This window comes from Bos indicus, chromosome 27 (assembly GCF_029378745.1).
Source record: "Bos indicus isolate NIAB-ARS_2022 breed Sahiwal x Tharparkar chromosome 27, NIAB-ARS_B.indTharparkar_mat_pri_1.0, whole genome shotgun sequence".
NCBI lineage: Eukaryota > Metazoa > Chordata > Mammalia > Artiodactyla > Bovidae > Bos > Bos indicus.
In genome coordinates, this window is record NC_091786.1 from 22,937,286 (window position 1) to 23,059,181 (window position 121,896).

At 36.5% G+C, this 121,896-nt stretch overlaps 1 protein-coding gene across 1 annotated transcript; it reads left to right on the top strand.

Annotated features, from left to right (window-relative positions):
- Positions 1–57,021: 57,021 nt before the first annotated feature.
- On the top strand, positions 57,022–98,306 carry SGCZ (sarcoglycan zeta). Its single transcript, XM_070781612.1, has 4 exons — positions 57,022–57,058; positions 64,710–64,782; positions 79,919–80,042; positions 96,881–98,306. Exons 1-4 carry the CDS (start codon positions 57,022–57,024, stop codon positions 97,076–97,078), a joined length of 432 nt encoding a protein of 143 aa, XP_070637713.1. The 3' UTR covers positions 97,079–98,306.
- Positions 98,307–121,896: the final 23,590 nt, after the last annotated feature.

Consider the following 121,896-nt stretch of genomic DNA (forward strand, 5'->3'; position numbering starts at 1 on the left):
ATTTCTGGTCTTTTATTTTTCTGTTGTTCTAATTAAGTAATGTTATTATTGATCCATCCTGAAGTTCACTGATTCTACCTTCTGTCATTTCCACTTTACTCTTAGTCTCTCCAGCAGGTTTTTATTTTATTTTCATTATACTAGTATTCAGTTCTACAGTTTCCACTTGACTGTTTTTCATAACTGATTTCTTTTCTTCTATTTTGTGTTTTTAATTAGTTTCAGGAGAATGTGTACTTACTTGTAGAAGTGATTTTATTATCACTGTTTTAAAATCCTGTCTGTTGATTCCAACATCCAATTTATCTCATAATTGGCTTCAGTTGACTGTCTTGTCCCATTAAAATTGTGATTTCCCTGCTTCTTAGTAGAATGCATAATTTCTGATTGAATCCTGATCATTATGGATATTATCTTAAGACATGCTGCTGCTAAGTCACTTCAGTCGTGTTCGACTCTGTGTGACCCTATAGACAGCAGCCCACCAGGCTCCCCCGTCCCTGGGATTCTCCAGGCAAGAACACTGGAGTGGGTTGCCATTGCCTTCTCCAATGGAAAGTGAAAAGTGAAAGTGAAGTCGATGAGTCTTGTCCGACTCTTAGCGACTCCATGGACTGCGGCCCACCAGGCTCCACTATCCATGGGATTTTCCAGGCAAGAGTACTGGAGCGGGGTGCCATTGCCTTCTCCGATCTTAAGACATAGTCAGTCCTATTTAAAGTTTCTATTTTAACAAGCAGTCACCCACTTTATGTTTAGTGTAGGTTCTGGACTACTTAGAGGGACAGAGTTCCAATGACAGTCTGGTTTTCTAAGCTCTTGCAATGTTTTTGTGGCCAACAATTTTTTGTTGTTGTTGAGGGTTGGGGGGAAGGAGAGGATTTTGGCTCTTGCTGAGGATTAAGCAAAGGCCAAGAGTATTAAGAGGATCAAGAGGATTAAGCTCCTGCTTGACCCATAAGGGTGCCTCCCTGAGGGCAGAAGCATTTTTCTGGGTCACTCAGTGTTCATAGGTAAGAGGTTGAAGATGTCAGGCACTCAGGACACCTCGTGATTTCCCTGGCCTCTTGTCCAGCTGCCTGTTTCTCTCAGACTTTTCATGCAATCCTGCTGGTACTTCCAGGGAAAGGAAGGGCCAATGTAAGCCATCTTCTACTTCCAGAGGGAAGATCAAGAAACACCAGTTCTGGGTTGCTTTTGCCATTAAGTGAACAGCTGGGAGATGCTGGGCCAGGAGTGCCCTTTGCTGCAAGGTGGAACGAGAGATTTGACTGTTGATTAAAGAGAGCTCTACATCAACATGAATCTGCCACGGGTATACACGTGATCCTCATCCTGAACCGCCCCCCCCACCTCCCTCCCTGTACCATCCCTCTGGGTCATCCCAGTGCACCAGCCCCAAGCATCTTGTATCATGCATCAAACCTGGACTGGCGATTCATTTCATATATGATATTATACATGTTTCAATGCCATTTTCCCAAATCATCCCACCCTCTCCCTCTCCCACAGAGTCCAAAAGACTGTTCTATATATCTGTGTCTCTTAAAATAAATAAATTTATATTAAAAAAATAAAATAAATTAAATATATATAATTAAGAAAAACATACAGAGAGCTCTAAACAATGCAGAGATAGGAGATATAATGAGCAGCGGCTAAACTACAATTGAGATAGAATCCAAAGAAGAGCTATGGCTCCCTCCCCGCTAAACTGAGATCAAGAACTTGTGGAAGAGGCATAGCTGTGACTCACTGGATGACTACCTTAAAATTGGATCTGAGCTACCTGCCACTTAGATTAAAAACAAAACAAGGCCACAAGCAAACAATGCTTATATTGGATTACATAATTCTCTTGGTCACATTAAACTAACAGCCATTAGCTCTTCTAGGAGAAGGACCTTCTCCTCAGGCCCTGAGCTATAGGTTTATTCTTATATAAGTAACATCAGATGACATAATGGACAATGTTTTGGACTATGGTTTGTTGAGGAAAAATCTGAAGCATTCATCAATTGAACATTTCTTATGTAACCTTTGCATAAAATTCAAGAAATAGTATTAAATTTTAACTCTCCAGAAAGCATTTTATCAGGTTGCTAAGAAAATATGATCCAGGTACATTGCTTTCTGAACATCTGACAATATACAAAAGAAAAAAAAAAAAAAAAAGCCTGGAGAACATTGCCTAATGACTAGTTAGCATGTTGAGGGGGAGTTTATTTCAATTGATGTCTTAAGTGAATCTTTGACGAGTGTCATTTTGTAGTCTGCTTATAGACTCATTCTCTTTTTTAAAACATTACTAAGATGCTACTTTGGTATGTAATTGATTAAAGGCTGATACACAGGATTTTAAAAATGGATTTATCAGATTTTAGAGCCCTGATAGCAAATGGGTAAAGATAGCAATACCAGATCCAGAGATGGGATTATTTTCCATCAAAATAAAAATGACTGTGGTTCCACAGTGTACTAGACTCTCTCTGCCCTCCATATATTTCAACTCTTTTTCTTTCTTAGAACAGTCTTCTTCCAACCCTTTTCCTAGGTAACTCTTACAACAACCTGTACTCTTCGCTTCCATGTAATACCTGCCTAATTTATTTGCCCAGCCAAGTGCACCTAGAGTAGCCTCTAATTCACCCTTTCACAGTGTTAATTGCTTTCTGCTGTAAGTACCCAGTTCTTCATCATAACTCTTACTTGGCCATAAGGTCTTTAAGGACGAGAAAAATGTTCCATTTGTCTTCCTGGTGCTTACCTCCAGTGACCTTTAGTGACCTCTATTCCTCTTCATCCAAACTTTTGATGGTAACAACTCAGACCTTGCCATAACTGAAAATAAAGTCAGGTATATAATTTTCTGATCAAAATGTATTATCCCACAATAGTTGCCAAAAATATGCAAAAGATAAAATTTAGGAAATCAGATTGATAGAAGGGGGACTTTTCTGGTGATCCAGTGGTTAAGATTCTGAAACTTCCACTGCTGGGGGCATGAGTTTGATCCCTGGTCAGAGACCTAATATCCCACAAGCTTCAGGTATGGCCAAATTTTTTTGAAAGTTGATACTTGAAAAACAAAAATTTGTGCATATGAATGGGAGAGATTTTTGTAAAGTGATGCAACTCTTATAAATTATTTGTATGAAAATCAAGAGGAATAGATATAATAAGTATTTTAAATTGTAAAAGTTTGAAATTAACCAAAGCAAGTGACTAGTTCATCCTTTGCTCCAGTAAAATTTAGGAACCTAGATAAGAAAAGCTCCTCAATTATCTTTTGGTCTTACAGCATCTACCAATTTGTTTTGTGTAGAATAGTATCTATGTAATACACCTTTGCTGATTGAACTTTATTTAAAAGCCAAATAGACATAAATATATCTTTGGAAATATTACAATTCAGCAAAATGCATGTTTATTTTATTTTAAAATGTTCCAAGGGACATGACTAAATTACCAAGTAGTGCACTGAACAAATTTATATTCTAGGGAAAAGGAAGATGAGTTTTATATACACAGAGAAGGAACTCAGTATAACTTCCATACTAGATTAATTCTACAAAATCACCAAGGGATCTTAAAGTCTTTCATGAAACATCTTAGAAGGAAGTAAAATAGAAAATCCTTAATCAAATATTTGCATATATTCTCACATTAACATGGTTTTAAAATAAAACTTATTATGTCAATCTGCCTTTCATCAATGTAGGGTATTAAAAGATTTTCCTACTATGGATTTCTTTTTCTTTTTTTCTTTGTGAAACTCAGTAAGAAAGTGAATAGAGATGATAATTATATTGAGAAAGAATTTTAAGTATAAAACTAGCTTTATTCACTGGAAAAAAATTTAAAGAGCATTATATAACACCTTCTTCTAGATAAGATTTTAAATAGGGAAACCTTTAGCTAATAAATGGGGATGATAAAATTATGGTAAATTGTAGGCCCAGTTGTCAAAGTTATGTTCAATCTTACATCTACTAATTTACTTACAAATAGATGGTCCTTAACCCCAATTTCCACTCTGAAAATTTAGTAAGTGACATTGCTTTTAAATTTTCTTAGTTAGATCTTCTAGCTGGTGAATTTAAAAGAGTTGACCATTCCTTAATTTTTGCAAATTTAGAAGCAGAAAAATAAATGAGAGGGAAAGTCTCAGAAAGTAACAGTAGAGGGGAAAATGCATTGATAGCAACCACCATATACTGAGAATCTACTAGGCATAGAAAGTGTGCTAGAAAATATAGTTTTGAATTCGTAAACAAAATAAAACCAGAAACCAAACCTAAACTTCCAGTGTTCAAGCACAGAGAGCTCTATTCAATGTGATGTGCCAGCCTGGATGGGAAAGCAGTTTGGGGGAGAATGGATATATGTATATGTATGGCTGAGTCCCTTCGCTATTCACCTGACACAGATAATCACAATGGTGTGATCACTCACCTAGAGCCAGACATCCTGGAATGTGAAGTCAAACGGGCCTTAGAAAGCATCACTACGAACAAAGCCAGTGGAGGTGTTGGAATTCCAGTTGAGCTATTTCAAATCCTAAAAGATGATGCTGTGAAAGCGCTGCACTCAATATGCCAGCAAATTTGGAAAACTCAGCAGTGTTTTCCAGTCCTGAAAACTGACCTGGATTGGAAAAGGTCAGTTTTCATTCCAATCCAAAAGGCAATGCCAAAGAATGCTCAAACTACTGCACAATTGCACTCATCTCACACACTAGAAATACATGAACCATGAACTTCCAGATGTTCAAGCTGGTTTTAGAAAAGGCAGAGGAACCAGAGATCAAATTGCCAATATCTGCTGGATCATCGAAAAAGCAAGACAGTTCCAGAAAAACATCTATTCCTGCTTTATTGACTATGCCAAAGCCTTTGACTATGTAGACCACAACATACTGTTGAAAATTCTGAAAGAGATGGACATACCAGACCATCTGACCTGCCTCTTGAGAAACCTGTATGCAGGTCAGGAAGCAACAGTTAGAACTGGACATGGAACAACAGACTGGTTCCAAAGAGGAAAAGGAGTACGTCAAGGCTGTATATTGTCACCCTGCTTATTTAACTTATATGCAGAGTACCTCATGAGAAACGCTGGGCTGGAGGAAGCACAAGCTGGAATCAAGATTGCCGGGAGAAATATCAATAACCTCAGATATGCGGTTGACACCACCCTTATGGCAAAAAGCAAAGAAGAACTAAAGAGCCTCTTGATGAAAGTGAAAGAGGAGAGTGAAGTTGCCTTTAACTCAACATTCAGAAAACTAAGATCATGGCCTCCAGTCCCATGACTTCTTGGCAAATGGATGGGGAAACAGTGGCTGACTTTATTTTTTGGGGCTCCAAAATCACAGCAGATGGTGACTGCAGCCATGAAATTAAAAGACGCTTGCTCCTTGGAAGAAAGTTATGACCAACCTAGACAGCATATTAAAAAGCAGAGACATTACTTTGCCAACAAAGGTCTGTCTAGCCAAGGCTATGGTTTTTCCAATAGTCATGTATGGATGTGAGTGTTGGACTATAAAAAAATCTGAGCACTGAAGAATTGATGCTTTTGAACTGTGGTATTGGGAAAGACTCTTGAGAGTCCCTTGGACTGCAAGGAGATCCAACCAGTCCATCCTAAAGGAGATCAGTCCTGGGTGTTCATTGGAAGGACTGATGCTGAAACTAAAACCAATACTCTGGCCACCAGATGAGAAGAGCTAACTCATTTGAAAAGACCTTGATGCTGGGAAAGACAGAGGGCAGGAGGAGAAGGGGACGACAGAGGATGAGATGGTTGGATGGCATCACCGACTCAATGGACATGAGTTTGGGTAATCTCCAGGAGTTGGTGATGGACAGGGAGGCCTGGCATGCTGCAGACCATGGGGTCTCAAAGAGTCAGACACAACTGAGTGACTGAACTGAACTGAACTGATCACGTTGTTAACAGGCTATACTCTAATACAAAATGAAGTTTAAAAAAAAATAAAGTAAAATAAACAATCAATACAGAGAATCACAACTTGATGGAATTTCCCTGTGAAACCTCTGGTTCTGGGGAAAGTTCGGCCATAAGTAGGAAAACCTGAACTATAAGTGATGAACTGAGGGAGGCTAGCGTACACAACTCCTTTTATCTCTGACAGTATTCCATTGCACAGATGTAACACAGGCTGTTTATCTTCTGAGCATTGAAAGGACATTTTGATCTTTTTTGAGTTTTGGTGAATGTGAATATAAAGCCGCTATATGCATATACATATAGGTTTTTATGTAAACATTAATTTTCATTTGATGTGGTAAATACCTAGGAAAGGGATTACAAAGCCATGTGGTTAGAGTAGGTTTAATTTATAAGAACATTTCAAGCTGTTGTCCAAAGTGGCAGTACCATTTTGCTTTTCTACCAATAACACAACCGTTTCTACTTGCTCTGTATCCAGGCCAGAACTTGTTCTGTTCTGTTTTGTTTTAATTCTAGCCATTCTAATGTGTATGTGATGGTTTTGATTTGTGTTTCTATAATGACTAATGATACTTTCTTTTTGTGTGCTTATCTTCCATTTGCATTCTTCTCTGATGAAATATCTGTTTAAATATTTTGTACATTGTCTGTATGAGTTGTCTCCCAAGTATTGAATCTTGAGGGTCCTTTACACATGTTGAACAGAAGTTCAGATGTGTATTTCATAAATAATTTATTCTAGCCTGTGGCTGGCTTCTCTTTTCATTTCTTAACTGTATTTTGAAGAGCAGATATTTTTAATTTTGATGAACTTGAATACATTAATTTTATAAAATGGATCATATTTTGAATGACACCTCTAAAAATATATTGATTAATCCAAGGTCACAAAAATTTTCTTCTATGTTCTACTTACAATGTTTATAGTTTACAATCCATTTTGTCTTTCTGACTTAGTTTTCATATATGTTTGAGATAGGGACCAATTTTCTTTCCTTTTTTTTAATGAAGGTACGAATGTTTCAGCACCATTTGTTGAAAAGACTATCTCCCAGGACTCTTTAAAATCACTTTGGAATTTGTGCCAAAAATCACTGATTTTATATATGCAGCTGTATTCCTGGGCTCTCTATTTTGTTACATTGATCTATGGATCTGTCCTTTCATAGATACTACAGGGTCATGATTCTTGCCGTTTTCTACATGATTCTTTATAGTAGGCTATTAAATTAGTTACTGTTGAGCTGTCCAACATTGTTCTTCATAAAAATTGTTTTAACTATTTAGGATTACTTGCTTTTCCATAAAAATGTAAGTTCTCACCATTTGTTTAGGTCCTTGATTGTCTTTCCTAATGATTCAAAATTTTAAGCACACAGAACTTGTAGGTATATTCAGTTACCCAGCAAGTAACATATTTGGGGCTATTATAATAGTGTTACATTTAACTTGAATTTCCACTAATTCATTGCTATTGTAAATATGTACATTTAATTTTTTGTATGTTGACCTTTATTTCCTACAAACTAGCAAAAATCACATTACTTTTAGTAACTTTTTGCTAGATTTCTAGAATCATGCCATCTACAAATAGAAATCCCTTCATTCCTTCCTTTCCCAACTATATGCTATTTATTAATTTTTCTTGTTTTCATAGTTTTGTCTGGCCCTCTAGTACAAGGTTCATTAGGAGTAGTGAAAGGAGACATCCTTTGTCAGAAAAAGTCTTGAGTAGAATTTATATCTTCCTGTTGTGTGAAAATTGTATAAATCGTAATTGTGTTGAATTGGTTCACAGTGCTTTTCAGGTCTACTATGTCCTTCTACTTCTCTGTATATTCATTGTATTAATTTTTCTATTAGGTTGATATTGAAACTCCAACTAAAAATATTTATTTAAAAATAATTGTAATATATAGTGGAACTATATGAAACCTTATTTTTGTATTTTCCAAGTCTCCTGTAAATGTGCTATCATACTTTTATAATTTAAAAGTTAAAGAATATAAAGAACACTTTAGGAGTAGTGAAAGGAGGCACTCTTTGTTCAGTCTCTAAACGTATTGTTAGCTTTAGGATGTTTATAGATTCCCTTCATCAGTGGGAGGAAGTTCCCTTCCATTGCCAGGTTTACTAAGAGTTTTTATAATAAATGAAATTTGAATTTTGCAAATGCCTTTTTTCCTAGCTAATGAGATGTCATATGGTTTTTCTTATTTAGTCTGGCATAATATAGTGAATTGTACTGATTAATTTTTAAAAGCTGAACATTGATTTTTATGTTTATCCTGAGATAAACATTGTGATGTATTATCCTTTTTATAAATACAGATTGATTTGATTTGCTCATATATATGATTATATTGAAGATTTAAGATGTTCTCTATTCAAGAGGGATATTGGCCTGTAGATTTCTCTTCTTGTAGTACCTGTCACATTTTAGTATCAGAATAATACTTTCCTTGTAATAAGTTAAGAGGTGTTCCTTCCATTTCTATTTTCAGAAACAGTAAGTCTAGGAACAGTATTCAGTATTTCCTTTCTTGTTTAAACGTATTTTTTTTTTTCTTGCTAAAATTATACAAGTGAAGTCATCTGGACCTGATAGTTTCTATAGGGAAAATTTACTCAAAGTTTAGTTGGTGATAATTTACATAATTTTAAATACATTCATTTTAAATGTACATTGCAATGATTTTTAGTAAATTTTCAGAAGAGTGCAACTATTGTCACAATCCAATTTTAAATCATTTTTATTGCCTCCAAAATGTACCTATTCCCTATTTACAGTCATCTCCACTTTTTATATGCCTTCCCAGTCAACCAATAATTTATTTCCTCTGTAGGATATATGTTTGCCTTTCATGGATATTTTTGTTTTGTTTTGTTTTACTTTATTTTCTATCATTTTTCAAATTCCTTTCCCATTTAGGTTATGACAGAATATTAAGCAGAGTTCCCTGTGTTATACAGTAGGACCTTATTGGTTATCAGTTTTAAATATATCAGTATGTCCATGTCCATCTGAAGCTCCCTTACTATCTCTTTCCCCCACTCTTTCCCCCTGGCAACCACGAGTTCATTCTTTAGTTCAATGAATCTGTGTCTATTTTGTAGAAAAGTTCATTTGTATCATTTTTTAAAGATTACACATGTAAGTGATAGCATATGGTATTTGTCTTTCTCTGTCTGACTTATTTCACCTAGTAGGATAATCTCCAGCTCCATCCATGTTGCTACAAATGGCATTATTTCATTCTTTTTCTGGCTGAATGATATTCCATTGCATATATGTACCACATCTTCTCTAACACAAGTCTTGGATATTTTTATATGATGGAATCACATACTATGTGATTTTTGCTGGTTATCTATGTGTAGCGCATTACTTTTATTTCTGGATACATTCCACTGTATAACTTTACCACATTATGTTCTTTTCATTCACCAGTTAACAAATCCAGTGATTATTTTAAGTTTGGGGCTATCAAGAATAACACTGTTGTGAAGATCCATGTACAGATCTCTGTGTGTGCTCAGGTTTTCATTTCTCTTAGGTAGATAACTGAGTTATGTGGTAAATTTGTATTAATTTAAAATCCTACCAAATTGTTTTCTAAAGAGGTTGAAAATTTTTCAAGTTTCTCCATAAATGTGCCAACATTTATTGTCTCTCTTTAGGAATAGTCCCTCTAGTGGATGTGAAGTGGTACCTCCTGTGGCTAATTTGCATTTTCTTGCTGACTAATATTGTTGAGCATCTTTTCATAGGCTCATAAGACATTCCCTTTGTTTGGTGAAATGTCTATTCAAAAACGTTGTCCAGGTCTAAACTGACTCACTTGTCTTCTAATTGACTTGTTAGAATTCTACAGAAAAATTTTAAACATAAATTCATATCTTTTCTAGATAAAGAGCCATACAATTTGTATATTTCTCTTTGAGTGAGCTTTTGTACTTTGCGTCCTTCAAGAAATATGTCCATTTCATCCACATTTTCAAATTTCTAGGCATAAGTCATTTATAATATATGTATTCATTAACTTTTTAAATATCCTTTGAGTCTACTGTGATGCCACTTTGCTCATTATTGATATTGGTAATTTCTGTCTTCTCATTTTTTCCTAACTAAAGGTTTGTCGCTTTTACTAATCTTTTCTCAAACAGTAATATTTCAGTTCAGTTCAGTTCAGTTGTTCAGTCATGTCTGACTCTGTGCAACCCCATGGACTGAAGCACACCAGGCTTCCTGTTCATCACCAACTCCAGGAGCTTGCTCAAACTCATGTCCATTGAGTCGGTGATGCCATCCAACCATCTCATCCTCTGTTGTCCCCTTCTCCTCCTGCCTTCAGTTCTTCCCAGCATCAGGGTCTTTTCCAGTGATTCAGTTCTCTGCATCAGGTGGCCAAAGTATTGGAGTTCCAGCCTCAGCACTCCACTGTTTCTCACATTTTTCTTAACCAAAGGTTTATTGCTTTCATTGATCTTTTCTCAAACAGTAATATTTAGTTTTATGGATATTCTCTACTGTGTTTCTTTTTCCATTTCACTGATTTCTACTTTGATCTCTGCTTTACTTTTTGCTACTTTAGATTTAATTTGCTCTCTTTCTAGTTTTTGAGATGAAAATTGAGGTCATGGATATTAGATTTTTCCACTTTTCTTGTACATATTCTTAGTATTATAAATTTACACTTAAACTCAACTTTAGGCTTAATCCAGCACATATAATTTGTTTTCATTTTCATTCATTTCTAAATACTTTCTGTATTCTGCTTTGATTTCCTCTTTGACTGATGGTTCATATAGAATTGTATTATTTTAAAATATTTGGGGGTTTTCAGTTTTTTTTTCTTTTCATAATTCATATTTCTTATTTAATTACATTTCTATCATAACATAATTTGGAAGACATCAAACTTTTTCAGTTACTGAGACTGTCTTCATGGCAAAGAGATGGGGAAGCAATGGAAACAGTGACAGACTTTATTTTGGGGGACTCCAACATCACTGCACATGGTGACTGCAGCCATGAAATTAAGATGCTTGCTCCTTGAAAGAAAAGTTATGGCCAATCTAGACAGCATATTAAAAAGCAGAGACATTACTTTGCCAACAAACGTCCATTTAGTCAAAGCTATGGTTTTTCCAGTAGTCATGTATGGATGTGAAAGTTGGACCATAAAGAAAGCTGAGTGCCAAAGAATTGATGCTTTTGAACTGTAATGCTGGAGAAGACTCTGGAGAGTCCCTTGGACTGCAAGGAGATCCAACCAGTCCAACCTAAACGAGATCAGTCCTGAATATTCTTTGTCAGGACTGATGCTGAACCTGAAACTCTAGTACTTTGGCCACCTGATGCTAAGAACCTACTTGTTGGAATAGACCCTGATGCTGGGAAAGATTGAAGGCGGGAGGAGAAGGGGAGGACAGAGGATGAGATGGTTGGATGGCATCACTGACTCAATGATGTTACATGAGTTTGAATAAACTCTGGGAGTTGGTGATGGACAAGGAGGCCTGATGTGCTGCAGTCCATGGGTTCTCAAAGAGTCAGACATGACTTAGTGACTGAACTGAGCTGAACTGAGGCTGTGTTAAGGCCTAAAATATTTTCTATCTTGAAAAATACTGCATGAACACTTGGGAAACTATCAATAGTTTATTCTGTTTTTTGTTTTTTTTTTTAAGTTGTGCTTTCTGTTAATGACAGTTAGGTTCAGTAGTTTGATTTTGTTGCTTAACTCTGCTATATCCTTGCTAATTTTTTGGACTGTGTATCATATTTATTGTTTGATATGGGGCTTGAAATCTCTGACTATAATTTTGATTTCGCTTCAGTTTTATAAATTTTTCCTTTATGTATTTTATAGCTCTGTCATTAATGTATAAACCCTTAGTTTTCTTTTTGCCACCTTGGTGAACTGACCTCTTTATCATTGTAAAATGACCTTCTTCATCCTTGGTAATATACTTTACCTTAAAATTTATTTTACTGGATATTGAAACTACTGTTTTCATTTGACTAGAGTTAGCATGGCATATCTTTTCCTGTTTTTTTAGTTCTAACTTCTTTATATCTTTTTATCTAAAGTGGATTCCTTACAGGTAAGGTCTTACTTTTTTATCCAATCTGCCAGTCTTTACCTTTGACTGGTGCTTAAATTATTTCTATTCAGTTGACATAATTAACATTGTCTATCATTGCACTGTTTCCCACTTGTTGCCTTATTTGTTTTCTTTTTATTGCTTTTTTGTGTTCTGTCGGATTAGTTACGTATTTTGTCTGATCCTGTTGGTCTCCTTATTGTGTTATTTGTTTTGTTATTTTTCTGGTTGCTTTAGTGCTTATAATACATATCTTTAACTTAAAACAGCTGCCTTCAAGTGATAACATACCTCTTCAATAGGACCTTAGAATAGTTTACCTTCATTTCTCCCCTCCCAAATTTTAGGATACTGTAGTCATAGATTTTAGGTATCTAACTTATAAATTCCTCAAGGTACTGTCATTATTTTTCTTTATTTAATTATCTTTTAAGCAGTCTAAATAATTAGAGAAGTATACTTACTGAGCCAGTATAGTTATCATTACCCCCTTTCCTTCTGCATATATCCTTATTTCCATCTGATATTATTTTCCTTCCCTCTAAGAATTTCCTATAACATTTCCTATAATACTGATGGGATTTCCCTGGTGGATCATTGGTGAAGAGTTCATGGGCAATGCAGGAGACATGGGTCAGGAATCCCTGGATCAGAAAGATCCCCTGGAAAAGGAAGTAAAGCAACCCACTGCAATATTCTTGCCTGGGAAATCTCAGCTAATCCTAGAGGAAATCAACTCTGAATATTCATTGGAAGGACTGATGGTGAAGCTCCAATGTTTTGGCCACCCGATGTGAAGAACTGACTCATTGGAAAAGACCCTGATGCTGGGAAAGATTGAGAGCAGGAGGAGAAGGGGGTAACAGAGGCTGAGATAGTTAGATAGCATCACTGACTCCATGCACATGAGGTTGAGCAAACTCCAGGAGAGAGTGGAGGACAGAGGAGACTTGAGTGCTGCAGTTCATGGGGTAGCAAAGGGTTGGGCATGATGGACATGACTTAGCAACTGAACCGCAACACAGGACGTATTTCTGGTAATAAAGTCTTCAGTTTTTTACCTCTTTTTTCCCTTTATTTGAAAAATACTTTCACTAGGCAAGAATTTTAAGTTGTTCTTTTTTTGGCGGGGACATGAAACAAAGACTCCTTAAAGATGTCCATTTTCATCTTATCCCTTGAATTATTCCTACTAAGAATCTGCTGCCCTTCTGATCTTTGACACTCTGGGTATAAAAAGTGTCTTCCATGATGACTTTTATAATTTTCACCCCATCACTTGTTTTGAGCAATTTGACTATGGTTTTCTTTGCAGTATTTTCTCAGTATTTTTGTGCTTAGGGTTTGTTGAGATATGGGTTTATAGTTTCCATCAAATTTAGAGGTGTTCTATCTATTATATCTTCAAATAATTTTCTGTCCTCTGCATACCTTCTCTTCTTCCTCAGGGGCTCCAGTTATAAGTATATAAACTCACAGGAAGTTGTTTCAAATAGTACTGATGGTATTTTCATTTTTTTAAAGAATTCCATTTTCTCTATTTAATTATGGATCAGGTTCACTTTTCTTTTAGAATATCTAATCTGCTGCTAATCCCATTTAGTGTATTTTTCAATTCATTTTAGCCTTCATCACCAGAAGTTTGATTTGGGTCTTTTTTAATCTGTGTCTCTAACAATTGAGCATACAATCATAATAGTTGTTTTATTGTCCCTTTCTGATAATTTAAATATCTTTCTTCAGTTCTCAGTCACATTTGATTAACTATTATCCTCATTATGGGCTGTGTTTTTCTGCTTCTTTTCATGCCTAGTAATCTTTCAGTGTTTGATGTGAGGCACAGTGCATTTTTTTTTTTTCTTTTGGTGCTGGGTATTTTCTGATTAATATAAATAGTCTCAAACCCCTTAACCTGGATGTAGTAAAGTTAATTGAAAACAGATTCTCCCTTCAGGGTCCTGCATTTGATGTTTCTTTAAAAGATCTCTGACTTTGCTAGCTGTAGGGCTAATCATTTCCCATCATGACTCAAGACCCATGCCCCATGTATTACGGTTTTTGTTTTGTGTGTTTTTGATTTTCTTATTTTCAAATCTGGCAGCTACTATTCCCAGCCCTCTGTGAATGCCAGACTCTGTACCCTCTATCTTTCCCTGGCTGGGGTAATTGTCTCACATACTTGCACTAATATGTAATCTGCTGAGTATTGGAGAGGGATCCTCTGCAGATCTCTGAAGTTCCTTTCTCTTTGCATCTCTTTTCTCCTTGGTGCTCTGTCCTAAAAAACTACCTGTCATAGTCTCTGTTCCATCTCCACAGCTCAGGAAGTCTACTGGATTCTGCCTGGGTTCCCCTTCTCTGCCCACAGTTCAGGAACTGCCGGAAGCAGTAACATGCAGTCATTGTGTGATTCATCTCCTTTGTTTCTGTCTCTTAGGTATCACTGTTTATCATTTTCATAGGTCCAGTGTCTTGAAAATCATAATTTCATGAACTTTGTCCTTTTGTTGTCATTTCACATGAGAGGGTAAATGTAATCCCAGATATTCCATCTTGGTCTGAAGCATGAAAAAAAAAAAAAATATATATATATATATACATAGCATTTTGATTATTTCTTATCATGCCAACCTATGTTAACATCCTTCTGAAAGCTTAGAGCACAAAATATGAATGAATACTCCAGGAATGTATAACCAAAATGTGTGGCACATTTATCCTCTCTTTATATGACACTCTTATTCAGTTAGACTAAGATTCCACTAGACCTCTGATAGTAATTTCATTATATTGACTGAATTTTATATCTCTTCACTAGCAGGGGTGCTCTTACTCTGGTCACATTTTTAATTCACATCAACAGTCATCCATCATAGAAAGCCTATAGTAAAATGCAATAATCCAGACAAATATGATTCAGTCAATCCAGAGTTTAGCTTGATCATTTTATTGTTCATCAACATTGCATTTCCACTTATACAGTCTTTGATGATAGCTACTTCTTAAATGCATCGGGCATAGTTGTCTAACAGATAAAACACTTTTATCCCATATGTGTTGATAATTCTCCTTCCTCATATTCTGTTTTTGTGTTACTTTTCAAAGGATGTCTCTTTGTACCCAAGAAAATATATTATCTCAAAATTTATTTAAAAAACTATTATCCAATCCCATCATGACAACTTGTCAAAATCTTTTGGTATTCTGATTTGTTATGTAGTTATTTCTCTAGTTTCTGTGTCATGTGAAAATTTAATTAATATGGCATCAATGTATTCAACAAAATGATAAATATGTTGTTGATGAATAAGAGTTAAGCAGTCACAACTTATCAGTATAACCCCATGCAAATGTAAAATAAACATTTGTCAAAAAAGACAAAACTAGAGAAGTTTGAGTGTTTGAATTATTATATCCCCTCATTCATTTTAATTGTCATGAGTTGAAAAAATATTTTTTAATGGACTACAATTGTTATAGGCAAAGGAATACACAAATGTTATGAAAAGTGTGTTTTGTTTAAGAAAAAGGGATTTAAGAAAGAGGGATATAATTATCTGTGTTTCTATTTGTTAAAAATTAGAAGAAAGTTTCAAAAGGAGTCACAGAAATTTTCCACTTAGGGGAAATAGTAAAAAAGGATTTCTAGGGGAGGAGTAGAAATGAGACTTCTTTTGTGTACCTTATGCTTCTAACTATTGTATCATGTAAATACACTACCTTGTCAAAAAATAAAATTTGATTTATGGCAATAATGTAGGAGAAAAGTTTTTGATTGCCTATAAAATACAGTTTTCCATGAGGAGATTAGGTATTTAAAAAGCTATCTCATCATATATTTAACTGTGGCAATTTAAAAATATTATCATTTCTTTCAGTACATGCAAACATACACACATATGTAAAAATGTATTTATAATTTTTATCTAGGTAGGGAATATAGTCTTTTACAGAATGCACCTTAATTCCTTCATGTTGTATTACATTTTTTCAGGTTGCTTGACATGCTAATTTAATTTTGAAACTGAAAGTTGTATTCCAAATTCAAATGTGTACTCCATGAAGTCTGTCTACCTTTCTCCTTTATAGTGGTTTATGACTTACATAGCTAAACATAATGCTAGAATGATATTAAGGTAATATTGAGAAACTACTAACATCAGTTCATTCTGATCTAATTAGTAAAGATGAAAAAGAAATAAAGAACCAAGTAAAATAAATAAAATATTAAAATATGCTTAGTATTCTGGAATAAAGTTCAAATATCATATTGAATTTATTCATAGTAGTTTGCTGATAATTTTCATTAAAGAATGCTTGGACATAGCAAAGCATTTCACATCTGAATGTGATATTACTTTTTTAAATGTGCATATTTTGAAAAGAAATATTAGATATTTAGTTATAAAAAGTGAAGAGTGTTTAACAATATGTAAATTATGTGTTATTAAGAAAGAAATTCAGATTGGATGAGGGTATTTGATGGTTATTATCAAAGAGGACGCTATTAGCAAGACACAGCAGAGTTCTTTTACTTATCATTTATTTTCCTTTAAATGAAAAAATTTACTGAAAAACATAGTATTACTAATTTGCTAAAGAAAAATACTATTATCTATGTTCTGTTTTGACTATAAAGCTCCACCAAGTTAGAATTTTCAGAAGACATATAGCAAGTACCTTCTTACATATGTGGTTTGCTTTTAGGGGTAATTGATTGATGGCATTTCTTCAGCAGGTCATACATATTTTGTATTAACAAAATACTGTGTTTGCAAAATACATATGACTCAAATCTAAGTGGTTTTGCTTCTGTTAGCCTTCCTCTTTTTTGTTTATAGGCAAGTGGTTCAGTATTCTTTTAGATAAAGTACAACTACAATTAGGATGAGAAATCCTACTAGATACAGAATCCAGACATTCATAGCAAAAGAATAGTAAGAAAAAGATATATAAATGTTGACTGTAGAGTTTTCCAAAGTCTGAGAAATTTTCAAGATTAATTTCTGAAGAAAAGCACTTGAATGATGTTATAAATAATGTTAGTTGCTTCTTGCCCATAACTATTCTTTCCTTCTCTTTTAGTAATACAATCTCAAGTCTCAGCTGGGCATATGACTATTCAGTTCAAGACTATTTGTCTCCCTTACAACCAAATGTGTCTTATTTCTAGCCAATGAGATATAAATAAGGAGATTTGTACAATTTTAGATGCTGTCTTTTTAAAAATTGGATCTACCCTCTATTCTCTCTAGCTGTTCACTAGAATGAGACTCATTATATGTTGGTTGAAATGAAGTTTGAATTGCAAAAATCAAGTAATTTTAATAATTAAAAAAATACCACTTGCATCAAGGTTCTATTCAGAAAGCTGCTTCTTTACAGAATTTATAACATTAATTCAATCATTCATGATCTAGAATTATACCACACAGTGAAGGAATTGATAGAAAATGGTCCTTAAATTCTATACGATTTACTGTGTCAAGGAGGAGACATACAAACACAACTTTCCTGAATAAAATGTAGCTGACATTCTTGTAGGAAAAAAGAAAATGACCAGCAGGACCTATGTTGGTTTCCAAGATGAAAGTGTAGTTTGAGAGTGGCAGAGAGAAAAGTAGAAGAAGCCTGTATCCCCAAGACCGTCATATCTCCATTATAACTGTGGACCACATATCAAACATGTATCAGAAAAATAAACACCCTAACAAGCATTCTGATACATGGGAATATCCAGAGTGAACATTTTGGAAATGTACTTTCAACTCTTTAATATGCCTGTAATAAATGATGCCAAAAGAATTTGTCATACCAGTTTTTCAGATACCCTAATAACGTTCTGTTTAATTTCATCATCAGATTATTTACATTCTCTGAAAACCAAAAAGCTATTTCCAGGGAAAGACACATTGGGGGTATATACTGGAGAGGGAAATTCAGACTAGTATTTAAAATATGCTGCGCATGTGGCTATAAGACTTTTTTTTTCATGTTTAGCTGGATAATCTGATAACAAAGAATGCTTTGAATTGGCAAATTTCCTTGGAGTTTTTTTAAAAATACATTAAAATGAATGACAATATGTTGAAAAGAATTAGAAGCTTCATTTGGATGATAACAATGTAGGAAGATACTTTCGGTGACTCTGAAACACATACTGTTTTAAATACCTATTTTGAAAGGGAGACACTGGGCACGAAAAAAGAATACATACTGAGTAATAGATCAGGAAATCAGAAACTTAGAAATCCATTTTGCAAATTATTTTTAACAAATTCAAGTGATCTTTACTGAAACACAGTTAACTACCTAAAGTATCAGAAATAACACAAATATTTAATTAAGTAAATGATTTTGTCATATCCTCATCCCTAAACATTACTAGTATATCCAAAAACTTAGCTTGAGCATAGGGGAGTTTTAGTTATTAACAATTGTTCTTGAATATTTTAAAACATCTAGGATACCAAGAAAACTTTCTAGAGACTAAGTAAGAATGTTATGAGAAAGATGGATGTAGGGGAAAGTAGATCTTAGTGAAATATTATTTCTTTTTTTTTTTTTAATCTGAAAATCCTGTTACCTTTTTCAAACAATTCATTAGACTGCCATTTTATTAAGCTGGAAGAAAGCAATGGGTTAGAGAAATGCTATTTCTGAGTTAACTGAACTTTTTGTGTTAACGAAACAATTCAGTCTTTATTCACTAACTGTGCTTTTGTCATTCCTTTATGAAAATAAATATTTCGGTGTATTTACCTCTTTTTTTGGGGTTCTGTATCAGTTAGGGGCTTAGAAGGAAAAATGGCACAGTGGAAAAAAGTTAAGTGGGACTGAGATAAACCTTAAAGGTAGAGGGCTAAACTATTGGGATAAATTGTGGTCCTAGTCACTGAAAAGGAGAGTATTGAGGAAAAAAATCATTTGGCAAGTGTGTAAAACTCAGTTCTTATTAAGATGCACTGTATTTCAATGCCCCATCTATAAACAGTTGTTTATGTAAACTTAGATTTCCAGGTAAATATTAGAGCATATGTTAGAAATTTTGGATTCAACACATGCATGTTACTTAAAGCCATGATCCTGGATGAGAAACCCAAGATGAATGCAGAAACAAATTTGGCAAAACTAATACAATTATGTAAAGTTTAAAAATAAAATAAAATTTAAAAAAAAGAAACGAGAGGAGTAAATAGAGAGGATTTCCTTGATTCTTTTTTCTTTTTCTTTTTCTCTGTACACTTTCCACCCAGAATACAGTTCAAGAGTGATCAGTCTGACCTCTGAAGCATGTAAATGTTTAGAGAATAGGAAGGAAAGAAGAAAGCAAGGATGCAGGCTGGAAAAGTATGACTGTGAGCCAGTAACAATACCAAGAGTGTGGTTTATCAAGTCTAGTGAGAAAAGCTCTTAAGGAAAAAGATATTGAATGCATCAGCTGCTACTGAGAGATCCTGTAAGATGAGGTTCAGGGCTATTAAATTTTGAAAAATAATGTTTATTCCAAATCTTGATAAGATCAATTAGGGTGAGTAGTGAGAACCTGAATTGATTGATCATTTGAAGTGTAAAAATTTTGTAGTCCAGATATATAACTAAGCTATTGATTAGATATTATAGATTGAGAAGATACTTAAATGTTATAAAGCCTAATTAAAAAGAAAATTACTTCCTTAGTCAATATCAGTTCATGCATGCAGTGATAGACTCTTGTTGCCATAGCAACCATTAGGGTGGGGTACTCCATTTTAGGAAGTACTGAATCTCATTGTGCTCTAATTAATTTTCCTGTAGGTTCAAGTTATAAAAATACTTTTATCAAGCCCATGTTGCTCTGGTGGAACAAGGGCTTCCCTGTGGATCATATGGTAAAAAAATCTGCCTGCAATGCAGGAGAACCAGGTTCAGTCATCAAGTAAACGGAACTAAAATCTAACAGAGTAAGCATACACAGGGACTATGAAGTCTATGTTACATTACGTTTTTAAAGAAAAAATATTTTCTTTTTAAAATATTTGTCTTTTCTTTACAAACTATGCTATTTAAAGCTACTATTTAAAACTGTACCTGTGAGTATCTATAGATTGATTGTGTTGCCTCTAGTAAGGAAGTAGCACTGATAAGCCTAATCAGGCAATCAATATAGATTTTGGTTTATCAGCCTTGTATAATTGTTTAGTAATTCAAATATACTATCATATCCTTGGATACAAAACACTTCTGTCCTTTATTTTCATATACTCAGCATTTAACCTAATATCTGAAATATAATGAATATTTAACGATACTTTTAAGTTGTTGATAATTAATACTGTGAATCATATAAGACTAAAGAAACATGGTTTAAATACCACTTCTTAGTGTGTAACTTGTGTCCAGGACAAGGGTGTATAATATATAAGACTATAGAAGTGTTATTGGAAGAAACCATTATCATCTAGGTGGCACTGGGTAAAGAATCTGCCTGCAATGCAGGAGACACAAGAGACATGTGTTTGATCCAAGGGTCTTGAAGATCCCCTGAGGGAGGGCATGGCAGTACACTCCACTATTCTTGCCTGAAGAATCCCGTGGACAGAGGAGCCTGGCAGGCTACAGTCCATGCGGTGGCAAAGAGTCAGACACTGAAGCAACTGAGCATGCATGCATACACAACAATACCATTGTACTGTATTGTGCACAAGGTCACAATTGTAGACTTTCGACTATACAAAACTACACTTGGATTGAAAATCTGGAATCAAGAGTCATTCTTGACTATCTAAGCAGTTTGTTAAATTCTTAATCATTTAATTATTTTTCCGTAGATTCTTTGTTAGTCTTTGAATAAATTCTTATATGAAAATGATGACAGTTTTTCTCTAATTCTGCTAATACATAATACCATTTAGCTTTTGTTTTCTAAAGTAGAATTGATATTTGTATATTGACCTTGAATTCAGAGACCTTGATACATTGATTTCCGGATTGTAAGGATTTCTTTGTGGATTCTTTGGATTTTCTATAGATGAAAACATGTCACCAATGAACAATCTCATTTTGTTTCAATCTTTGCAATTCTAAAAAATTACCAAATCATTTTCTAGTTATATTTCACTGATTATGATCTCTAGAACAATGATGAATATAATTGTTAATAGTAAGTATCATTTTCTGCTTCCTTATGTTGTAAGGAAAGCTTTCAGAACTTCATTAACTGTCAGGTGTTTAATAGTTTTTTGTGGATCCCTTTATCAGATAAAGGAAACGAAGTTTAGTTGATGGTTTTCTTATGAAGGGGCTTCCCTGGTGGCGCAAAGGTTAAAGAATCTGCCTGCAACGCAGGAGACCCAGGTTTGATCCCTGGGTCAGAAAGATCCCCTGGAGAGGGAATAGGAATCCAGTATTCTTGCCTGGAGAATTCCATGCTCAGAGGAGCCCGGCAGGCTACAGTCCATGGGGTCACAGAGTCAGACATGACTGAGTGACTACACTTTTCTTATGAAGAGTATTGAATTTTGTCAGTTTTTAAACCTATACTTCAAAGATAGTTAAATACATTTACTGAATGTACAATATAAATCACTCTTACATGCCTGGAGTAAACATAGTCTGCTAATGTTTTACTTAGGCTTTTTGATTATAAGTAAAATTATACTGTAGTATTTCATGTGATATCTCTATAAAGTTTTTGTGTCAGAATTATACTAGCTAAATGAAATTGGTTGAGGAGTATTTCCTATTGTGCTGCTGTGGCTGCTAAGTCGCTTCAGTCGTGTCCGACTCTGTGCGACCCCATAGAGGACAGCCCACCAGGCTCCCCCGTCCCTGGGATTCTCCAGCCAAGAACACTGGAGTGGGTTGCCATTTCCTTCTCCGATGCATGAAAGTGAAAAGTGAAAGTGAAGTCGCTCAGTCGTGTCCAACTCTAAGCGACCCCGTGGACTGCAGCCTTTCAGGCTCCTCTGTCCATGGGATTTCCCAGGCAAGAGTACTGGAGTGGGGTGCCATTGCCTTCTCTGATTTCCTATTATACTGTTCTTATTAAAAGATGCATTATTCAAATTAATTCTTTCCTGAATAGTACAGACCAGAATCTGTGTGTGTGTGTCTTTATGTGTGTATGTGTATATGTATAAAGGTTTAAAATTATTTTGTAATTTCTGTATTATTTTATGCTATACTTTATTATACTAGAAGTGCTCAGGTTTTCAGTTTATTCTTAAGTCAATGTGGTAAGTAATATTTTGCAGGCATTTTTTCAAGTCAAACAAATTTGCAAATTTATGGGTATAATGTTGCTATAAAATATTTGTACCATTTGAACATCTATAATATCTGTATTACTGTCCCTGTTATTACTGATATATATGGTTACATTTAAATCTTTTATTAATTAATTTCACCATTAATTAGTCAGTTATTAGTTGTATTAGTTATTAGTTGTATTAAACCTGCTTTTGACCTCATTGACCTGGTATATTTTAGGTTTGTATTCTATTTCATTAATATCTACTCATTATTTTTTCCATTTACATTTTGAGGATTTATCTTTTGTTTTCTAACTTCTCAACATAGATTTCTAATCATTAATTTTTAGACTTCTCTTCCAATAGAGCCATTTGAGGCTAGACATTTTGTTATAAGTATTGACTTACCACATTTTACAAGTGTTAATAATAATAATAATATTATAATCATAGTTTAGTTTGAAACACTTTCTACTTTAAATTAGATTTGCATCTTGCTCATTTTAATGTGAATTTCTTAATTTCTAAACATATGGGAATTGTCAATTAGCATTTGCTACTTAAAACAGATTGTACTGTGGGCAGATAAAAATCTCTATAATTTTCATGCTGTAATCTGTTAAGATTTGCATTAAGTAAGCATAATGATATACTTTTTAAAGTATTTGACAGAGTACATTGAAGTAAAATCATGAATTAAATATTCAATTATTCCCCAATGTATGTAAGTCATGATGTTATGCTAAAAGCTTTATAGCTATGTAATATAGTATGACAATTATAGTTCAATAAAACTGGAAAAATTATTCAATTGCAGTGGGGCAAAATATTTAAAGATTCAATGCATGACTAATATGTCAAATTTGGTAAAAAAAAATATTAATTTTCTCATTACTATTATTACTTTTTTTTCTACATTATTGAGAAAAATATCTTATAATCTCCCATCAATAATCTGCATTTGGTTATTTTTTCTTCTAGTGTTGTCAAATGTTGCTTTGTTTTGACATCCTGTTTCTATATCTATAATAATTTCAATTGCTAAGTATTCATGATGAATCAATTGAAATAACTTGATATGTTATTAATGCTTTTTAATTTAGAGATACGGGGCATAGTTTTTCCTTTTAGTTATACACTGATGAATTTTTGTGAAGAAATGCAGCAATGCTTAATGGTGGAAAATTCTTAAATTTCTGTTGAATAAAGTTGAACATGACAGAGAGAGAACGCATAGATACTTAAAGAAGAAAATAAAAAGGAAAAAGGAAAACCCAATACAAAATTTGTTAACCTTTAACGTGGATGTGGTGGGTGAGTAATTTATTAATTTATATAAACGGAAAGTTTAGAGCTTGATCCATATATCTCTGGATCCCGCTAGTTAAGCAATAATTTCAGAAGTATCATTCTGCCCTTTTATTCTCCTTCTGCCATGTTTCTCCTTTCCACTGACTGGCTGAATTCTCAGGCAGATGTTCTCCATGTTGAGAATATTGCTAGCCTTAAAAGCTTCAAGTTTACATCATGCTAAGTGTCTGATCTCAAAAGAAGAATGTGCCTCTTTTTCAAAACCTAGAGCAAAAGTCAGGAGAGCATTTAAGTTACATGCATGTGTATGAATTAATTGCTTTTGTCAGAGAGGATAATACCCTATGAGAACTGAACCACTTCTAGAGAGAGAGTTGGCCCCCACATGCACCCATTGACTCACTATGGGGAATATATTGTCAGTAAAGAAAATTGAGGAGCAGTGGCACAAAAAAAGATGTTTACTTCAACAGTAATCAGAGAGTTGTAAATTGAAACCACATTGGTATACCTTTTAACACTTAGATTGGTAAAAATTAGAGTCTTTTAACATTGAGTGCTTGCAATGTTGTGGAACTACTGGAACATTCATACTTTCTCTGTAGGGAATGTAAATCAGTACAACAGTTTGGGAAAAAATTACTATCTAGTAAAATTTGAAGTACACTCTACTGTCCAGCCATCCCACACCCAAATATAAAACCTGGAAAACTCATGCCCACATGTAAAAGGAGATATGTACAAAATGTTTATAGAGTCACTGTTACTGATTCTGATATTCTAGAAACAACCTAAAAGACTGTCAGTGGAAAATGGATCACCAGTTTGTGATATATCCATATGATAAGCTATAGCGGTGAAGATGAATAAACCAGGGCTACATGTGTGGAAATAATGAATTTCACGAATCTAAATTGACAAAAAATAACCTAGTCGGTGAGAAAATATAAAATAATATAGCAGAGTGCGTGTGTGTGTTGTGCAAAACATGCAAAACTAAGAAAAAATGTTTGAAGGACACAAAAGGTTAAAAAACAGGAGTGATAAAAACCCTTTTCCAGACAGTGTTGACGTCTGATGCTCACTGAGGATGAAAGGACAGGTGATGAAGGAAAAGTTACAGCGAAAGCTTCCCCTATTTTGGAAATAGTAGATAGTTCTTCAACAGGGTGATGAGTAACATTATTTATATAATTATTATGTGTGTATGTTTTTCATAACTTCTTAGAAAAGGAAGATGGCGAGCAACAGTACATGACCATAGGGGTAGTATCGATTAGCAAGGAAATGATAAAAAAAAAAAAAAAAAACTCAGAAGTACAAAGGGTGAAGAGCCGTGGGATTTATTTCAACCTAAAAACACACTTCAATTGAAGCATTGTTGTCAAAAGGCATCAGTCTAGTCAATGGATGGTAGGGAGTTCCAGGGAGAGACACAAAGGTGAATATAACTTTGATCATATACCTACCTAGTTGCTAGTGGAAGAATGGCTGCTCCTCCAATTACAAAGCAGAGGCAATTCCTGGAGGCCAGCAGAAAGAAACAAAGACTGATGTCTGACAAGATGACATGAGAATTGCCGGTGTCCTGGGCTCAGTAGCCCTTCTGAGACAAGCTTCCCAGCTGGGCCGTGAGGACTTTTCCTTTTTGCTGCTGCTTCCCCTCTTTTCCCCCCAACACACTCAGAGTGCATTTTTCCATGTGCAAGATTTTAATGACAAACATATAAAATAAACAACAGGCTTGTCATTTTTTTATATTCCATGAAAGCAGCTTATTTTGTTTCAAACTTGATTTTGTTATTTTCCTGACCCATGATAATTCTAAATCAGCAATTTTAGAACAATGAATGTAGTTGACTATATTGAATCTTGTTTTAGTTTTTCTTGTGGGAATTTTGAATTTTTTAATAATGTTCTTCATCAAGGCCTTGAAAATATTGACAGACATATAAAATTAGAGTTATATAGGGAGAAAGAATTCATCCTGCTATGCTTGAAAAAAACACACCAGAGATAATCAGACATATCCATTTTGATTTTTGCCTTGTTTTCTCTAAATCAGTACTAAATAGTACCAAGAGGCCCCATGGAAATATATTATTTGAGCCCCATTAGAGATTTCTATTGAAAATTTTCCAATTCATGTCTTTGACTGATTTAACATAGAAAATGCCAAGTCAGTAGGTAAATTAATGGAGCCGCTCTACTTGTCAGCAAAACATGCCTTTTACTACTGAATATGACTGTCAGAAATACGAATATTTCAAAAAGGGCAGTGGAGCCATCTCTGAGGGAAATAAGATATTAACACTGTTGTTGCTTTGTTTGTTTGCTTTTAAAGAAACTATACAGAATATTAATTGGACTAGAGAAAATATTAGGATATATATTGAACACTTCAATCCTTTAAAGACACCTATTGTTTTTCTTATGTATTTCCTCTTTCTTTCCTGCCAATTTTCTTTTCTTGTTCTTTTTAAAATTGAAGTGTAGCTAATTTACAATATTATGTTAGTTTCAGGTGCACAGCATAGTGTTTCAGTATCTTTGCAAGTTATATTTCATTAAAGGTTATTACTAGATAGCGGTATGATTCTCTGTGCTGTGCCGTGTATCCATGTTGCTTATCTACTTCATGCATAATAGTTTGTATCTCTTTTTTTTTTTTTTTTTTTTTTTTTTTTAAATTTTATTTTATTTTTAAACTTTACATAATTGTATTAGTTTTGCCAAACATCAAAATGAATCCACCACAGGTATACATGTGTTCCCCATCCTGAACCCTCCTCCCTCCTCCCTCCCCATACCATCCCTCTGGGTCGTCCCAGTGCACTAGCCCCAAGCATCCAGTATCGTGCATCGAACCTGGACTGGCAACTCGTTTCTTACATGATATTTTACATGTTACAATGTCATTCTCCCAAATCTTCCCACCCTCTCCCTCTCCCACAGAGTCCATAAGACTGTTCTATACATCAGTGTCTCTTTTGCTGTCTCATACACAGGGTTATTGTTACCATCTTTCTAAATTCCATATATATGCGTTAGAATACTGTATTTATGTTTTTCCTTCTGGCTTACTTCACTCTGTATAATAGGCTCCAGTTTCATCCACCTCATTAGAACTGATTCAAATGTATTCTTTTGAATGGCTGAGTAATACTCCATTGTGTATATGTACCACAGCTTTCTTATCCATTCATCTGCTGATGGACATCTAGGTTGCTTCCATGTCTTGGCTATTATAAACAGTGCTGCGATGAACATTGGGGTACACGTGTCTCTTTCCCTTCTGGTTTCCTCAGTGTGTATGCCCAGCAGTGGGGTTGCTGGATCATAAGGCAGTTCTATTTCCAGTTTTTTAAGGAATCTCCACACTGTTCTCCATAGTGGCTGTACTAGTTTGCATTCCCACCAACAGTGTAAGAGGGTTCCCTTTTCTCCACACCCTCTCCAGCATTTATTATTTGTAGACTTTTGGATCGCAGCCATTCTGACTGGTGTGAAATGGTACCTCATAGTGGTTTTGATTTGCATTTCTCTGATAATGAGTGATGTTGAGCATCTTTTCATGTGTTTGTTAGCCATCTGTATGTCTTTTTTGGAGAAATGTCTATTTAGTTCTTTGGCCCATTTTTTGATTGGGTCGTTTATTTTTCTGGAGTTGAGCTGTAGGAGTTGCTTGTATATTTTTGAGATTAGTTGTTTGTCGGTTGCTTCATTTGCTATTATTTTCTCCCATTCTGAAGGCTGTCTTTTCACCTTGCTAATAGTTTCCTTTGATGTGCAGAAGCTTTTAAGGTTAATTAGGTCCCATTTGTTAATCCCATACCTCCACCTTGCCTTCATATCTCTCTTCCCTCTGGTAACCACTAATTTGCTTTCTATATCTATGAGTCTGTTTCTATTTTCTGACATTCATTCCTTTGTTTTATTTTTTAGATTCCACATGTAAGTGATATCATACAGTATTTGTCTTTTTCTGTCTTATTTCACTATGCATAATAATTTATAGGTCCATGAGTACCCAGTCCCTTCTCCAGGGGATTCTTCCCACCTAGGGATCAAACCCAGGTCTCTTGCACTGTAGGCAGATTCTTTGCCATCTGAGCCACCAGGGAAGCTCATCTAGGTCCATTCATGTTGTTGCAAATGGCAGAATTTCATTATTTTATGGCTGAGTAATATTCCATATCTTCTTCATCCGATCATTCACTGGTGTACACTTAGGTTGTTCCGTATCTTGACAATTGTAAACAACATTGCTATGAATATTGGTGTGAACATATCTTTTCAAATTAGTATTTGGGGGATTTGGGGATATGTACCCAGGAACAACCTAAAAGACTTTCAGTGGAAAATGGAAATGCTTAGTCATGTGGCAGTTCGATTTCTTAGTTTTTTGAGAAACTTCTGTACTGTTTTCCACAGTGGCTGCACCAATTTACATTTTCACCAACAGTGTGCAGATTACATGCATGCTGCTTTGCTTCAGTTGTGTTCGACTCTTTGTGACCCTATGGACGTAGCCCAACAGGCTCCTCTGTCCATGGGATTCTCCAGGCAAGAATACTGGAGGGAGTTGCCATGCCCTCCTCCAGGGGATCTCCCAACCCAGGAATAGAACTCGGGTCTCTCACGTCTCCTACAACGGCAGGCAGGTTCTTTACCTCCAGAACCACTTGGGAAGCAACACAGATTACCAACAGGCACATGAGAAGATGCTCAGTCTTGCCAGAGCCTTTTCTTGGCTCAGTCTGGGTCACAAGCCAAGGCTGTCACAAGAAACCTGGAGGCTCTAGAGCAGTCCTCTCTGCCCATTCAGACTTTCCTTGAGGGCAAACCAGTGAGCACACCCCTTGCTCTCAGCGTCCAGGCCTGCCAAAGCCCTCTTCTCTCCCTCAGTGGTCCTCTAACCAGCTGGTCTTCCCCACAGCAGGTCCCAGGACCCAGGCGCCCAATCAGAGGCTCTTGCCTCTCGCTCCCCAGTGTGTCCACCCCTGTATTCTTCCTTTCCTCTAAGTCACCCCCAGGGAGCACAGGTCCAAATCACATGACCCTTCTTCCCTTGCTTCCTGATTACCTGTAAATTGTCTTGGAGCTTGGTTGTACAGCAGCCCTCCTGCCAGTTTCCAATTAGTTTTCAGTGAGAAGTTTTCCACATGGAGACATGTTTTTGATGTGTTGGTGGGGGGAGAGGGGCTCCACCTCCTCTCACTCTGCCATCTTGACCAACCCCCATCCTTTCTTGTTCTGTGCCTCATTGTTCCTTGTTTGATTTTGAAGTTGCTGACATGAACTTCTCAGAAAAGCCTGGATGTTTTAGTGAGCAAGTTGTTGTTTTGAGATGACTAATAAAATGTAGAATTGCCTGGATAACTCATCTCCCATGATCTACCTGCTAAGGAACCAGAGCTCTTTACCCAGAGACATTCAAATATGATGCTCTCCTGCATCTTTAAAAGCGTCTTTGATTGAGATAAGATGAAAATGGGTATCACTGCCTCTCTGAACAACTGGATCCTAAGGTGACATAGCTTAGAGAATATGAGAGGTAGACTTTTGAATTATCTGAATAAGACAACACAAAGCATGTAAGGATATAATAAATTCAGTTTCATATAGCCTAATATATTAACTTTAAACATAAACATTCACAACGATGCAGTATGTGTCCAATTACATATATTAACTGCTTTCTATTTGCAGAGAATAAAAGCAATGTATAGAAGCACCCTATATTCAAAGTTATTTTCGGACTTAAAATATTTACTTACTGTCAACGCATTGCTAATTGCTTGTAATTTTGCCTTATGTAATTATACTAATATGCTGAATAAAGTGTAGTCTGATGTATTAATTTGTATATCTATTAGTCAATTGGATGAGTCTGCCTCCATTTATTTATGGCCTAGATGCCTCTCTTCTATTCCAGGTGCACGAATGTTTGCTCATCTCCTTATTTTCTTGTGCTTATTTAAATGTAATGAATTAAGATATCAACTCATTTCACCATATCCAGACACTCAATTCATAAAATATCTCCAATATAACAATATTAAGTATTATGCCAAGAAAAGTCTTCCCGGTGTGTGTGTGTGTATGTGTGTGTGTCTGTAGTATATGTGGATATATGTATACATAAGCACAGTGAACTTACAGTTCGATGTCATTAAGGTCAGTGATATATTTTGTGGATCAATTTACCCAGTAATTAAATATATTTGCAGGAAGCAAGGTTTTATGTGTACAGTATCTGTAATATCTTTAGGCAGTTCATATTTAATGCATGCTTCAGTGCCCAGAAGATAGATTGAAACACAGAAGCCTCAAAACCCAGAAATCACTTTTATCAGCACTTCTGGCCTCGAGCATGACTTTTTGAACATCATCCATTTGAGTTATTATGGTTCAAAGATTAAAAGCTCAATACAGGGAAGTTAGACCATGATTAGGAAAAAAAAAAAAAAACAATCAACTGAATACAGGATGCTGAAATAATGTTTACAAGATCAAATGCAAAGACTTTGAACATGAACAAAAGGTGTTCCACGGTTTCTCCAATATTACCATTAAATCCTGTAAGGAAAGTTATTTGCTTAAAAAAAAATAAAAAACAGACTTTAAAATACTGTTCATGCTGTTTTGAACTTGATAGCTTGCATGGTTAGCACAGTTTTTAAGTACTTAGCATTGTTCTGCTTGGAGTTTGTCACACTTTCTTCGTAGACCTGAAAACATGTAAGTAGTTTCGGAATATGAGAAAAGTTTTCTGTTTTCAGAGAAATTATCCCACATGTTATCAGGGTATGTAAATTAATGCCTTCGTTTAATTAAGGGCTCCTAAGAAGCTGTGATGGTGGGAGGTGTAAGTTACTAAAGCCCCCAGACAGGTATTGAGAGTAGTTCTGAGGTGGGATTGAGGACCAGGAAAGGGGAAGAAAGTTCTAAATGCCTACTAGAAGCTAGAGATAATTTTAAATTTGGAGGGTATTTTGAAGTACAAATATAACCTCATGTTTTGAATTCCTGGGGGTCATATAGCTAACAAAACACGATAGTTGATCGTCTTAGTCCATTCAGACTGCTGTAACAAAACACCATACAGTGGGTGGCTTGAACAACAGAATTTTATTTCTCACCGTTCTGGAGGGAAGTCCAAGATTAAAGTGACAACAAACCCAGTGTCTGGTGAGGGGCTGCTTCCTGACTTGCAGACAGCCCACTTCTCCTCGTGTCTTCATGTGGTCGATTACATGCAGGGAGAAAGCAAGCTCACTTGTGTCTTTTGATTAGGGCACCAGCTTCACACATGAGGGCTCCATTCACATGACCTAATTACCTTCCAAAGATCCCATGTCCTAACACCATCACATTATGAGTTAGGACATCCAGATATGAATTTGGAGAATCCACATTCAGCCCATAGCATAGGTACAGAGAAATGAAAATAGGCACAAAGTGTGCTATGCCCGGGGCCCTGAGTGGACCACATTGTATCTGACAAGAGTTTCTGCTGTAGACAGCAGAGGAGGGATGGTCCAGTTCTTAACAAAAGACGAAGATATAGATGTATATGCCAAATGCATATGCCAAAAGAAATAAATTACTGTTGTGGAAATAGCAATTGCCTACTCCCTGACCAATTTGATTGTCTTGCTGAAGCCATGCTCTCAAATTAATTATGTGTTGTTTTTTTTTTTAAATATGGGAGCTGGCTTTGTGGATTGTGGGTGGATTAATATGCAAAATGGTCCAATAAATTGAAAACAGATTTTCCATTACATTATACAATTATATTTATTTAATATTAAATTTTAATAATGAAAGTTATTGATTAGACGATACATTGGAGAACATTAAATATATATATGCTATATATATGTGTGTGTATGTATGTGATACACACATACATTTACAATATTGAATCTAAAATGGATTCATATTCAGTTTAGTTCAGTCGCTCAGTCCTTTCAGACTCTTTGCAACCCCATGAATCGCAGCATGCCAGGCCTCCCTGTCCATCACCAACTCCCGGAGTTCACTCTGACTCATGTCCATCGAGTCAGTGATGCCATCCAGCCATCTCATCCTGTCGTCCCCTTCTCCTCCTGCCCCCAATCCCTCCCAGCATCAGAGTCTTTTCCAATGAGTCAACTCTTCACATGAGGTGGCCAAAGTACTGGAGTTTCAGCTTTAACATCATTCCTTCCAAAGAAATCCCAGGGCTGATCTCTTCAGATTAGGTAGTAATAAAGAGTGAACAAATATCAATATTAGCATCTATGAAACGTTGAATAACTAAAGGTTCACAATTTCCCTGCACTATAGCAAGTATAGACACTATTGTCTACTTGCAAAGAGAAAAATGAGAGTCCTTCTGTCCACAAGTGCCTATGAAGCATCTAGCACATGCCAAGTAAAATGCCAAGTCTGCAGGCAGCCACGAAGAACAGAGCAAACATCGTCTCTCCTTGTGTACATGCAAAGATTTCCCAGCTGGCTAAACCCACAGACGTTGTCAGGCCTATGTCAGGGATGTGGATGTCAAATATGTACCCGACCATCCTGGCCCAGCAATATTCTACCAAATTAGAATCCTGAAAGGATGGTAATTTTAAAATACTAATTTAGGTATAAAACATACTGTAGAGATTAAATAATGTATGTATTTCTCTTCTCTTTCTTAAAAAAAATACATGTTCATGGTTTCTTGGATACAAGATTCATTTTTAAACCTTTCCTCTGACCATAGGAGCTGATGCTGTGGAAGCTCAGTGTAAAAGATTTGAAGTGAGAGCGAGTGAAGATGGCAGGGTGCTGTTTTCTGCAGATGAAGATGAGATTACCATTGGGGCTGAAAAGCTGAAAGTTACAGGTACTGTAGATGGAGGTCTTGGAACATTGTTTACTTCCTGAAAGAATATGCAACTGAACAGGAAATGACTTTTTAATATCTGTGGTTCATATGCCAGAAATTGAATCTCACATAATATCATGGGATAACATCATTTGATTTTCCAATAGTAATCAAACAGAAAGCCCTAGGTTGAGGTTGCAGAAAAGACTATAAATATATTAGCCTTAGTGATATAAAAGCAAAGCTGCATGTCTCAGGCAGGGTTAGAGGGAGGAAATTGAGTATGGATGGTGGAAGATAAGGTGGGGTGCAAAGACTCAAGGTGACTGATAACTATAATCTAGAGGTATTATTTAAAAGTAAAAGATATGCAAAAGAAGATCTAAAATGTAAATATCAACTGAAGTAGAGGGAAAGGTTATAAATAAACTAAATTCTTGTTCCTTAGAGCTCATAATTGTCTTCCAAAGCATATAAATCAAGAAATAGTGCTAATCACCTATTATGGAGACATTATTAAAGTCATTATTCTAATATTAGGGCCATTAGTGTCAACCACCAGCTGAAATGAAAAAGTAAAAGCAAAAAACAAGAAAGCAGAAATTGAAAAGCAGGATTGGGAATAGGGGAGAATTTTATTAAGACTATTTTAAGCAGTTTAAGAACAATATCTTTTGAATTATCTGAGTTATAACCACAATACATGTTATTTTGCTAAAATATTTTTAAAATACTCAAGGAGGCCTGTATTTAAAAAATGAAATATGTGTAGCTTAGCATTTCCCAAATTTGAGTTTGGGGACAGTTCACGGGATACCTGTAATATCTATTTAGGTAAATGGAGACTGTAGGCCATTGAGAGCAGTTTACATGGTAAATAAATGACCTCAGCTCTTGGGCTGTTTGGGTTTAATCCTGCTTCTACCACTCAGTATTTTGAGTAAATTCTATGCTGTCTATTTTTCTTAAATCTAAATGATTGAAATGATAATTATTATTAGTGCTCAAATTATGTGTGTGTGTGTGTGTGTGTGCACATGCCTATCTATGCATGTGTGTGTTTAGAATGTCTTGGACACATAATGAAGACACTGTGAAGGTTAGCCTTCTATTTTTATTAGTAATGATAATATTGCCAATATCCCAGATAGGAGGGCTTGTGTGGATTTCAAGAAAGATACACAAGTAGATGGCAATTAAATTCAGCAAGGATCGCAAAATGGGGATCCTCACTGGGCATCTCTGGTCTGGCTCACAATCTACTACCACCAGACTCACTGTCCCCCAGGGCCTCCTTTCTTTCTTCTGTGAGTGTATTGAGTAGCTGGAGTGTGCACGACTGGGCTGGTGTTTGGACTGGTCTTCATGACTGCCTGTCAGCCTCATTCTCTTTCTAAAAACTCCTTGGAAGGTCAGAGAAGAAATCATGCACATGAGGTAAACACTGGCTTTCCTAAGTCCTGAGTTGACAGGGAACCAAAAACCTTTTTTATTAAGTTAAAAAGCATGAGGATTTGGGTTGACAAAGGGCATAGACAAATCAGAAAGGTCATTGACTATAGGGCCCTTGGTGATATTTGAGCTGCTAGTTGACGGGCAAGTCAGGAACCAGGGTAGAAACGCACTTAGGAGGATTAGGCATTTGTGATTTAAATATTTAACAATTTTTGCATGTTGGTAGTACCTGCCAGTTATCAGCTTTGATATCAATGTAATCCTCATAGCTCTTAGGATATTACACTTATCCAAAGATTATTTCATCCATGTTCAAGTATTCACATTGAGTACTTTCTATTCATAAGTAAAGGGAAATTCTAGAGCACTTAGCAGTGTTTATGAGCTCACAGAATTCTTTTTCTGATCTTTATATTACCTTGATTTTCCTCATAACTGTTGCAGTGAAATACTTTCTTCACAAAATTAGACCCATTACCTGGTTTTGTTTTAATTTTTCTTTGAGGTAAGTAAGTACTCACCATATTTCCTCTTTTTCTTGGTAGCCTGGCAGCCACCCTTGAACTGTGAATTGGGCTCTTAAGTCAGAAGAGAGCGTTCTCTGAACAAACTCCTCTTCTCTGCTTTTTACGTAACTGTGTTTGGCGGCATCTCTGCTGACCTAGTCACTTTCTCTCTTTCCTCTCCGTGTGCATGTGTGTGAATGTGTGTGTGATGGAGGCGTGGTACACTCTGTCATGTCTACATGGTTAGATACATGTAGCTCACTCTAGCTTTCTTTTTCCATTTTTCCCTGTCTCAAATGTATACACACAGCTTTGAGTTTTTTCTTTGATAACTCTCTTGATCTGTATTATCACAAAAATTGATTAATCAGTTTTATAATATATTGATGTATCATATAACTCCAGAAGATGTTAAAAAAGTAATTTGATTTTGAGGTCATAATTATAGAATCCAGGCAGACTTTTGTAAAGGATGGCGGTTTAACACAGGAGGGAAGAATGAAAGCATTTGTAATAAGTAACCCTGGCTTTTCAACCATTGTAGATATTCAAGGGACTCCACATCATTCAAAACTAAGTGCTAAGTTGGGGAGTACTTTAACATGATTAGAATCTCTCCCAGAACCTAGCCACACTCCTGTTCCTTACGGAAGAGCCCAGATACATCCACAGACACAGATACAAACATACACATACCTGGGTGCATTCTCAAATTCCTGCAGAGTCCTTTACTCCATTACCAGAATACTGCAGATGAACTTTATAATGGCTTTCTTTCTTCCTGTGATACTTCTAAAATAAAGGAAGATAAAGTTATCAAAGGCAAATATGACTGAGAATTTCCCGTGCTTAGAGGAGAAGACTGTGCATAGCGTAGCATGCAGTTTAAGGGCACCGGGATTGATTAGTAGCCTCATATGTACTTTAAAGCAGTGCTTGAATATTTAACAAATAATACTACAAAGAATCAGTGACTCCAGGGTATTTCATATAAATTAGGTAGTGGTGCTGACAAGACTTCAAAGTTATGTGTGGCAAGAGATCTGTGTGAGGTTGATTCGAGAATTTTAAATTTAAGACAAGAAATTTTTCTATTTAAGCGATATCCGTGGGGATTAAAATGGATCCTTTCTAGTTTACATTTTAAGAAAAATGGTGTTTCATACATGGACTTCTCTTTCAGGTCAACAGAAGTAGATGAATTTATTTAGACAATAAGTGTGTCTATACTCCTGAGACAAAATCAGTTGTGACTATATATATTTGCAAATCTAGTGTAGTTCAGGATATTTAAATTTCCTCTATTGAAACATAGCAGGGATGTACTCGAGGCATTTAAATACTTTTAGGGTGCAGGAGAGTAGAACTGAAGTGGCAAAACAGCTCCCTGAACACCACCACCCCTCATTACCCCATCAGCTTGATCAGTAATCAATCACATGCTTTCAACTTGTAATTTTTTTACTCTTGATATAGCTTCGCTTGCTCAATAATACTTTGCTTAAATTTTAATTTGAATATACTTATATGACCTTAACATGCCAACTCTATATCATGGAATATATGGGCGTTTCACACATTTGGCTCATATACACATACTTGACAATTTATTTTCCTTTGTATTTGTATTCCCTAATATTGATCAAAGATATTACTTAATGCAATTATCTTTTGAGGCCAGGTCAGTAAATAAAAGATATAAACTTTTACACTCAGAAGACTCTTAAATTTAGGGCTTTCAGGCAGGATCAGTCAACTGTAATTTGTTCTTTCATTTGTATTCCAAGTAGTATATTAACTTAGAAAACAAAGTGCAACTTATTTGACTTTATAAAGTGAAAGACTTTATCCCTATAGGATACTTTCATGTTAAATTAAAAGCCATTAGGTGGAGTTAGATCTCTCCATTTTGCCTTTGAGAGAAAAGTGAAAAATAGCTCAATGTATGAGAAGAAAGGATCTCTTTTTTTAATCAGAAATTAAAACTGGCAATCTGAAAGAATAGTGCATCCAAATCCTGTATTCACCCTGTGCCCTCAGGCTTGCTTGAAAGCCAAGAGTGTCATTCTCTTGTCTCTACTCTAATTGAATGATTGGAAAGATAGAAAGGTCCCAATGCTTGTTTGACAACAGAAGAAAGGATTTTCCAAAGAGCTGTCTTTTATTAATAAATTAAACACTATGTTTCTGGGCTGGAATCAATATTCTCTGGTTTGTTTTTATTAGTTGGTCTTCACATCCTTGCTCTTGTCTGTTAACTCAGGACAGGTTGTGATGAGGTCAGCTTTGGAATCAACCTTTCTCTTACATAGGGCCATTGTTCCTCTGGGCTGTCCAAATGCCAAGAGCCTGGTGGCATGCAGCCTGCAGTATAGAGCTGCTAGGTCTGAACAGCACCTGAAAAAAATATGATCAGATCAGCTGCTGAGGATTCTAAGGTGCAGTCATTTCATTTTCTTTAGTGTAATATTTTAAGTCTGTAGTTAGTTTAGTCGCTAGGTCGTGTCCAACTCTTGCAACCCCATGGACTGTAGCCCACCAGGCTCCTCTGTCCATGGGATTTTCCAGGCAAGAATACTGGAGTGGATTGCCATTTCCTTCTCCAGGGGATTTTCCCGACCCAGGAAGTGAACCCAGGTCTCCTGCATTGCAGGCAAATTCTTTACCGACTGAGCTATGAGGGAGGAAAATCACTCAATTTTCTAGCTTTTTTTTTTTTTATTAGCCTCCTCCTCCACCACCCCCTCTTCTTCTTGCTCTTCTCCCCCCCAGCTCCCAACCAACCACTCCATCCCCCCCGACGCCCAGTGAGCTGAGGAAATGCTTCAGCAGCAAGTCTGCACGGTTATGGCCTCTAGTTGTTTTTTAAACTTAGTGAGGATAAAGCTCTTGGAGATGCTAAAGAGGAGTACCACTCTGACTCCCAGATTTCCAGGTGAAAACGGATTGGTTTTGAAAGGTATAAATAATGAACTATGTTGTTATTCAGTCACTTAGTCATGTCCAACTCTCTGCGACCCCACACAAAGCCTGCAGCACACCAGGTTCCCTGTTCTTCACTACCTCCCGGAGCTTGACTCATGTCCATTGAGTCAGTGATGCCATCTGATCATCTCATCCTGTCACCCTTTTCTCCTCCTGCCTTCAGTCTTTCCCAGCATCAGGTTTTTTCCCATGAGTTGGCTTTTCCTATCAGATGGCAAAAGTATTGGAGCTTCAGCATCAGTCCTTCCAATGAATATTCAGGCCTTTCAAGAACTGAATATTCAAATGAATTATGCCATCTTCAAGAAAATAGCTGCTTCCTCTGAGCACCTTACTAACAATCTTCTCCATGATTTATTTCTCCGAGCCCTGACTCAAATGTTTCCCATTTTTGTTAAAGTAAAACTTCCTACACTTGGTATAATAGAAATATGAGGAAATTCATGAAAGTTTCCAAACTTGCTGGCATATTGAGTGCAGCACTTTCACAGAATTATCTTAGGATTTGAAATAGCTCAACTGAAATTCCATCACCTCCAATAGCTTTGTTCATAGTGAGGCTTCCTAAGGTCACTTGACTTCACATTCCAGGATGTTTGGCTCTAGGTGGGTGATCACACCATTGTGGTTATCTGGGTCATGAAGATCTTTTTTGTATAGTTCTGCATATTCTTGCCACCTCTTCTTAACATCTTCTGCATCTATTAGGTCCGTACCATTTCTGTCCTTTATTGTGCCTGTCTGAACATGAAATATTCCCTTAGTAGCTCTAATTTTCTTGACGAGATCTCTAGTCTTTCCCATTCTATTGTTTTCCTCTATTTCTTTCCATTAATCACTAAAGAAGGCTTATTTCTCCTTACTATTCTTTGGAAAGCTGCATTCAGATGGGTGTATCTTTCCTTTTCTCCTTTGCCTTTCACTTATTTTCTCAGCTATTTGCAAGGCCTTCTCAGAAAACCATTTTGCCTTTTTGCATTTCTTTTTCTTGGGGATGGTCTTGATCACTGCCTCCTGTATAATGTCACTAAACTCCATCCGAAGTTCTTCAGGGACTCTGTCTATCAGATCTAATCCCTTGAATCTATTTGTCATTTCCACTGTATAATCATAAGGGATTTGATTTAGGTCATATCTGAATGATCTAGTGATCTTCCATACTTTCTTCAATTTAAGTCTGAATTTGGCAATAAGGAGTTCATGATCTGAGCCACAGTCAGCTCCTGGTCTTGTTTTTCCTGACTGCATATAGCTTTTCCATCTTGGGCTGCAAAGAATATAATCAATCGGATTTCAGTTTTGACCATCTGGTGATGTCCATGTGTAGAGTCTTCTCTTGTGTTGTTGGAAGAGGGTGTTTGCTAGACCAATGTGTTCTCTTGGCAAAACTGTTAGCATTTGACCTGCTTCAATTTGTACTTCAAAGCCAAATTTGCCTGTTACTCCTGGTAGCTCTTAACTTCCTACTTTTGCATTCCAGTCTCCTATAATGAAAAGGACATCGTTTTGGGGTGTTAATTCTAGAAGATCTTGTAGGTCTTCATAGAATCGTTCAGCTTCTTCAGCTTTACTGGTTGGATATGGCTTTAGTATAATGGTAAATCTTGGAGAGTCTAGACATATCAATGACTATGTGGTCCCTTAGACTATTCCTCTTAAATATCAATTGCTGAATTGATAAAACATGAAGTAAGGTTTTAGAGTAGTTGGATTGCTAACAGTGGAAGACTGTAGCCCCTGCTGAGTGAGAGAAGCACAGGCCTTCTGTATTATTGATTGAAAAGAATCCTGCAGTTTGAGTCCATTCCATTTATCCTTTTGTTTTCTTTATCAGTGGACGTATCAAACTTCTGGTTACTTTACTCTGTATGATACATCATTTCATCACTGAAATAGGGTCTCAACCCTGATTTCACTGACCTGATTAGATAACTCCAGTTATTTTAACCCTTCCATTCGTGCTCTGAGTTAATCACTTTTTTTGACAAAATCAAAATGTGCTCAAGAACACCTTTTGAATAGGCTTAAGTGTCAAGGTAGTAGTGCTTAGGTAGAAACCCCAAAATTCTGACTATCAGAGGAAAATTCCCAACTGAACACTAACTGTAAACTTTTGTTTTGAAAAAAAAAAAATTAAAAAGTTTACATGTGTTTGTAAGAAATGATACAGCGAGATTCCATGCAACATTAACCCAGTTTCTCACCATGGTGACATATTCCAAACTATAGTATAACATCCCAAAAAGGATTTTGAGATTGATACAGTTAAGACACAGGCATTTCCACCACCGCAGGGATCCCATGTTGCTCTATGGGGACCACAACTACCCTCATCTTAACTCCTGTCAATTGTATATCTGTTCTTCACTTCTATAATTTTCTCAGGTTAAGAATGGTTTACATATAAAATCATGCTATAGTGGCCTTTGAGGATTTTTTATTTTCAATCAGTACAATTCCCTGGAGATTCTTTCATTTTATTGTATATATCAATAGTTTCTTCTTTTTATTATTGGAGAAGGAAATAGCAACCCACTCCAGTGTTCTTGCCTGGAGAATCCCAAGGCTGGGGGAGCCTGGTGGGCTGCCCTCTATGGGGTCACACAGAGTCGGACATGACTGAAGCGACTTAGCAGCAGCAGCAGCAGTATCCCATGGCGGAGAAGGCAATGGCACCCCACTCCAGTACTCTTGCCTGGAAAATCCCATGGACGGAGGAGCCTGGTGGGGTGCAATCCATGGGGTCACTAAGAGTCAGACACGACTTCACTTTCATTTTTCACTTTCATGCATTGGAGAAGGAAATGGCGACCCACTCCAGTGCTCTTGCCTGGAGAATCCCAGGGACGGGGGAGTCTGGTGGGCTGCCGTCTATGGGGTCGCACAGAGTCGGACATGACTGAAGCGACTTAGCAGCAGCAGTATCCCATGGTATGAATGTGAAAGTGAAAGTGTCAATCACTCAGTCAAGTCCAACTGTTTGTGACTGCATGGACTGTACCCCGCCAGGCTCCTCTGTCCGTGGGATTCTCCAGGCAAGAATACTGGAGTGGATTGCCATTCCCTTCTCCAGGCGATCTTCCCAACCCAGGGATTGAACCTGGGTCTCCCATATTGTAGGCAGATTATTTACCATCTGAGCCACAGGGAAGCCCCTAGTATGAATATACTACAGTGCATTTAACCATACATCTGAGTTGTTCAGGTGTTAGAACTACTATGAACATTTGTGTACATGTTTTGTTATAAACATAAGTTTCATTCATCTGGGATAAATATTCTGAAATATATATATGTAAAGGCAGAGGCCCTAGAAGATAGAGAATTTAGAAACAAACATTTTAGAATATTTATTTCTATGCCTTAAAAAAAGAAAAACTTCCTTAGATTTTGATAGGAATAAACCAACACATGAATTTTAGAGTTGACATCTTTGCTATATCAATTATTCTGGCTCATGAAATAATGTATCTTCATTTATTTAGCCTTTCTTTGACATTTTTCATGAACATTTTGTCACTTCCAGCATACATATCCTGTCTATGTTTTCATGTTTTAATTTTCTTTGAAGCAATTATAATTGGTACAGAATTCATCACTTTTGATTCTATACATTTATTTTAATATATAAAATTTAATTGATTTTTTCATGTATTATCTTGTATCTTTTTATCCTGTGACTTTAGTGAACTTAGTAGAGTGAACTTAGTAGTTATAGCAATTTTTTGCAGACTTCAGGGACTTTTCTATGTAGATAATCATCTCTTATGCAAATAAAGACAATTTTATCTTTTCCTTTTTAATCTATATGTCATTTATTTCTTTTTCTTTTCTCATTACAGTTACTACAAATTACAGTTCTATTTGGATAAGAATTATGCAAGGGAGGAAGATGTTTGCCAAACAAGTGTGTTGAAAAAAATGTTAAGATGCTCAGATTTATGAGGTTCTGGCCAGTCTGTTTCAAGAACAGCGATTATGTGTATTGTTTTCTTGTAATTAATTTTAACATTACTTAGATCATATGTGTTTTCTGATTTAATAGGCATATTGAAAATGCTCAAAAGTCATAAGCATTCCACAGAACATAACTAGTCTATAGTTACTTATATTCCTCGTGAATCAAAATTTCAGATAAGAAAAGCACTAATTATTGTTTCAAAGTGGTAGCACGTGTGTGCATTCCAGAGGTCATGATGAAAAGTGGCACTCTTTAAATAAAGAAAATATCATTAGCCAAATCTGTTTTTTAAAAAAATAGAGAAATAGGGGGAAATGTGCAAATGAAGTTCTAAGCCAAATAAATATATCATATCCAATCCTCTTTCATTGCTATAGATTTTATCCCCAGTTTGACAAAAATTGGCTATTTATATATTATTTTTGAGTTACTGTTATGATGGAAAACACTAAGAGAAAAATTCTAACTTCAGCCCACTAAAAGCTAGCCATCAGAAATGTATTCAACAAAATAAGATCTGGACAATGATAACTTGTCACTGAATACAAATGTTAAGTTTCATGTCAGTGTATCTGTTTTAAAGTGTCAGGTGGGGAACATAGGGAAAAAGGCTCTCAGAGAAACAGGCTGGGCTGTAATTGCTGGAAAGATTTCATGTACAGTGATGCCTCTGGCATTACAGCTCCCCTGCTTTCTGGAAGAGTAATCATAATCAATTTATACCTCATTGGATTTTCATTGAATTAATGTGAGCTGATCCATGTAAAGCATATGTCTGACTCATTGAAAGTGGTCAATAAATGTTAGATATTATTATTATTATAACACATAAAGGCACTACTTTAGTTAATAAAATGACATTCTTCCTACTGTAGCACCCACTGTAAAGACCTAAATTTTATTATTTATCATTTATCTTTCTCACACACACATAACTATATGCAAGATAGTGTTGAACATTTTATGTAATACTGAATAATGTTTAATCCAGTGTAATAAAACTAATTTAGTAGGTCTTTCAGAAGCATTTAAGTGAAAATTATGTATGATCCCAATAAGGAGGAGTAAAATGAAAAATAAATGTAGGAAATGAATTCTATATTAAATTTTGGAACATAAAAAAATAAAGCAGCACAACAAATCAAAAAAATGTAATTAGGAACATGTTGGCATAAACTTTACCATTGACAGGATATAATCATTTACATTGAATTCATTTGCTCCTTAGTACTTAGGAAAATATGTATTACTATCTTCACTTTGCAAACTGAGTCTCAAGTTAAGTGACTTTCACAAAATACATGCAGCTATCAATAGCAGACAAGGAAGTATATCTATTTTTCCTCACTAACGTCCAGTCTCATTTCCACTTCATTTTATCTTTGTCAATATATGCATGTGTATACAATACATTCAGATCCGGAATTAGGATTTCTGTAACAAGAAGGAGAGCTTCTAGGATCTGATTTATTTAGTACCTAGGTCATTATTTCAAGCAGTTGTAGTCTAGAAAAAGTTAGCGGTAAAGAGGAATGAGCATACTTAAATACTACATATCTGACTTTCTCAACTAAATCATAGAGCATTCCTGGGATAAACTCTCTATCTTCATGTAGCTATGTAAATTGAAAGCTTAGAATAAGCCAAACAGTGTCATGAGAAGAGATTGAGATAAATGATTGATGTTAGAATTACTTTGGAAAAACAGTAACATAATCTTGGTCTGTGATTTAAAAGGTCTATTGCAATTTGAGAAAGAACTAATTTTACTTTTAATTCAACTGTATAGTCATTAATCAGGCTGACCTTTGTCTTCAAAAGGAACGTGCTAGAGTGTGTCAAAATGAATTTTATTCCTAATTTCACCTGTGGAGTTTTGTGTCAGTATGCTTTGCATAAGTAGATAAAGTTTCCATGTTCCTATAAATCATAACAAGGGCAATGTTTCATTTCACTATAAAGATTAGAAGGGAAAGAGGAAAGGAGAAAGGAAAAAATATTATAAGCTTGAATGGGTTCCTGTCATTTTCCAATTACTAACCAGATGCATTAATTTTCTGTTGCTGCTGTAATAATTACACAAACAGTGGCTTAGGAGGCACATATTTATTATTTACAGTTCTAGGGGCTAGAAGTCTGCACCGTTTCTCACTAGGCTAAAATCGTGCTCCTTTCAGGAAAGCCATTTTCTTGCCTTTTGCAGCTTCTAGAGGCCTTTGATAGTCCTCTGCCCCTGGCCCCTCCCTTTATTTTTAAAGCCAGCAATAGCAAACCAAGCTGTTCTCACATTGCCACCTCTCTGATTCTCCATATTCTGACTCCTTCATTCATTTCTAATGATCCTTGTGATTATTTTAGACCCTCCTAGATAACCCAGGATAATTTTCCTATCTTGAAGTAGTCAGATCAGCAATTTTAGGTCCACTTGCCATCTATTAAATAAAATCCCCTTTGCTTTTAAGGCAGCATATTCACAGGTTTCAGAGATTAGGATTTGGATCCTTGGGGGGATGGTGAGGAAGACAATTATTCTGCCACCACACTAACTGATAATTGACATGTTTCATCAAACAATAAATTTTTTTTTTTAACAAACTGAGATTTCTTGGAAGGAGGAATAACTATAGGTTTCCTACTGTCTTGAATTCAGGCCCTAGTGGCTCAGTGGTAAAGAACCTGCCTGCAAGGCAGGAGATGAAAGAGAGATGTGAATTTGATGCCTGGGTAGGGAAGGTCCCCTGGAGAAGGAAATGGCAACCCACTCCAGTATTCTTGCTTGAAGAATTTCATGTACAGAGGAGTCTGACGGGCTACAGTTCCATGGGGTCACAGAGTCAGATATGACTGAGCGACTAAATAATAAAACAACACAAAATAAACACACCAGACTAGGACTAGTGTATTTGTGCCTAGGCCATAATTAGCTTTTCTAACTTTGGGTCCTCTAAATGCTGTATGCCTTTGGGTCAGTTATTTAGCCTGTCTGTGCCTTGGGTTCTTCAGCTGTAAAATGGGGGTGTTATCTGACTTAATATTGGTTTAGTAGTAGTAATAGTCATCATTATATTGTTACCAGTCGATTCATTTATTAGTTTCTGATTTCCTACAGGGTAAATCTAAGGATCAATAATATTTTGTGTGAGGGAACACTATACAAATGACTTAAAATTAGGGCAAAGTAATTTCCTCTTTGCAATGTGGCCAAACTGAAAAAGAAGTTCCAAACTGCCTCCGGCAATTGGCTAACTCAAAGACCAAGGCTGTTGCATAATTCAATAGCTCTTTCGTCCCTGGGTTGAAAGGTAACTGGCGAGGCACTTGGGGATGACTCTCCTGTGCTGTTTGTGCTAAACCTTCTTCCTGGGGCTCTGAGAAACAGAGAGACAGGAAGCACGTGCAGAAAGTAGGATGTAGTGCTCGTGAATCTGAGATGCCCTGGAGCTCTTCACTCACATCTGTGGGTGAAGTCACATGTAAGGCGAGTTGCCCATTTCCATCAGAAATTAAAACATAATAGGTTTTAGGAGCTATTAATCTCATGTGATATGAATAAAAATTGAAAAGGGTGATGTTTAAGGACAATTTAATCACAACCATAAATGCTACTAGTTTTTCTGTATCAAGTAAAATACTCATTTATAGACTCAGCTTCTTATTTACGCACAGGTGTTAAAATATCACTTCTTTCCTCAAATATAAGCACAAAACGCATACAGTATTGGTGAATAACTTGTTTCATTGCTTGCTTCTTTTAAGTTTATGACTGATAAGTCAAATGAATTATTTGTTGTTAATTATTGATAATTATCCTGGTTATCCTGGACTTTAAGAGAAGTGTATTGGAATAAGCTTTCAGCAACCAATCTATTTACACATCATTTTTCTTTTGCGTGGTGGGTGAAAAAAGCATCATGGAATCTCACCTTCAAAATTATCTGAATTTTTAATTATTTCAAACTTCCAGCCAAGTTTGAATCTTTTCTCTTATATCTCTGTAAAGTGGTCACTCTGTTTCAACACTTAATGACAGGAATAGCAAAACATCTCAAAGACAGTCTGATTTATCTTTACACTTCAGATGAAAAGTCATTTTATCTCTAAAGTAGATAACAAAATACTTCTACTTAAGATAACATCTAATTGAGATACAGCTGCCATTTAAGAATTGTATACATCTTGGTGAGGTTAGCTAGCTCAGTTTTTAGAAAAATACTTTTGCACAACCCTTTATGTGTTAAAGTAGAAAACTTTAAGACAAGTGACATTTCCTGAATTTCTTTGCGTATTAAGCAGTAAGTTTGAGTTTTTAACTGGGGCAAAGGAGAAATAAAAAGGCTTCCAGGCGGTGCTAGTGGTAAAGAATCCACCTACCAATGCAGGAGACATAAGAAACATGGGTTCAATCCCTGGGTGGGAAAGATCTCCTGGAGGAGGAAATGGCAACCTATTCCAGCATCCTTGCCTTGAGAATCCCGCGGACAAAGGAGCCTGATGGGCAACAGTCCATAGAGTCGCAAAGAGTGGGACAGGACTGAAGTAACTTAGCACTCAAACACCCAAGAGTAAGAGGAGGAAGTAAAGGCGAGTACAACTTGAAAATAAAGCTGCCATATGGAATTTTGACTAGTAAAAATTGTATTGGCCATTTTAAGAAATCAGATATTTATGCATATCGTATGGATATCTAATACTGTTGCTACTGCTACTGCTACTGCTAAGTCGCTTCAGTCGTGTCCGACTCTGTGCGACCCCATAGACGGCAGCCCACCAGGCTCCCCCATCACTGGGATTCTCCAGGCAAGAACACTGGAGTGGGTTGCCATTTCCTTCTCCAATGGATATCTAATACTCACTTTTAATTCATGCTATTCAGTAATGTCCTATAATATTTTAAATGACTAAAATAGTCCATTTATTAAACTACATAGTTTATCAATTAGTTCCCTACTTTTGGACATTTAGGTTGTATACCGTGAACCTAAACAGAGTCGTTATCAACTTTCTTGTACCTGCAGCTTTGTGCACATGATATCTCTTGAGGATAAATTCTTTGAAACTGAATTGTTTGTTCAGTGTTTAAGGATGAATAAAGATTTTAATCATTTTGCCCTCATACGAGCAGTGCCTGATAATTCTCATATGCCTGAACCACTATGGATTACTAAGTCTTAAACTGACTACACACACGAATAATGCTAAGCAATGGTGAAGTGCACATTATACTGTAATATATAATACATATGTATATGTATATAATATATAATAGTATATATATGTTATACATAAGATATATATATATCATAGTTATATTTTATAGGTGCATTTGTGTTTGTTTTTATATATATAATAATGTATATATTATATATAATACATAATATGTATGTATGTAATATATATTTTATATATATATATATAAATCTCCTCCTTTGAGGAGGAGAAGAAAATCTTTTTTAATTTTTGCAAGTGAGAAAATTAAGGTTTCAAATAATTAAATGATTTATTCTATTTCTAATGAGACAACAAATTGACCTAGCATGCAAGCTATTATATCATGTGTTCTCTCTAATGTTACTCTAAGTAGCAAAACTATATACTTTCTGATACTTTTTCTAGTGAACTGACATAATGAATATTGTCATACAATAATTTAATTGGATAGAAAACTTTGGATTGTATAATTTTGAGTCCGATTTCTATTTTTTATGCCATATAGGACTTTAGTCACTATAATAACAATACAAATAAAACCTTTATAATATGAAACAAGCATAGAAATTTGGCAATAGGTAACATTATTTTATTTTAATTGAAGTATAGTTGATTTACAGTGTTGTGTGTTTTCTGGCATACAGCAAAATGATTCAGATGTGTGTATATATATATTTTATATATATAATTATTCAGTTATATATGTATATTCTTTTCCAGATTATTTTCCATTACAAGTTATTACAAGATATTGAATATAGGTCCCAATGCTATACAGTAGTCCTTGTTGGTTATCTATTTTATATATAGATGTTGTCCAGACAACTGTATATAGTTTAAGTCATGTCTGATTCTTTGTAACACCATGGACTGCAGCCTGCCAGGCTTCCCTGTCTTTCACTATTCTAGTGTGTATCTGCACCATGCTATTTTAAAATAGCTGTCTAAAACAGTTGACTGCTTTTTCTTAAAAGGGTTGTTTTTTTTTTTTTTTTTCCAGTGTAAAAATGCTCTTTTTACAGGTTCCACAAATACTTTAAAATAGTCAGTTTCCAAACAACCACATGTTGGCATCCATTTGCTATGAATCTAAAGTGGAAAGCAGTGAGATAAAGGAGCACTCTATTCAGCTTTGAAAACACTACAAACCTAAATCATGAATTGATTTTTCTAATCTTTTGGTTGCTAGAAGAGACTCAAATAAAATTTCATCTCATCTTAGTTTTCATTTGTAAGGTTCTGATTAACAGCAATGTGGAGCTGCTTTGGATTTTTTTTTTTCCTAGTGTATTGACTAATTCATTCAGGTTAATTTTTTTGTGTGTGACTTACCCATATTTTAGTCTTTTTTAATGAGCTAGGTTTTTTTTTCTTATTGATTTGTAGAAGATCTTTATATTTTCTGGATGTCAATTATTTATCAGTAACACATTTTATAGACTGTGTGTGTGTGTGTGTTTGTGTGTTATATCTTTTGTGTGAATTACCCATATTTTCGTATTTTATATTCAGTCCCTGGGTCAGGAAGATCCCCTGGAGGAGAGCATAGCAACCCACTCCAGTATTCTTGCCTGGAGAACCCCATGGATAGAGGAACCTGGTGGGCTATACAGCCGTTTGGTTGGCAAAGAGTCAGACACAACTGAAGCAACTTAGCACACGCACACACAGTGTCTTTTATTAAGAAAAACTTTATGTTAAAATAGTCAAATTTATCAACTACTTTAAAGCTTCATATATTTTTTGTCTTAAGAATTTATTCTCACCTTCCCATAAGAAGTATATTCTTTGACTTTAAAGTTTCTGTAAGACCAGGGGGTTTACATTGGTACCAGAATGCAGTTTTAATTTGCTTTATTTTGATCACTAATGAATATTTTTTTAGTTGGTTATAGGCTATTCATGATACTTCTTTTGTAAGGTTTCTCTTCAAGTTCTTAGTTATTTTCTATTGGTTTATCTTTTTCTTATTACTTTTAAGAGTATTTTTGTGTATTTGGAAATCACTCTTTTTTTAATTATATGTGTTGTAATTATCTCCTTTAGGGTCAAAGTCTGCCTTTCCGTTGCTTACGGTGTCCTTTGTTGAGAGAAATTCTTGATTTGAATGTATCTAACATCATTTTTTCCTTTACTATATGGCAAATATGAATTCTCTGATCTGAATTAGAATTCTCTAATCTGAAGTAAAAGATATGCTCCAGTATTGTCTTCTACACATTTTATAATTTTACCCAAATTTTTAATACAGCTGAAATTGATCTTTGCATGTGGCAATAAATATGGTTTGATTTTCCCGTATGGTTAAACAATTATTCTAGCATCATTTATAGAATAGTTACTTGTTTCCACACTTATGTTCAATAGTAACTATCATAAATCAAGTTTCCATATAGATGGAAATTTGTTGGTCTGTTTCTGAAACCTCTTCTACCCCATTGGTCTATTTCTCTGTCTCTACCACAGTCAAAGTGACTTAGGAACTAGAACCTTATAATAAATGTTTCTATCTGTTAGGGAAAAATCGCCATGGATTTGGGAAGGAGAGGTTCAGAATTTTCCTATTATTCTTGGCCCAAGACTCTTATATATTTTGCTTTTAGACTTAGCTTGTCAAGTCCTAAGAAAATAGTGTTGATGATCTGATAGATGCATTAAGATAGATAGCATTAAGTCTATTCAAGATTTGGGGGAAAATTAACAACTTTAAGTTAAGCTCTTATTTATGTTCACATTATCCTCTCTTTATACTTAAAATTGCTTTAAAGCCTTTTGATTAAATTTAATAATTCATTCTCTAAAGTGATCACAGACATTTATTACATTTTAAGTCAAAGCAATTCTCTTATCAATCTTATTAAATTTTCTGCAGGTTCTTTTAGATTTTCTATGTAGACAACCATAGTATATATATGAAGATGTTATTTTTTTTTCTTTTTGCCCTCAAACAGCCTCTATTTCATATACCTGTGTTTTTTCTCCTCTTACTACCATGTGGTGAGAGAAGAACTATACCAGAATTGAATTGAAGTGGAGAATCTAGTCAAAAGGTTAAACCATATTGTACCTTTGTAAAGTTGCTGCCTTGAGCAAAATGTTTTAACATGTCACCAATAAATTTGAGGATGCTATAGGTTTTATGGAAAATGTTTCTAATTGATGGTCATACATTCACTTACATTCCTATTATTCTTAAAAGTAGTAATTACTACTGTTGTTATTAATCATAAAAGAATGCAAAAGTTTTAGAATGATTTATCTATATCTTTTGATATGGGTACATGTTGTTCATAAAAAAATTATTATGGAGAATTTTATCAATTTCCTGCTGTTAAACCAAGTTTATATCTTATGATAAATTTAAAAGAAATTGTCCTGGTATTTCTTAATTTTTGGTTTTAGCATGATAATATTGTCTTTAGGATGTTGGTATCTGTAGTTTTGAATAAATATGAACCATTAAATTTCCTATCTTATTTTGTTCTTGTCCAGATTTTCCCTGAAAATTCTTAATATATTTGGACCTCATCTATCAGTTTTTTCCCAAATCTCTAGAGAAGTTTCTATTAGATAAAAACTCTATTTAGAGCTACTGTCAGGACTCACAAACAACATCTGAGTCTGGTACTCTCTGCTACTGCTAAGTCACCTCAGTTGTGTCCAACTCTACGTGACCCCATGGACTGCAGCCTACCAGGGTCCTCTGTCCGTGGCATTTTCCAGGCAAGAGTACTGGAGTGGGGTGCCATCGCCTTCTCCACTGATACTCTCTAGCAAGGTGTTATAAACTACTTATGCACACACGCTCAGGCACTCTTACAGATATGTATATTTATATCTCAACTTTGGAAAAAGCAAGAGAATTCCAGAAAAACATCTATTTCTGCTTTATTGACTATGCCAAAGCCTTTGACTATGTGGATCACAATAAACTATGGAAAATTCTGAAAGAGATGGAAATACCAGACCACCTGATCTGCCTCTTGAGAAATTTGTATGCAGGTCAGGAAGCAACAGTTAGAACTGGACATGGAACAACAGACTGATTCCAAATAGGAAAAGGAGTATGTCAAGGCTGTATATTGTCACCCTGTTTATTTAACTTCTATGCAGAATACATCATGAGAAATGCTGGACTGGAAGAAACACAAGCTGGAATCAAGATTGCTGGGAGAAATATCAATAACCTCAGATATGCAGATGACACCACCCTTATGGCACAAAGTGAAGAGGAACTAAAAAGCCTCTTGATGAAGGTGAAAGAAGAGAGTGAAAAAGTTGGCTTAAAGCTCAACATGCAGAAAACAAAGATCATGGTATCTGGTCCCATCACTTCATGGGAAATAGATGGGGAAACAGTGGAAACAGTGTCAGACTTTATTTTTCTGGGCTCCAAAATCACTGCAGATGATGACTGCAGCCATGAAATTAAAAGACGCTTACTCCTTGGAAGGAAAGTTATGACCAACCTAGATAGCATATTCAAAAGCAGAGACATTACTTTGCCAACAAATGTTCGTCTAGTCAAGGCTATGGATTTTCCTGTGGTCATGTATGGATGTGAGAGTTGGACTGTGAAGAAGGCTGAGCGCCGAAGAATTGATGCTTTTGAACTGTGGTGTTGGAGAAGACTCTTGAGAGTCCCTTGGACTGCAAGGAGATCCAACCAGTCCATTCTGAAGGAGATCAGCCCTGGGATTTCTTTGGAAGGAATGATGCTAAAGCTGAAACTCCAGTACTTTGGCCACCTCATGTGAAGAGTTGACTCATTGGAAAAGACTCTGATGCTGGGAGGGATTGGGGGCAAGAGGAGAAGAGGACGACAGAGGATGAGACGGCTGGATGGCATCACTGACTCGATGGACGTGAGTCTGAGTGAACTCCAGGAGTTGGTGATGGACAGGGAGGCCTGGCGTGCTGCGATTCATGGGGTCGCAAAGAGTCGGACACGACTGAGAGACTGATCTGATCTGACGCTTTCTACAATATAAATCAACATTTTGTATTGAAAATATTGCATCTCTGCTTAGCCAAAGGTGAGATATCTGCTGAGTATATCAGTTGATTTCAGAAATATAAAATCACAGATAAGGATTTTATTTTTCTGTTGTACCTTAACCTGGATTTGCCAGGACTGACTTCTTCATATCAAAAGATCTAATGCTAAAATCTGAAGCATAATTTTTGTGGCTCAGAGGGCCACCATCTTTAAAGATACTTGGTATGGCGCATAAACAGCCCACCCACATAAAACACAGGGTTCCAGAATAGCTTTAGCATTCTAAAGATCCCCAGATTTGCTTGTGGATACTTAGGCTGGTTATGATTTGAATACAGTTTTAATGGCTTGCTCTGCTTGGGATTGTTCTAAAGGTACTTGTAAAGGGGTTCATGGCAATCATGTCAGGGATTGTGATGGGTTTTCTTGGCTGAAGAACCATCATTATAGGGGATAACGACGTTAGTTCTGGTGAAAACCTGCCACTTCTTTATATTAATTAAAAGCGGTGCTATCAAACCTCTTGTGAGAAGAAAACAAACACAAATAAATGGAGCTCTCTTTGTTTCCCTTTTGGCAAACAATGAATTACATGGCATGTGATAACATAAAATTCACAGGAGCAATCTGGAACAACAAGAGGTAAAAAGAAAAAAAAAAAGAAAAAACAACCTCACAGGAACAGCAGGATGAAGGGTATTTGTTTTGGTGTTAGCAAGTGCTTTCTTTCTGACTGTTCCCCAGCTGGCCTCAATCTATGAATGCCATACTACCCTGTTATTGAAGGATAGACTTTTGAGAGTTGCATTTTTCACCTCAATTTTTACAAAATTTGGTTATTCCTAAAAGCGTGAAAACATATGTATTAAGTCAGGTTGCCTATATAAAGATTCCAAATTATAATTTTGTCCACAACTGCACAGACACTCAGAAAATGACTGGTGATGCTCTGATGTTTTGGAATAATTTAGATATCTTGAGATAAGCAAAGTCTAAGTAAATTATGTTTAATAAGATACCATTTTAAAAGTCCTAGTTGCATTCAGATGCTGATTTGTATATATGTTAACTGTGTAACTCAGGTCCATAAAGCCGTTTATAGAATTAGCATCTTTTGAACACTTTTTTTTTAATTGAAGTAAATGATTGAAAGACGTTTCAAATACAGGCATACCTTATTTTTGTGTGTGTTTTGCTTTATTGCACTTTGCAGATACAGTGTTTTATACAAACTGAAGGTGTGGGACTACCTTGTATTAAGCAGTTCTATGAGCACCATTTTTCCAACAGTATTTGCTCACTTCATAGCTCTGCGTCACATTTTGATAATTCTTGCAATATTCTGATCCCCTCACCAAAAAAAAAAAAAAAAAAATGACCCTCTGGAGGCTCAGATGATGGTTAGCAATTTTTAGCAAGGAAATATTTCTAATTAAGGTATGTACATTTTTTTAAGTCACTTAATACACTATAGTATAAACACAACTTTAATGTACTCTGGGAAACCAAGACGTTTGTGTAACTTGCTTTATTCCTTTTATTTGATTTCTTACCCTGGTTTGGAACCAAACCCACAATATCTCCAAGGTATATCTGTAAATACATAAACACGTGTCATATCTGAAGCCACTAAAGAGAGTTGGGTACTGTCTCTTCTGGATAACTTTTCTATGGATTTCTATTTTCCATAGAATGTGCTTTAATGGCAATATGTCAAAAGTTATCAGGGAAACACCATTAGGAAGTAGAAGTGCTACTGAGATGAGTCCCTGTTCTTGTGCATTTCACTGCAATGATCAGCATGGTATGCCAGTCGGAAGCACAGTCTTCCTGCTCATGACTAACAGCGGTAGAAAGACCATCTTACTTTTCTCCAGGAAATAGTTTAAACAGGGATAAAGAGCCTGAAGAATAAGATGAAAAGGCAGGCTTAAAGTATTCACTTTCTTTTCCCAAAGAACCTGAGTTTATGGTATAATTAACTGTACATTTTGAGATAAATGATTTTCCCATGGATCAGAAAGCTTTAATTGCATGTGGATTAATTAATGAAAGTTTATAAAGAAAACGCTATACAGAAAAATGTACCTGCATGAAAATGAATGTGACCTTCAAGAAGCAAACCTAGTATTAGCTATGCTATCTGAGATTTGGACATTTACGTTAAATGTCCAAACCTCAAAACAAAATGTACTACTAGATTAAGTGTCTAAAAGCCTGCAAAGATTATTTAAATGTAGTAAAATAAATAATTCACATAGAGGGCTCGTCTTGTTAATTTTCCAAATCTCATCATTAATTAATTTTCATGAACTGTTTTGCAAAAAAATAACAAAAAATATAAGATAGTTTCTAATCAAGTAATTTCATATTTTGATGTTTCAGCCTCTGAGTGTGTACATTGAATTGATTTGTCACATGCAGCTGCCTTTTGATAAATCCGTAATAAAAGAATCTTATGATTGTGTTTCCTCAAGATGTGCTTCTGGTGACACATGTTCATTTATGACTTTTAAAGATGTCAGGCATATATTGCATCTTATTCCTTTTAGTGATTATTAAGGAAAAGGGCAAAATGACAATGTTAGTAATTAGAGACCTTGGAATTACTTATTATTTTCAGAAAATATATATCCTAAGAGTGAATAATGAAAGCTCTGCTTGACCTTCTGATATTCTTTTCTGAAGGTGAAAATTTGAAAGAGGTATTATTTATATATCTTTTTCCTAGATGTAATTTCCGTCAAGTGTCATTCAATTTGAAAATACTGATTTTTCTTTTCTGTTTTCTCCACACAGGCTTTTAAATTTCAGTTATTTTTTGCCTCATTAAAAAGAGTAGAAGGAAATAACATAGAGTTGTTTCTCTCTAAAAATCAGAGATAAGTGCTAGAAAAATACAAGCTACTTGAAGGTTATAAAATATTAATGAGAAGGGTCTCTGTATTATTTCAAGTCTTAATATATTTAAGTTTAATTTTCTTTGTTAATGACAAAGCATTTTATTTTTTAATACATTTCATCTTGAGGGAAATAGTTTTTTTCTAATGTATTTTCCATCTGATCATCAAGTATCTTTTCCATGGTCTCTTTTTATCTTCTGAAAACCTTCAGAAGTAGAAAAAAGGACATAATTTGCCATCTGAGAGAAAATGCCTTAAGATACTTTTTAATTATGAAAAATGCTGACTGAAAAGTAAAAACAGATTTTGAAATAATATATATTCAGAAATATTGGCAGCTTATTCTCTACTCTCAAATGAACAACATGGTAGGGGTTTGTTTGTGTTTCAAAGAGACAATTTAACAATATTGTTTCCCTGTTTTACTAGAAAAATTAACACTGGGTAGGCTCATAATAACAGTGTTAATAAATTCAGACCATCACCTAAGGATATTAATAACCTGATTTGTATTGAAATATGAAACAAAGAAATATAATGAGAAACAGGAACAGCAAGTTTTATATATCAATCATAAAATACCACAGAATAATTTTTGTTATTCATACTTTTATCAATTTTTTCATTCCCATTCTTTCTTTCATTTACTGATCCTTAATTATATATCAGAATCTAAGATCAGTACTAAGCATACAAAATATATTAGGACAAAGTCCTTGAGCTCAAGGAATTCATAAGTTCCTGGGGAGTTTAAAATGAATTCAATGCAATATGATAACTGCTATGTACAGTAGGTACAGTAATTTTCATAAGGAGTTGGGGGAGCTGAGTAGAAAGAGAAAGAGGAAGTGCATGAAGGGTACAGAAAATGTTTCATGGAGAAAATCATCTAGAATCAGATCCTGAAGAATGAGTAGATTACCATCAAAGGGATGAGAAACTCTTTGGAAAAGCCCCTGATGCTGGGAAAGATAGAGGGCAAGAGGAGAAGGGGTCGACACAGGATGAGATGGTTGGATGGCCTCACTGACTCAATGGACATGAGTTTGAGCAAGCTCCAGGAGATAGTGAAGGACAGGGAAGCCTGGTGTGCTGCAGTCCATGGGGTCACAAAGAGTTGGCCATGACTAAGTGACTGAAAACAATAACAACAGAAAGAAGTGATACTCTTGACAGTTATAGACATTTCAAAATCTGCAAAGGTTTTATTGTCACTGGAGTATAGAGTACAGAGAACTGCTGAGAGGTGAGCCCTACTCAGGAATTTGGGTTTGACTTCCATAGACAATTGGATTCCAGAAGCATCTTAAGTAAGCATTATAGTCAGCTTAGCATTTCCAAATGTTAGTTAGTGGTGGCATCAAGGAATAATTGAGAGAAAATTTAGGTGATACTCAATTTGTAGAAAGAAGTAAACTAATCTGGATGTTGAACAAAAAAGGGCATCTCAGGATAGTTCCCCAGTTTCTGACTATTAGGGCATGATGGTACCATTAATCAAACTAGAAGGGTTAAAAAGAGGAAAAAAGCTTTGAAGAAGAAAGTCGTGAATTATTGATCAGTATTTGCCAATTACCTTTTATGTGTAAGATACCATGTTGTACACAAGAATACAGTGGGATATAAGGAATGTCTGATTTTTTTTTTTCAGTCTAGAAGGGGAGTAGCATATAATTTAGCATCTAAAATTTCAGAATAGATATCCATGTTTCTTAAGTTCTACAGTCGTGTCCAACTCTGTGTGACCCTGGGGACTGTAGCCCACCAGGCTCCTCTGTCCATGGGGATTCTCCAGGCATGAATACCAGAGTGAGTTGCCATTTCCTACTCCAGGGGGTCTTCCTGACCCAGGGATCAACCCTTGTCTTTTATGTATTCTGCATTGGCAGGCAGGTTCTTTGCCACTAGCGTCACCTGGGAAGCCCCCAGAATAGATATGATAGCTTCCAAATTGGTGGTAAACCCCAAATTTATTCGGAGAATGAACAGATTGTATTTACCTTAAAAGGTGGGAAAATAAGTAAACGATTTTATAAATGAGTAGAGGAAAATAAGTCTGAATGAATGGATTTTAAATTCAAGCAGAAGGGTTTTTTTAAATATATCAATTTTTAATCGGGGTATAATTGCTTTTCAATGTCATGTTAGTTTCTGCCATGCATCAGCATGAATCAGCAGTAGGTGTACATATGTCCCCTCCCTCGTGGCCTCCCTCCCACCTCCTATCCCATCCCACCCTTCTTGGTTGTCACACAGCACTGGGATGAGCACCTTGCATCATATAGCAAATTCCCACTAGCAATCTAGTTTATGTATGGTAGGGTATATGTTTCAATACGACTCTCTCAATTCATTCCACACTGTCCTTCCCCAAATGTGTTCACAAATCTGTTCTCTATGCCTGCGTCTCCACTGTTGACCTGTAAATAGTTTCATCAGTTATTAATGTTAATTAATACATGATATTTGTTTTTTTAATCAGGCAGAAGTCTTGAATGGTGGGCAAAAATGGTATCCGAGAAAATTATTATGCGTTTTCTTATAGGTTAGGTGTTATAGGTGGTATTTTATGCAGTTAGTTGGAAGGAGGAATAACATTTAGACTATTAAAGTAACACAAGTAAGAGACATAGTGTATCTTAAAATGAGTTGACATTTCTCTTTTTAAAGGGTAATGATGCTTTCAGAATTCCAAGAAACTCATTTTAATGGAGTAAAAGAAATGGTAGTTAATAATTTACTTTTGCCAATGTTATTACTCTGCCCCTTCCCCCAAATAACTTTTCTGTCAATTTATAGGGGCAAATATATTTCCAATTGTATTAAGGAGAAATGAAAAGAGGTATAGTGTACAGGTTTCAACATGTCTGAGAAAAAATTATGTAACTGTGACAGTTAAAAATTGAAGGTACCTGAGGATCATTTTATTTGGAGCTTCATTTTACAAATAGCAACTGGGGAGCAGGGTTTAAATACTTGTCAGAAATCAAAGAATGACTTAGGAGCAGATTTGGGAATAAAGTGAAACTGTGTTCCCTATCCAGTCTTTTACTTTACCAATTTAGATCTGAGGTGGGCAAGGAGGGGTGGCAAGAGATACAAATAAAGGGAAAAGAAACCAAGGTGTGAAGACTGCCAAAGAATTCGAAATATTCAGTATGTGTGTGTGTTAGTCACTCAGTCATATCTGACTCTGTGATGCGAAGGACTGTAGCCTGCCAGGCTCCTCTGTCCATGGAATTCTTCAGGCAGGAATACTGGAGTGGATTGCCATTTCCTTCTTCAAGGGATCTTCCCAACCCAGGGATCAAACCCTGGTCTCCTGCATTGCAGGCAAGTTCTTTATTATCTGAGCAATCAGGGAAGCCCAGTAAGCATAGGTTTAAATTTGAAGATAATGAATAAGAGCAATCCTTCTGGCCCTTGAGGTCTATATAAACTTGCCCTGAACCTCACCCCCGTTCTACTGCAGGAATTTAAAATGCTGCCTAAGTTCCCATTAATTGTCATGGAAAGGGGGTAGGGGAACAGATACTCCGTTCTCTTAAACTTTTTCACCTCGTGTCTCGTATTATCTCTTCTGTCCCATATTGATCTGGTAGTGACATTCATACTCTTCTTTGTCCCTTTCAAAAAAAAAATATATGTATATATATATATATAATGGTCATGGTAGATTTTATTGAAAAAGTGAAGGCAGTTAAGAGAGCTTGTCGGCAACTGTCTAGACAAATAACAATAGAATTTACACGTTTCTACTCCTGAGTCTGAGTGAACTCCGGGAGTTGGTGATGGACAGGGAGGCCTGGCGCGCTGCAATTCATGGGGTCGCAGAGTCAGACACGACTGAGCAACTGAACTGAACTGAACTCCTTCTTAGCTTCCTTTCACAGAGTGCTCCAGTCTTTCTTGGTTCCTTTGTTCACGATCCTTCTGGGTTTTCTCTTTTCTCCTCTTCTTTCTAGTTCTCCAGAACAGCAAGCACTCTGTGCCAGACCCTAGCCCCCTCCTTTGAAGCCTTTCTGGCAGCATATAGAGACCCTCATGAACATCTCTCTTCCTAGGCAGCTTTCTGCTGCTGTGTTCTTCATCTTACTTCCAAACCAAAGAAAACATTTATTTATTCTACAACTTTAGGTAGACATACCAATGAATGAATGTATTATACAGATAAAGTGTTAGGAAATGGAACCACAGAATTGAAAAAGGCCCCTGATCTCAAATAGAATAATAATAATAAAGATTTAGAAAGTCTCTTTCAATTTAATTAACAAAAAATGTATATGCATTTAATAGCATACAGGATCAAACTTGAAGATAATGAATAAATAGGAATATTTTTGGCACTGAAATCTAAATGAACTTGCCCTGAACTTCAGCCCTATTTTGGTATAGCAGTTTAAAATGCTGCCTAATGTTAATGAATATTTTGATTATTTAAGTCTCCTAATAATCCCATGGATTAGATACAAGAGGTGGTTGATATTACTCAGATTCATTCACCTTAAGATTTCAGGTTGGAATTGTTACCAATACAAGACTAAGATTTCACTTTGAGAAGAGAAATATTCTAAGGAACAATGCCTTGTACTACTCTTTTTTTTTTAACCTTTCCTTTGATTTTTAAATGGAAACTAAAATCCTGATAGAGTTAATGACTGTTTTACCTATTCCAGTTATTCAAATGATGCATTTCTATTATATCCTGCACAAAGAACTAATAAGTATAAAATACACAAAAAGATCACAGCAATCCATCCATTTTAGTTACTAAAGGATCTACTATGCATTTTTGTTGTGTTTCCAATAATTTCAAAATTATGATGAAGTCCAATTAAAAGTAAGATCATGCTGGACATTTTTAAGAAGAAACTTCTTTCTCAAAGCTTATTTATCCATCAATTGATCTTAACTGGTACAAGCAGCTGCATTAAGGAATTCCTTGACTTAGAGTTTTGATTAATAAAATGCACCTACTATTTAAATTCAAGAATATCTTTTCAGTGTCTAAATTTCAGATTTTAAAATTCAACCTGAGACTATGTTACTTGAAGCTCTGACATTTGGGAATAGAGACTTCACTTAATAATGAGTGGACTTATGTTGGGACATTAACTCTGTAGACACAATGTGTATGTCTTCTGTGTCTGACTTTCATAAAGAAAATTAATAGAGGGAATTAAGGAATATTGAATTCTTACATAAAAACTGGCACATTTTATCCTATTTAAAACTTAACCTGACCTGTAAGGTTGGCATTGCCATATATGTATTTGTATCTATGGAAATTGGAGTTTGGAGAGATTAAATAGCTTGCTCGAGGTCATTTAGATGGAATAAAGGAGCTGGAATTGCTTCCCAAATTGACTAATTTCAAAGTATATAGTGTATCCATAAGAAAACCTGAACTCCAAGATTCTAACCTTATCATAAGGTATTTAAAATCTCTGATTAGAGCTTTTCATTTTTAGATGTAGATAATCTGTTATCAAGTGTCAGTGAGAAAAAATAAATAAATAAAACTAACGTTTCAAAGCATAGAGGTATCTTTGCCTTGTATTATATCAGATCAGATCAGTCGCTCACTCGTGTCTGACTCTGCAACCCCATGAATCGCAGCACGCCAGGCCTCCCTGTCCATCACCAACTCCCAGAGTTCACTCAGACTCACGTCCATCGAGTCAGTGATGCCACCCAGCCATCTCATCCTCTGTTGTCCTCTTCTCCTCTTGCCCCCAATCCCTCCCAGCATCAGAGTCTTTTCCAATGAGTCAGCTCTTCGCATGAGGTGGCCAAAGTACTGGAGTTTCAGCTTTAGCATCATTCCTTCCAAAGAAATCCCAGGGCTGATCACCTTCAGAATGGACTGGTTGGATCTCCTTGCAGTCCAAGGGACTCTCAAGAGTCTTCTCCAACACCACAGTTCCAAAGCATCAATTCTTCGGCACTCAGCCTTCTTCACAGTCCAACTCTCACATCCATACATGACCACAGGAAAAACCATAGCCTTGACTAGATGAACCTTTGTTGGCAAAGTAATGTCTCTGCGTTTGAATAAGCTATCTAGGTTGGTCATAACTTTCCTTCCAAGGAGTAAGCGTCTTTTAATTTCATGGCTGCAGTCACCATCTGCAGTGATTTTGGAGCCCAGAAAAATAAAGTCTGACACTGTTTCCACTGTTTCCCCATCTATTTCCCATGAAGTGATGGGACCAGATGCCATGATCTTCGTTTTCTGAATGTTGAGCTTTAAGCCAACTTTTTCACTCTCCACTTTCACCTTCATCAAGAGGCTTTTGAGTTCCTCTTCACTTTCTGCCATAATATATAACTGATCACAGATTCTTCTACACAAAGCCAAAACCCTCAGTAAAATATTATCTGAAATTAACCACAATCAAATTCATGGAGCTGGTCAGTGGCTGGAGAGTCACTACATCACACAGAACTTTTTTTCACATACTATCAAGTTGAGGAGCTGGGAGTGCCAGGTGTTTGGGGTTTCCTTTTCTTGTCCTGAGTTGGCCTTCCCAAAGGATATAGGGAGGCCAATAGTTGATAATGAATAGCTTGTGTATTGCATTATGGACAGCCATATTTCGAAGGATATATAAATTTATTTTTGTTGATTTTTTAATGGTGGGGGGGTTATTTTATGTTAGGCATTTGTAAAGATTAGCATCCTACCCTAGTAGCTTATATCTAAAACTGTTTTTATATATAAAGTAGGACCACAATTCATATACTCTGTCTTCGTTTTACCAAAAAATATGACATTGTTATTATTTTGTTTTGAGGCTAGAAATTATCATATGAATGAGAGCCAGTATTTTCTGACCATGAGGTTTGCCTGCCTCATTTTTCCTGTCCATTACAAAAACTAAGTCTTTATTTTCTCTATATCTTATAATATTCACATTAAATTATCTGAAATATCCTTTAGCACCTATACAGTGAAGCAAAACTGACACTCTGCCCTTTTGAACAATTCTTCCCAAAAGCAATAAACAAAAAATATTTATTTAGTCAATAAGTTGAAATGTATGTATTAATAAATGTCTAAGTTATGTTCCTTTTTCTCTCTTATTTTGTCTCTCTTCCTTTTTGATTTCCATGGTTTCTGTAACTTAAGATGTGAGAATTCATCACACATTTTTGTTTTCCTGAAGTGAGGGTAAAGCAGATCTGTACTTTTTGTCCGAAATAAATGTTGACTAATGGTTATTTTACTGGTGGTTCAGACGGTAAAGAGTCTGCTTGCAATGCAGTAAATGCAGGTTCGATCCCTGTGTTGGGAAAATCCCCTGGAGAAGAGAATGGCAACCCACTCCAATATTCTTGCTTGGAGTGATCCATGGACAGAAGAGCCTGGTGGGTACAGTCCATGGGATCACAGAGTCAGACATGACTAAGCGACTAACACACACACACAATGGTGAGATTTACCAGGTAAAATATATGGTGCCAAGTAAATTTTGAATTTCAAACACACAACAAATGATTTTTTGAATAAGTATGTCCCCTGGAAGTTTGCATACTTATACTATGATTTTATGTTTAACCAAACTTCAAAATTAATTCAGTGTCGAGTATTTTAAATTGCTAAGTCTGGCAACCCCACCAATAATCTGGTATTTGTGGAACTTTCCTGTTCATGGGAAATCTATATTTATACATTTTTAAGTTTTTTATACTATGAGAGTTTGTTTCTGGCTCAGATGGTTTTTATTCTTCCTTACTGATTTCCTTTTAAGATCATCCTTATTGTTTATTTACTGATGCTCTTTTGACTCATTTTGGGACACAAAGTGAAAGGATGAGATTAATTTTCTCATTATCTGGAAGTCTGAAGCTAGTTAATTATTTATGTTATGCAGTTTTCAATTTAGCCCCTTAGATGGTATGATTATACATTTTTAATTCAAGAATATTTTCTTAATAAAATCACCAATATTTTTCTGTTGATACTTAGAACTGAGACCATTATCAGGTTTTCATCCTCACTGTAAAATTAAACATTTGATAACATTCTAGTTTCACTAATATATTCTGTAGTAAGTTACTATATGTGGCATGCTGTTTCAAAATAAATTTTGCTACTATTCATTAATTATGTTTCTGGCATCTTATCTGGGAAGTTTTCAAAATTATAAAATAATAGAAATTAATTTTTGAACCCTGCACATGGATGTCTATCCCATCTGTAAAATACATATTATGTTAAAATGCCAAAGGAATCTCTCCTTGAGAAATGGAGCTATGTAAAATATGTATTCAAATGCCACCCTCCACAACCACAAAATCAGAGTTTTATCTAAAACTGTTATCTTACTTCCAAAGACTTATTTCTGAGAATTGTTCACTAACATAAATAAAATATTTTACAAAATATCAAAAGAGAAAACTCCTTAGAGAAATAATTGCTCTAAATGTGTGAAAATGGTTAAATAAATAAACAGTATGCCCTACATAGCCTCTCTAGGAAAAAACAGAACAAAACAAAAAAACTACTAAATTCCAATAATAGGTTAACAATGGTGGATGGTTTTTAGTTTACAAACTAAAATCTGTAATCTTAGGAATTTACAGGAACAGAAGGCAGTGGCACCCCACTCCAGTACTCTTGCCTGGAAAATCCTATGGACAGAGGAGCCTCATAGGCTGCAGTCCATGGGGTCGCTAAGAGTCAGGCACTACTGAGCGACTTCACTTTCACTTTTCACTTTCATGCTTTGGAGAAAGAAATGGCAACCCACTCCAGTGTTCTTGCCTGGAGAATCCCAGGGACTGGGGAGCCTGGTGGGCTGCCGTCTATGGGTTGCACAGAGTCAGACACGACTGAAGTGACTTAGCAGCAGTAGCAGCAGCAGAACCTTATACACTTATACTTTGAACCATAAAATAGATGGAACCATGTAACAAATTTTGAAAACAATTTCTTCCTCCATGATTCAAGGTAGAAGATCTGCATTACTGTTTTATGTAGAGTCCTCTGGTGATTCTAGTATATCTCCCCATATATACACTTACTTTTTAAGGAATTTAAATTCTTTCTGTAATTTCTTAATGGCACTTTCTTCATTCCTTATGGAATCAATTTACTTTACACTGTTCTTCATGATAAGTAGAAGCAGCTTCACATTGAAGGTATAAAATCTGAATTTGTATTTGCACTGTATTATCGAGCTGCTCTTGGAGCCATTGATGGAGAAGGTATGACATTCTACACCAAGATGTTTGAATAAGATTAAACCAAAAGATAATAGAGTTTATTTCCAAGGGAATGATTTCATTTATGTAAAATTACAAAATAAAAAAAGGAGGCTGTGTCTTTTCATCATCTTTAACAAACGTCTTTGCATTTAATTTTTGGAAAAGAAGATCATTTTATTTTTCTCAGTTAAATTAGGACTCTTGTCATCCTGGAAAATTGAATGGCAATAATAAACAAAAGTTTAGATAGAATATCATTCAACTGCCTGAGCATGTGACCACTTGAGACAACTATGATCCCGCATAAAGTCCACTCCAATGAGTTCTAGCCATTTATGGTTTTAGAGTGAGCCTTGATTTCACAAAAGTAAAAGTAAGGTGCCCTGTTCTCTGCAGTTCGATGATCACTGTAACTAAAGGTGGGAGCTGCTTGTGGGTGAATTGCTAAATGCCCTATGAACCCCATGCCTTTAAACAGTTAATACTATACTACATCAGAGCTCACTGCCCACATTTTCATTTCAACTTTGCTGCTTGTAGAAAGAACTGAATATTGGAACATATCCCTACTTCAAATTCACTTACCTGAGAATAAAGGAACAGGAAAGAGAGAGAGATTTGTTCTGTGATCAGAGGGTTACAATTTTCACTCAGTCTGAACTTTTGCAAATGAGATCATCTTAAAAGGGGTCAACACGGTGGGACTGCAAAGAGTCAGACACGACTTAGCGACTGAACAGCAGCTAATGGTGGGACTTGGATTTTCCCTTTTTGGTCCTTCACGACCTTGAACTCTTTTTCCAGGTTTTCTCTTCTTATTTGTTGTACAGAGTCGGACGCAACTGAAGCGACTTAGCAGCAGCAGCAGTCCTATTTTAAGTTTTCCCATTCTTAGAAGAATATTTAATGCATAAAAATAGAAATGAAAACTACTGTGTCTGTGCATTTGCTTATACTGACTCTTGCATTCTGATTGCCCTCAGGCACTGAAGGAGCAGTGTTCGGGCACTCTGTTGAGACACCGCACATCAGAGCGGAACCTTCCCAAGACCTCAGGTAAGTCCTGGCCTCTACACTACTTTCTATCACTGAGGATGGCCCTTGATATATAAAGAACCGAAGTAGAAAATATGCTACAAAACTGTATAAGGACTTGACACTCCCTGTCTACACGGCAAATAGATAATCAGCTATTTGATAGAGGGCAAGAACATGTGAGTTACTATTCTATCCTTCTGTATATTTTTCCTCTACAAATGTACAATGGATATAAAATAAATATATCAGACAGGAGAAGTGTGGAAAAAGAAAAGAAAAGGCAGTTATGGAGGATGTTGACAGGAGGACTGATACAAATAGGGATTTCAGAAAATCTGATGTAGATAATGAAATATATGGCATGCATAGGCATAAAAAAAGGGGAAGCAGACAATGAGAGAAAGCTATAAACAGTCAGAGAAGGTTAAGTAGAGGGAAATACAGAAACCAAAGGAAACAATCATCAGTAAAAGGCAGAACTTAACTGCCCTGTGATGGACTCTTTAATCTTATATATTTGGTGAAATAAGCTCTGTCTGTCAGTTTGAGAGGACAATTTTATAGTGTATTTTCCCCAGGATAATCATGGCAATCACTGATAAAAGTTAAAATACTAAAATCTAGTCTATTGTTTAGATAACAACTTATCTATTGTTCTTAATTCAAGAAATGTTATATTCAATATATATTATATAAATTGTATATAAAATTATATATAACTTGCAGTGGTATATATTGTATATTATATATACTTGCAATATATACATATATTAAAATTATCATACCTTAAACCAATACAATATTATATTCCATCATCAATTTCAAATAGGTAAATAGCATACTGGATTTCCCTATAGCCCAGATGGTAAAGAATCTGCCTGTGATGCAGGAGACCTGGGTTCAATCCCTGGGTCAGGAAGATCCCCTGGAGAAGGAAATGGCAACCCACTCCAGTATTCTTGCCTGGAGAATCACATGGACAGAGGGGCCTGATGGGCTACAGCCCATGGGGTCACAAAGAGTCAGACACGACTAAGTGACTAACACAGATAGCATACTAAAATGCATTTCCTATGATATGAAAAAAAGACAACCTTTTACTGATATTAAAAAATAAATTACATATTTAAAATCATTTTTAAAGCTAAATTAAAATATTAACCTGAGAGAGAGTATTTGTCTTGAAAACACAATAAAATATTGAGCAAAATACTCATTTTATTTCATGAAGAGCAGGCTCAGCCCTTCCTATGTGGATGAGTAGAAAAAATACTCAAATAAAATTAGAAAAATCAAGTTGAAAAATGTTAATGAAAAAAGTCACACTTTTACAACAGTAAATTTTGCAGCCCTTATATTTCTGTGATAAAAGTCCTTTAAAAATGCGGTTTCTCACTAGGTGAGTAGCGCAGATTTAAACAGCTAGTTAATAACAGAGAAAGTGGCCCTCTTCATGTGATCAAAATATTTTTAATAAGACAAATATGAAAATTACCTACTTTATACTGAACCCCAAGGATTTAGGAGTTTGAAGAATATGTGAAAACAGTGTCTTATAGTGTGTTATAGTCTTGATTTATGATTCTATTCTCAGTTGGCAACTCAACATTTTTGTATAAATTATTTTTTCCTTTTCTACTTAACAAGGTTGTGTTCCCACTAGAACAGGAACTATATCTTCCTTGTTTATCTTTAATTCAGTAATAGCCAGGCACTCTATCTCACACAGAGTAGTGTGGTTATACTTTGTTAATTATTAAAACTGAATAATGAGGATACTAAATGTCTACATATAAGGAATGTAGTATCATTTGTTATTATATTACTAAGATACATGTGACTAACATTCACTTCAGTTCAGTTCAGATGCTCAGTCCAGTCCAACTCTTTGTGACCCCATGGACTGCAGCACGCCAGGCCTCCCTGTCCATCACCAACTCCCAGAGCTTGCTCAAACTTATGTCCATCAAGTCAGTGATGCCATCCAACCATCTCATCCTCAGTCATCCCCTTCTCCTCCTGCCTTCAATCTTTCCCAGCATCAGGGTCTTTTCCAATGAGTCAGTTCTTCCCATCAGGTGGCCAAAATATTGGAGTTTCAGCTTCAGCATCAGTCCTTCCAATGAATATTCAGGACTGATTTCCTTTAGGATTGACTGGTTGGATCTCCTTGCAGTTCAGGGACTCTCAAGAGTCTTCTCTAACACCACAGTTCAAAAGCATCAATTCTTTGGCACTCAGCCTGCTTTATAGTCCAACTCTCACATCCATACATGACTACTTGAAATTCCTACTTTTTTAAGCTGTGTTTTACCAGAGATACCAGAGTTTCATTCAATAAAAATTTTAATTACTAAGTTCTAAAAGGAACATTTCTTTTTTGCCTCTAACATTTTAGTAATTATGTACTCATTTCACAAATTTCATTATGAAAAGCCTATTGCCAAAAAAGGAGTAAGAACCAGTTGCTATTTTAATTACCTTGCTGACATGTCTCAACTTTCATAAGTATGGATGTGAATTAAATTATAATTAGTACATCATGTTTCTGGCTTTTATTTTCTAATTATTCATAAAACACTGAGCTAAGCTAGACTTATCTGTTAGTGCTAAAAGCAGATTGGCAGCCCTCAAGATGAGTGGTGCTGATCTAAATTCCAAAACTGAAACAGAAGCAAAGCACAGTAATGATGGCAGTATTCAATTATTCATTTGTGTACTGAAGATTAAAAGCAGCGTCTGAGAAGATCCTTACAAGCCCTACTGACAATTTTCCTTTCAGGGCAATAAGAAGTACCCTTAGTTGACACCTGACTGAGTCTAATCAACAAGGTGACACTGGTTGACCAAGTAAATGTGTAATTTAGGGGGTAAGAAGTTATGCTGTCCTTGATTTTGTTTCTGTCAAGAATAAAAGACTTGAGAAAGAAACATTTCAAAAAGTTTATTATAGAGTTTAGGTAATATTTTGGTGTGGATATGTAGTAGGTTGCTATAATTTATTTACTCAACAGCTGTTTAATGAATGCTTAATATGTGCCAAAGTCTGCACTAGTCTTCATGTGACTTTTAAACATACATACGTAGAGTTTCTTTATTTTTTTAACATCAAGTGATCCTGGTTTTTGGCAGAGACGTATTTGTTAACTAAACAACAAATAGTCATTAAGGACATCATAGCCTATTTGCCTGAAATTGTCCAAGTATAAATGTTCTTTTTTTCTTTAATTAATATGTAGCTAAATTATTGCAGTTCAATAGAATTTCTGCAGTCTTTGGTCAGAAGTGATAAAATGTATAATGTAATGCCCGTTGTCCAAGGATTGTTTGGATCTGCATTCTATTAACTTATCACTGTTACTGTTTTACCACTTTAGGCTACCCTGGAGAAGGCAATGGCACCCACTCCAGTACTCTTGCCTGGCAAATCTCATGGATGGAGGAGCCTGGTAGGCTACAGTCCATGGGTTCGCTAAGAGTCGAACACGACTGAGCGACTTCACTTTTCACTTCCATGCACTGGGGAACGAAATGGCAACCTACTCCAGTGTTCTTGCCTGAGAATCCCAGGGCCGGGGGAGCCTGGTGGGCTGCTATCTATGGGGTCACGCAGAGTCGGACACGACTGAAGTGACTTAGCAGGAGCAGCAGAGCTTTCTCTAGCTGCAAAGCACATGGTTTCTGTTTTCACATTTGTATTATTTCCTGCCCATTTGCACACCCTTTATGGCCTCTTCCTGCAAATTAGATCAAACAAACCCCTCGGTCATCAATTCTTCCAGTTCAAGAATAAGGCAAGAAGCTAGACTTTGAATCAGTAAAATGAGTTAATATTTAATGATAGAATTGGGATCTTTTCATCATTTCCATTCTCATATGTATATAATTTAAAACAAAAATGTGAGGTTGACAGGCTCCTAATTAATCTCTGGAAACATGGAGCTTTAATTTGCATCATTCTTATGTTCAAGGAAAAGCCACCAGTTATTAAATGGTATGGGTTTTTTCCCTGAGAGAATTTGTCAGTAAAGAGGTAAAATACTTTGCTGGTATTTTTTATACCTATGAGAAAAAAAAAAAAGTGATAATGAAGTGGTGTTTTTCTCCTCTCCCCTTCCCTTCCCCATACCTCTCCTCTCTTCCCTTTTCTCTTCTTCCCTCCCTCTCTTTCCTCCTTCCTTCCTTTTGTTCTTTCATTCTCTGTATGTATTTATATATTTATTTAGAGTTAGTAGCAAATGTGCATGAGATGCTTCCCTTTACTTGAGAACTGGGAGTAATGATTGACAGAGGGATCTGTTTGATCTAATTTTCAGAAAGAGACTATGAAGGGTGTGCAAATGGGCAGGCAATAATACAAATGTGATAACAGAAACCATGTCCTTTGCAGCTAAAGAAAGCTCAGGGTAGCCTAAAGTGATAAGACAGTAACAGTGACGAGATAGTATAAGAACATATGTTCAGGTCACAGTTTGCATTGTATTATTTCTTCTTAAAACACTTCTCTGTTCAGTTCTCCATTTATTTCATCCTTGAAATGGCAAATAATGAGTACCAACTCTATCTCTGGTACTGTCTTAAACATTTAGCAAGAAAAAGATACATCATACTCAAGTTCTGCTTAAGTCTGCATTTAGTAATTGCATCTTACAACTTAAGAGTAAGAGAAGTCTGAATCATTTTCTCAGAATGTTGAAAATTCTAGAGATCTTGACCACTCATTTTCAAATTTGAGAATTGCAGAACACCTCAAAAACAAAATCTTGTTACATTTTTGGTATCTAAACACCAAAACTGAATTGCTTGGAAAACATAGGCAGAGGAATGACCAGTTCAACATTAATCCTTCTCTCTACTATAATCTCTGAGTACCCACTATGAAAACTCCTCTGCAATCCATTACTGTGATTACTATAATGCTATGAAAATGAACACAATTGTTCTTCACTAATTCCAGAGACTAATGACATAGAAATCCACAAGTTCTTCCAATACACGTGGGCTTCATTTTTCAACAGGCCTTTTAGAAATTATTTTTTAGTAAAATTGAATAAGTGTATGTTGTAAACTTTCCTCAGTGAAAGCTTGAAAATTTCAATAGAGAAGAAACTCAGGGCATCATTTAACTGTTGATACTCTGTTGTCAAAAGTCTATTTATATCCAGGTTTAGTCTGATTCGAGTCTCCTAATCTGAGCCCAGGGCATTCTAAAGGGATTCTAGGCTAGTTTGAGAAGTGGAGGGCAACTGGAGAAAATCAGTCCAACCAAAGACTGAAATTGTAAATGATCTAAATTCTTTTTCCTTATGATTTCTGGGCTTTAGTTTTGTTTAAAAGTTTTGTTTCCCTTTTCTAAATTTGGATTTCTTCTAATTTTATTGTTTATTTTGTACACTAGCTTATTTCGTTTTTTTTTTTTTTTTTTACTTTACAATATTGTATTGGTTTTGCCATACATCAACATGAATACGCCACGGATGTACACATATTATATTTTGAGTAAATAAAATGGGAACTTATGTTCTGAATTTTCTTCCAATTTTCTATTAGAAAATAGTCTCTAATTTATTCATATTTTTAATAGATAAATCTAGAAATTATTCTTACAGAGTTTGTTAAGTATCTAATGTTATTTCTTCAGTATGGAAGTCAATTTATTAAGCATCATTTATTAAATAACCTCATATTTTCCACCCCAAAATGATTGTTACAGCTTGTCAAATATTAACTTCTCATATATACTTGCCATTTGTTTTAGATTGTATTGTGTTTCATTGACCAAATTCTCTATTTATAATTTTGATATTTTAATTAAAATACCTTTATATTAAGTTCTAATTTTAAAAGGAGAATCTCCTACTTTACCTTCATTTAACAAATCTGATAACTGTCATACATATTTTTCCTCTAGAAATATTTTGACATAAAGTTTTAAGTTTCAAGAGACTCTACTGAGATTCTTGTTGGAATTTTGTTACATATGTTTATTATTTTGACATATTTGAATTTTCATAATATGGTAGTAAATATGAGTTTATTTTTATCCAGAAATACCTAAAACTCTTGAATTTCCAGGTAAACTATTAATATCAGATGTATTTTCTAGATACTTCTTTCCTGGAAATATTGTAAAATACAGACTTTGAATAATATAACATTTATATTAATATTGTGATTTAGCAATAGGAATTATATTTTTTCAGTATTCCTGTATGTCATTAATATCTGTATTATAGTCAATAATCATCAAACATTAGCATCAATTAACTTTTTTTATTTAGATTTTCATTGCACACAGTTTGACAAACTTTACCCCCCAAAACTGGATAATCCTGTAAGATCTGTGACCACACTTTCTTTCCCCACAACTTATTACAGACATTCTCAAGCATTCTACATGTTGTGCTTAGTCACTCAGTCATGTCAGATTCTTTGCAACCCATGGACTGTAGCCTGCCAGGCTCCTCTGTCCATGGGGATTTTCTGGGTAAGAATACTGGAGGGTGTTGCCATGCCCTTCTCCAGGGGATCTTCCCAACCCAGGGATTGAACCCATGTCTCCTGCATTACAGGTGGATTCTTTACCACTGAGCCACCAGGGAAGTCCATACTACATGTTAAGAGTATTTTACAGAAAGCACCTATACCCCCAGCTAGATTCTTCTAGTATCATTTTTCTCTATGTCTTTAATTATGTATACATTTCAACTATCCACCCACCGATATATCTTATTTTTATTCATTTGAGCTTGAGTTGTATAAATCTGTACACTTTTCCTTATCACTTCAGCATGTACATCATTAACTAGCTTTCAAGATCACTTACAGTTTCTTTCCTTTCATTGTAAAATAATTATGCAATGATATTCACAAAGCCTAAATGCATATTTGCTGGGTTTTGAAAAATGCATACACTTGTATAACCCAAAATTTTGTCAGATAAAAACATCATCACTCAAGAAAGTTCCCTCATTTCTTTCCTGGTAAATCCCTACCATGACCCACCAGAAGCAAACTCTATTCTCCTTTTATTTTTAACCCTATATTAGGTTTGGAGAAGGAAATGGCAATCCACTCCAGCACTCTTGCCTGGAAAATCCCATGGACGGAGGAACCTGATAGGCTACAGTCCATGGGGTCGCAAAGAGTCGGACACGACTGAGTGACTTCACTTTTTTTAGTACTAACATAAATTGATCATAGAAGATGCACTATTTTTTGTAAAATTTATTTCATTCCACACAGTGTTTTTGAGATCTATCCATGATGTTGTCTGTATCCCTTCTGCTTTATTGCTGATTGGCTGTATGAACATACAATATTTTATTTATGCATTTTCCTAATTGAAAGATGCATGGGCTGTATCTAGCCATGTTCAGTTATATATAAAAATGCCAGAACTTTCCAAAGTGGTTGTATCATTTAACTCTTTGTCAATGAAATTTCAGTTAACAGTCAAGCTAAGAAGAATTAATGAAAGGAAATCTTATTCAAGCCACACTAAAGATTATAATCCAGGAGACAAACTCTCAGAAGCCCTGAGAGCTGTTCTGTCTGTCGGAAGGGGATGACACAGTCATGTACATTTTAAAGACACAGGATATACTGGTATTTTACATAAAGTTCACCAAAGACTAACAGGCCAAGTAAGTATAGTACAAGGGCCTTCCTTGGTGGCTCAAATGGTAAAGAACCTGCCTGCAGTGCAGCAGACCCAGGTTCAATCCCTGTATCGGGAAGGTCCCTTGGAGAAGGGAATGGCAACCCATTCCTGATATCTCAGTTGGTAAAGAATCCGCCTACAATGCAGGAGACCCCGGTTTGATTTCCTGGGTTGGGAAGTTCCACTGGAGAAGGGATAGGCTACCCACTCCAGTATTCTCGGGCCTCCCTTGTGGCTAAGCTAGTAAAGAATGCACCTGCAGTGTAGAGACCTGGGTTTAATCCCTGGGTTGGGAAGAGCCACTGGAAAAGGGAAAGGCTATCCAATCCAGTATTCTGGTCTGGAGAATTCCATGGACTATGTAGCCCGTGGGGTCGCAGAGTCAGACACGACTGAGTGACTTGCACTCACTCACTCACCAGTATTTCTCGTCTGGAGAATTCCATAGACATAGAAGACTGGCTAGCTATAGTCCATGGGGTTGCAAAGAGTTGGACACAACTGAGTAACTAACACTTTCACTTTTCACAAGCATAGTACATGGGGAGCAGCAAGTCATTATGACCCCCTACAGATACGGGAAAAAATGGTATTCTTTTAAGAGGTTACATAGCTAATGTCAGAAGAAGGAAAGACAAAGATCTTCCTATGGAGCAGGCACTCCCACCTTTGAGGTGCTCTGGTTAACATGAGGCACAGATGTACACTCCACTTTAGGAACAGAGGGAGGAGGCCCAAGCTAAGAGAGAGAATTTTACTTTTAAACTTTCTTGTCCTTCTTTAAAATACAAATTTTATTTCATCATCTTCCATCAAATATGAAAGAGAATTTCATGTTTCACATGTTCACTAACATTTAGTATTAGCAATTTTATTAATTCAAGCCATTCTGGTGGCTGTTCTGTGGAATTTCACATTATTAATTTGCTATTACTTGATAATTAATATTAATCACTTTTTCATATAATATGGAACAACCATGTATATCCTTTAATGAAGCATTTATTCAAATTTTTCTCCGTATTTTAATTTTGTTCTTGTATTTTTATCTCTGAGCTGGACTATTATTTATATATCTAGGAACTAGTCCTCTGAAGTTACCCCTCAATATAGGGATCATATATGCATTTTATTGATGGTAATTTTGAAAGGCAGATTTTCATCTTGAAGGTATCTAATGTATCATTTTAAATATTTACTAGTTACTGCTTTTTGTGGCCTAAAAGTGTTTTGCCTACTCCCAAGTCACAAAGATGCTTTTCTTTAAAAGCCTTCTTTTTTAGCTTTTAATTTTGATAACTGTGTGGCATAAATTGAGGTTTATTTTGTCTATATAGAGATCAATTATTTCAGCACCATTTGTTGAAAAGACTTTGCTTTTTCTCATTGAATCACTTTACTGACTTTGTTAAAACTCAGAAGCTCATACATGTAACTATTTCTGGGTCTCTATTTGATTCTGATTTTCTATTTGTTATCCTTATGTCAGGTCAGCACTATCTTGTTTACTGTAGCTTTGCAATAGTTTTTAAGTTCTCCAACATTGTTGTTCTTTTTTAAAGATTGCTATGAATATTCTAAAGTATCTGCAGTAGCTAAATAATCCTGATAAAATGACTCGATCACACTAAAATTCAAAGACTTTCTAGGTAAAATATAGATTATTAGAGTGCTGATATTGAGTGCAATGGAGACCAAACATGTAAATTAAAGTTTTTCAGAAATATTTCCATTTCTTATTAGAGTGCATTTCACAGTGCTGGTGGGATGATTAAAAGATCATCCATGTAAAGTTTTAAGTACAGAATAAGTTCCCAGTATTAGCTTTTAGTATATTACTATAAATAGATGGCTAACAAACTAATGAAGAACAGATTTAATGATGTTTTGCCATGAATAAAATCTTTTATATTTCAGGTGCTCTGTAATTTTATTTATTAGGTAACTGAGCCTCAGTGAGGTTAACTGGATTTAAAATTTCTAGTACAATCTGTGAGATTTTTATTCAAAGTCCTATGTTTAATTTTTTCATTAGAGTGATGCAACTCTTACATGTAATAATTGTGTCTGTGAGTTTATACCTGAATTTCCTATACTGCTTCTGGAAAATAACTTATATTACTTTTAAATAACTTATAATACTGCATCCTTTAAATAACTTATATTATTGCATACTATAGTATGTAGCCACACTTTCAATAAAAGAAATTCTTTTCTATATACTGCACTTTATAATACAGCCTCTAGAAGTACCCAACTTTCTAGTAAAGACCTGTGAAAATATTATTTATAAAATAGTCAATGAAATATGTTGTTACACAATCATTAAATCCTTTTTTATAAGGTAGGATAACTGGTAATATCATAACTACATTTTATTTTCTTTAAATTTTGTATCTACATCTGCTTGTTCTATAATGTTCTTTGGATAATTAATATTATGATCATATGCTTGCTTGAATGCAGAACGTTTTAAAAATGCCTCATGCTTAAATGCAAAGATCATTTTCTGTTGTTAGAATTCATGAAGTTTAACACTTGCATTCTAGATGGCAATATGGAGAAGGCAATGGCACCCCACTCCAGTACTCTTGCCTGGAAAATCCCATGGACGGAGGAGCCTGGTAGGCTGCAGTCCATGGGGTCGCTAAGAGTCAGACACGACTGAGCGACTTCACTTTCACTTTTCACTTTCATGCATTGGAGAAGGAAATGGCAACCCACTCCAGTGTTCTTGCCTGGAGAATCCCAGGGACAGGAGAGCCTGGTGGGCTGCCATCTATGGGGCCGCACAGAGTCGGACACGACTGAAGCGACTTAGCAGTAGCAGTTATACACCGCTCATGAAAAATGTGTTTTTTTCCCCATTCAACAAGTGAAAGACCTAGAGATGATGTGCAGGTTTAGTTAGGTAATGGGTCTACATGTAAATGTAAGTAGACATGTAATTATTAACACTGGATGATTCAGATTAATACATACATCTGTAAATGCTCACAGTGAATCTATGCCACTCACAATGCTGTTAATTTGAAGATTTTAGTTCTCCATATACATTGTGGCTGGAGAAGGAAATGGCAACCCACTCCAGTAGTCTTGCCTGGAAAATCCCACGGACAGAGGAGCCTGACAGGCTATAGTCCTTGGGGTCACAAAGTGTCAGACAAAACTGAGAGACTAACATACCTATACATTGTGGTTGCGCTATGAAATTTTTCTCCCCCAAATTTAACTTATTTGCTTATGCTAAACAGTCAGGCAAGCTCATAAAAAATAGTTTGCAGCTTACTTTTATTTTCATGTTCATAAGAAATATTTGACTACCACAATGTGTTCCTTTGAAAATAGAATTATGAAATCCTCCAAATAGTCTAATAAAATTTTAATATATACTCTACCTACATATTCTCCATAATTAAAGTTCCTAATGTATATTACTCATCTGAATGATGGATACTATATAAAACAGTGCTTTTTTAATAAAAATTTATATCATTCCTTAGTGATCACTAGTTTTAATTTTATCAAGCTTAGCAAAGCATACAGTAGAAATCTATTTAATTCAAAATCTTAATCACCTTCAGAACCTGAAGGATTTATCCATACTGTAAAATTGTCATTTTTTTTTATGTTTTATGTACCACTTGGTAAGTTATTGGAGAAGGAAATGGCAACGCAATATGTATGACATATATCATATAGCAGGCATATTGGCTTCCCTGGTGGCTCAGTCAGTAAAGAGTCTGCCTGCAATGCAGGAGACCTGGGTTTGAGCAGGTATATATGTAGTCCTTGATAAGTTTTTTTTAATGCATTTTTATATTATATATATATATATATATCACATAGCATGTTTTCTGTATCCCTTGACCCCTTGATAAGTTTTTAATATATATGGCAGGTCAACCCATTCCAGTATTCTTGCCTGGAAAATTCCATGGAAGAAGAGCCTGGTGGGCTATAGTCCATGAGTCACAAAGTGTTGGGCATGACTGAGCACACGCACACACATATTGTCTTAGGGTACAAAATTAGCTTCATAAGAAATGAAAATATCCCCCCAAAACTTTAATTTCCATGTTTGGTCTCCATTGCCCTCAATATCAGACACTAAGTCCCCAGTCTATTCAGCTCTGTGGCGGTTGCATCATTGAGCCAAGACGCCTGCACTGCCAAAGCGCTTATCTGGGCTGACATTTGGTCGTCGGTAGCCTCGTGATCCAACTGCCAATTCCCAAGATGTTCTCCTTAGGATCACCAAGTCCTCAGTCACTGCAGGTCACTAGTCCTTTCTCTTTTGAGGATCCATGGTCTCTTCTCAGTTATCCCGAAATATCCCTCTCTCCTGAGATCTCTAACACCTAAAGAAGGTCCCACAACCTAGAAAATGACCTCAGGTAGCAGAGTACAGAGAGCCATTCAAGACCAATTCTGTTCATTTCTCTTCAAATCTTCTCTAGCCTGTGAAACAAGAAAACAGTTCTCCAACTAGTGAAATAAACAACAAGGTCTCATGGGTATTGGCCTTCTCCTCTGTTTTTATTTATGTGCTGAATCATTTTCAACACAATACATAGCTGGTTTTTTTTTTCCAACTCAAAATGTTTATAACATTAGGAAATTCAAGATTTTTAACAATTTATCTGCTCTGTTATCCACAATGTATTGCAAAGGATGACGCTTAATGAATGGGGGAATGGTTTAGGGTGCAAGGAAATGGGACAAGGGAGGAAATCCCCTTATATTTCAGAATACTATCCCATTACATTCTTATTTCCCTGAATCAATTTAAGAAATTTCTTACAATCCTATAAGGAAGCAGGCATATTTACAGAAGATAAAATTGAAGTTTATTGCTGCTGGCTTACTTTCCTGAACCCAGGTCTGGCCAGCTCTCTGTCTTTACTGTTTCTTTGAATTGTTGTTGTTGCTGAATCACTAAGTCCTGTCTGAGTCTTTGCTTCTTTGAATAGGGTTCCCCTAAGTCAAGGCTAGCAAAACACTCTAAGGCAACACTGTAAATGAGTTCCTAGGTCTAAAATGAAGATGAAGACAATAAACATTTTTTTAATTAAATAATTTGAAATTCTAATTAAATTAATTAAAAATTAGAAATTCTAATTAAATAATTAGACATTAAAGAAAGCTGAGCGCCGAAGAATTGATGCTTTTGAACTGTGGTGTTGGAGAAGACTCTTGAGAGTCCCTTGGACTGCAAGGAGATCCAACCAGTCCATCCTAAAGGAGATCAGTCCTGCATATTCATTGGAAGGACTGATGCTGAAGCTGAAACTCCAATACTTTGGCCACCTGATGCGAAGAACTGACTCATTGGAAAAGACCCTGATGCTGGGAAAGATTGAAGGCAGGAGAAGGGGATGACAGAGGATGAGATGGTTGAATGGCATCACCGACTCGATGGACATGAGACTGAGCAAGTTCCGAAAGTTGGTAATGGACAGGGAAGCCTGGCGTGCTGCAGCCCACCGCGTGACGAAGAGTCCAACACAACTGAGCGACTGAACTGAACTGAATTAGTAAGGATGAGAATGGAAAAACTCAAAAGCCCAGAAGGACTTAATATATTTTAATGTGCTAGTAGAAATATGGTACAAAAAATGTTCACACTTAACAGAGATATTTTACTGTCAAATATCAGTATCCTACTCCCTTAACCTTATAAACTAAACCGTATCAATTATTTGATAAAATAACCCCAAGTTCATTGAGTTGTGTTTCCTTAGTTGTCAGATTTATAATCTGTTTCAGAACATTAATCCATGTTAGTTAAATTCTTACCTGACTTCTGTTTGAGTGGTTCAGTCATGTCTAAACATACGTAATTACACTTAATGTTATAGGTAATTACCAAATAGAAATAGTAATGGTCTCAGATGCACCATTTAAGATGGAGTATATTTGGGGGTGTATTATAGGACATCACATAAATATACATTTAAATATTGAGATTTTGAAATTTAGATGCTATGTACAAAGTACAAGGATTATGAATCAAAAAACTTATGAGTAATTCTTTTTGAAGTTTGCAAATATTCTATGAAAACATGTGATTTGTGTTTAAAGAAAAACCAAACAGACATTTCTTTTATATATATATATAAAATCAAGGACTTCCCTGGTGGCTCAGATGGTAAAGAATCTGCCTGCAGTCCTGGAGACCCAGGTTTGATCTGGGGTCAGGAAGATCCCCTGGAGAAGGAAATGGTAACCCACTGCGGTGTCCTTGCCTGGGAAATCCCATGGATAGAGGAGCCTGGTGGGCTATATTCCATGGGGTTGCCAAGGGTCGGACATGACTGAGTGACTAATACTTTCATATAATCAAAACCTGCCCCCTCCAGGGATTTTGTGAAGATATCCCAAAGACCCAGAAATCAAAGTTTCAAAGTTTCTCTGGTGAGTGGAAAAATGTTTAAAGCATCAAAATCACTTCTAAGTGCCGGCTCTAGTCCTTCAATATCACTTTCAAGTCTTTAAGTTCAACTTTATTACTGAGAGAGATAGCAAGCTGATCTTCAGTGCTCAAACTATTCCATGAGGTTGTCTCTGCAAATCTGTTCTCAGTCTGTAACCTCCAAGGAGACCAGTTACTCTGGATGATGGTGAAGGTGAATCTGAAGGAACTTTTGTTCTGAAGTCCCGTGGTCAACAGAATGCAGGCAATCGCAGCCCCAGAGCAGAGCTATTATCCAAAATGACCCACTCCAGGATAAGATCTCTTATCACACCGAGTGCTTTCTATGACTGTTTTCTTGCTTCTGTATTTTACCTCCATTTGCTCTTTCTCTAGGTTTATATTTGAAGATAATTTTGAAATGCCTTCCAACTATCCTTTTTGCAGCCTATCTAAAACACTTGTGTCTCACCCCTCGTTTAATTTTTCTTTCTCAGACTAATGTCTTTCATTCTGAGGACATTTTCTCGGGCTAATAGAGGTCAGTTGATGTAGGAAATATCTTATCTTCATTTTAATTAATTTCTAAAAGTGTAAAGAGCCCTTTGAGAATTTTTTAGTTTACAGAACTTTGGGCACACTTGAAAGTTCACAATAGTAAAGATTTTTGTTAAAACTCATCTTAGCAAGGCAATTGGGGGATAGTTACATGCTAACTTGCTACAAATTTACTTCTTAAAACTCCATCATTAATATCAAAAATGTATAAAAGATTTAAACTGGTAAACTTATCACGACCTACTTTTTATGGGCATTGTGAAGGGAAACAACACAGGAAACTGTTACTAAATCGTTATACAAATGAGACTAAAGAATTGATGCAAACAATTGAAGAATTTCATAAAGAGCCAAAAAATAGAGAATACAATAAAAAATCTTTGTAAAACCCATTTTAGATTTTTTTTTTTTAATGGCAAGCATTGGTATTTATGCCTGCCTGTTGGTTTTAGTTGACTAGCATTATATTTTCAATATTAAGGTTTTTGGGATTTTGTTTTCTGTTAATGTTTTTTTAGGCTCGAATCACCAACCAGGTCCTTGATAATGGAAGCTCCTCGGGGGGTCCAGGTGAGTGCTGCAGCTGGAGACTTCAAGGCCACCTGCAGGAAGGAGCTGCATTTGCAGTCCACAGAGGGGGAGGTAAGTTCTGAGGAGCAGACACTGGCCCTTTAATTTGGGGGCGGGGGTGGGGGTGCATGTGCTTCTTTTTTTTTTTTTTTTTTTTTTGGGTATGATTTTTTTTTTTTTTTTGATGTTCCCATTTTTTTTTTTTTTTTTTTGTGTCTATAATTTTATTTTATTTTTAAACTTTACATAATTGTATTAGTTTTGCCAAATATCAAAATGAATCCGCCACAGGTATACATGTGCTCCCCATCCCGAACCCTCCTCCCTCCTCCCTCCCCATACCATCCCTCTGGGCCGTCCCAGTGCACCAGCCCCCAGCATCCAGCATCATGCATCGAACCTGGACTGGCAACTCGTTTCCTACATGATATTTTACATGTTTCATTGCCATTCTCCCAAATCTTCCCACCCTCTCCCTCTCCCACAGAGTCCATAAGACTGTTCTATACATCAGTGTCTCTTTTGCTGTCTCGTACACCGGGTTATTGTTACCATCTTTCTAAATTCCATATATATGCGTTAGTATACTGTATTTATGTTTTTCCTTCTGGCTTACTTCATTCTGTATAATAGGCTCCAGTTTCATCCACCTAATTAGAACTGATTCAAATGTATTCTTTTTAATGGCTGAGTAATACTCCATTGTGTATATGTACCACAGCTTTCTTATCCATTCATCTGCTGATGGACATCTAGGTTGCTTCCATGTCTTGGCTATTATAAACAGTGCTGCAATGAACATTGGGGTACACGTGTCTCTTTCCCTTCTGGTTTCCTCAGTGTGTATGCCCAGCAGTGGGGTTGCTGGATCATAAGGCAGTTCTATTTCCAGTTTTTTAAGGAATCTCCACACTGTTCTCCATAGTGGCTGTACTAGTTTGCATTCCCACCAACAGTGTAAAAGGGTTCCCTTTTCTCCACACCCTCTCCAGCATTTATTATTTGTAGACTTTTGGATCGCAGCCATTCTGACTGGTGTGAAATGGTACCTCATAGTGGTTTTGATTTGCATTTCTCTGATAATGAGTGATGTTGAGCATCTTTTCATGTGTTTGTTAGCCATCTGTATGTCTTTTTTGGAGAAATGTCTATTTAGTTCTTTGGCCCATTTTTTGATTGGGTCGTTTATTTTTCTGGAGTTGAGCTGTAGGAGTTGCTTGTATATTTTTGAGATTAGTTGTTTGTCCGTTGCTTCATTTGCTATTATTTTCTCCCATTCTGAAGGCTGTCTTTTTACCTTGCTAATAGTTTCCTTTGATGTGCAGAAGCTTTTAAGGTTAATTAGGTCCCATTTGTTTATTTTTGCTTTTATTTCCAATATTCTTGGAGGTGGGTCATAGAGGATCCTGCTGTGATGTATGTCGGAGAGTGTTTTGCCTATGTTCTCCTCTAGGAGTTTTATAGTTTCTGGTCTTACATTTAGATCTTTAATCCATTTTGAGTTTATTTTTGTGTATGGTGTTAGAAAGCGGTCCAGTTTCATTCTTTTACAAGTGGTTGACCAGATTTCCCAGCACCACTTGTTAAAGAGATTGTCTTTAATCCATTGTATATTCTTGCCTCCTTTGTCAAAGATAAGGTGTCCATATGTGCGTGGATTTATCTCTGGGCTTTCTATTTTATTCCATTGATCAATATTTCTGTCTTTGTGCCAGTACCATACTGTCTTGATAACTGTGGCTTTGTAGTAGAGCCTGAAGTCAGGTAGGTTGATTCCTCCAGTTCCATTCTTCTTTCTCAAGATTGCTTTGGCTATTCGAGGTTTTTTTGTATTTCCATACAAATTGTGAAATTATTTGTTCTAGCTCTGTGAAGAATACTGTTGGTAGCTTGATAGGGATTGCGTTGAATCTATAAATTGCTTTGGGTAGTATACTCATTTTCACTATATTGATTCTTCCAATCCATGAACATGGTATATTTCTCCATCTATTAGTGTCCTCTTTGATTTCTTTCACCAGTGTTTTATAGTTTTCTATATAGGTCTTTAGTTTCTTTAGGTAGATATATTCCTAAGTATTTTATTCTTTCCGTTGCAATGGTGAATGGAATTGTTTCCTTAATTTCTCTTTCTGTTTTCTCATTATTAGTGTATAGGAATGCAAGGGATTTCTGTGTGTTGATTTTATATCCTGCAACTTTACTGTAGTCATTGATTATTTCTAGTAATTTTCTGGTGGATTCTTTAGGGTTTTCTATGTAGAGGATCATGTCATCTGCAAATAGTGAGAGTTTTACTTCTTCTTTTCCAATTTGGATTCCTTTTATTTCTTTTTCTGCTCTGATTGCTGTGGCCAAAACTTCCAAAACTATGTTGAATAGTAATGGTGAAAGTGGGCACCCTTGTCTTGTTCCTGACTTTAGAGGAAATGCTTTCAATTTTTCACCATTGAGGATAATGTTTGCTGTGGGTTTGTCATATATAGCTTTTATTATGTTGAGGTATGTTCCTTCTATTCCTGCTTTCTGGAGAGTTTTTATCATAAATGGATGTTGAATTTTGTCAAAGGCTTTCTCTGCATCTATTGAGATAATCATATGGTTTTTATTTTTCAATTTGTTAATGTGGTGTATTACATTGATTGATTTGCGGATATTGAAGAATCCTTGCATCCCTGGGATAAAGCCCACTTGATCATGGTGTATGATCTTTTTAATGTGTTGTTGGATTCTGATTGCTAGAATTTTGTTAAGGATTTTTGCATCTATGTTCATCAGTGATATTGGCCTGTAGTTTTCTTTTTTTGTGGGATCTTTGTCAGGTTTTGGTATTAGGGTGATGGTGGCCTCATAGAATGAGTTTGGAAGTTTACCTTCCTCTGCAATTTTCTGGAAGAGTTTGAGCAGGATAGGTGTCAGCTCTTCTCTAAATTTTTGGTAGAATTCAGCTGTGAAGCCGTCTGGACCTGGGCTTTTGTTTGCTGGAAGATTTTTGATTACAGTTTCAATTTCCGTGCTTGTGATGGGTCTGTTAAGATTTTCTATTTCTTCCTGGTCCAGTTTTGGAAAGTTGTACTTTTCTAAGAATTTGTCCATTTCTTCCACGTTGTCCATTTTATTGGCATATAATTGTTGATAGTAGTCTCTTATGATCCTTTGTATTTCTGTGTTGTCTGTTGTGATCTCTCCATTTTCGTTTCTAATTTTGTTGATTTGATTTTTCTCCCTTTGTTTCTTGATGAGTCTGGCTAATGGTTTGTCAATTTTATTTATCCTTTCAAAGAACCAGCTTTTGGTTTTGTTGATTTTTGCTATGGTCTCTTTTGTTTCTTTTGCATTTATTTCTGCTCTAATTTTTAAGATTTCTTTCCTTCTACTAACCCTGGGGTTCTTCATTTCTTCCTTTTCTAGTTGCTTTAGGTGTAGAGTTAGGTTATTTATTTGACTTTTTTCTTGTTTCTTGAGGTGTGCCTGTATTGCTATGAACTTTCCCCTTAGGACTGCTTTTACCGTGTCCCACAGGTTTTGGGTTGTTGTGTTTTCATTTTCATTCGTTTCTATGCAAATTTTGATTTCTTTTTTGATTTCTTCTGTGATTTGTTGGTTATTCAGCAGCGTGTTGTTCAGCCTCCATATGTTGGAATTTTTAATAGTTTTTCTCCTGTAATTGAGATCTAATCTTACTGCATTGTGGTCAGAAAAAATGCTTGGAATGATTTCTATTTTTTTGAATTTACCAAGGCTAGCTTTATGGCCCAGCATGTGATCTATCCTGGAGAAGGTTCCATGTGCGCTTGAGAAAAAGGTGAAATTCATTGTTTTGGGATGAAATGACCTATAGATATCAATTAGGTCTAACTGGTCTATTGTATCATTTAAAGTTTGTGTTTCCTTGTTAATTTTCTGTTTAGTTGATCTATCCATAGGTGTAAGTGGGGTATTAAAGTCTCCCACTATTATTGTGTTATTGTTAATTTCTCCTTTCATACTTGTTAGCATTTGTCTTACGTACTGTGGTGCTCCCGTGTTGGGTGCATATATATTTATAATTGTTATATCTTCTTCTTGGATTGATCCTTTGATCATTATGTAGTGACCTTCTTTGTCTCTTTTCACAGCCTTTGTTTTAAAGTCTATTTTATCTGATATGAGTATTGCTACTCCTGCTTTCTTTTGGTCCCTATTTGCATGGAAAATCTTTTTCCAGCCCTTCACTTTCAGTCTGTATGTGTCCCCTGTTTTGAGGTGGGTCTCTTGTAGACAACATATGTAGGGGTCTTGTTTTTGTATCCATTCAGCCAGTCTTTGTCTTTTGGTTGGGGCATTCAACCCATTTACATTTAAGGTAATTACTGATAAGTATGTTCCCGTTGCCATTTACTTTATTGTTTTGGGTTCGAGTTTATACTCCGTTTTTGTGTTTCCTGTCTAGAGAATATCCTTTAGTATTTGTTGGAGAGCTGGTTTGGTGGTGCAGAATTCTCTCAGCTTTTGCTTGTCTGAAAAGCTTTTGATTTCTCCTTCATACTTGAATGAGATCCTTGCTGGGTACAATAATCTGGGCTGTAGGTTATTTTCTTTCATCATTTTAAGTATGTCTTGCCATTCCCTCCTGGCTTGAAGAGTTTCTATTGAAAGATCAGCTGTTATCCTTATGGGAATTCCCTTGTGTGTTATTTGTTGTTTTTCCCTTGCTGCTTTTAATATTTGTTCTTTGTGTTTGATCTTTGTTAATTTGATTAATATGTGTCTTGGGGTGTTTCTCCTTGGGTTTATCCTGTTTGGTACTCTCTGGGTTTCTTGGACTTGGGTGATTATTTCCTTCCCCATTTTAGGGAAGTTTTCCACTATTATCTCCTCAAGTATTTTCTCATGGTCTTTCTTTTTGTCTTCTTCTTCTGGAATCCCTATGATTCGAATGTTGTAGCGTTTAATATTGTCCTGGAGGTCTCTGAGATTGTCCTCATTTCTTTTAATTCTTTGTTCTTTTATCCTCTCTGATTCATTTATTTCTACCATTCTATCTTCTAATTCACTAATCCTGTCTTCTGCCTCTGTTATTCTACTATTTGTTGCCTCCAGAGTGTTTTTAATTTCACTTATTGCATTATTCATTATATATTGACTCTTTTTTATTTCTTCTAGGTCCTTGTTAAACCTTTCTTGCATCTTCTCAATCCTTGTCTCCAGGCTATTTATCTGTGATTCCATTTTAGTTTCAAGATTTTGGATCAATTTCACTATCATTATTCGGAATTCTTTATCAGGTAGATTCCCTATCTCTTCCTCTTTTGTTTGGTTTGGTGGACATTTATCCTGTTCCTTTATCTGCTGAGTATTCCTCTGTCTCTTCATCTTGTTTAAATTGCTGAGTTTGGGGTGTCCTTTCTGTATTCTGGCTGTCTGTGGAGTTCTCTTTATTGTGGCTTTTCCTCACTGTGTGTGGGTTTGTACAGGTGGCTTGTCAAGGTTTCCTGGTTAGGGAAGCTTGTGTCGGTGTTCTGGTGGGTGGAGCTGTATTTCTTCTCTCTGGAGTGCAATGAAATGTCCAGTAATGAGTTATGAGATGTCTATAGTTTTGGGGTGACTTTGGGCAGCCTGTATCTTGAAGCTCAGGGCTGTGTTCCTTTGTTGCTGGAGAATTTGCTTGGTATGTCTTGCCCTGGAACTTATTGGCCCTTGTGTGGTGCTTGGTTTCAGTGTCGGTATGGAGGCATTTGATGAGCTCCTGTCAATGAATGTTCCTTGGAGTCAGGAGTTCCCTGGAGTCAGGGTTTGGACTTAAGTCTCCTGCTTCCGATTATCGGTCTTATTTTTACAGTAGTTTCAAAACTTCTCCTTCTATATAACACCATTGATAAAACATCTACATTAAAGATGATAAGTTTCTCTACAGTGAGGGTCACTCAGAGAGGTTCACAGGGTTACATGGAGAAGAGAAGAGGGAGGAGGGAGTTAGAGGTGACCCAAATGAGATGAGGTGAATCAATAGTGGAGAGAGTGGGCTAGCCAGTAGTCACTTCCTTATGTGCACTCCACAACTGGACCACTCAGAGATGTTCACGGGGTTATACAGAGAAGAGAAGGAGGAAGGTAACTGAGGTGGCCAGAAGGACAAAAGGGGGGAATGAAAAGGAGGGAGACAGATCCAGCCAGTAATCAGTTCCCTAAGTGTTCTCCACCGTCTGGAACACACAGAAATTCACAGAGTTGGGTAGAGTAGAGAGGGGTTAGGGAGGAGACACAGGCGACCTGGTGGAGAAAAAGGAGGGTCCAAAGGGAGAGAGAGCAGTCAAGCCAGTAATCTCACTCCCTAGTGAAAAATGGGTCCTGAAGATTGGGTCCTTAAAGGTACAAAATTGGTAACAAATACATAAAAGCAAAAATTAAAAATCTAGAGTAGAGTTTGGAATTTCAAAAATACGACGTTAAAGAAAAGAAGAAGGAAAAGAAAGAGAGAAAGAACGAACAAACAAAAACAAACAAGGTCGCGAAAATTATAAAGAAAGTACAGGTACAAAATTGATAACTAATACCAGAAAGCGAAAATTAAAAATCTAGAGTAGAGTTTGGAATTTCAAAAATACGATGTTAAAGAAAAGAAGAAGGAAAAGAAAGAGAGAAAAAACGAACAAACAAAAACAAACAAGGTCGCGAAAATTATAAAGAAAGTACAGGTACAAAATTGATAACTAATACCAGAAAGCAAAAATTAAAAATCTAGAGTAGAGTTTGGAATTTCAAAAATACAATGTTTAAAAAAAAAAAAAAAGAAGAAGAAGAAGAAGAAAAATAAAGAGAGAAAACAAACAAACAAATACGAACAATGTCACAAAAATTATAAAGAAAATACAGGTACAAAATTGATATCAAATACCAAAAAGCATAAATTAAAAATCTAGAGTAAAGTTTGGAATTTCAGATATACAATGTTATATAAAAGAAGAAGAGAAAGAAACAGAGAAGAAGAAAAAAAAAAAAAAAAGTCACAGAAATTATATAAAAAAAACTATAGGTACAAAATTGATAACATATACCAAAAAGCGAAAATTAAAAATCTAGAGTAGAGTTTGGAATTTCAAAAATACAATGTTAAAGAAAAGAAGAAAAAAACAAAGACCAAAAAAAAAAAAAAAAAAAACCAAGGTCAAAAAATTATAAAATATATATATATGAAGTTTGCTGAAGAAGAAAAAAATAGGGTCTTTTTTTTTTTTTTTTTGCAAAGTAATAGGTTATAAAAGTGAAAATTAAAGGAACAATAGAGGACTTAAATTTTTTTTTTTTTTAATTAAAAAAAAAAAAGAAAGAATGATCGTAAAAATAATAAAAATATATCTAGGACTTTTTTTTTTTTTTTTTTGTGGGTGTTGTGGGTTCAGTTCATTTTTGGCTAGTTCCTTGGTCAGATTTATATTTCTCAAGATCTATAGGCCCCTTCCTATGTAGTCCGTAGTAACCACAGGGTTTTGATCTATTGCCTGTAGCTTCCAAGGCGTTTCCCTCTGTTATATCTTCTTCTGTTTGCTAGTCTCTTCAGTATCTGGTTTCCGCCCTGACTCAAAGGGCACGGTGGAGGACACTTTTTTTTTTTTTTTTTTTTTTTAGGCTTACTTGTTCAGTCGCGCTGTGGGGAGGAAGGGAGGGATGCTGCAAACAAATAACACTGGCGTGGGCTCGCAGTGCCTCAGCCACCCTGGGTCTGCCCCCGCTCACGGCGCGTGTAGCCTCCCTGTCCACACTGCTCGGACTCTAGGTTGTTCTGCTGGGAACAATCCGAGGCTGGCCCTGGGCTGCATGCACCTCCCAGGTCCAAGCCGCTCAGGTTCAGGCACTCGGGTAGTCCTCAGAGGCACAGACTCAGTTGGGCCTGCGTTTTGTGCTCTTCCCAGGTCCGAGCGCCAATTTGCTCTTCCCAGGCGAGCGCCAATGCTGCGACTTATCGCCTCCCCGCCACTCGGTTATCTGGATGTAAAACCGGCGCACCTTCTCAGGCAGATGTTGACCGTCCAGACCCCCAAGAAGTTTTAGTTAGCAAAGAAGCCTGCTTACAATTTTATAGATAATGTCTCTCTGGGGCTGCGATTGCCCCCTTCCGGCTCTGGCTGCCTGTCACCGGAGGGGCAAGGTCTGCAGCCGGCTATCTCTGTTCAGTCCTTTGTTCCGTGCGCGGGCCTGGCGGTGTCTTAGGTTAGGGCTGGCTTTTCGCGTGGTAGGTATCCCACAGTCTGGTTTGCTAGCCCAAATTATTTCGCTCAGATAGCGCTCAGGGTATTCAGGCCAGATTCTTACTCTCAGCGATGCAGCCCACGCCGCGCCTCCCTGCCCAGCCCCGGCTTGCTAATGGCGGATGCAGGCGTCTGCGCTGCTTCTCTGCTGGGGGAGTTACTGTAGGGCTCGCAATCTGCGAGTTTTAAATTGTTTATTTATTTCTTCTCCCTGTTATGTTGCCCTCTGTGCTTCCAAAGCTCGGCACAGATTCGGCAGTGAGAAGGTTTCCTGATGTTTGGAAACTTCTCTCTTTTTAAGATTCCCTTCCCGGGACGGAACTCCGTCCCTCCCTCTTTTGTCTCTTTTTTTTTTTGCTTTTAATATTTTTTCCTACCTCCTTTCGAAGAGTTGGGTTGCTTTTCTGGGTGCCTGATGTCCTCTGCCGGCATTCAGAAGTTGTTTTGTGGAATTTACTCGACGTTTAAATGCTCTTTTGATGAATTTGTGGGGGAGAAAGTGTTCTCCCCGTCCTACTCCTCCGCCATCTTGGCTCCTCCCCCCTGCATGTGCTTCTTATCATATTACAAGCTTATGGTTCCCGGGGAAGCATAAGGAACTACTTCATAAGATCATAAGAGGGCTCAAATTATGAAAATATGAATACTTCTTGAATATGAGACTGGGTAAACCAAATATTATTTTCATAAGTCAAAGTTTTTTGGTTTTTTTTCTACCGAAAAATACTCATTCATAAGTTGATTGCAAGTTGGGCACTAAGTTCCTGCAATTTTAAAATCAACAGATGAACAGAACGAACACCAAGATAATACCCAGAATGAAGGCGATCTTTGCTATCTTTGTTCTGTGTTGGTCTTCAACAAGTTTTTCCACAAAGTGCTTTGAAAGTTCGTGTGTTTGTTTCGGTAGAAAGAGTACCTATGTTTTTCTAAAAGAGAAACACAAGTCACAAGTTTATTTTGCTATTTCGCGCAGTTATTTCCCAGATAAAGAGATACGTGATGGTTTTCTTTCGTGTCACTTTATTTCGCCCAAGAGTCTGTTTAAAGTTGGTTGTCCTCATTCCTTTAAAGAACCTTGCTTTCTCTCACTGCGAGATTCACCCCTTTGTCTTCGGCTTTCCACTGGAATGTGATAGGCACATACTTGTTTTGTCTACTTTACTTTCTGTATACATTGTGACCATAATGTCTGCAGAATCACATTTTTGTCCATTTTGGAAATTCCTCAGCATTATGTCTTCAGATATTCCCTCTCCCCTGTTTCTCTAGCTCTCTAGGCCTTTTTCAGAAGCTCTGAAGATATGTCTGTTCATTCTCTTAACCTTCCACATCCCTTAGCCTCACCTCTTCACTTCTATTTCTTTATTACCCTGTGCCTCACTCTGTGTGTTTATTCAGATCTACATGCCCCAGTTCCTACTCAGTGTCTAATCTCTCTTTCAATCCCTCCATCAAGCTTTTAATTTTAGTAATTTTGTCATTCATTTCTAAGATTCTCATCTCTTGTTTTTGTTGTTGTTCAAATCTGCTTGGACATCTTGGTAGTTGCTCTCATTTGCTTTTAATTCTACCTTAATTATTTCAAAACCTGATACATAATGCATATAGATTCTGTATATTTTTGTCATAATTCCCAAAGTCCTTGAAGGCCTAAATCTGTTGTGATGCTATTTCTACCAGTTACTTCCCTTAATAGTTTATTTCTTCATATGCTTTTTTTTTTTTAATTGAGTTTATAAAGGCCAAGCTGAGAAGGAAAAGCATGGAAGGGTGATTTGAGAGAGATGCTCTAGAGCATTTCGGACCTTCTTACATGTAAAGATGAGGGCAGACATGAATAGAATCTACCACAGCAAGAGAGAAATCTTTCTTAAATATCTCACATCTTTTTTAAAGCATTGTTTTTGTCATGTTAATTATTTCATTCAAATCTGCTTTATTGACTATGCCAAAGCCTTTGACTGTGTGGATCACAATAAACTGGAAAATTCTTCAAGAGATGGGAATACCAGACCACCTGATCTGCCTCTTTAGAAATTTGTATGCAGGTCAGGAAGCAACAGTTAGAACTGGACATGGAACAACAGACTGGTTCCAAATAGGAAAAGGACTTCGTCAAGGCTGTATATTGTCATCCTGTTTATTTAACTTATATGCAGAGTACATCATGAGAAATGCTGGACTGGAAGAAACACAAACTGGAATCAAGATTGCCGGGAGAAATATTAATAACCTCAGATATGCAGATGACACCACCCTTAGGGCAGAAAGTGAAGAGGAACTCAAAAGCCTCTTGATGAAAGTGAAAGTAGAAAGTGAAAAAGTTGGCTTAAAGCTCAACATTCAGAAAACGAAGGTCATGGCATCCGGTCCCACCACTTCATGGGAAATAGATGGGGAAACAGTGGAAACAGTGTCTGACTTTATTTTTCTGGGCTCCAAAATCACTACAGATGGTGACTGCAGCCATGAAGTTAAAAGACGCTTGCTCCTTGGAAGGAAAGTTATGACCAACCTAGATAGCATATTCAAAAGCAGAGACATTACTTTGCCAACAAAGGTTCATCTAGTCAAGGCTATGGTTTTTCCTGTGGTCATGTATGGATGTGAAAGTTGGACTGTGAAGAAGGCTGAGTGCCGAAAAATTGATGCTTTTGAACTGTGGTGTTGGAAAAAACTCTTGAGAGTCCCTTGGACTGCAAGGAGATCCAACCAGTCCATTCTGAAGGAGATCAGCCCTGGGATTTCTTTGGAAGGAATGATGCTAAAGATGAAACTCCAGTACTTGGCCACCTCATGCGAAGAGTTGACTCATTGGAAAAGACTCTGATGCTGGGAGGGATTGGGGGCAGGAGGAGAAGGGGATGATAGAGGATGAGATGGCTGGATGGCATCAGTGACTCGATGGACGTAAGTCTGAGTGAACTCCAGGAGTTGGTGATGGACAGGGAGGCCTGGCGTGCTGCGATTCATGGGGTCACAAAGAGTCAGACACGACTGAGTGACTGATCTGATGATCTGATCTGATTCATAATGAATCATCTCATAATAAGTATTGATGGTTATTAATCTCCATTCCACTCCTATTTATGCTCACTTTACTTATGTTCTCATATTCAAAGTATCAGCAGGATCCTTGAATTTAACTACATTTTAAGAATTAATTGTGAATTGAGTATTATGCTATACATAAGTTATAGCCAAAGGTTTTCAGCTGCGGCCATTTTTTATATTGATAAAATAAAGATACAGAAAAGTACATCATTTTCTATTAGAATAAAATAGCATGTAATTTTTCTAAGAAGAGGTAGAAATTATGTAAAATCTTTCTCTTTGCTTTATTGACTATGTCACAAAAAAGCAGATCAACCAATTAACAATATAGAAAAATATGAAGTCCCTACCCTTCAGTCAGTTCAGTTCAGTTGCTCAGTCGTGTCTGACTCTCTGCGACCCCATGAATCGCAGCACGCCAGGCCTCCCTGTCCATCACCAACTCCCAGAGTTCACTCAAACTCACGTCCATCGAGTCGGTGACGCCATCCAGCCATCTCATCCTCTGTTGTCCCCTTTTCCTCCTACCCCCACTCCCTCCCAGCATCAGAGTCTTTTCCAATGAGTCAACTCTTCGCATGAGGCAGCCAAAGTACTGGAGTTTCAGCTTCAGCATCATTCCTTCCAAAGAACACCCAGGGCTGATCTCCTTTAGAATTGACTGGTTGGATCTCCTTGCAGTCCAAGGGACTCTCAAGAGTCTTCTCCAACACCACAGTTCAAAAGCATCAGTTCTTTGGTGCTCAGCTTTCTTCACAGTCCAACTCTCACATCCATACATGACCACAGGAAAAACCATAGCCTTGACTAGATGGACCTTTGTTGGCAAATTAATGTCTCTGCTTTTGAATATGCTATCTAGGTTGGTCGTAACTTTCCTTCCAAGGAGTAAACGTCTTTTAATTTCATGGCTGCAGTCACCATCTGCAGTGATTTTGGAGCCCCAAAAAATAAAGTCTGACACTGTTTCCACTGTTTCCCCATCTATTTCCCATGAAGTGATGGGACCAGATGCCATGATCTTCGTTTTCTGAATGTTGAGCTTTAAGCCAACTTTTTCACTCTTCTCTTTCACTTTCATCAAGAGGCTTTGAGTTCCTCTTCACTTTCTGCCATAAGGATGGTGTCATCTGCATATCTGAGGTTATTGATATTTCTCCCCTACCCTTAGATAGTACTTAAATTCACTAAGATCAGAACAAAAATTGTATTGAGGTAGCCCAAATAAGTAAGAAGAAAACTGCACACACAGTTGTACACTGCAAAAGTTTTGACCATCTCAGACATAGTTTTGCAAGGAATTTCAAATTCAGCTCTGAAAACATCATGAATGACAATTGTATGTGAAATACTGAAAGTGTAGTAAAACATATGTGATGCAGTAACTTAATAACATATATGTTACAAGATGACAGAGGAAGGAGAAATCAATTTTTACTTTCCAAACTAATTAAATATTCTGCTACAGCAATAGGTCTGATTTCAACAGGTAAGAAAGAAATAAATAAATGTCTTCTCTCATTCTTGTTGAGAGAAGACAGTGAGCCTTAACTGAAAAGCTCAGGGATGTTAGTCTGACTGCCTGGAAGAGTTTCAGAGTGAATGGAATATATAGTTTATAGGGCAATATGGAATAAAAATATCAGTTTTAGAAGCTGGGAAGTGAGCAGTGTCACAGTAGCTGCCTTACGCAGAACAGATAGAGGTGTGAGCGGGTCCGTCCTAGTTGCTGAAGCCTGGAGAAGATGGAAGGTTTGCAAAGAATATACAACACTCCATTTTACTTCATAACTTGCTTTTCTGTCTCAAATCCAGAAAACATTATTTTCCCTCTCCTTTCTTTCTTTTTCTATTTTTTATGTGGAAATCCATTGTTTATTCAATCATATACCCTTTTGTGGAAGGATGTTATATCTGTAAGGCTAACTCAAAATTCAGGATTTTATTATAAAAATTCACTAGAATTAGACTGTTTATAAGCATTTTCTTCTTTTTCTCTTTTTTCTTTGTTCCTTTTCTTATGTAATTTTACATTATTATTGAGGTAAAAGTTGTATATAACATTGTATACATTTCAGGTGTACACCATCATAATTTGACATCTGTATACACTACAAGGCTACCCACTCCAGTATTCTGGCCTGGAGAATTCCATGGACTATAGTCCATGGGGTCACAATGTGTCAGACATGACTGAGCAACTTTCACTTCACTTCATACACTACAAAATAATCACCACCAAAGGGCCAGTTATCATCCATACCCATATAATTAGTTCGGTTGAGTTGCTTAGTCATGTCCGATCCTTTGCGACCCCATGGACTGCAGCACACCAGGCTTCCCTGTCCGTCACCAACTCCCGGAGCTTGCCCATGTCCATCGAGTCGGTCATGCTATCCAACCATCTCATCCTCTGTTGTCCCCTTCTCCTCCTGCCTTCAGTCTTTCCTGTTGGCTAAAAAGTGCATTCAGGTTTTTCTGTAAGATGTTATGGAACAAACACGAACAAATTTTTAAGCAACCAGTAAACCACTCTTTTTTCTCTTTCAAATATCCTATTAATTTTAATTTGTCTATTAATAAAAGCTACTTCCCATAAGTGGGTGAGGCTACAGTGTGGATATCAGAAGTTTATGGAATTAAGTATTCTCATGTAGCTAAATATTGTCTAGTGCACGCATGCTAAGCTGTTTCCGTCATGTCTGACTCTGTGCAACCCTAGGGACTATAGCACTCCAGGCTTCTCTACCCGTGGGATTCTCCAGGCAAGAACACCGGAGTAGGTTGCCATGTTCTCCTCCAGGGTATCTTCCCAACCCAGAGATCGAACCTGCATCTATTACATCTCCTGCACTGGCAGGCAGGTTCTTTACCACTAGCACCAACTGGGAAGCCCAAGAACTGGAGGGCATTGCTGGAGCTAAACTGAAGCAGGTCACACAGGAGGTTCCAGGCTAACTCCATTAATGAGGCCACCATAGATAGGCTTGCTTTCTGAGCTGCTACCTGAATGCCCTGCTTGTGTAAAAATAGCTACTCTCCACATTTATTCAGTCAGGCTACACCAAGGGAAACACAATCAGTTTTAAACTATAAAACCCAGCGATGTGGCCTGGTGTCAGCAAGCCTCTGAAAGCCACTGGGATTGGCAGTAGCACCTGTTTCTATGCTTACTAAGGAAATGAGGCCCAACATTTATCCCCCAAAATGTGTTGTCATTTTCTTTTGCTTATTTTTGTACACTTTTAACTTTTGCATCAGGGGAAAAGAAAATCTCCTTAAAAAAATAGAAGTCCTTTCTTTCTGTTTGCTTTCTGGTCACTTAACCTGGAAAAAATTATGATGTAATAAAATGTCAGCATTTGATACCTACAAACAAAACCTTTAATTATGCTTTCTTAACTTTGAATGCTGTTGGTAAAGGCAATCATTTTTACTTCATAATTTATCCATTTATTAAAAAACTATTTGTATTTATGGAAGCTATACGTGCAAGGTCAAACACTGTGAAGTTATAAAAAAAATCAGACTTCATGAAGGTCATGGTTTCTTAGGGAAAGTAATATATCAATATGACTATAAAAATCAAGCGATGAACCAAAAAGATATTAATAAAATGCCACGTGAGAACCAAATAAGAAGTCTTTCCATCTTGGGGCACTAGGGGAAGGTCCATGGAGGATGAAACATGAACTGGGTTTTGTTGGAGGCTGAGGATTTTAGCCTAGAGGAGAGAGACATGTACAAGTGCAGGAAAGCATTCTATCCTGCAACTGGCACCAACATGATTCTATTCACTGTTCTCTAATCTTGAACCAATGACAGGCCCTGCCCTAACAGATATTTCTTGCAAATAAGAGAAGGAAACAATGAATGAATGCACACTTAGTATAGTGTTAGAAAGGGACTGTTACTATAGAGCTAAGTACAGCTGGTAAGGAGAGATGACTGGATTTGTGTCACTTTAATAGGGAGGTTAGGAAAGTCCTCTTTTAGCAGCTGACCTTTTTTAGTAGAGACCTGAACAAATATGCTCACATCTAAAGTTTATCTGAAATATACACGTCTATGGTATAGGAATTATTTTTCTGGCTTATTCTAAATGTGCCATAGATTTCTATATTTCAAAAAAAAAATTTTAATATATAAAAAACGAGGCAAACAGGGGAAATCTCCCTCCTATCCCTGTTCTCTGTTTAGTCACTAAGTCGTGACCAACTCTTTTGAAACCCCATGAACTATAGCCCACCAGGCTCCTCTGTCCATGGGATTCTCCAGGCAAGAATACTAAAGTGAGTTGCCATTTCCTACTCCAGGGGATCTTCCCAACCCAGGGATCAAACTCATGTCTCCTGTGTTAGCAGGCAGATTCTTTACCACTGAGCCACCAGGGAAGCCCTCACCCCTGTTTTCTAACCACCCCATTAATATCTATCCTCACTCATAAATATCTGGAGAAAAATTTTTCAGGCTAGGAACAGAAGGAATTAAAAATCCCTGAGGCCAGAGTTGTTCTGGTATGTTTGAGAAAATGTGAGAGCTCCAGTAAGAAGAATGAAAGGAAATGATATTAGAAAGATAGGCCAGATCTTATAGGACTTGTGGACCGTGAAAAGTAATCAAGATTCATTTTAAGTGTGGTGGAGGCCATTAAAGAATTGTGAGCATGATATGACATGATTTGATTTGTGTTTTTTCAAAGTTCACTCCAGCGTTTTGTATAATAGACTACAGGAGGACAAGAGTGGCCCCTGGGAGGCCAATTAGGGGGCTAGTGCAAGAGTCCTAGTAAGAAATGATTAGGACTCAGGATGAAGGCAAAAGGTGTCGAAAATGGAGTATTCCTTTATTTTCCTGTCAATTTAGAGATGCCTGTAGGCAATAATTAGCTACATAACAATAGAATCAAGACATAGCTAGAAAGAGTCCAGTTTCTTTGCTCATTCAAATTCATGATCTAACGTTCCTTTCTTTGGATGGTTCCTCATGCATGTCAGAACGATATGATCGCTGGCCCGGAAAGTGTTGAGTCCATGATTTGAAATAAGTGAAGTAATTTTGCAAGTTAGAAGATTTAGCAGCGTAGGTGTTAAGTACAGGTAATATATTTTTTCATGGAGATGTCAAACCTGATTATATTTAATTACCTCTTGTTTATTGTGCACTTTATCTACTTGATGTCTACTGTGAGTCAACATGATTTTATGAGTACTTTTTAAAAAATTAAACCAGAGAGTCAAAATTTTTTAAATTAATTGTCCATCACTTCACTAATGGCATGTCCTTAACCATCCTTATTTCTCCGTATATTCTTTAGACTGGCAAGATTAAGTGAAATTAAGAGACAGTCAAAATCATTCATTTTCTGGGTCGTTTGAATAACTGGATTGGCCCCCTAAGCAGATTGTACCATCTTGTTTTTCCGATTGAAGACTCTCTGAACGCACCACGTGTCAAAGGCTGGGGTGGCGGGTTGTACCGCAGGAATACAATTTGTTGGTTTCACAAAGCTTGGCAGCTAAACCTGCAGAATTGTTTGTCCTGTGGTCTTATTAGACCATGTTGTAGAGTTCTTAAGAATATAGAATGCTAAAAGGAAGTAAAATGTGGTTTCTTTCCCCCTAGATATTTTTGAACGCGGATACGATCCGGCTGGGAAACCTGCCGACCGGCTCCTTTTCCCCTTCTTCACCGAGTTCCTCCTCCCACTCTCGGCAGACAGTGTATGAACTGTGTGTCTGCCCCAACGGCAAACTGTACCTGTCTCCAGCCGGGGTCGGGTCCACGTGTCAGTCCAGTAGCAACATCTGCTTGTGGAGCTGAAGTGACTGATCTCTCCTCACACCAGAATAGCCTTCTGTTCCCGTCCGTCTGCTTCACAGTTCTGCTCCGTTTCCCTCGTGATCAGTCCAGAGCTTCTCCAAATGGTCCACAGAGCACCTCCTTCCGGGGTAAGCAGGGAGTCTGGCCACCTTCCCCCTCGATTTTCTGTGCTGCTCGACCCGGCGAGTGTGAGTGACAGAACAGTGGAAGAACCATCTTCAGCAGGAAAACTGGATCATAATCTTTGCTCAGAAGGGAGAATAACATAGGTGCCTTTGCTACATGAAGTGAAGCACACAGTTTTAGATTTTTGCAGGACCTGGATATGGACTGCACATATATACATTTACATAGATGAAATTCCCAGTATCCAATGGCAAGATGACATGGTTAACCCTGTAAGAAAACTAATTCTACAGTCTGAAAGCACAATTTTCCATTCATCTTTTTGGATGTAAACTTTTATCCCCGAATTTTAAAATTTTAAAGCATTATGTAATGCTTGCTTTACTAAAAATTCAATTCAATACATGGTTTTTAACAATACAAGACAGAATCCCACCCTGAATTTTATTCGTTTCTTTAAATTCAATGTGTTGTTACTCTTTGTCTACTAAGTCTAGAATTTTGTACATTAGGTAATTTTGAAAGCTCTCAGCAATAGAATCTTTACAGAATTAACAAAATACCATCATACCATCATTTGTCAGATCTGAATGGCCTGATGTAGTATTTACTTGGCTATTGCATGTGACGTATTTGCTTTTAACAAAACATCTAATTTATTGCAATATAAGATAGGATTAAGAGGGACATACTGATGGTATAGAATCCATCTTTTTTTTTTAATTGACATAATATCCACTAGGTTCTAATAGTACAATTTTTGTTTGCTTCATTCACTTTATACTTAACTCAGACTGCTAAAATTCAAACATCCTAAATAAAAACTACTGTGATGCCTAATGCTGAGAATGAATTCACTTTCCATTGGAATATCATCTACAGAATTATATCTATGTATTTTTTATTGGAGATTAAGACTTAAGGATGGTAGAAATTAAAAATCCCTGCTTAAACAGTAAAACATACAACTGTTAGAAAACATGTTGAAAATGTGTTTACTCCATCAGATTCTTATTTTAAGGAATTTAGTCACATTCCCTTGCAGCTGTTAATATTTAATTATTTATATTAGACTGTTAAGCTACCCTGACATCAGAACATAGTTTCTTCCATCCTCCAGTGCTTATTTTTGTAAATTCACTCCTAATAAATAACTCCAAAATACTGTAGGTTCACTTTCCACAACACTCCTTAATTCAAATTCTTGCAATTTACAGAATCCAAGAATAGAAAATTGTATTAAATAGTTCCTACTATGGGAAGGTGACTTGATTACTATAAGGTAAGTCTTTGATTTTCACATGTCAATCCATCTTTCTCCCCAATACATACTATATTACAGGTGTGTGGAAGTTTCATTGTGGGGGTCCATGACTGTAGAAACTTTGGAGTTCAGGGCTCTGTGGCACAGCGTGAAGTTGGAGATTGGAACTTGCAGAAATAATTTGATTAGTTGAAGTAAGATATTCAAGTAATGCAAGCAACAAAGTGAACCCTTTGACCAGAATTATATTCTTTGGACAATGTCACATATCAAATATCTGAAAAGGCTCCATTTCACTAATTGTATTCTGTACTAGGCAAAGTCAGAAAGCTAGTACAATTTTATTGCTTTTAAAATAGAACTTGTGTTGGGTGTTACTATATAAAACATTAAGTCAATATTGGAGTAAAAATAAGAAGTGAAATTGCTTAAAAAGTCATATCCTAACATATGAGTTTATTTAAGGTAAAACATTAGAATTTACTGTGATAAACTTTCACATTGGTTTTTGCATAATACTCAAATTCTAACATGAAAATTTTTGAGAAATTATGGGTGCTAATCACTGTATTATGGACCTTTTAGGAAAATACTATTTATTAATTTGAGGCATATTCAAATTATAAACATCCCTAAATTAAAACAGAAGGTTTTTTAGTCAAATGGGAACAATTATTTTGTTTAGTGATTAACCCTGTTTCTAATCTCAGCTCTGTCTCCTAATCAATCAACTGATTTGGGCAGTCTGGGAATATATCCAGGCTTTAGTTTACTCAACTTTACAACTTTTACACAGTGTTGAATCAAATGATCTCTTGAGATTCCTTCCAGCTCTAACATGTCCTAGTTCCAATAGCAAATATTATAGAAGGTGAAAGGGGCCATCAAAATTTTAAATTATATGTGATGAGAGGAGAAAAGATAAAAAATGTAAAAAAACCAATTCCAGTGAAGGGTGGTCAAATTTTGAATTCACATGTAGTTTAAATGCTATAAACACAATTCAAAAGAAATGTATGAGAGATTTAAACTATGTATGAAAGTGAAAGTGAAGTCGTGTCCCACTCTTTGCCACCCCGTGGACTGCAGCCCACCAGGCTCCTCCGTCCATGGGATTCTCCAGGCAAGAATACTGGAGTGGGTTGTCATTTCCTTCTCCAGGGGATTTTCCCTACCCAGGGATTGAACCCGGGTCTCCTGCATCACTGGCAGATGCTTTAATCTGCTCAATGTAGTTAAAAAAAAAAAAGTGATACAGGTGGATTTCCTATCCAACTAACTCTAAGTGGTTGGTTTAAATTAGTTGACTGGCTGTTTTAGATTCTTAGAATCTAAGTATACACTCAGCCTCAGAGTTTGGGCTTTTATTAAAGACATAGAAGCTTGCTCTGAAAAGTCCTTAATTTCCTCATAAAAGAAGACTGGCTTGTTTTTTGATACAGAGTTTCCTTAATTGCAGACTACCCCAACAGATACGTTATCTGTTTTTCCAGTACTGTTTTGTGTTACAAGGTCTATAAATATAGTGCACTTTACTTAGATGCAAATTTCATCTTTCCCAAATTAAACTCAGAAAAGTGATTTCTGTAAAGTGTACTATATGGGCCCTAAGCTTGGAACTGGTTTAACTGGAGAAGTCAGTAAGGGCAGAAAGGAGGAAGGCAGGTAAGCAGACAGGAAAGAAGGAAAGAGAAGAAAGAGAACTGACAGCATTCCTAGCATTTAAATTCTTAGCTGAGAACTGATACCCAAAGAAGTATCTGCCTTCAGGTTCTGAGGTCAAAATGAGAGAAGCCAAGAGAACAATCTATTTTTTTCTTTCAGAATATTTCAGTAAGACACTTGCCCTTCTCCCACCCGAAAAACACACTTCCAAATTTCTTCCAAAATTTCTATTCTGTACTTCTTAGTCCATTTTTCTTTCTCTTATTTTACTGTGAACCATAAACTGAATAATCTGGTATAAAACTACTTTTCAGCTACTTAACCAATTATTGAAAAATTGTATGCTTTGTATTTTACATTAATCTGGAAATCCTGGATTTCATTATCTCAGATCTCTGAAAATGGAGCCAGGAGTTACAACTGTGTTTCTCCCCCCACTTATTCATATGATCTTAAGAAATATATTTAATTATCATGATCACCATTTACTTCTCTTTGGAACAGCTACACCAAACTGAAAGTTATGGTTGGTTACCTTCATCTCTAAATTTCAGTGATTCCCTTAAGAAAAGACTCAGCAATCTTGAGTTCAGTAGCCTCTTCTGAACTTATCTCCTTCTATACCTAAACATCTTGTTTATAACCCAGAAGCCAATCCCTATTCCTTTTTTAACACTCCCTTTCTTACTCTAATTATTTCAGAAAACCACACTTTGTTGACAGGCTTCAGTAATATGGTTAACATTAAAGAGAAAGCAAATGTATTTAGGTCTTATTACATATGATCATTTAGGAAACTATTAGAAGTATTTACCAAATATTTATTTTCTTTTAATCATTCTATGAATACTTATCTCCATCAAACTAAAAGGCTTTGGTCTTTGAAGAAATGGTAATTTGATCACAAAGGTCAGTTGCTGGATTCCTTGTAACATGTTATGCCATTCCTATATATTCTGCCATCTGAATTACTTAGTTGGACAGTGCCTCATTTTGTAAAACTGGCATTTGATACAGTAAAACTCCTCATGAACTATACACTTGCAAGCTTGGTATCTCTGTGTGAGGCAGCAATAGGTAGAGATATGGAGAGGGTTTAAGGCATTTAAGTGCTGCTTTTTATGGCAGGTAATATCAATATCATAATACTAAATTATTAAAATAGTTGAAGATATCTAATGGCCAAATTCTCCACATAGCCATAAAAACTAAACTCATATTTGAGTCTTTTATGAGTGAGGTCTTGTCACCTTATTCTTCCAGTAGCTTTGGTCTAATTAGAATTGCTCATGTGACCATATTTAAAAATACTTGGAGAAATTATTTTCCTCTGCGTGCTAGTGTATATTATAATAATGAATATTTCCAAATGTTATGATCACAAAGAAGACTAATATTGCATTTTTATTCATTTAAAACAATCATAAACTAATGAATGACCTCATCAAACACTGTTATTCATATTGTTTTATACCATAGTTCATTAGTTGTTTAAATGTCAAAGACCAAAGACTGGGATTTCTATTGTATTTAACTCTAAACACTGCTGCTTCTACTAATTTATTCAAATTAATAGGAGGGCTTATAATTACAACATAAAGTAGTGCACATCCTCCTTGCAGGATTCTGAGCTATAGATCATTGATTAATGTTTTTGTTTTAGAAGGAAAACTGTGTTAGTATAGTCCATGTACCTTTTATACATGCATAGTAAACACCTTGATATTCATAAAATCAGTATATAAAGACTGTATCATAAAATGGGCCCAGGATGGATTTACTCAGCTGAGTTTAAACTTTCATTGCTTGCTAAAAATTCCTTGGAAAATATAATCAATTTGAAATTCTTTTAGAACCAGAGGGCTATTTTTTTAAGTGGGGATTGAAGCGGTTTCATTCTTTGAGAAAGTCAATGGAAAAAACATGAAAGGAAATGAGGTATAATGAACTGTGATTCATTTGGTTTTTGCAGTCTTAATATCTCATTTGTTTGAATACATATAAATAAAAGCCAAACAGGGTTAAAGATGTGCAAGGACATTTACTAACAATGGAAATATGTAATTTCAAGTTTGAGTGTCTCGTTATTTATACAATTCTTTAAACCAGGTCCACGACTCATTTATTTTGTTTTGTAATTTTCATGTAAATGTTTTCTTGTATATAGAGAAATATGAAAAATGGAACTATTTTCTTACACATACTATGCAATATGTTTGTAAAATTGCAATATTACCAAAATTACAAAAGCTGTGCTTTTGTACTCTATCCTTGCTTTATGTAAAATCAATCTTTTTCTATTTAAATGGACTATCTGTCCCATAAATTGTAGATAACATATCTATTCAGAACTCAGTCTATTGTATCTTTTGTTTAGTTTGGGGTGGATTGGGTTATATTTCTTTTGGAAGAAAATGCAGCAAAGTTTGGCAGTTGGAAACTTCTTTTTCTCAGAAAATGAGACCTTTGAAGCATGCAATGAGCTCACATAATTTAAGATCTCTCCTGTAATTCTTGTATTTTGTCCTAATTTTGGTGCTACTGTGTAACCATGATTAAATATGATAGTCAAACAAAGAGGATCAGAACTCATATGCTATCATTTCATTTATTTTATTAAGAAAAAAGTTAAAGAGAAAGAATGTGAGTATTGCATAGAGACCTTTTTTGATTATGCATTTTAAATATCAACTCTATTAAGATATATGTTTTTAAAATTTTAGTTTTACCTATATTTATATTTGCTAAAGATGCTTCTCTTATTAAAAGCTGAATGTATCTTGCCTCTTAAACACACGACCAATGAAACTAAAGAATTAAAGATCATGGTCACTACATTTTATGAAATGGTTAGCTAATAGTTTAGCCATTCTGAAACAGCTGTGATTTGATTTTGAGGATAATGCTAGACAAATTGCTATTTGGTCAAACACACCCCCCCACACAGACAAAAATCATCACCCACAAATACACATACATGTGCAGCATTGAATATATACAGCATACTAATTGTCATTTATTTACTTGATGCTGAACTTCTCCACTTCCTTGTTACACTCAGAATATCAAAAATAAGCATGTTCAAGACAATAACATGGACATTATTACCTTTTAGAGATGCACTTCCCAATGCAGTATCTTATAGGCTTTGAGAGTGACATTATTCCTCTTAAGTTCCAAAAAAGGAACAGGAACCCTTGAAAAATTGTATTTTCATTCACAATTACTTTTTTTTCCTTTGCCGTTCAAATATCTACAGTAGTCCAAATATTAGAAATAAACAAAACAAAACCAGAATCATTTACACTCCTTACAAAAGCTTTCAAATGTTAAATCTAAATAGAAACTAAATGAGTTCTGTTACTTTGGGGAATCATATATATATCATAATTTTATTTAATTTATAACAAAGTTTTGCGTGGTTCCAGTAAGCAACCAGACACAAACTTCTTTCCAGCAGATTCTCACACCATTTACCAACCGTAATAGTGCCAAGTGGAGATTGGACATTAAGCCAGATAATTCCAAAGCAATATTATACTAGTGTTTACAGAATGTAGGCATATTGCTAAAAGAATATGCTAAAGGCTACTGAAGATGGAACTTATATAAACTGAAAGTGTTGCTGTTGCTTCTTGTTAGTTACCAAGCAGAAGCTTACTTCTGCATCACAGGACAAACTTCAGAGAGGAGTTATCAACATGCTATGTGTTACTGAGAATGTTTCTAGAACTCAATTCAGGCTCTCTAGGGAGGAGTGGCATTATGGTCTGTCATGTCAAAGGTTCCGGTGTGACTGATTAATGGCAGTACTTCTGCTCTGTTTTAGCAGTGAGATGGTCTCATGGTCTTTCAACTCAGTTCAGGGCCTTACTTTCCCAAAATGTACACTAAGGATGTTAAATTCAAAATAATTTTTAAATACATCAATGTTACTTTAACATCCTTTAAAGTATTAATGTTTAAGTCTGTGCTATATAGACTTTTACTTTTTACACTAATGTGGAAGTTTAACAAATAGAGCAATGTACTGAAATGAAATAAACAAGGAACAGAGGTGAGGAGTTGTCAAGCCCTTGATAAATTACAGTCTATTACATAATTCAGAGCATACAATAGAATTACCTGGGTTATAAGAGTTATCTGAACTCTACATAACTATTTTACTTGATAATCAACTGTTCAAAGAGAGAAGTACATGAACTAACATTGGTTAAGCATATATTCTTTATTCTACACTTAAGACAATTTATGTTACTTGTTTAATTATAATCTCAAATCTTTGGGGATTAAATTTAATTAATCCCAGTTTTATAAACATAAAAGCTCTGTTTAGGAGTGGTCAAGTAAATCACTTGTTATACCTTTTTGTGCTTTAGATTTAATGCATGCATTTGCTTATTTATTTGCTAAATGGTAGCTACTATCGCCATGTTCTCAACACTGATGAACAAACAGTGGTTAACCAAACTGACGGAGAAGGCCATGACTCTTGTGGAGTTTTGGGGCTGGTAAGAGAAGCAGACCACAAATAATGTAAAAATTAATAAACCAGATAATGTGCTAATCTGAGAAGTTCTATGTGTAAACCCTTCAATATTGCTTATGTTGAGTGACTTAATAATTGCTTTTCCTTTTAATGTGTCTGTTAGAATAACTTAGTAAAACTGATCTGAATATTATCACAAAATATACCCCAAACAAGGCAGTTTGTCTCTCTCTGGGACAATGCTGTTGAGTCAGGTATTTCTACATCATTCTGGAATATTTTAGGGGTAATTCTAACATGGGATTGCAAGAGTCTCTTTATAGTTTGACAAGATTCTTTCTATCCCTGCAATTCTATAATGACTGAACAGTAAATTATCAATATTAGTTTCTTGAATTTTGCTCTGAAGGCATTTTTAAAATAGTCATCATGGAAGATAATAAATTATAAACTCACACCATGGCCAAATGTCCCTAAGGGAAAGTGGAATCATATTAATGGGGCAGAGTTTGGGATACATTATTATTTTAAAGTTGGGCATCCTAAAGTTTTGTATTGTTAAGGTGACCCAGAATATAGTCTAATGAATCTTTCTGGCCAACCATATTGACTGATCTAAAAATGGCATGATATTTGAAAGTTCTGATATTTAACTTGCAATATATTTAATAAATTGTATAAAGCTATTTAGACCAGATAGTTTTCCAAATCAGAAACTTTAAATTTTTTAATTTTTCTAAAGAGTGCACAGACCAGTTCATTTCCTTGCATACAGCTTGTTATGATTTTGGATGGTTATCTTAGCATGGTTACTAGGGGGAAATGCATGGTGATAAATACTTGTTAATTAGAACAATTAAAACAGAAAAACAATTGAATCAGAGGACCAGTATCTAATATTACTGATTTAGTAGTTAACCACCATTTTCATTGCAATAACTCTGGCCTTCAAGGATGAATTATTTTCAGTTTGACATGAAAAATGTATTTCCAACACATTGCTTTAAAGAAAATTGATCTACCATATTTTCACCACCCCCTGAATGTGTACAACCAAATAAATGCAAATATCCTCTAGATATCTGCAAAACATAATTATTTCTTCTAAGAAGTGGTAAGTGTTACGAGTACCCCGGAATAATCTTCTGTCCATATTCAGATCATGATTATGAAGGTCAAAAGCTCATTTACCTTATTAAAGATATAGAAGTGGGAATAAAACTAATTGAAATCATTCTGCCTCAACTTGCTCTATTTGTTTTGTTCTATGTAATTTATAATCAGTTTTATTCTGCAGTTTACAAATGCTTGTATAGTTCTCTACATACTTGCAAGAGTTGAAGTAAGATCGATGTAGTTGGATCAATGTGATAATGTGATAAATGCAAAAAAGAAAACTGCTAAAATTTTCCTAGCATAAACTCTTAATGACTAAATGCAAGACAAATTAGAGGGATATTTTAACATGGTGGCTACTTTGTCTAAAATGTATAGTTTTTTTAAAGTAGTGTAGTTTCAAATTTAAGATATGCTAAAAATGTCACAGAAAACCCCACATCATATCTGCAACATGGTGCTAAATTGTTCTGCTTTGGTAGGGAAATATATTTTAATCCATTTTGTGTAACAGCAAGACTTAATCTGAATTGTCAAGAAATGACTTTAGCTTTTGACAAACGGACATGTCTCTGCTTTCTGTGGGAATGGTTAGCTGAAGGGAATTCAAATGCCAATTTGCTGAATAACAGTGATCAGTCATTGGCAATAAAACACAGTGTTCAAGAATGAGAATGAATTCTAGGAACCATGTTATATTTTGAAAATTGAAGGCGAACAAGTAACCAAAAAGTAGTCAAAGATTAAAGGCAATTAACTCTCACTAAAATTAACAATTTGCTTTGAGCTCAAAGCAATTATTTATAAATATGATCATCTATATGGTGGCTTCAACACATTCAATAATATATATTGAGAAAATAAAAGACAAAGTATATCCTTCAAGTATTGCAGTTTCTACAGGCTTAGCTTCTCAGTCCAATGTGTCTGGATTAGCCTGGTTTTTAATGACCTCAGAAAAGATGAATCATTTCAAAAATCAGTAAACAGAAGGGAAAGTACATGACTGAAAGCATTAATTGTTCATTGTTTGAATGAGTTGCATTTTTCTGATCCTTATCATGTTCTGAAGATATATCTAAGTAATAATCATCTGGTACCTAAAAGCTTTCATTTAATCCTCTGTACTTCTCCCCAGTTATATTTATCTAATAGATTAAAATCCCTGGAGAAGGAAATGACAACCCACTCCAGTATTCTTGCCTGGACAATTCCATGGACAGAGGAGCCTGGTGGTCTCTAGTCCATAGGGTTGCAAAGAGTTGGACATGACTGAAGAACTGAGCACAACAGATTTAAATATAATTGGGATACTTTTCTCTTCCCAGAGAATCCAGCAAAATGGTCTTAACTGCAAACACCCAAATTTCCTATTGGAAAGAAAAACCAAGGACTGCAACAAAATAAAGCTGCTTTCCAAAGGAAAAGATTGAATTTCCCTACCATAAAATAGTTGTTGGAATAACATTTAAATAGATTCCCTTAATTGCTTATGTAAAGAAAATTCGATTCATTATATCTCATATTCATCCTCTACTAATAGAAACATGCTCTGCTTTTATCTGAAAAATGGGCTACTTTAACTCAATTATACACTTTTCAACAGAAATGACTTTGTGATTATTCACAATGTATAGGGAAACTAGAATATAATTATTGTTACCCAATATTTTTATTATCTAACACATACACCCTTATTTCCTTTGAGAAACGTAGAATCAGAGTGCTAACTCTTCACAAAGACTTTCATTGGTAGTCTATGCTTATTCACCATTAGAAATTCTGTTTGGAGAAAAACAGTGCCTATTTTAAGAGTGTGCTGCAAGCATACTGCTTTTTTTCTCTTGGTATTTTTTTCTTAAACCTCTTGTTTCAAAACCTTACATACTTTTAAAGCATGATTAATTTTAAATTTTTCCATATGTAGAGTGCAATTTACGCTTTTTGAGAGACTGACAATTTTATGTCTATAATAAATACATATACATTTTATATCTATAATAAATACATAAAAACAATACCGTGCATTTTTATAAAAAGAAAAAAATTTTAGCCTCAAAACTCTACTTTCTGTGACAATATAATTTATAGCTGTAGAGCTAATGTCTCTATATAATATGGAGGAGTATAAGCACTTCCTTCAAAAGTAGTATAGAGTTTAATTTTCAAATGTCACTATAGCCAAATTATTATAATTAAATATTTAAATTCAAATAAAAACTATAAATAATATACTACATCCTTTTAGAAATATGTTTTTATTGGGATTATTAGAAGAATATAGATGTTAATATACTATAAAAATTTTAAATGTATATTGCATTGGATTTTTAGAAGTAAATATAAATAAAAACATTTAGTAAAACCTATAGTTAGTAACTTTGTCTCTCATATTACATGTAAGGCTTTTGCCATTGTAATAACATCATTTATTTTAAGAAGAAAAAACTCCCTGGGAAAATAGCAGAAAGCAAATAATATTATAAAGCATTAAAACATCTACTTAGGTGAACACGGAGAAGGTGATGGCACCCCACTCCAGTACTCTTGCCTGGAAAATCCCATGGATGGAGGAGCCTGGTAGGCTGCAGTCCATGCGGTCGCGAAGTCTGATGTGACTGAGCGACTTCACTTTCCACTTTCATGCATTGGAGAAGGAAATGGCAACCCACTCCAGTGTTCTTGCCTGGAGAATCCCAGGGATGGTAGAGCCTGGTGAGCTGCCGTCTATGGGGTCGCACAGAGTCGGACACGACTGAAGAGACTTAGCAGCAGCAGCAGCAGCAGGTGAACACCAGATTGAAATAGTCACTCAAAATAGAGGCTGAGCCTTATTTCATTTTTTATAATATGACTTTTATTTTTCATAAGTGAGAATGTTCTGCAAATAAGTACTTTCCTCAGTCATTTTTTTTTTAAACCATAGCCTATGAAAGAAGGCAATATTTACCTTTAAGTGGAGCTGGCTATGGGCTTCCCTGATAGCTCAGTTAGTAAAGAATCCACCTGCAATGCAGGATAAGCCTCTTTATGTGGACCTACACATATTATATTGAATCAGTGTTTCCAAACATGTTTCATTGAATTCTAGTTCCACAAAATATAAACAAGAATGTGAAAAAAAAGTCATGTGGACAAAAAACAAAGAAAACCAAATTCACAGTGCCAACAACAAAAATCACTGGAAAGAGTGGACAATTCAAACATCTCTCTTGTTAAAGCCTTTAATATGTATATTTAAATATTAATATTTCATAACCTCAAGATGGAGATACATTTTGCAGTGCCTCTCAGTTTTTTAACGACAGAAATCTGTTTTTACAGAAAAATCATACTAAAACATATCTTGGGAAAAGCTGCTCTAGGTTTTTCAGCAGTGAACCTTGCTGTTAATTGAGATTTCACTTACGTAAGTCACCACATTATTATGCAAAGAAATGCTCTCCAGCCACATGTCTGTAGCACATGCAGGTAATTTAATACTTTTTAAATTAAAAAATCCTAATTTACTGTAAGAATTTTCCATGTGTTGTATTTATTCTGCCAGTTTGAATTCTGATCCTCTCCTGTCTCTCGCTTTTTTGATAGTCACGAAATCTTCAATGCCTGCCTATTGATGGCAAGCATATAAAATTACATATTTCACAAAACTTGTCTTAGACCTGGATCATCATTTCCTCTTTTACCAGAAGTTAGACTGCATCTTGGCTAAAGTCAAGATTTTGTGAATTTGGAGAAATGTGACATGTTTATATTTAGTAATGACATATAGAGCTTGCAATGCTATAATTCCCCAGTTATTTTGTAATACTCTCTTTATATAGTATATTTAAAAATTATTTGTTCCCAGAGCACCTTTTATTTTATTTATATTTTAAATTTAGATCTTAAAATGCTTTTGTTAAAGATTTATGAGAATAAAAATATAGTGTTCAATAAAAATATTCTCTCCTGAAGAGGTTCAGTTCACTCACTCAGTCATGTCTGACTCTTTGTGACCCCGTGGACTGCAGCACACCAGGCTTCCCTGTCAATCACCAACTCCTGCAGCTTGCTCAAACTCATGTCCATCAAGTCAGTGATGCCATCCAACCATCTCATCCTCTGTTGTCCCCTTCTCCTACCTTCAATCTTTCCAAGCATCAGGGTCTTTTCTAATGAGTCAGTTCTTCACATCAGGTGGCCAAAGCATTAGAGCTTCAGCTTCAGCAGCAGTCCTTCCAATGAATATTCAGGACTGATTTCCTTTAAGATTGACTGGTTTGATATCCTTGCAGTCCAAGTAGTCCAGTAGTCAGATAATCTCCTATTCACTGATTCAAATCTCTGTCTTCTTTTTACATTATTTATAAGCATTAATCAGAGAAGGCAATGGCAACCCACTCCAGTACTCTTGCCTATAAAATTCCATTGGACGGAGGGGCCTGGTGGGCTGCAGTCCATGGGGTCGCTACCTCTGCTGCTGCTGCTAAGTCACTTCAGTCGTGTCTGACTCTGTGCGACCCCATAGACGGCAGCCCACCAGGCTCCCCCGTCCCTGGGATTCTCCAGGCAAGAATACTGGAGTGGGTTGCCATTTCCTTCTCCAATACATGAAAGTGAAAAGTGAAAGTGAAGTCACTTAGTCGTATCCGACCCTCAGCAACCCCATGAACTGCAGCCTTCCAGGCTCCTCTGTCCATGGGATTTTCCAGGCAAGAGTACTGGAGTGGGGTGCCATTGCCTTCTCTGTTATTACCTCTAGACTGCAGCCATGAAATTAAAAGACGCTTACTCCTTGGAAGGAAAGTTGTGACCAACCTATATAGCATGTTCAAAAGCAGAGACATTACTTTGCCAACAAAGGTTCATCTAGTCAAGGCTAAGGTTTTTCCTGTGGTCATGTATAGATGTGAGAGTTGGACTGTGAAGAAGGCTGAGCGCCAAAGAATTGATGCTTTTAAACTGTGGTGCTGGAGAAGACTCTTGAGAGTCCCTTGCAAGGAGATCCAACCAGTCCATTCTGAAGGAGATCAGCCCTGGGATTTCTTTGGAAGGAATGATGCTAAAGCTGAAACGCCAGTACTTTGGCCACCTCATGCAAAGAGTTGACTCATTCGAAAAGACTTTGATGCTAGGAGGGATTGGGGGCAGGAGGAGAAGGGGACGACAGAGGATGAGATGGCTGGATGGCATCACTGACTCGATGGAAGTGAGTGTGAGTGAACTACGGGAGTTGGTGATGGACAGGGAGGCCTGGCATGCTGCGATTCATGGGGTCGCAAAGAGTCGGACACGACTGAATGACTGATCTAATCTGATCTGATACTTATTAATTTGGGCTTCCCAGGTGGCTCAATGGTTAAAAAAAAAAAAAAAAATTCTGCCTGCCAATGCAGGAGACACAGGTTCGATACCCAAGTCAGGAAGATCCCCAGGAGGAGGAAATGCAACCCATCCAGTATTCCTGCCTTCGATGTCCCATGGACAGAGGACCTTGGTGGGCTATAGTTCATGGGGTTGCAAGGAGTTGGACATGACTGAGCGACTGAGAGCAAGTGAATAAATTGGAATACCTGATGTCCTTGCAAAAGGATACCAATAACAGTTTTGTTTTTTTTTTAAAAACTCCCTAATAGTTTAAAAAACAATTCATTTACATTATTATGATGACATCCAAGAAGTACTATTTCTAGCAAAAGATGCAGAAATAAAAAGCACTTTCCAGACTATGAAAAGCCCAGCACTCTCATAAAATACACACATATTAAATAACTTTCTCATTCCTTCCTTTTGGAATCATAAGTTGTTATAAATATGTACTACCTCAAATTACATTTAAAAAAGAGGAAATGTCAATCCAATAATATAGGAAAGAGCTAAGAAACATATTCAATATATGTGAAGGTATTAGCATATATATTGGCAGGAAAATAGAGCAATACATATACTATGCTATGCTATGCTAAGTCGCTTCAGTCGTGTCCAACTCTGTGTGACCCCATAGACGGTAGCCCACCAGGCTCCCCCGTCCCTGGGATTCTCCAGGCAAGAACACTGGAGTGGGTTGCCATTTCCTTCTCCAATGCAGGAAAGGGAAAAGTGAAAGTGAAGTCGCTCAGTCGTGTCTGACTCTTAGGGACCCCATGGACTGTAGCCTACCAGGCTCCTCCGTCCATGGGATTTTCCAAGCAAGAGTACTGGAGTGGGGTGCCATTGCCTTCTCCGAATACATACGAGAAAGAGTTAAAAATAGTACTAAGTACAAATAGTACTAAGACAGAAATATATTGTGGATTAATTTAAAGCTAGAGATATCAATGTCCTTCAACATGGCTAGAGTCAGATTATTTTCGTATTACTACAGGAAATATTTTAATAGGACAAAACCAGACTCTCTCTGATACCATTTTTGCTAGAGTCAAAGATACACAAAAGTCGCCTATCTTTTTAAAAAAGGCTATCCATAAATTGTAGAATCTTTCATTGTAACTTAGTTTGATTTGCAGATATTGTTAAGGGAAAAGAATGCAGGCAGTTATTGCAAGGATAACTACATGAACAGGAAGCAGAATATCCAGTGATGGGAAAATGGGTACATTTGACAGAGTTCTCAAGAAGCTGAAGAACAAAGTGCCTCATGCAAACAGAAGTATATACTATATGTGCACAGGGTCTGAAGGATAAGAAAACCTACTTAGTTATCTATAGGAAAAAAGTCAACACTCTGCATTAAACAGGTGGCATAATTACCCACACTCTTAGGAGAGAGAAGTAACCTGAAAGTTTGTCATGCCTGTGTTACTCTTATGAATAGAGCAGTGACAGTAATGGCAAGGTAATGTTTATGTACTCAATTACTTCTTATCGAGTGATTACTATGAGTCAGCCATTCCATAACCATTTTTCAGAATACAAACAACACTTCAGAATGGATATTATTGCTCCCATTTAACAAAAAAGGAAAAATGAAGCTTGGACCAAGAAGCAGACCTGTAAACACAAGCTGGTTTTATTAGTTAATCATATTTCAAAGAAAGAAAGTGAAAGTCGATCAGTCGTGTCCAGCTCTTTGCGACCCCAGGGACTATAGAGTCCATGGAATTCTCTAGGCCAGAATACTGGAGTGGGTAGCCTTTCCCTTCTCCGGGGGATCTTCCCAACCCAGGGATGGCACCCAGGTCTCCCGCATTGCAGGCAGATTCTTTACCATCTGAGCCACAAGGGAAGCCGAAGAATACTGGAGTGGGTAGCCTATCCCTGGGGTCTCCTGCTATGCAGGCAGATTCTTTACCAACTGAACTATGAGGGAATCCCATCATATTTCAAAATTGTATAGAAAACCATTTTGGAAACACAAGAAACGGGTTTGTGAGAAGGAGGTTAGAAGTCTAGAAATGAGCATTAATAAATTTTATCTTTTCTAATTAAAGATTATTACTTAATTTTTTTCTAATTATATGAGAATATATATATATGGTAATGGTCATTCATTACATTTTCTGGCTACTAAGCACCTTTTAAATACTCTCTATCTGGGGGACTTGTGTACCTTATAAATCCTGCTTATGGACAGTGGAGATGTAAAAACTAGAGTGTGAGCATGTGACATAGATATCATGGGTAAAACACACCCATGCAAATTGCTTTCCAAGTTTGCTTCCATGTGGCATCCACATTCAGGCCAACGCATTACCAAAGGCACCCATTCTCTTAGAGAAGTCATGACATCTTGTGCCCAGTGTCAGCAATGCAATTTTCTTGTGCCTTTTCTGGAAGCAGTGGTGGTCAAGTCTTCACTCTGAAGCTGAGTGAATAAATTGAGTACTGAGTATCCTTTAGTAATTCCCTTATGGCCTGAAGTAGACTCTGTTTATTTGTCTAAATGACTGTATTGTCATGGATGTGGTAGGTTAGCTAGATTTTCTTGACCTTGGAGTAGTGGCTTCCTACTGTAGGAGGCATCCTCTGTGTCCTGTGCCTCCTGGCAGTGCACTGCCCTCTTGTCACCCAAGCTGTATGCTCTAGGGGTTCCCCCAAGAGGGCTGCGTGGGTCCTTCTGTTGTGGCAGGCTGACTGTGTGGGTGGAAAGGCTTGGTTGGCCGCTACTCTGGCTGACTGCCAGGCCCTGCCTGTGAGGATGCTGCTGGCTGCTGTTGAGCGAGGCCTGGTCCCTAGGTGGCTGGTGGTGGAATCCTAGGGGCCCCTCGCGATTAGTGCTGGTTCAGTGGTGGGTGGAGCCAGGGTCCTGAAGACTGGGGCAGTTGCCTACCCACTGGCAGATGAAGCCAGATCCTGGGGCTAGGTCTGGACTACTGGCAGGCAGAACTGATTCCTGGAGTCTGGCTGCAGGGCCAGGGATCCCAGAGCTTGCTTCAGATTGTTGAAGGGAAGGCCAAGTCATAACATAATTGAGTACGGGGTCCAGGGTGTCAGAAAGGTGGTGCTGGCCCGCTAGTGGGCTGGGCTGGGGTCAGCTGGTCCCAGGCTGCAGCCTGGCCTGCACCGGGGATCATAACTTCGTTGTTTCTGGTGTCTGTCTGCTTGCGGGTGAGGCTTCCTGGTGGGAGGGCGGGGCCTGCTCACTGGTGGGTGGAGCTAGGTTCTGGCCCTCCAGTGGGTTGAGTTGCAGTTCAGGACCCTGTCTGGGCACAGCTGTGGGCCCTTTAGTCTTTTATTAGCCTGATTGCTTATGGGGTTGTTTGGCTTGAGGAGTCCCAGATTCAGCTGGACGGAGGCTTCTGACGCATGCGTCAGTGCCAGCGTCCTCGGCTTTCTCGCGAGAAGGCACTCCCGAGAAGGCACTCCCGGGTATGGCTATGCCAGAGTCTGTGTTCCTGAGGGAGCTGCAGGCGACCACCACGCACAACCAGCTCTCCAGGAGACTCTCCGAGACCAGCAGGTAGGTCTGGCCCAAGCGCTTTTCAAATCAATGCCTTTGCGTGAGATTTTGTGTGTGTCCTTGAAGAGTGAAGCCTCTGTTTTACTCAGTCCTAGGGGGCTCCTGCAGTAAAGGCCTGCTAGGCCCCAAAGCCAGATGTTCTGGGGCCTGTCTTCCTAGTGCCGGACCCCTGGGCTGGGGAGCCTGACGTAGGGGTTCAGAATTCTCACTCCTGTGGGAGAACTTCTGGAGGGTGTAATTACCCCCCAATTTGTGGGTCACCCATGCCTTGGTGTAGGATTTGAGTGTACTGCGTGTCTGCCTCCCCTCCCTGTGTCTCCTTGTGGTTCTTGTCTTTAGTGGTTGAAGATCTTTTCTGGTAGGTTCCAGAGTTTCTTGTTTTGTTTTATGGTTTTCTATGGATAGTTGTAATTTTGGTGTGCTCCTGAGAGGAGGCAAACTCGGGGCTCCTCTACTACATCATCTTGGCCACTCCAAAAAAATTGGGTTTGTTTGTTTTCCATCTGCTTGCTCATTTTTTTTAATTCATAGCCTTTATTTCCTGAAAATTGTATTTAGAAAATTCAATAATATGCTTTAAAAACACATAGACAAAAAAAAAACTCCTAGAATCCTACCAGTTGGAAATACACAGTTAATATATCAATCATAGTCTTTTCAAATATCTCTATATGCATTGAAATGGTATGCACATACTCACCTACACGTGCATACTACTCATAACTATATGTTGAATGAGATAGTTCCTATTATATATTTAGGGTGAAGTGCCAATGATGCTGAAAATATAGGCAGACAAGTAACATTAATTAATTGTAACACATTAATAGATGTTAAGCGTATTGGCAGAGGATTAATTAGAAGATAAAGCCCCTCCTCAAAGACCAGACCAAAACATTCCAGGACCAAAACATTCATTCCTCCAGTTACAATTTGGGAGCCTTAGTGACTTTCCACAACTTATACTCAGCTAAACAAAGCTGTCACTTCCTCCTTCTCAGAGGTGACCCATGTCCAACTACTAATTGGGGATGAGTTGAAAAGGACCAGCCGTCTTACCTCAAATTGAGACAACTCTATACGGCCGTCCCAGCTTCAGACATCTCCACAGGATCTGTGGCTACATCATAGGCAAACCTCTCTCGGCCCCAAATCCTGTTTCTTTCACCGCATTACACATGTTGAAATCAGTCCCTGTAAACTTATATGTTATTCATTTCCATAAAAGCCTGCTTTCCAGAGAATTCTATTGCAATGATAGCAAACCATTCCTGAGAACCAATCAAAGAGAATACTCAACACTTGGGGCCTGGGATCCAGGTGGGCTGAGTATGTGAGTATTAGGGATTCCTAAGATATAAACAGTACTTCCGTGTTTTCTGTTTTCCTCTCCATGAGAGAAGTGAGAAGTATCATTTTCTAAAACACTTAAGTCAAGCCAGTAGAGCACAAGATAAAGAACTCGGATAAATAAAGTTTAGGAAATTTTGTGTGACTTCGAGAAAAGCATGAGAGTAAATCCCCTTCCCTGGCCCATGCCTGTCTGGAGGTATTCTACAGCAGAATGAAAAGAGAAAGAGCGATAGCCTGCTGCCGCCAGCTTTTGGTGAGTCAAGGGTGTATGAATTGCTGTGGGCCAAAAGGAGGTTGTCAGATGTGACTCATTCAGTCATCTAGAAAGGACCTTACCACAAAGAGCTTCCTGCTAGAGTAAGTAGATGCTTGAAGAAGAATACATCATACCATTAAAGAATATTGAAAGAAAGTAAAACCAGGACTCTCATATAAAATACATACCAAAGATTTGAGCTTATTTCCTAATGAGGAAATCATTTAGTGTTCACAACTAGTTTAAAAACAAATCTAAAGTATGGAAAAATTTATAAGCCCATTGGGAATGTTAAAATTAACTTGCTTAATAGATAACAAAACTGGCAACAATCCACAGGACAGTGGTCAGTTGCATTCCACTAAACACAATTTGCATTTCTATGGACATAAATTATTTGCATTACTATCAATTTTCTGTAACTTATAGTTGTAGAATAGAGGAAAAGATACTCAGACAAGTGACCTATATAGAAAGCCACAAATATTCAGATATCACCAAAGGACAGAAGCTGAAGGGCATCTCAGAACAGCAGCAGAAGAGTGCATGGTCCGTGTAAAAGCTTCATGATATGAAAGTGCCCAACCATCCCACAAATTGGCCATAAATGAATGATTATTTTGGATTCTTGCTGGGACAGTGAACATGTATTAGTCAAGGAGAGGCAAGAACAACTGAGAAAAAAGGTCTGTGTTGTCGTTACTTCATTGCTGTCTCCTAGGACCTGCCCATCACTGGAAAAGCAAGAGGCTTCACGGTGGGTAGGGAAGGACTGGAAAGAGGCTGCACGGTACAGAGGCCACCGTTGGCCCCTGTGGGTAGAGAGGGATGAGCTTTAAATTGAATAGAAGCTCACATTTTTGTATAGACTGGTCTAGAGTTGATAGTGAGACTATTTTATTGCCTAAAATATTTTGCCTGCAAACTATATTGTTCTGGTTTGCACCTCCTCATTGGTTCCTTGCTCTTTCCTGCCCAGCTTCTTGCCCAGGAGAGCCCTGCATTTCCCTGGCTCCCATGTGCTTTGGCTTCTGATTGTGTGCATCCAGTTAAGGCACTAGAAAGACCTCAGGGAGAGGGAGGAAAGGGGATCTAAAGTATTCATTTCACTTACACCCTCTTTGTTGCTGCTGTTTAGTCGCTAAGTCACGCCCTACTCTTTTGTGACCCCATGGAAGAAACACAAGCTGGAATTAAGATTGCCGGGAGAAACATCAATAACCTCAGATATGCAGATGACACCACCCTTATGGCAGAAAGTGAAGAGGAACTCAAAAGCCTCTTGATGGAAGTAAAAGAGGAGAGTGAAAAAGCTGGCTTAAAGCTCAACATTCAGAAAACGAAGATCATGGCATCTGGTCCCACCACTTCATGGGAAATAGATGGGGAAACAGTGGAAACAGTGTCAGACTTTATTTTTCTGGGGTCCAAAATCACTACAGATGGTGACTGCAGCCATGGAATTAAAAGACGCTTACTCCTTGGAAGGAAAGTTATGACCAACCTAGATAGCATATTTAAAAGCAGAGACAGTACTTTGCCAACAAAGGTTCATCTAGTCAAGGCTATGGTTTTTCCTGTGGTCATGTATGGATGTGAGAGTTGGACTGTGAAGAAGGCTGAGCGCCGAAGAACTGATGCTTTTGAAGTGTGGTGTTGGAGAAGACTCTTGAGAGTCCCTTGGACTGCAAGGAGATCCAACCAGTCCATTCTGAAGGAGATCAGCCCTGGGATTTCTTTGGAAGGAATGATGCTAAAGCTGAAATTCCAGTACTTTGGCCACCTCATGCGAAGAGTAGACTCATTGGAAAAGACTCTGATGCTGGGAGGGATTGGGGGCAAGAGGAGAAGGGGACGACAGAGGATGAGATGGCTGGATGGCATCACTGACTCGATGGACGTGAGTCTGAGTGAACTCCGGGAGTTGGTGATGGACAGGGAGGCCTGGCATGCTGCGATTCATGGGGTCGCAAAGAGTCGGACACGACTGAGCATCTGATCTGATCTGATCTGATCTGAACTGTATGTAGCCTGCCAGTCTCCCCTGTCTGTGGGATTTCCCAGGCGAGGACACTGGAGTGGGTTGCCATATCCTTCTCCAAGGGATCTTCTCAACCCGGGGATTGAACCATCTCCTGCACTGGCATGTGGGTTCTTTACCACTGAGCCACTAGGGAAGCTTCTTTACTGGGCTTGTGGTGTCTGTGGTTTACCAATGTGAACAGCTCTTGTGGAATACCATGTCTGCCGTTTCCTGCTTCAAGTAATTGTTCCCTAACCTCACTTCTGAAGGCATACAGCTGCTATGAGTGTCTGTTGGTATGAGAGCTGCACCACCTCTTCCTGGTTTCCTTAGTCTTAACATTATCTCTGTAATAGCACCTTATTACACTTTTATTTCAATGTTGAATGTGTCATCTGTTTCCCAATGTGACCCAGAGTGATACATATGAGATCTGTCAAAAATACCATCCAAAGTCGCTGAATCTCTGTTGGAATGTGATTGAAGCAATGACCTAAGAAAAACAAAACAGTTTTCTTTTTGCATCTTCCTGTATCAGGACGGTTCAATGAAGAAGATTCTATATGTATGTGTATAATTTTACTTGCATTTATATATTTAATATTAAGTATATTATATAAATTGTATACACCAGAAAATATTAATTTTAATGTTTAAAATATTAGTTATAATAAATTATATTATAAATGACATTTTACATCCTGTCCTCTTTTGTAAGTAGTATTCCCCACCTAAAAAAAATCTATCAAGGAGATCTTTGATATACAGTGTCATTTGTAATAGATTGTAGCCTCCCATTGCCGGGATATACAATAATTAATTGCTTCTCTAATCATAACTGAGCAGACTTTGGGAGATAATGGAGAAAAGAGGAGCCTGATGGGCCACAGTCCATGGGATTGCAAAGAGTCGAACACGGCTTAGAGACTGAACAGCAGCAACAATAGTTAATCATTTGAGTCCTTTCCAGTTTGGCACTAGCATGCACACTAGGTTGAGGAAAGTCCTTCATTCACTCAGCCTTGTGTATAATTCTAACAATCCATTCTATATTGCCACCTGAGTATATTTTTGAAACATAGGTTATACCAATTTACACCTCCATACATACATACATACAAACAATAGTATTGGACATAAATACAGTACTATTTTCTCCATATCCTCAACCAGCATTCTCAATAGACAATCACTGTTAATTGAATATTCACTAAAAAATATAAATTGTATTAAGAGCTTTATAAAAGCACTTTATTGTCATACTTTATGTAATTAATCTTGTTAATCCTCTTTTACAATCTGGTAAGACAAACATTAACGCCTCGGTTTTTATTTGAAATTTCTGTAAGACTACTGTTATCAAAAGTGGGGTTGGGTTACTTGCAGCTCGAAAGCCAATAAACCAACAAGCTTGGTGGAAAGGAAAGGGTGCTTTATTTCAGGTGCTGGCAACTGGGCAGGCGGGCAGATTTATGTCCAAAGGCCAACTCCCTCTTTGACAGTCTGTCAAAGAGCTTTTAAACGGGAGTTTCAGGGGTGTGTAAGCAGAGGGAGGGGCTGCATGTAGAAAAAGCGTAGTCAGCTCTGGCAGTCATCTTGAACTTGGTCTGGTCAGTGTTATCCCAGTTGTTTTAGGTACAGTTAGTCTTCGGTTCCAGGGTCGGCTTATTCCCATTTCTTTGAGGCTAGCTCTGGGAATTGTGGCAGCTTGTGTCATGGCTACAGTCTGGTCATCCTGTAGTTAACTTCTACCAGCCGGTGGGGATTTCAGTACCTACAAAACAGCTCGAAGGACATGGCTCAGAATATTCTCTCTAGACCTTGAGGAGGGACTAAAGACCCTTGACTTTTTTTAATGACTAGACTATTATCTTGTCCTGTTTGCATGCTTTCTTTTGCTTCTTCATTTTCTCACTTCTCTGATTAAACTTATTCTTTGACTAAAGGTTTTCTACAGATGAAAGACAGGCAGGAGACATGGCCAGGAAGAACCACAGGGTCCTGCTCTGTTTCACTACTAGTTAATGAATATCAAACACTCATATTGTTCCTTTACTACTAGCTTGTCTGTGTTTGTTGTTAATATTACTGTTGCTATATAATCATTTTCTTTCAGTTTGTAAGTAATTTTATATAGTGAAAATACTAATGCCTTTTATGGCATGTTTGTCTCAGAAAAATTTGTCATCTTTTTCCTTAGTTTTATTCTTTCTTTTTATCATCCTGTCATATGAAAGTTTTCATTTATGAATTCACATTTAAACATGAATTTGTGGTCTGCAAGTTGCCTAAAAATCTGAATATTTCTGAAACCCAAATATTATGAAAATATTCACCTTTATTTTTTCCATCATCTTCATGGTTGAAAAAAATTTTTTTTAATTTTAAATTTATTTTTTGATTGAAGGATAATTGCTTTACAGAATTGTGTTGGTTTCTGCCAGATGTCACCATGAATCAGCCATAGGTATACCTATGTCCCCTCCCTCTTGAAACTCCCTCCCATCTCCCTTCCTGTCCCACTCCTCTAGGTTATTGCAGAGCCCTAGTTTGAGTTCCCTGAGTCATACAGCAAAGTCCCATTGATTACCTATTTCACATATGGGGATGTAAGTTTCCATGTTGCTCTCTCCATACATCTCACCCTCGCCTTCCTCCCCCATACCATGTCAATAAGTCTGTTCTCTGTGTCTGTGTCTCCATTGTTCAGAAGGCTTCCCTGGTAGCTCAGCTAGTAAAGAATCTGCCTGCAATGCAGAAGACCCCGGTTCAATCCCTGGTTTGGAAAGATCCCCTGCAGAAGGGATAGGCTACCCACTCCAGTTTTCTTGGGCTTCCCTTGTGGCTCCAATGGTAAAGAAGCAGCCCACAATGCAGGAGACTTGGGTTGGGAAGATCCAACCCAGTTATACAATGATTTTTTTTTTTTTTCCCCCTGACTTACTTCACTCTAGTCTCTAGTATAATAGTCTCTAGGTTCATCCACCTCATTAGAAATGACTCAAATACATTCCTTTTTATGGCTGAGTAATATTCCATTCTATATATGTACCACAGTTTCTTTATCCATTCATTTGTTGATGGACATCTGGGTTGCTTCTATGTTCCAGCTATTCTAAATAGTCCTGCAGTGAACATTGGGGTACATGTGTCTTTTTCAGTTTTGGTTTCCTCAGGGTATATGTCTAGGAGTGGGATTGCTGGGTCATATGGTGGTTTTATTCATAGGTTGTTTTTTGTTTGTTTTTTTAACGAATCTCCATACTGTCTTCCACAGTGGCTGTAACAATTTACATTTCCATCAACAGTGCAAGAGGGTTCCCTTTTCTCCACACCCTCTCCAGCATTTATTGTTTGTAGACTTTTTGATGATGGCCATTCTGACAGGTATAAGGTGATACCTCATTGCAGTTTTGATTTGCAGTTCTCTAATAATGAGCGATGTTGAGCATCTTTTCTGTGTTTATTAGCCATCTGTATGTCTTCTTTGGAGAGATGTCTGTTTAGGTCTTTTTCCCACATTTTGATTGGGTTGTTTTTTTTTTTTTCTGGTGTTGACTTGTATGAGCTGTTTGTATATCTTGGAGATTAATCATTTTTCACTTGTTTCATTTGCTATTTTTTTCTGCCATTCTGAAGGTGTCT

Coding starts and splice junctions, on each gene's coding strand:
- SGCZ (XM_070781612.1), top strand. CDS start 57,022: ATGGTATCCGAGAAAATTATTATGCGTTTTCTTATAG. Junction 57,059..64,709: donor TATTATGCGTTTTCTTATAG/GTTAGGTGTTAT, acceptor GATTGCCCTCAG/GCACTGAAGGAGCAGTGTTC. Junction 80,043..96,880: donor TGCAGTCCACAGAGGGGGAG/GTAAGTTCTGAG, acceptor CTTTCCCCCTAG/ATATTTTTGAACGCGGATAC.